Source organism: Anser anser, assembly GCF_964211835.1.
Source record: "Anser anser genome assembly, chromosome: 2".
Classification (NCBI taxonomy): Eukaryota; Metazoa; Chordata; class Aves; order Anseriformes; family Anatidae; genus Anser; species Anser anser.
The window spans coordinates 113092096-113206047 of NC_139721.1; the positions used below are offsets into that span (position 1 = coordinate 113092096).

At 42.2% G+C, this 113952-nt stretch overlaps 5 protein-coding genes across 17 annotated transcripts; all 5 read left to right on the plus strand.

Moving 5' to 3' along the window:
• The first annotated feature begins 3889 nt into the window (after positions 1–3889).
• On the plus strand, positions 3890–21267 carry LOC310895681 (nuclear pore complex protein Nup153-like). 3 transcript variants are annotated; one of them, XM_083827259.1, is made up of 10 exons: positions 3890–4425; positions 6845–7058; positions 9172–9420; positions 10494–10633; positions 10716–10838; positions 13016–13126; positions 13402–13455; positions 15712–15870; positions 17142–17187; positions 18006–21267. In XM_083827259.1, exons 1-10 carry the CDS (start codon positions 4201–4203, stop codon positions 18140–18142), a joined length of 1458 nt encoding a protein of 485 aa, XP_083683385.1. In that variant the 5' UTR covers positions 3890–4200; the 3' UTR covers positions 18143–21267. The 3 variants fall into 3 exon arrangements, with proteins under 3 accessions (XP_083683385.1, XP_083683386.1, XP_083683387.1); XM_083827260.1 differs by having other exon boundaries at positions 3891–4425; positions 6848–7058; XM_083827261.1 differs by lacking the exon at positions 10716–10838 and having other exon boundaries at positions 3891–4425.
• A 2110-nt stretch (positions 21268–23377) lies between these two features.
• LOC310895682 (nuclear pore complex protein Nup153-like) lies at positions 23378–37939 on the plus strand. Of its 2 annotated transcripts, none has more exons than XM_083827262.1 (10): positions 23378–23922; positions 26386–26599; positions 28713–28961; positions 30035–30174; positions 30257–30379; positions 32557–32667; positions 32943–32996; positions 35252–35410; positions 36682–36727; positions 37546–37939. In XM_083827262.1, the coding sequence occupies exons 1-10, from the start codon at positions 23698–23700 to the stop codon at positions 37680–37682; spliced, it is 1458 nt and encodes a 485-aa protein (XP_083683388.1). In that variant the 5' UTR covers positions 23378–23697; the 3' UTR covers positions 37683–37939. The 2 variants fall into 2 exon arrangements, with proteins under 2 accessions (XP_083683388.1, XP_083683389.1); XM_083827263.1 differs by having other exon boundaries at positions 23379–23922; positions 26389–26599.
• Positions 37940–42949: 5010 nt separating this feature from the next.
• Positions 42950–65254, plus strand: LOC310895671 (nuclear pore complex protein Nup153-like). The gene is made up of 16 exons (XM_083827224.1): positions 42950–43483; positions 45889–46102; positions 48230–48478; positions 49682–49821; positions 49904–50029; positions 52219–52329; positions 52467–52505; positions 52606–52659; positions 54939–55097; positions 56201–56253; positions 58934–59060; positions 60686–61159; positions 62401–62493; positions 62732–62819; positions 63161–63282; positions 64821–65254. The coding sequence occupies exons 1-16, from the start codon at positions 43259–43261 to the stop codon at positions 65250–65252; spliced, it is 2706 nt and encodes a 901-aa protein (XP_083683350.1). The 5' UTR covers positions 42950–43258; the 3' UTR covers positions 65253–65254.
• Positions 65255–66716: 1462 nt separating this feature from the next.
• On the plus strand, positions 66717–74629 carry LOC310895686 (tRNA selenocysteine 1-associated protein 1-like). 2 transcript variants are annotated; one of them, XM_083827276.1, is made up of 5 exons: positions 66717–67031; positions 67546–67699; positions 71745–71940; positions 72467–72512; positions 73329–74629. In XM_083827276.1, exons 1-5 carry the CDS (start codon positions 66809–66811, stop codon positions 73463–73465), a joined length of 756 nt encoding a protein of 251 aa, XP_083683402.1. In that variant the 5' UTR covers positions 66717–66808; the 3' UTR covers positions 73466–74629. The 2 variants fall into 2 exon arrangements, with proteins under 2 accessions (XP_083683402.1, XP_083683403.1); XM_083827277.1 differs by lacking the exons at positions 66717–67031; positions 67546–67699 and adding an exon at positions 69040–69559.
• A 4072-nt stretch (positions 74630–78701) lies between these two features.
• LOC310895672 (nuclear pore complex protein Nup153-like) lies at positions 78702–107489 on the plus strand. 9 transcript variants are annotated; one of them, XM_083827226.1, is made up of 17 exons: positions 79028–79267; positions 81642–81855; positions 83973–84221; positions 85291–85430; positions 85513–85635; positions 87817–87927; positions 88204–88257; positions 90515–90673; positions 91784–91836; positions 94546–94672; positions 96298–96771; positions 98022–98114; positions 98350–98440; positions 98782–98904; positions 100443–101828; positions 102458–102652; positions 107365–107489. In XM_083827226.1, the coding sequence occupies exons 1-15, from the start codon at positions 79043–79045 to the stop codon at positions 100871–100873; spliced, it is 2667 nt and encodes an 888-aa protein (XP_083683352.1). In that variant the 5' UTR covers positions 79028–79042; the 3' UTR covers positions 100874–101828; positions 102458–102652; positions 107365–107489. The 9 variants fall into 9 exon arrangements, with proteins under 9 accessions (XP_083683358.1, XP_083683359.1, XP_083683352.1 ...); XM_083827229.1 differs by having other exon boundaries at positions 98353–98440; positions 100443–101849; XM_083827228.1 differs by having other exon boundaries at positions 81645–81855; positions 100443–101849.
• Positions 107490–113952: the final 6463 nt, after the last annotated feature.

Genomic DNA, 113952 nt, shown 5'->3' on the forward strand with positions numbered 1-113952 from the left:
GCATGCTGTTCTTAAATGTAATGCAAATCCTCTTTTGTGACTCCTCAGTACTTCCAGGTTACTTGTAGCTGATCACCAGCAACTGCTTCTGTTAGCTATTAGCTGTTGGGTTTTTGCTAGGAATACTTTCAGTCCTGAATTGAAATGATGACATCCTGAAACAGAAGAGGCTCTTGGAGTATTGTAGGAAGCACATTCTTCCTGGTTCTAGTGCAGGTGTACACGTAGGAGGGGACAGAAGGCAAAGAACCTCACATAGGTGGAGGGGGTGAGGTGGCATCACAGTTAGAGCTGTTGCAGTTAACTCTTCCCAAAGCATGAAAGCAACGTGGCTGGGAACAGGGATTTGTTGGGTTGCTTCTTTGTGTGAGCCAGGGAGTCTTTTGAGGGGCAGATTAATAAGAATATGACACAAGGTAGAGGTGGAATAGATGAAGCAAAGAATCTGGGTGGGAAAAGGGTTGCTTGTACGTGTCTATGGAATTGTTTCAGGGGACTGAGCTGGGGCAAATTCAAGATAATAGATGCAGCCTCCTTGAATTTGGATGGCAGTGCTGAAGCTTCAAAACCTTACAAGGTTTGATGCCACTTCAATTGTAGTGCATAGCTGTGGTACTTGAGCTCAGAAGCGCAAACTGCACAGGATTTTTTTATCTATTTTCTTCAACGTGAGCAGCAAAACATCTTCCAGGAATGTGCCTGGGTGCTACGCTGCTTTGACACGGCTTGCTTTGCATCACCAAACACAGTAGTTAGGTTGCATCGAGTACTTTGTGGAAACATTCATTGTGTTGTCACCCAGAAATGGGATGCTACAGATATGTGTTGGCCCGGCAGTATCAGTGCTGTTTTTTGGCCTTTGAGAGGTTGGTCCATAACAGGTGACCTGTGTAATGAGGGGCCCACATAGATTGGTGACTTCATTAAGTCTGATACTGTGGTGGTGTGTGACCCAAGGCCCTGAACGTCAGAAAATCAGGCTGTGGCCACCTATTTTATGCAGACTTTGCCTATTAACAAGGTCTCTACACTGTACGTTAGAGACGTGCGCCTCCTTTTCTGGACTAGATAGCGAAAATACCAGTTTTATAGTTCAGTGAATGAGATTGGTTGGGCTGTTTGTTCTCCAGAGCTGAAAAATGTTGGGAGTGTATTCTCTTGGAGTCCACAGAAATGAAAATGATGAGAGGAAGAGAACGTTGGTTGCAGCCCGCGTGCTGCTGTTATAAAGTAGTTCTCTGATGTCTTTTTCCCTCTGCTGAGACTTATCAGCCTATCGTCCTTTCCTGTTAGGAGCGCATACCTGGCTTGGGATGGTGTGCGCAGTGCAGATTCTTTACCGTAAGAGCGCAGTGAATGCCAGACTTCTTCCTGTACTTTCGTGTTAACCATGAGTCACAAATTCAGGAAGCAGTGATTGCATCGGAACTGCTAGAATGCTTTGCGGAGTCTTTTTACTGGGTAAACTTCACAGCTGCAGTTACAACTTCCAGCCTGTGTTAGCTGAACACATCGTACTGGTGCCCGCCATCAGTTTGACAAAGATGGGATTGCAGTAGGATCTTGCTTTCTTCCTTCTTTTTAATTAAACAAGTCTTTGAAGCAACTTTTCCAACACCGCCATACTTCACTTCTTCCAGTTATTTTCTGTTTTACTTAGCTGAAATGTTTTTTTTTCTTCCAAGCTTGAGGAAGTTTTCTACAAGAATGTCCCGTAATGATTTCATAAACTCTTTTCGTTGTACCTAGCTGCAATAGAGAGTGCTTTTATTCAAAAACCTGCTGGTTTTTTTTTCAAGAAGTAGTGGGGTTTTTCCTATCTCTTCACTGATGGGAAAGGCTGTAGGACAGTAGCTTGAGGGGCTACTAATGCTGTCATCAGTGAGCCGGGAAAAGGCAGGAGTCCGAAACGGGTAAAAAGTACTTAAAAGGATACCAAAAGAGTAAACGGTACTTAAGCCGTGGATGTTTCTTTTTGCAGGGATGCTCTGGACCAACCGCTTCTTTCTAGCGCTACCTCAAAGTAACTTGCAGATAGAACTCACAGGGAAGGTTGATCAAATGGTGATGATCGCTGTCATTCTGCTGGACACGCAGATACTTGCCTTTCGTTTTGGCTCATTTTTAATACCAATTAACTTCAGTGCCTCGCGTTAATAGACACCGTTTGACTGCATCGGCAAATGTTTCTGAGTCGTGAGTGTCATTAAAGGCCTGTCACCCTATGGAAATCCTTCTAAATAAGAAAAATGGCATTCAAATAAATAAATAAAGCAGCGTTTGAACTTATGAGCAAACCTAGCGTAGCTGCCTTTGACGCTGATCTGGAGGAGAAAAATCACGTTATCACACTACTATGGTTGCCTTAATAGGTTTGGTGTACGTGAGGGAGGGAAGCATTATGTGATGTTTGCCTAGCTATTACATGGCCAATGCAGGAGGGGTTTTAGTCAGTTCCCTGAGCACGGATTGTTGCAGAAGTCGGTGATTTCACTGCCCAATGTCTGTTATTAAGGGCACGATTCACGTCCCGTTATCGTTTTTATTATTTATTTCTGTGTTTATTTTCTGGGGCGGCGATCTGTCACGATGCCCATCGTTCCCCTGCCGTAAGGTAGAATTTAGCGTGACGACCGCTTCCCGGACCAACGGGGCCACGAATCCGGCCTAAAACTCTGCTTGTGCGTTGGTTGTCGGCGTGGGGGCTGTTGGTTGTCGGTGCGGGGGTATCGGTTGTCGGTGCGGGGGTATCGGTTGTCGGTGCGGGGCTTTTCTGACGAGCACTGTGGGCTCGGGGCGCCGTCCCACGCCCGGCGCGGTGCTGCGGCACACCGGCGGTCGGCGCCACGGCGCGGGGAGGCTCTGGAGGTGACTCCTAGCCCCGTGCTTACGGTGGCCGGGCCGGGGTTCATTATGGCGGCCGGGTCCTGAGGGCGGGAGCGGGAGGGCGGCGGGACCGGGACGGGACCGGGGCGGGGCGAGGAACGGGAGCGGCAGCGGGAGGGGGGGGCGCGCGTTCCCGTGAGGGGAGGGGGCGCGCGAGGGAGGGAGGGGGAGGGTGTGAGAAACACTCCGTAGCCAAGAACTTGGGCTCAGGCGAGGAGCTCAGCGAAGCAGGAATTTATTCGCGATCGCAGTGGCGGGCGTCCCGTCCGTGCGAGGACTACCGCACACCAAATTTCCCTGGTGTATTGCCAAGCACTTCCCCGTGCAAGGGCTTACCATACACCGCATTTCCCGAGACTCTTCCTTTCTCTCCCTCATCTCACGCTTCGTCCGTCTCCGGCCGCGCCCCTCGCGGAGCTGCGGAACCGCGGATCAGGACTCCACACTCGCTCCGTACAAAAGTACGTCTCAGTCACACGGCACACAGAGTCTCACCCGACCCCCAAGGCAATACTTCCTATTTCTTACCTTGGTCTGTGCACAGAGTTACCGGATCGATTCTCAAACCCGGAGTGCCTGCCTTCTTCCCTTCCCCACTCCTTCACGGATCCTGCCTCTTTCATCAGTCTCGGGCCCTCTGTCAGCTCTCCGCAGAACCGCCGCCGTCGATGCACAGGACCGCTGAAATCAGCGGGGCATGCCTTCCTGCTGCTGCGGCGGTGGGGCTCCCCAGTAGGCGACTGGCTCCCGGACGAGCCCCAAATTGTGAGAAACACTCCGTAGCCAAGAACTTGGGCTCAGGCGAGGAGCTCAGCGAAGCAGGAATTTATTCGCGATCGCAGTGGCGGGCGTCCCACGAGCAGGAGCGCCCCTGCTGGTTCCAAAACCCAGTTTATATACTTTTTGATGACGGGACCCTCCCCTGTTTCCCCACTGAGGGGGCGATCCAGGCTCACAATCTGTCTGATGCTTCCCAGACAATGCATGGCCTTCAGTTGCCGGCCTGTTAAATTTCAAATTTGACTTTTTTACTGGTTGAAGCGGTGATGTTTCTTCACTTACCTGACTTGACTCAACACCGTGATTTTCCCCGAATTGTTCTACGGAGTCTGGTTGTCTGCGTTTTACAAGGTCGCCTGCTAAGCGTTCTTATCGCTGCAAGCACACCTCAATACCCCATTCCTTACCTTTAAACAACGTAACTCTGCAAAAACAACATTTTTATTCCCACGAGGGGCAGGGCAGGCCCCGCGGCGCGTGGCGGCGGGGGGCGGGGGGGCCCCGTGACGGCACCGAACGCGGGGGGGGGGCGGTATGGCCTCGGGCGGCGCGACCGGTAGCGGCGCGACCGGCAGCGGCATGGCCGGCGGTGGCAGGGCCGGTGGCGGCGGGGCGCCGGGCGGCAGCCCAGGAGCCCGATCAGGAGGAGGAGGAGCAGGAGGAGGAGGAGGAGGAGGAGGAGGAGCGGCCGGCGGCAAGGTGAAGAGGCGGCGCCACCGTTTGGGCGCCGCGAAGCCCCCCTGTGCCAGGAGCAAGCGGGTGAGGAGCGGCCCCCCCACAGCGGGCCCTTCCCCCTCAGCCCACCAGTTACCCCCTTACTTACCCCCTTACCTTACCCGCCCCTTTATCCCCTTAGTTACCCCCTACCCACCTCCTTACCCCCTTAGTTACCCCCTCGACCGCTTAGTTACCCCCTTAGTTACCCCCTCAACCGTTTAGTTACCCCCTTAGTTACCCCCTCAGCCCCTTACTAACCCCCTCAGTTATCCCCTCAGCCCCTTACCCCTCTACCCAGCCCATTACCCCCCTCCTCCCCCTCCCCTTCACCCCCAGCCCGCTGCCCTTAGGACCCCCAGTGCCACCCCCAGGGCTTTCCCCGCTCCCTGCACCCCTCCTCAGCCCATCATCAATTCTCTGAACGTTACCTGCCAGGCTTTGCTTCTCGTTTGTGCTGTAGGGTACAGCAGGTTGATGGTGAAAGCGGTCCGTCAATTCGGGCTGTGAAAATCCCCGTGCTGGAGGGGGGACGCGCCGAGATCCCTCCCAGCAGCTCTTTGCTAAGAAATGTCAGGACGCCCAGAGAGATGCTCTGGAGATGCCCTCTGCACATGTTTGTTCAGCCAAAACCTCTCCGCTATTAAATGAGCAACGTAGCTGAGGGGATTGATTATCATATGCAAAACCAAGGGAGCGCTACGCATGGATAGCTGCTCAATTAGGTTTTTATCACTTGCAGAAATGCCAAGTCCCTTATACCATATATTGACAATCAATCTTGTCCATCTAAAGCTGGCCTGGAAGGGCAATGCAAACATTCCCCACGCTTACAGAGCAACCGTTGAAACCTCTGGCTTGAACAGTGCATTAATGTTGAAAGTGCCATAGCTTGCGTGTGCCGACACCGTGTAGCTAACTGATAAACCTTACACGTGGATTAAAAATAATCAGTGGAGATGGTTTTCTAACTTTTCCATTGTCTGTTATCTCTGCGTGTTTTCCAGTAGGTTTATTTAAAGAGTGTGCCAGAGCAAACACGTGCGTGGGGATATCTGGGGGATTCTGCACAGAGAATGGCTGCTGCACATCCAGCGCAGATCAAATTAACAGTAACTTATCGGGGAAGAATTTTAATGATTTGATAAATAGACAAACTGATAGATGTTACATGTGTGCATTTATTATAGCAGTTAGCTTTGTAACCAGACGAATCGTGCAAATGTTCATAACGTAAAAGGACGAGCTTTGAGCAGATAGCTTGCTTAGAGCATTTGTCAATTAATTCCAGTTTATTTTCAATATCATGTCCACTCTGCAGAAGGTTCTGTGGCTTAATGTTAATTGTCTCTCAGTGATGCAGTTGGGGAGGCACGAAAGCGACCGATGCGATTTTGTGAGGTTATACCTCTGGTTCTGATCCCTACCCCGCTGTTTTTCTCATCCTTCCCCCTACAACTTTAGTCGATAAGTCGATTCTTAGAAATACTTAAATAGATGTGTTTTGTGTGCTTGTGATCATAATTACAGCCCACCAAACCCTCTGTCTCTTACCATTAAGCTCTGAAGGTGCCTGGGCACTGTCGACAGTATAGTTAGCAGCTTCAAAGTTCCTGGGAACTAGTCCTGGATCTAATTTACTTTTTTTTTTTCCCCCTGCCTGCAGGAGGGATGATTAGCAGGATGCCTAGCTCATGATTGTCAGCTTTCTGGATATTAATTTTTATTATTAATTTTTATTATTAATTATATTCATTTATATTAATGTATCTTTTATTTAACCGTAGTTCCTGGGGCTTTCGTTCAGGTGGGAATTCTCCGATCGTACCCGATGTATGCCGCAGAGTCAGTCTTCTACAAAATACAGCAACAGCTTTAGAAGGCTCTTGCAAGAGGAGGTGCTGGTGCTATAGCTATAGCTGTGTTTCTTCCAGGACATCTTCTGGGTTAGCCTGACTGTTGAGAGCAGAACTGTTTTTTGTGCGTATAGTCACTGCAATTCAGCATTACTAAAATTGAAAATATTTAGGTTCACTGATTTTAATGGGTAGTATGGTCCTGACTGTCGCAGTAGATAATTGCTGAACTTCTGGTTTAGTTGGTTTTCACGTGAGGGTGCGAAGAGTCCTGGAACAAGTCTGTAGGTCAGGAGCTGTTCAGGCGTAGAGTTTCCTGATAGCCTTGCAGATTGACGACCTGCTGGTGAATTTTGGCAGAGGTTTCAAAACTTTGAACCTTGCCAAGGTCACTTGGAAGTGCAGAAAGTGATAGGTAGTTGTAAATCAATCTTAGGTGAATTTTAGGTTTACCAGAAGTGTAGCGATCCTATGCCAGGGATCAACCTCGTTGTCGTCTTCTGAATATTTGCTGTATAATATCTGTCTTCAAGGTCCGTGGAAGGTGGTATCCCAGCATATGCTGTTGACTGTGTTTCTGTAATTAAACAACTGTTTTTTCTTTCAAGCAGGGAATAATTAGCAGAATGACAGAAACGGTGAAAAATATTGTACCGGCGTGGCTGCAGAAGTATTTCAATAAGCGTGAGGAGGAGTGTGTAGACAGAAATGAATCTGCAAACCAGGAGGAGACTCCGGTAAACTATCACCACGATTATGCAGATGAAGATACCATAATCGATGAGAGATTCACGCCTGAGCCAGCAAGAATTAGTAGACGAGGTATGTGAAAAATCATTTGGAATTCTGGCCATCTGTATTTATTCACAGATTTCTAGTTTTGAATCTGAATTTCAAAAGGAAATTGGAATGAGGGTTTTGACAGAATGAAAAACAAACAAAAAAGTCAAAACAACTGTTTGTGAAACCGTCTTAGCTTTAAACTGTATACACAGTTACGAAGCATACATCTTATGCTCTTGGAAGGCATCAGTTAACTTTAGGTACTCTATTAGCCAGGTGCTAAATGCTGAAAATAAGTCATTTGCAAGTGTGCTGGGTTGCATTTTCCATCTTTTAAAAGATATGGAATGAAAATCTGTCTAATTGCCTAAGGCAATTAAAAAAATTAATTTGTTTTGCAGTCTTCGAAACAAAAGACTAGATGCTAGAATGGCAGAGGAAAATTCCGTCTCGTGTCCCGACTTTGTTTGTTTTGTTTTGTTTTGTTTTGGGCTTTGATCAATTTAGTAAAGTTCCTTGTTAACTTGATGGTGAACTGGGGAACTTGTGCACGGATGTGGTTTATGAGATTATTATCCTTAAAATATTCAATAACTTTAAGGTCTACGCGGGGGGAGGGGGTGTCTTTGAGAAGGTATTTGGACCGTTGGCAACGAGGTTTGCAACTCCTTTACCTCATGAAAGATTAATTTGTCTTATATCCAGTGCCTCTCACTGTTCCTGTAGTCCTGTTGTATAAATTTGCATCTATTCTTATTTGAGTTTCTCTTAAATTAGCTGTTTTGGGGAAGTCAGCTTTAAATAAGTAAAGAAGTTTTGTCTGAGCGTGCGTAGGTAACCATAGATAATGTGGAAAGTCAGTTGCTTCTGTTGTTGGCAGAATCAAAAAATAAGGAGGAAATATCTTTGCCTCCAATCTCATCTAATTGTGAACAAGGAGATTGATGGCTTTGTGTGTAGCTGTAGCTTGGGAATGAGTTTGGAGAAAAGAATAGAGAAGGTCTTCATGACTGAGGAACACATGTTGGCTTTCCTATGTAACTGCGTGAAAGGAGCTTTCAGTAAGAACAGCTGCACTGCAAGCTTGCTAACTCCAGGAGCTCAGGAGCAGGCGGACACCCTCGAACCTTATGCAGCTTATGTTGCTGTCCGTGGGTGTTACTTACTATGCTTAAGAATAAGATTTTTTTTTTTAATTATTACTGCATTTTGAAACCAATGTGTCTCTTCATTTCTGAGGTATCATTGTGCTGGAGCCTATATTGGGTGGCCTTCCGCCTCAATAACTTTCTGTATCTCAAACGGTGCTGTCCTAAAAATCTGCTCATGGTTTGGAGAGCTAATTAGTGGTACTGCAGTGGTTATGAAGATTGAAGTAACTAGTTTAAGCTTCAGTTCAAGTATCAAGAGGATAGTGGCTCAAAGTCATTTGAATTGCCCAGATTCCTGGGAGAGACAGTAGGCTTTCATCAGGCAAAATACCCATGCATAGTTCCATTCATTTAGCAAGATAGACTTCAAGGCCACCTATTCCAGGCCACTGGCATTGTTTGCAGACCCTTTGCTTCAAGAGGGAAAAATGCTCATCTGGTTACTTGGGTCAACATCCTTGTCCCTTGGGTCAAAATCCCAATAGTTAATGGGTAGGAGATGATGTTTTGCCTCTAACGTGAGCTGATATGGAAGAACTTGGGAAAAAAGTACTGCAAACGTTCATTTTCATGTTGTGTATTCAGATTAATATAACCTTTGTTCCAATATTATGGAAGCTGCAGTGTTATCTGTAACTTACCGTGTAATCTCAAATTTTGTAAAGCTTATTGCAAGCTGTACATGGGAGAAGGAGTATATATGTTTGATTTAGTGAACGGCCAAGTCAGCGTTAGAGCATTTGAGCACGGGGTCAGAATGTGGTGTTGTAAAACCTCATAGTTAACTACTTCTGGATGCAACATTAATACTGTGTATCGCAAGCAGTGTTGTTGTTGTAGCCAGACAGATGCAACCGTATCTGGGTGAGGAAGAAGTTAAATTTGGCTTCTCTCTTTTTGCGCTTAGAACTTGGCAATAGCATGGCTGTCGATAGGAAACAGGTTTTGGCTTCTGTGAGCTTGTCTATAGCAAAGCTAATTATCTCCCTGTTCTTGTCTAGAACCATCCACAAGTAGATCAGCACTGAACTTCCCAGTTGCGTTAACAAGGCCCTCTCTTCGTTTGAGCCACCTGAATTATACCATGCTGGATTCTCCTGTCCCACCTTGTCAGCCCTCGACATCTTCTATATTTGGCATTGGCAGTCCTAGGCTGTCCTTCATAAAAGAAATAGAAGATTCTACCTCTGAAAAAGACGATGATAACATCTCAACAACCAGTGATTCCTCCTCTAGAGCATCTGCTGAAGGTGATTTTTGTGTTCTCTGTTTAATTGACTTTTTTTTTAATGTGAAGTACCTTGCGTTCTTTAATATTCCACATCACCTTAGTAAATAAAATAGGTGAATGTCAACTTTGGATGCGAGAATTAAATTGAATTTTTAGTGTTTTAGAAGTATATAATCCTATCACCTTTTTAATAGAAGCGTGCTTTGGAATACGTTTATGATACCCTGATGTTAGAAAGAGTCAGTGCTGAAATATACACATTCAGCTAGGTTATATGTAAATTTTGAACTGGGACGGTAGGAAATCAGGCTGACTTGCCGTAGCTTGACAACTAGGCTGATTGTCTAGAAGGAAGAGTGACTCAGACCTTTCTTGGTAGAAGGCTTCAGCTGTCAATACTTTCATGTCTTTTGCCAAATTCATTGAGGAAAGCACACCATTTTAAAATAAAAAATAAGCATCGTGTCGATGTAGGTTGGTACCTAGGTCTTCTCGCTGAAAGGGCGAACAGCAGGTTTGCAGCTTTTTCTAGTCCCCCATAGAGACAGGGACTGACGTGTGCTCAGCAGGTTTTCCAGAGAACTTTTGTACAGCTGAGAGTAGAGTTGCTGGGCTTTAGCAATATAACCTGAGTGCACTAGAACTTTCTGGTGTGTCTTCGTAAAACATACATGGGCAGAAGATCGTTAACTCTTAGAGCAGCCTTTGGGGAATCTTCCAGGTTTAAAACCTGTGCGATTATGATCTGTGCTGGCCTCCAGCCTTCTACCAACATAGAAAAAAACTTTGTTTGTACAAATGCACTGATGTTTATGCGGTCCTCTTTTATCTTAGCATGAAGGAAAAAAAATCTGCATTGGAAGCACAATATTAACTTGGTAAGATTGCTGAAAACTACTTGCAGCTCTGTGAACAGTTTTCAAGTTTGTAGGTGATACTTGGTTTTCAGTCTGTACGTGAAGTTGATCTATTTAAAGAAGCTGAAGTCATGCTTATTTTTCTGTATTGAAGAACTTGAATTAGTGTGATCTTTATTGTTAAAGTTCTGTACGTACGAGAGGCATTTACATCTAGCATACGTCATTTTGGCAGATGTTGCAGTTTTAAAAAATACTTCATCGTCACTGCTCTGGCCCACAGAAGCTGAAAGAACTCATTCCCTCTCGCAGCATTCTGCAGCTAGCTCTAAGAAACCTGCATTCAGTTTATCTGCTTTTGGAGGACTGTGTCCTGTAAGTACTGCACAGTATTTCTTTTAATCAGTTTGAATGTGTACCTGTTTTTCTATCCACTTATCGTACTGTGTTTCCGTAGGCATGTGGAAGCATGTCTGTTTTTAAGGAAAAGCAGCTTGGGTTTTCTCCATTTTACCCCGGAAAGACGGCCTATGGTGGTGCAGCTGCAAGATCTAGGCAGCCAAAGACGGAACCTTATCGGGTATGAGAAAAGTAGTGTAGTGGGAAATAGTGATGGAAATAAAAAAAGCAGCACTGCCAAAGGAGCTTTGAGCAGGGAGCTGAATATGTGGTAACAGTTGCTCTTCTGCCCTCTTGGTCTACACAAATAGACGAGATTGATTTCTGTTTAAATTCTTTTATAACAGTTTTTACCACAGGTAATACTTGTCAGAAAGAACAAGAATGACAGTTTGGGCAAGTTGTTGGTAGTTGGGGTTTCCTCTATTGTTAGGTCTTTCAAAAAATTCCATTTAAGTGCCATTGTCTGCCTCTGACTACATTACGTTAAAATAACATGATGCAAAAAAACCAATGACAGCCTAACTTTGAAAACTTGTGTTTATGGTAGCAAAAGCTACAGTAGTCAAACCTGGCTAATATTTATCTGTGGATCTTCTTTTCCAAGCATGCCTACATTCATGCTATGGATATGTTGTATAAGCCTGCAGTCTTTGAAAATATGTAAAATCAACTTGGCTGATCCTTTGTTCTTCTGGTACACAGAGGCATGCAGGACTAAATGCAGTCTCAAGATAAGCAGTGACATGCTTTCTGTTTTGAAGGATTCATATAGTTCTTGAAGAGAGTTATTTGCCCCCAAGAGTTCTTGGAAATACCAAATAAAAACTGCTGACAACTCTGATTAGCTAGAGCTGAATCGAAACGGAAAGTCAAATCAGGTTTGGTAGGAATGTATTTAAATGAAAGTGACTTTTATCGATAAATCAAAAGGAATTTTAAGAAAATGAAAACGCGGGTTTGCTGGCTCTGTTCTGACAGTCCATTTGTGCAACGGAAAAAGGGCAGTACAAGTACCTCACTTACGGGAAACCTTGAAACCTTGTGGTGCAAAGCTGGGAACCCTCTTTGGTCGGCTATTTTTGTTTTTTACAATATTACTGCATTATGGTAAAAAGAGGAACCAAAATACTAGGCTTTTAAAGGAGAGAGTAGCTTGCTTCTTGCTGCTTGCTGTGAATGACAGCAAGGTACTAGAGAGTCCAGCGAAGGGCCACCAAGATGATCAAGAGACTGGGAGCACCTCTCCTCTGAGGAGAGGCAGGGACTGCTGGGCCCGTTTAGCATGGAGGAGAGGAGGTTCAGGGGGGATCTTATTGGTGTAAAAAAATACCTGAATGGATGGTGCAAAGAGCATAGAGAGCCATTGTGTTTTCAGCAGTGCCCAGTGCCAGGTCAAGAGGCAACAGGCACAAACTGAAACGTGAGGCTCTGAGCATCAGGAAACGCTTTTGCACTGTGCGGGTGATGGAGCCCTGGCACGGGTTGCCCGGAGAGGCTGTGGAGTCTCCCTCTTTGGAGGTCTTCAAGAGCTGACTTGACATGGTCCTGGGCAACCTGCTCGGGGTGGCCCTGCTTGAGCGGGGGGGTAGACCAGGCGATCTCTAGAGGTCACTTCCAACCTTAACCATTCTGTGGTTCTGTGAGTCTCACTTGTGTTTTTACATGCTGCGTGGTCTGCTTCCTGTCTTCACATCGTGTGATAAGCACAGTGTGGTTATATGAGGGATTTAACCTGGGAAGAAAAAAAGTCACACCAAAGGAAGTTTTTGACTGATATTTGAAGTTGGGTGGTGCAAATACACAGTTTACTTTTTCAGTGTAATGTTTAGATCTGTTACAGTTTAAATCAGATCTTTATCTTTTAAGACAAAGATTTGCAGCCAACTTTAATCTTGGGGGAAGGGAGGAAGCAAGAGAGAAGTAAAACTAGTTCCTGGTTATGATTGTATACACCGATTTTGAGATGGTACACTTAGACCATCGTGAAACTCTGAGGTCTGTGTTGTTACTGAAAATGCTTTCTGTACCACCACAAGCCTTTTCTTGAGTTCTGTTTCCCTGATTACTGCTTCGGAGGCCTTAGCAGTCCTAGCATCATCCGTCTTGACCTTTTACAAGTACGGAGTTCTTTTACTGCTCGTGCAACAAGCACGTGCAAGATGCACTGAGGCCCAAGGTAAACTTCATTAAACTCCGAATGTATTCTCTTCTTTATGGCTTGAACTCCCAGTGACTGCATTTTTCTCTGTCATCGGAATATATTGATTGTATCATCAGTGTAGCCTTGGGACATAAAATACATGCCTCCTTAGCTGAGAATTGACCATTGTAACACTTAAAATGCTAATTTTTCAGGCACAAAAGAGAGCGAAAGCTAGACAAGAAACTGTGCGGCCCCGCGCTACCTTAAGTACCGCTGCACGGTGCATCTTGGAGGCAGTGGAGAAGCTGTCAAGCCCTTTGTTGGTAAATAGCACTTCTTTTAATCTGTTTTTGCTTCATGTGTTTATAAAACTTAGTAAATGTGCCATCAAAGGATAAAGATAAAACTATTCTTCCTTACGTTGTGGCCGGTTTAATTTATTGTGCTATTTTTTCAACAGGATGCTAAAAGAATGGCATCTCTTTTGCCGCTGTGTTGTATAAGTTGACCATGAACCCCCACATTTTTGTTGCAGGGAACCCTCTGTCTCAGGAAAAAAAATTGCCCTCTAATATTTATGCTTTGTTTTTTCCCTTAGCCTCCGGACATAGATAAACCGGATATTACTGACTTCCAGTCCAAACGAAGAAAGGTAAGAACCAATAATGTCTTAAGCTGAGGTAGATAACTTTTTCAATGCTTTATCACTATTAGAAAAATTTTCTCAAACCTCAGTGACAACATAGACATCAAATCAAGTTAATATTGGCATGTATCCACAGTAGATGATGGGCTGTGAAGATTACTCAGGTTAAGAATTATGTTATCTTTGTAAGTTGAGAGCAACAACTCTAGAACACACCAAGTGGTTTTATCTTGTCCCCCAACTTGGGGTGAAGCTGCATATTAAAATTCCTGTTGAGGAAAGTTTTCTCTTGAAGAAATGATCACAAATAGAAAAATACTGATTGAGTGGTCATATAGACTTTGTACAGACTTCCGTGTTCATTCGGGCACAGAAAACTAGTTTTTGTGCTTTTTATCACCATTCAAAGTAAAGACGAGGAAAATCGTTAATTTCCGACGCTATAAATCTTACGCTCCTAAATTCCTATTTGGAGGTAGCACAGAACTGGTGATAATGCTGTGGTAAAGCATGACTTCCTTTCATTTTGTTTAAAAAATGAAAACTAGTCATCTTTTTTTGATGACTTTAGTTAGGGGTATCCTTGGGCTTATTAAATTGCAAAGCCCTTAAATGACCACTTGAAGATCAGGTGACTGAAGGAAATAACAAGATGTGCAAACTTTTCATCTTCTGTTCTAATGAGAAAAGGGACAGTGTCTCAAGAAGTTTCTGTGCTAATTCCTTGATTGGATGGATGTATAATTAAGTTTACAATCACTTCAGAGTTTACAAACATCTCAGATTTCCTGGACCATCTTTTCACCATCTGCCAAATTACAAGGGCATGGAGAAGTGAAGTATATCATAAATATTATCCAAATAACTAAAACCAAATCTGGTGTGAATTCTCAGTTATATTATAGCAATACACCTGTGATAAGGCATTAAGAAAGATCTGCCAGATTTGCAACAGAGAGCCTGAAATTGTCAGCCACTAAATGAATGTTGCACGCAGCTGTCAGTGGGTGAAAGGAGATAGATTGTCTATTCATAATACTAGAATTCATAATAGTGGCGGGAGAAGGGTAGCCCGGAATGAGAAGCAATTATTTGCTGAGGAGATGATCGTGTGTTTTCTCGCTAAAGTGAACATGCGGTTGACGGAACACTTGTGCACTCAGGCTAAACTTCTGCAGTGGGTAGCAGTGATGTGGTATTTTTCTTATTTCAAGGAACTGTACCAGGCAGAATAGCTCTTGGTGTATTGAATGCCTAGTTAGGGGGATTTAATATTTTTCTTTTTTACCTTTAAAACCAGCAATGAACCATCGTTCACTCGAAGTAGATTTGTGAACTTACATAAAACATGTTTTATTCAAGGTTTCAAACTGAATGTAGTATTTTTTAGAAAGATGTATTTTTATATACTTTAGAGAGAGTGTGAATTCTATTACTAAGAGTTGGGAGATACTGTGAAATTAAAGCTGCAGCGTAAACCATTTCCTGTTGGTATTGATTTGAACAATAGCATGCTTCCTAAGACTGTATTTTCTGATCCTTAAGACCGCAGGCGGAGCCATCGGTAAATCTTGTAGCCTTTAGGGTTTTTTTTCTGTCTGACAGTTCAGTTAAGTCAGTTTTGCAGAACACGCAGTGGTCTGTGTTAAAAATTAATTCTGGTCTGTGAAAATGCTTTGAAAAGAGAAGTCAACCCACTACTTGAAGTGCATCTAATGCACATGTAAAGCATTGGATCATATTTTAATGAATGAGATTATTGGAAGATTGACAAGTTGTTTTTTTTTTTGAATGTGTTCTATTGTTTGTGTAACTTTGAAGGGGGAAAATGTAGGGGATGTGAAGCCCGGAAGCCTGTATAATTAGTTGCTTAACACTTCGAATGTTAAATTAATGAATTAAGCTACTGAAAAAAAAAAATCACAGTGTGGGCAGAGGAAAAGATAGGAGCATATTCTAGGAACATGGGTTATTTTAATTATGGTAGCGTGAATTATTTTGTCTATGAAGCTAACTGCCAAATTTTGAAATGGAATTCAGTCAGACTTTGGCTACTTATATATAGCTTTATGGATTTCGTTACTGTTTTCTGGTGATTTCCCTCTACAAGTTGAACGGTTTTTAGAATTTTCAAATTGTATTCACTGAGTGCCAAGACCGATGGGGGGAGGTTTATAGTTCTGTAATTTGTTTTCATCAATAAATATTGGAATTAATTTGGGTGGACGTAAGGATAAATTGATTGCTGTTTCCCTTTCAAAGCTGGAATCCCAGAATGCATTCGAGCCTCCATCTGTCAAGAGACTTGTGACACCAACGGTAAACCATCAACCGATGCGTTATACGCGGTATTCTGAACCATCACCGACTTCAACTACTCAGTCCAGCAAAATTTGCCAGAGAGTAGACACAAAGTACCAAGTGAGTACATTTTTGAGTCCTTATGTGCCTGTTTTTTTTTTTTTTTCCAGTCTTGGAATGTTTCTCAAACCAATTGTTATCCTATCTTTGCAAAAAGTACTGATAGTATGTTTGAGGCGAGCTTTAAGGCAGTGAAAACCATTGTGAAATAGATTGAGCTTTTATGGATTTAATTCTGTTTTTGGAACACTCAGTGTCTTGTGGTTGTTTTCACGATGTCATGATGTGCTATTGAGTCATCCTGTTCTCAGTGAAAGAATATTAAAAGACAGAAATGTTTTCCTTCTATATTCTCATGTACACAAAGGTGTCACTGATGAAACATGCTCGTGTTCTGTGTAAACTATTCCAGGTGAGCTATGTGCTCCAAGTGAGAGTTCTGACAATGTGCTGAGTTATCGTTTTTGATTGCTTTGGAGTAGATGGAGTCTGATAAATTTTCCATAAAATTAAATGGGCATCTCTTTCTGCGAAAACATCTGTGTTTCCAGTATCGGTCTGAGTGTACAAATGACCACGTGTTAAGTGTATGGGCTTTTTAGGCTGGAAATCAAAGTGGACAGTAATACTGGTTGCTTATTGCTTTTAACTCTTTCAATCTCTGTATTGTTTAGCCAGCACAATCTCCATTTGGTAAAGTTCTAAAATGAATGTAGCAGCAACTGCTTAGTTTTTTGGGGGGGTAGAGTTTTTTCGGTTTTTTTTGCTTGTTTGTTGATAAATGATAGAAAACAGAAAAGTATGTCCCTTTTACGGGGTTGGTAAACACAAGTTTTGATGAAAACTCTCCCCCCCACACGCACAATTTTTGTCATTTTGTTTAAATTACTTTCTTTGTTAGAGGATTTGACAAATTTGATTTAGTGTTCTATCAGTTTGTCCTCAATGCTGAGTGAAGCAGTGATGCTTACTTAGTAAATCCATAGAATTAGTGATTTATACACCATTACTTGTTCACGCATACCAAAGAATGGTTTTGACAGCATAATTGCGTACGCTTCTTCTGTTCCTGTTCTTCTGATTTGCTTTGCTTAAAGCAAATTAAACAGTTGTTGTAAGTGGTCTTATCGTGGTCAATGTATTAGTTGTGACCTCCGGAGGTCCCTTCCAACCTGTACTGTAATATTGGCTTTCTTCTAAAAATAAGTAGATAAAATGCCATCTATCCTTGTAGTTGTAGGAAGAAGGAATGGATTGAGACTGCAGCACTTTGAATCTGTGATGCTTTCTGAAATGAGTTATGATTAAACTTAGCCTTTTCTGTCTTTCAGGAATCTTCAGTTATGACTGCAATCGGTGATGACCTAATTACTGACGGTAATAAGGGTTCTATCATTGTCACTTGAGTTTAGCCATACTTGTGCCTTTTAACAATACAAGCCAACCTCTACTGGATGAAGAACATCTTGAAAATTCAGCTGAGGTCAAACCTCTGTGGGGCTGATCTGCAATCAGTTGGGGTTTTAAAGCTGATACAGCATACACTGACCGCATCAAGTAAAACGGGACACTGTCAATGCTTCGCAGCAGGTTTCTTGTACTTGTGCCTTCATTCCCATTTGAAAATGGTCTAATACAGAATTTTGTTCTTTGTATTGATTCCGCTAAACAGATTTTATATTAGAAACTCAGTAATATGCAAAAGCTTTGTTCTCCACCCTGAGGTAAAAGCTTATGTTGCAGATTCCAAAAGGAGGATTCAGCTTGCACTTACAAATACGGTACAAAACATATTTGTGTCCTGGAAGGTTTGCAAAATTCCTCACGTGGAGGCATTTTGTGTTAGTGTTTAGAAACTATCCTATGTAACGTGTATTGCCGTAGAAGTGAATTAAGTGACTCTTGGGAAGGTTTCATGGCTGGTTATCCTTAAACGTTATCTTTACTATCTTAAACATTGTCTTTGTTATTATCTTGAAAGACAATTCTAGTCCCAGCCTTCTAATATACAAATTCCCAAAAGTTGGAGTTGTGAGGCTCAAAATTTTAGAGGACTAAATACCTCACTAAAATTAGTAGATCTAATAGCTTATTACACTTAGCTTAAAATACATTTTATTAGCCATTTCACGTGAAGTTTTTTTGTGCGCATGCCTCAGATTTGATACTTGGACTTACCAGGCTTTTATTTTCAGATCCACAGCTCTACTTGGATGTTGATGAAATGAACAGACAATTCACGGAGACGAGCGAAGAACTCTGCGATTCACTCATGAATTGTCACTGGCAACCTCTGGATACGGTCACTTCTGAAATCCCCTCTGCTATTTAAGTGTCTTCTAGAGCATGACCGTTAGGACCAAAGTGCTAAAACTACATTTCTTCTACATTATTCTAGCTCATAAGTTTTAAAGCACAATGATAGGTTGGGGTTTTTTTGCTATGCTTTTGACAGTTTCTGTAATCTTTTTGTTCATCACTCTCTTCTTGGAGCATCATGAAGTCATGTAAATATTCGAGAAATGTAAAGAGGTAAATGGGGTCTAAAGATAGACTTGCCTGTGTAAATAAAAAATTTGTTTCTGCAAACCTGCCAGCAAGGGATTTTACTTGTACCTGTGTGCAGCACGTTCTCTTCCGGCTTATGGAATTTAACAAGGTAGTAAGGGTATTTCATCTGTCTTTATTTTTATATGGGCATTAGGACACAAGCAGAATCTAGCTTTCCCTTGTTTTCCTGGTTCCTTAGGTAAGCGACAAGCCAAGCCTTTCATGTGCTTGCTTAGACTGGAAGTATGTATGGGAGACACTCACAGGCCTTGCTATGGAAACACCTGTGCCCACTTTTTCCTGCAGGCTGCTGGCTCTAACTGTACTACTGATATATGCTAGGTCAGCTAAAATTGGCTTATAAATAGGGTATGTTAAGCATATGGAAGTGTAGACTTCAACTGCCATAGCTACACACATCCCATGGAACGAGGATGATGTCTGCTGGCACTCTCTGCATCAGCATTCAGTTTTCTCTTGCCCTTCTTACTGTTAGACTTCTCAGCTGACGCTTTACAGCGAAGAAATTGCTACAACATAATCCGTGTTCTTAAACCTAAAAAAAAAAATCTTGGAGAAAACAACTTGCTGGTTTTCCCTCCTTGCTGGCAAGGAGAAAAATAGTCCACCAGGAACAACAAAAAAATCCTAGTAACAGCTCCTTAAGTTATACCCTCTGCTACCCTCTCTAATTGCTCTGGTCTTCCTTCATTCGTGGTAATGAAGTTTTTAAAGCTTTGGTAGAAGGACGACAGTACTCAAGTCAAAGGAGATGAGAGCAATGAGGAAAGCTTTGCTTTAAGCTAGAGCAGTCTTGCGAGTTGCTGCCTTTATGCTGTTCTTATCTTGAAGGGTACAGAGTCTTTTCCAGTCATAGGGACTCCATAACCCTATGAGTATGGAGAAATAGTTGCTAATTAACAGTGTATATAATAAGTAAGTGAGGCTGGAAACAAAAGAATATTCCTCCAAGAAAAAAAAGGAAGCAGAAATTACTGTACTTAATAGCTGGGGAAGCTGTTAAAGCTAGTTGACACAGTTCTGGTACTGCCCTGTGTGTTTTGGGGGCAACATAAACCATGATTGCTGTGATGGCAGGTAAGAATCCAATTCTTTTTTATGGCTTAGTGTAGTCAGTGAAAGCAGTGGTCCTAAGCTGCATGCTGTTCTTAAATGTAATGCAAATCCTCTTTTGTGACTCCTCAGTACTTCCAGGTTACTTGTAGCTGATCACCAGCAACTGCTTCTGTTAGCTATTAGCTGTTGGGTTTTTGCTAGGAATACTTTCAGTCCTGAATTGAAATGATGACATCCTGAAACAGAAGAGGCTCTTGGAGTATTGTAGGAAGCACATTCTTCCTGGTTCTAGTGCAGGTGTACACGTAGGAGGGGACAGAAGGCAAAGAACCTCACATAGGTGGAGGGGGTGAGGTGGCATCACAGTTAGAGCTGTTGCAGTTAACTCTTCCCAAAGCATGAAAGCAACGTGGCTGGGAACAGGGATTTGTTGGGTTGCTTCTTTGTGTGAGCCAGGGAGTCTTTTGAGGGGCAGATTAATAAGAATATGACACAAGGTAGAGGTGGAATAGATGAAGCAAAGAATCTGGGTGGGAAAAGGGTTGCTTGTACGTGTCTATGGAATTGTTTCAGGGGACTGAGCTGGGGCAAATTCAAGATAATAGATGCAGCCTCCTTGAATTTGGATGGCAGTGCTGAAGCTTCAAAACCTTACAAGGTTTGATGCCACTTCAATTGTAGTGCATAGCTGTGGTACTTGAGCTCAGAAGCGCAAACTGCACAGGATTTTTTTATCTATTTTCTTCAACGTGAGCAGCAAAACATCTTCCAGGAATGTGCCTGGGTGCTACGCTGCTTTGACACGGCTTGCTTTGCATCACCAAACACAGTAGTTAGGTTGCATCGAGTACTTTGTGGAAACATTCATTGTGTTGTCACCCAGAAATGGGATGCTACAGATATGTGTTGGCCCGGCAGTATCAGTGCTGTTTTTTGGCCTTTGAGAGGTTGGTCCATAACAGGTGACCTGTGTAATGAGGGGCCCACATAGATTGGTGACTTCATTAAGTCTGATACTGTGGTGGTGTGTGACCCAAGGCCCTGAACGTCAGAAAATCAGGCTGTGGCCACCTATTTTATGCAGACTTTGCCTATTAACAAGGTCTCTACACTGTACGTTAGAGACGTGCGCCTCCTTTTCTGGACTAGATAGCGAAAATACCAGTTTTATAGTTCAGTGAATGAGATTGGTTGGGCTGTTTGTTCTCCAGAGCTGAAAAATGTTGGGAGTGTATTCTCTTGGAGTCCACAGAAATGAAAATGATGAGAGGAAGAGAACGTTGGTTGCAGCCCGCGTGCTGCTGTTATAAAGTAGTTCTCTGATGTCTTTTTCCCTCTGCTGAGACTTATCAGCCTATCGTCCTTTCCTGTTAGGAGCGCATACCTGGCTTGGGATGGTGTGCGCAGTGCAGATTCTTTACCGTAAGAGCGCAGTGAATGCCAGACTTCTTCCTGTACTTTCGTGTTAACCATGAGTCACAAATTCAGGAAGCAGTGATTGCATCGGAACTGCTAGAATGCTTTGCGGAGTCTTTTTACTGGGTAAACTTCACAGCTGCAGTTACAACTTCCAGCCTGTGTTAGCTGAACACATCGTACTGGTGCCCGCCATCAGTTTGACAAAGATGGGATTGCAGTAGGATCTTGCTTTCTTCCTTCTTTTTAATTAAACAAGTCTTTGAAGCAACTTTTCCAACACCGCCATACTTCACTTCTTCCAGTTATTTTCTGTTTTACTTAGCTGAAATGTTTTTTTTTCTTCCAAGCTTGAGGAAGTTTTCTACAAGAATGTCCCGTAATGATTTCATAAACTCTTTTCGTTGTACCTAGCTGCAATAGAGAGTGCTTTTATTCAAAAACCTGCTGGTTTTTTTTTCAAGAAGTAGTGGGGTTTTTCCTATCTCTTCACTGATGGGAAAGGCTGTAGGACAGTAGCTTGAGGGGCTACTAATGCTGTCATCAGTGAGCCGGGAAAAGGCAGGAGTCCGAAACGGGTAAAAAGTACTTAAAAGGATACCAAAAGAGTAAACGGTACTTAAGCCGTGGACGTTTCTTTTTGCAGGGATGCTCTGGACCAACCGCTTCTTTCTAGCGCTACCTCAAAGTAACTTGCAGATAGAACTCACAGGGAAGGTTGATCAAATGGTGATGATCGCTGTCATTCTGCTGGACACGCAGATACTTGCCTTTCGTTTTGGCTCATTTTTAATACCAATTAACTTCAGTGCCTCGCGTTAATAGACACCGTTTGACTGCATCGGCAAATGTTTCTGAGTCGTGAGTGTCATTAAAGGCCTGTCACCCTATGGAAATCCTTCTAAATAAGAAAAATGGCATTCAAATAAATAAATAAAGCAGCGCTTGAACTTATGAGCAAACCTAGCGTAGCTGCCTTTGACGCTGATCTGGAGGAGAAAAATCACGTTATCACACTACTATGGTTGCCTTAATAGGTTTGGTGTACGTGAGGGAGGGAAGCATTATGTGATGTTTGCCTAGCTATTACATGGCCAATGCAGGAGGGGTTTTAGTCAGTTCCCTGAGCACGGATTGTTGCAGAAGTCGGTGATTTCACTGCCCAATGTCTGTTATTAAGGGCACGATTCACGTCCCGTTATCGTTTTTATTATTTATTTCTGTGTTTATTTTCTGGGGCGGTGATCTGTCACGATGCCCATCGTTCCCCTGCCGTAAGGTAGAATTTAGCGTGACGACCGCTTCCCGGACCAACGGGGCCACGAATCCGGCCTAAAACACCGCTTGTGCGTTGGTTGTCGGCGTGGGGGCTGTTGGTTGTCGGTGCGGGGGTATCGGTTGTCGGTGCGGGGCTTTTCTGACGAGCACTGTGGGCTCGGGGCGCCGTCCCACGCCCGGCGCGGTGCTGCGGCACACCGGCGGTCGGCGCCACGGCGCGGGGAGGCTCTGGAGGTGACTCCTAGCCCCGTGCTTACGGTGGCCGGGCCGGGGTTCATTATGGCGGCCGGGTCCTGAGGGCGGGAGCGGGAGGGCGGCGGGACCGGGACGGGACCGGGGCGGGGCGAGGAACGGGAGCGGCAGCGGGAGGGGGGGGCGCGCGTTCCCGTGAGGGGAGGGGGCGCGCGAGGGAGGGAGGGGGAGGGTGTGAGAAACACTCCGTAGCCAAGAACTTGGGCTCAGGCGAGGAGCTCAGCGAAGCAGGAATTTATTCGCGATCGCAGTGGCGGGCGTCCCGTCCGTGCGAGGACTACCGCACACCAAATTTCCCTGGTGTATTGCCAAGCACTTCCCCGTGCAAGGGCTTACCATACACCGCATTTCCCGAGACTCTTCCTTTCTCTCCCTCATCTCACGCTTCGTCCGTCTCCGGCCGCGCCCCTCGCGGAGCTGCGGAACCGCGGATCAGGACTCCACACTCGCTCCGTACAAAAGTACGTCTCAATCACACGGCACACAGAGTCTCACCCGACCCCCAAGGCAATACTTCCTATTTCTTACCTTGGTCTGTGCACAGAGTTACCGGATCGATTCTCAAACCCGGAGTGCCTGCCTTCTTCCCTTCCCCACTCCTTCACGGATCCTGCCTCTTTCATCAGTCTCGGGCCCTCTGTCAGCTCTCCGCAGAACCGCCGCCGTCGATGCACAGGACCGCTGAAATCAGCGGGGCATGCCTTCCTGCTGCTGCGGCGGTGGGGCTCCCCAGTAGGCGACTGGCTCCCGGACGAGCCCCAAATTGTGAGAAACACTCCGTAGCCAAGAACTTGGGCTCAGGCGAGGAGCTCAGCGAAGCAGGAATTTATTCGCGATCGCAGTGGCGGGCGTCCCACGAGCAGGAGCGCCCCTGCTGGTTCCAAAACCCAGTTTATATACTTTTTGATGACGGGACCCTCCCCTGTTTCCCCACTGAGGGGGCGATCCAGGCTCACAATCTGTCTGATGCTTCCCAGACAATGCATGGCCTTCAGTTGCCGGCCTGTTAAATTTCAAATTTGACTTTTTTACTGGTTGAAGCGGTGATGTTTCTTCACTTACCTGACTTGACTCAACACCGTGATTTTCCCCGAATTGTTCTACGGAGTCTGGTTGTCTGCGTTTTACAAGGTCGCCTGCTAAGCGTTCTTATCGCTGCAAGCACACCTCAATACCCCATTCCTTACCTTTAAACAACGTAACTCTGCAAAAACAACATTTTTATTCCCACGAGGGGCAGGGCAGGCCCCGCGGCGCGTGGCGGCGGGGGGCGGGGGGGCCCCGTGACGGCACCGAACGCGGGGGGGGGGCGGTATGGCCTCGGGCGGCGCGACCGGTAGCGGCGCGACCGGCAGCGGCATGGCCGGCGGTGGCAGGGCCGGTGGCGGCGGGGCGCCGGGCGGCAGCCCAGGAGCCCGATCAGGAGGAGGAGGAGCAGGAGGAGGAGGAGGAGGAGGAGGAGGAGCGGCCGGCGGCAAGGTGAAGAGGCGGCGCCACCGTTTGGGCGCCGCGAAGCCCCCCTGTGCCAGGAGCAAGCGGGTGAGGAGCGGCCCCCCCACAGCGGGCCCTTCCCCCTTAGCCCACCAGTTACCCCCTTACTTACCCCCTTACCTTACCCGCCCCTTTATCCCCTTAGTTACCCCCTACCCACCTCCTTACCCCCTTAGTTACCCTCTCGACCGCTTAGTTACCCCCTTAGTTACCCCCTCAACGGCTTAGTTACCCCCTTAGTTACCCCCTCAACCGTTTAGTTACCCCCTTAGTTACCCCCTCAGCCCCTTACTAACCCCCTCAGTTATCCCCTCAGCCCCTTACTTACCCCCTTACCCCTCTACCCAGCCCATTACCCCCCTCCTCCCCCTCCCCTTCACCCCCAGCCCGCTGCCCTCAGGACCCCCAGTGCCACCCCCAGGGCTTTCCCCGCTCCCTGCACCCCTCCTCAGCCCATCATCAATTCTCTGAACGTTACCTGCCAGGCTTTGCTTCTCGTTTGTGCTGTAGGGTACAGCAGGTTGATGGTGAAAGCGGTCCGTCAATTCGGGCTGTGAAAATCCCCGTGCTGGAGGGGGGACGCGCCGAGATCCCTCCCAGCAGCTCTTTGCTAAGAAATGTCAGGACGCCCAGAGAGATGCTCTGGAGATGCCCTCTGCACACGTTTGTTCAGCCAAAACCTCTCCGCTATTAAATGAGCAACGTAGCTGAGGGGATTGATTATCATATGCAAAACCAAGGGAGCGCTACGCATGGATAGCTGCTCAATTAGGTTTTTATCACTTGCAGAAATGCCAAGTCCCTTATACCATATATTGACAATCAATCTTGTCCATCTAAAGCTGGCCTGGAAGGGCAATGCAAACATTCCCCACGCTTACAGAGCAACCGTTGAAACCTCTGGCTTGAACAGTGCATTAATGTTGAAAGTGCCATAGCTTGCGTGTGCCGACACTGTGTAGCTAACTGATAAACCTTACACGTGGATTAAAAATAATCAGTGGAGATGGTTTTCTAGCTTTTCCATTGTCTGTTATCTCTGCGTGTTTTCCAGTAGGTTTATTTAAAGAGTGTGCCAGAGCAAACACGTGCGTGGGGATATCTGGGGGATTCTGCACAGAGAATGGCTGCTGCACATCCAGCGCAGATCAAATTAACAGTAACTTATCGGGGAAGAATTTTAATGATTTGATAAATAGACAAACTGATAGATGTTACATGTGTGCATTTATTATAGCAGTTAGCTTTGTAACCAGACGAATCGTGCAAATGTTCATAACGTAAAAGGACGAGCTTTGAGCAGATAGCTTGCTTAGAGCATTTGTCAATTAATTTCAGTTTATTTTCAATATCATGTCCACTCTGCAGAAGGTTCTGTGGCTTAATGTTAATTGTCTCTCAGTGATGCAGTTGGGGAGGCACGAAAGCGACCGATGCGATTTTGTGAGGTTATACCTCTGGTTCTGATCCCTACCCCGCTGTTTTTCTCATCCTTCCCCCTACAACTTTAGTCGATAAGTCGATTCTTAGAAATACTTAAATAGATGTGTTTTGTGTGCTTGTGATCATAATTACAGCCCACCAAACCCTCTGTCTCTTACCATTAAGCTCTGAAGGTGCCTGGGCACTGTCAACAGTATAGTTAGCAGCTTCAAAGTTCCTGGGAACTAGTCCTGGATCTAATTTACTTTTTTTTTTTCCCCCTGCCTGCAGGAGGGATGATTAGCAGGATGCCTAGCTCATGATTGTCAGCTTTCTGGATATTAATTTTTATTATTAATTTTTATTATTAATTATATTCATTTATATTAATGTATCTTTTATTTAACCGTAGTTCCTGGGGCTTTCGTTCAGGTGGGAATTCTCCGATCGTACCCGATGTATGCCGCAGAGTCAGTCTTCTACAAAATACAGCAACAGCTTTAGAAGGCTCTTGCAAGAGGAGGTGCTGGTGCTATAGCTATAGCTGTGTTTCTTCCAGGACATCTTCTGGGTTAGCCTGACTGTTGAGAGCAGAACTGTTTTTTGTGCGTATAGTCACTGCAATTCAGCATTACTAAAATTGAAAATATTTAGGTTCACTGATTTTAATGGGTAGTATGGTCCTGACTGTCGCAGTAGATAATTGCTGAACTTCTGGTTTAGTTGGTTTTCACGTGAGGGTGCGAAGAGTCCTGGAACAAGTCTGTAGGTCAGGAGCTGTTCAGGCGTAGAGTTTCCTGATAGCCTTGCAGATTGACGACCTGCTGGTGAATTTTGGCAGAGGTTTCAAAACTTTGAACCTTGCCAAGGTCACTTGGAAGTGCAGAAAGTGATAGGTAGTTGTAAATCAATCTTAGGTGAATTTTAGGTTTACCAGAAGTGTAGCGATCCTATGCCAGGGATCAACCTCGTTGTCGTCTTCTGAATATTTGCTGTATAATATCTGTCTTCAAGGTCCGTGGAAGGTGGTATCCCAGCATATGCTGTTGACTGTGTTTCTGTAATTAAACAACTGTTTTTTCTTTCAAGCAGGGAATAATTAGCAGAATGACAGAAACGGTGAAAAATATTGTACCGGCGTGGCTGCAGAAGTATTTCAATAAGCGTGAGGAGGAGTGTGTAGACAGAAATGAATCTGCAAACCAGGAGGAGACTCCGGTAAACTATCACCACGATTATGCAGATGAAGATACCATAATCGATGAGAGATTCACGCCTGAGCCAGCAAGAATTAGTAGACGAGGTATGTGAAAAATCATTTGGAATTCTGGCCATCTGTATTTATTCACAGATTTCTAGTTTTGAATCTGAATTTCAAAAGGAAATTGGAATGAGGGTTTTGACAGAATGAAAAACAAACAAAAAAGTCAAAACAACTGTTTGTGAAACCGTCTTAGCTTTAAACTGTATACACAGTTACGAAGCATACATCTTATGCTCTTGGAAGGCATCAGTTAACTTTAGGTACTCTATTAGCCAGGTGCTAAATGCTGAAAATAAGTCATTTGCAAGTGTGCTGGGTTGCATTTTCCATCTTTTAAAAGATATGGAATGAAAATCTGTCTAATTGCCTAAGGCAATTAAAAAAATTAATTTGTTTTGCAGTCTTCGAAACAAAATACTAGATGCTAGAATGGCAGAGGAAAATTCCGTCTCGTGTCCCGACTTTGTTTGTTTTGTTTTGTTTTGTTTTGGGCTTTGATCAATTTAGTAAAGTTCCTTGTTAACTTGATGGTGAACTGGGGAACTTGTGCACGGATGTGGTTTATGAGATTATTATCCTTAAAATATTCAATAACTTTAAGGTCTACGCGGGGGGAGGGGGTGTCTTTGAGAAGGTATTTGGACCGTTGGCAACGAGGTTTGCAACTCCTTTACCTCATGAAAGATTAATTTGTCTTATATCCAGTGCCTCTCACTGTTCCTGTAGTCCTGTTGTGTAAATTTGCATCTATTCTTATTTGAGTTTCTCTTAAATTAGCTGTTTTGGGGAAGTCAGCTTTAAATAAGTAAAGAAGTTTTGTCTGAGCGTGCGTAGGTAACCATAGATAATGTGGAAAGTCAGTTGCTTCTGTTGTTGGCAGAATCAAAAAATAAGGAGGAAATATCTTTGCCTCCAATCTCATCTAATTGTGAACAAGGAGATTGATGGCTTTGTGTGTAGCTGTAGCTTGGGAATGAGTTTGGAGAAAAGAACAGAGAAGGTCTTCATGACTGAGGAACACATGTTGGCTTTCCTATGTAACTGCGTGAAAGGAGCTTTCAGTAAGAACAGCTGCACTGCAAGCTTGCTAACTCCAGGAGCTCAGGAGCAGGCGGACACCCTCGAACCTTATGCAGCTTATGTTGCTGTCCGTGGGTGTTACTTACTATGCTTAAGAATAAGATATTTTTTTTTAATTATTACTACATTTTGAAACCAATGTGTCTCTTCATTTCTGAGGTATCATTGTGCTGGAGCCTATATTGGGTGGCCTTCCGCCTCAATAACTTTCTGTATCTCAAACGGTGCTGTCCTAAAAATCTGCTCATGGTTTGGAGAGCTAATTAGTGGTACTGCAGTGGTTATGAAGATTGAAGTAACTAGTTTAAGCTTCAGTTCAAGTATCAAGAGGATAGTGGCTCAAAGTCATTTGAATTGCCCAGATTCCTGGGAGAGACAGTAGGCTTTCATCAGGCAAAATACCCATGCATAGTTCCATTCATTTAGCAAGATAGACTTCAAGGCCACCTATTCCAGGCCACTGGCATTGTTTGCAGACCCTTTGCTTCAAGAGGGAAAAATGCTCATCTGGTTACTTGGGTCAACATCCTTGTCCCTTGGGTCAAAATCCCAATAGTTAATGGGTAGGAGATGATGTTTTGCCTCTAACGTGAGCTGATATGGAAGAACTTGGGAAAAAAGTACTGCAAACGTTCATTTTCATGTTGTGTATTCAGATTAATATAACCTTTGTTCCAATATTATGGAAGCTGCAGTGTTATCTGTAACTTACCGTGTAATCTCAAATTTTGTAAAGCTTATTGCAAGCTGTACATGGGAGAAGGAGTATATATGTTTGATTTAGTGAACGGCCAAGTCAGCGTTAGAGCATTTGAGCACGGGGTCAGAATGTGGTGTTGTAAAACCTCATAGTTAACTACTTCTGGATGCAACATTAATACTGTGTATCGCAAGCAGTGTTGTTGTTGTAGCCAGACAGATGCAACCGTATCTGGGTGAGGAAGAAGTTAAATTTGGCTTCTCTCTTTTTGCGCTTAGAACTTGGCAATAGCATGGCTGTCGATAGGAAACAGGTTTTGGCTTCTGTGAGCTTGTCTATAGCAAAGCTAATTATCTCCCTGTTCTTGTCTAGAACCATCCACAAGTAGATCAGCACTGAACTTCCCAGTTGCGTTAACAAGGCCCTCTCTTCGTTTGAGCCACCTGAATTATACCATGCTGGATTCTCCTGTCCCACCTTGTCAGCCCTCGACATCTTCTATATTTGGCATTGGCAGTCCTAGGCTCTCCTTCATAAAAGAAATAGAAGATTCTACCTCTGAAAAAGACGATGATAACATCTCAACAACCAGTGATTCCTCCTCTAGAGCATCTGCTGAAGGTGATTTTTGTGTTCTCTGTTTAATTGACTTTTTTTTTAATGTGAAGTACCTTGCGTTCTTTAATATTCCACATCACCTTAGTAAATAAAATAGGTGAATGTCAACTTTGGATGCGAGAATTAAATTGAATTTTTAGTGTTTTAGAAGTATATAATCCTATCACCTTTTTAATAGAAGCGTGCTTTGGAATACGTTTATGATACCCTGATGTTAGAAAGAGTCAGTGCTGAAATATACACATTCAGCTAGGTTATATGTAAATTTTGAACTGGGACGGTAGGAAATCAGGCTGACTTGCCGTAGCTTGACAACTAGGCTGATTGTCTAGAAGGAAGAGTGACTCAGACCTTTCTTGGTAGAAGGCTTCAGCTGTCAATACTTTCATGTCTTTTGCCAAATTCATTGAGGAAAGCACACCATTTTAAAATAAAAAATAAGCATCGTGTCGATGTAGGTTGGTACCTAGGTCTTCTCGCTGAAAGGGCGAACAGCAGGTTTGCAGCTTTTTCTAGTCCCCCATAGAGACAGGGACTGACGTGTGCTCAGCAGGTTTTCCAGAGAAATTTTGTACAGCTGAGAGTAGAGTTGCTGGGCTTTAGCAATATAACCTGAGTGCACTAGAACTTTCTGGTGTGTCTTCGTAAAACATACATGGGCAGAAGATCGTTAACTCTTAGAGCAGCCTTTGGGGAATCTTCCAGGTTTAAAACCTGTGCGATTATGATCTGTGCTGGCCTCCAGCCTTCTACCAACATAGAAAAAAACTTTGTTTGTACAAATGCACTGATGTTTATGCGGTCCTCTTTTATCTTAGCATGAAGGAAAAAAAATCTGCATTGGAAGCACAATATTAACTTGGTAAGATTGCTGAAAACTACTTGCAGCTCTGTGAACAGTTTTCAAGTTTGTAGGTGATACTTGGTTTTCAGTCTGTACGTGAAGTTGATCTATTTAAAGAAGCTGAAGTCATGCTTATTTTTCTGTATTGAAGAACTTGAATTAGTGTGATCTTTATTGTTAAAGTTCTGTACGTACGAGAGGCATTTACATCTAGCATACGTCATTTTGGCAGATGTTGCAGTTTTAAAAAATACTTCATCGTCACTGCTCTGGCCCACAGAAGCTGAAAGAACTCATTCCCTCTCGCAGCATTCTGCAGCTAGCTCTAAGAAACCTGCATTCAGTTTATCTGCTTTTGGAGGACTGTGTCCTGTAAGTACTGCACAGTATTTCTTTTAATCAGTTTGAATGTGTACCTGTTTTTCTATCCACTTATCGTACTGTGTTTCCGTAGGCATGTGGAAGCATGTCTGTTTTTAAGGAAAAGCAGCTTGGGTTTTCTCCATTTTACCCCGGAAAGACGGCCTATGGTGGTGCAGCTGCAAGATCTAGGCAGCCAAAGACGGAACCTTATCGGGTATGAGAAAAGTAGTGTAGTGGGAAATAGTGATGGAAATAAAAAAAGCAGCACTGCCAAAGGAGCTTTGAGCAGGGAGCTGAATATGTGGTAACAGTTGCTCTTCTGCCCTCTTGGTCTACACAAATAGACGAGATTGATTTCTGTTTAAATTCTTTTATAACAGTTTTTACCACAGGTAATACTTGTCAGAAAGAACAAGAATGACAGTTTGGGCAAGTTGTTGGTAGTTGGGGTTTCCTCTATTGTTAGGTCTTTCAAAAAATTCCATTTAAGTGCCATTGTCTGCCTCTGACTACATTACGTTAAAATAACATGATGCAAAAAAACCAATGACAGCCTAACTTTGAAAACTTGTGTTTATGGTAGCAAAAGCTACAGTAGTCAAACCTGGCTAATATTTATCTGTGGATCTTCTTTTCCAAGCATGCCTACATTCATGCTATGGATATGTTGTATAAGCCTGCAGTCTTTGAAAATATGTAAAATCAACTTGGCTGATCCTTTGTTCTTCTGGTACACAGAGGCATGCAGGACTAAATGCAGTCTCAAGATAAGCAGTGACATGCTTTCTGTTTTGAAGGATTCATATAGTTCTTGAAGAGAGTTATTTGCCCCCAAGAGTTCTTGGAAATACCAAATAAAAACTGCTGACAACTCTGATTAGCTAGAGCTGAATCGAAACGGAAAGTCAAATCAGGTTTGGTAGGAATGTATTTAAATGAAAGTGACTTTTATCGATAAATCAAAAGGAATTTTAAGAAAATGAAAACGCGGGTTTGCTGGCTCTGTTCTGACAGTCCATTTGTGCAACGGAAAAAGGGCAGTACAAGTACCTCACTTACGGGAAACCTTGAAACCTTGTGGTGCAAAGCTGGGAACCCTCTTTGGTCGGCTATTTTTGTTTTTTACAATATTACTGCATTATGGTAAAAAGAGGAACCAAAATACTAGGCTTTTAAAGGAGAGAGTAGCTTGCTTCTTGCTGCTTGCTGTGAATGACAGCAAGGTACTAGAGAGTCCAGCGAAGGGCCACCAAGATGATCAAGAGACTGGGAGCACCTCTCCTCTGAGGAGAGGCAGGGACTGCTGGGCCCGTTTAGCATGGAGGAGAGGAGGTTCAGGGGGGATCTTATTGGTGTAAAAAAATACCTGAATGGATGGTGCAAAGAGCATAGAGAGCCATTGTGTTTTCAGCAGTGCCCAGTGCCAGGTCAAGAGGCAACAGGCACAAACTGAAACGTGAGGCTCTGAGCATCAGGAAACGCTTTTGCACTGTGCGGGTGATGGAGCCCTGGCACGGGTTGCCCGGAGAGGCTGTGGAGTCTCCCTCTTTGGAGGTCTTCAAGAGCTGACTTGACATGGTCCTGGGCAACCTGCTCGGGGTGGCCCTGCTTGAGCGGGGGGGTAGACCAGGCGATCTCTAGAGGTCACTTCCAACCTTAACCATTCTGTGGTTCTGTGAGTCTCACTTGTGTTTTTACATGCTGCGTGGTCTGCTTCCTGTCTTCACATCGTGTGATAAGCACAGTGTGGTTATATGAGGGATTTAACCTGGGAAGAAAAAAAGTCACACCAAAGGAAGTTTTTGACTGATATTTGAAGTTGGGTGGTGCAAATACACAGTTTACTTTTTCAGTGTAATGTTTAGATCTGTTACAGTTTAAATCAGATCTTTATCTTTTAAGACAAAGATTTGCAGCCAACTTTAATCTTGGGGGAAGGGAGGAAGCAAGAGAGAAGTAAAACTAGTTCCTGGTTATGATTGTATACACCGATTTTGAGATGGTACACTTAGACCATCGTGAAACTCTGAGGTCTGTGTTGTTACTGAAAATGCTTTCTGTACCACCACAAGCCTTTTCTTGAGTTCTGTTTCCCTGATTACTGCTTCGGAGGCCTTAGCAGTCCTAGCATCATCCGTCTTGACCTTTTACAAGTACGGAGTTCTTTTACTGCTCGTGCAACAAGCACGTGCAAGATGCACTGAGGCCCAAGGTAAACTTCATTAAACTCCGAATGTATTCTCTTCTTTATGGCTTGAACTCCCAGTGACTGCATTTTTCTCTGTCATCGGAATATATTGATTGTATCATCAGTGTAGCCTTGGGACATAAAATACATGCCTCCTTAGCTGAGAATTGACCATTGTAACACTTAAAATGCTAATTTTTCAGGCACAAAAGAGAGCGAAAGCTAGACAAGAAACTGTGCGGCCCCGCGCTACCTTAAGTACCGCTGCACGGTGCATCTTGGAGGCAGTGGAGAAGCTGTCGAGCCCTTTGTTGGTAAATAGCACTTCTTTTAATCTGTTTTTGCTTCATGTGTTTATAAAACTTAGTAAATGTGCCATCAAAGGATAAAGATAAAACTATTCTTCCTTACGTTGTGGCCGGTTTAATTTATTGTGCTATTTTTTCAACAGGATGCTAAAAGAATGGCATCTCTTTTGCCGCTGTGTTGTATAAGTTGACCATGAACCCCCACATTTTTGTTGCAGGGAACCCTCTGTCTCAGGAAAAAAAATTGCCCTCTAATATTTATGCTTTGTTTTTTCCCTTAGCCTCCGGACATAGATAAACCGGATATTACTGACTTCCAGTCCAAACGAAGAAAGGTAAGAACCAATAATGTCTTAAGCTGAGGTAGATAACTTTTTCAATGCTTTATCACTATTAGAAAAATTTTCTCAAACCTCAGTGACAACATAGACATCAAATCAAGTTAATATTGGCATGTATCCACAGTAGATGATGGGCTGTGAAGATTACTCAGGTTAAGAATTATGTTATCTTTGTAAGTTGAGAGCAACAACTCTAGAACACACCAAGTGGTTTTATCTTGTCCCCCAACTTGGGGTGAAGCTGCATATTAAAATTCCTGTTGAGGAAAGTTTTCTCTTGAAGAAATGATCACAAATAGAAAAATGGTGATTGAGTGGTCATATAGACTTTGTACAGACTTCCGTGTTCATTCGGGCACAGAAAACTAGTTTTTGTGCTTTTTATCACCATTCAAAGTAAAGACGAGGAAAATCGTTAATTTCCGACGCTATAAATCTTACGCTCCTAAATTCCTATTTGGAGGTAGCACAGAACTGGTGATAATGCTGTGGTAAAGCATGACTTCCTTTCATTTTGTTTAAAAAATGAAAACTAGTCATCTTTTTTTGATGACTTTAGTTAGGGGTATCCTTGGGCTTATTAAATTGCAAAGCCCTTAAATGACCACTTGAAGATCAGGTGACTGAAGGAAATAACAAGATGTGCAAACTTTTCATCTTCTGTTCTAATGAGAAAAGGGACAGTGTCTCAAGAAGTTTCTGTGCTAATTCCTTGATTGGATGGATGTATAATTAAGTTTACAATCACTTCAGAGTTTACAAACATCTCAGATTTCCTGGACCATCTTTTCACCATCTGCCAAATTACAAGGGCATGGAGAAGTGAAGTATATCATAAATATTATCCAAATAACTAAAACCAAATCTGGTGTGAATTCTCAGTTATATTATAGCAATACACCTGTGATAAGGCATTAAGAAAGATCTGCCAGATTTGCAACAGAGAGCCTGAAATTGTCAGCCACTAAATGAATGTTGCACGCAGCTGTCAGTGGGTGAAAGGAGATAGATTGTCTATTCATAATACTAGAATTCATAATAGTGGCAGGAGAAGGGTAGCCCGGGATGAGAAGCAATTATTTGCTGAGGAGATGATCGTGTGTTTTCTCGCTAAAGTGAACATGCGGTTGACGGAACACTTGTGCACTCAGGCTAAACTTCTGCAGTGGGTAGCAGTGATGTGGTATTTTTCTTATTTCAAGGAACTGTACCAGGCAGAATAGCTCTTGGTGTATTGAATGCCTAACTGGGGGAATTAATATTTTTCTTTTTTACCTTTAAAACCAGCAATGAACCATCGTTCACTCGAAGTAGATTTGTGAACTTACATAAAACATGTTTTATTCAAGGTTTCAAACTGAATGTAGTATTTTTTAGAAAGATGTATTTTTATATACTTTAGAGAGAGTGTGAATTCTATTACTAAGAGTTGGGAGATACTGTGAAATTAAAGCTGCAGCGTAAACGATTTCCTGTTGGTATTGATTTGAACAATAGCATGCTTCCTAAGACTGTATTTTCTGATCCTTAAGACCGCAGGCGGAGCCATCGGTAAATCTTGTAGCCTTTAGGGTTTTTTTTCTGTCTGACAGTTCAGTTAAGTCAGTTTTGCAGAACACGCAGTGGTCTGTGTTAAAAATTAATTCTGGTCTGTGAAAATGCTTTGAAAAGAGAAGTCAACCCACTACTTGAAGTGCATCTAATGCACATGTAAAGCATTGGATCATATTTTAATGAATGAGATTATTGTAAGATTGACAAGTTGTTTTTTTTTTTGAATGTGTTCTATTGTTTGTGTAACTTTGAAGGGGGAAAATGTAGGGGATGTGAAGCCCGGAAGCCTGTATAATTAGTTGCTTAACACTTCGAATGTTAAATTAATGAATTAAGCTACTGAAAAAAAAAAATCACAGTGTGGGCAGAGGAAAAGATAGGAGCATATTCTAGGAACATGGGTTATTTTAATTATGGTAGCGTGAATTATTTTGTCTATGAAGCTAACTGCCAAATTTTGAAATGGAATTCAGTCAGACTTTGGCTACTTATATATAGCTTTATGGATTTCGTTACTGTTTTCTGGTGATTTCCCTCTACAAGTTGAACGGTTTTTAGAATTTTCAAATTGTATTCACTGAGTGCCAAGACCGATGGGGGGAGGTTTATAGTTCTGTAATTTGTTTTCATCAATAAATATTGGAATTAATTTGGGTGGACGTAAGGATAAATTGATTGCTGTTTCCCTTTCAAAGCTGGAATCCCAGAATGCATTCGAGCCTCCATCTGTCAAGAGACTTGTGACACCAACGGTAAACCATCAACCGATGCGTTATACGCGGTATTCTGAACCATCACCGACTTCAACTACTCAGTCCAGCAAAATTTGCCAGAGAGTAGACACAAAGTACCAAGTGAGTACATTTTTGAGTCCTTATGTGCCTGTTTTTTTTTTTTTTTCCAGTCTTGGAATGTTTCTCAAACCAATTGTTATCCTATCTTTGCAAAAAGTACTGATAGTATGTTTGAGGCGAGCTTTAAGGCAGTGAAAACCATTGTGAAATAGATTGAGCTTTTATGGATTTAATTCTGTTTTTGGAACACTCAGTGTCTTGTGGTTGTTTTCACGATGTCATGATGTGCTATTGAGTCATCCTGTTCTCAGTGAAAGAATATTAAAAGACAGAAATGTTTTCCTTCTATATTCTCATGTACACAAAGGTGTCACTGATGAAACATGCTCGTGTTCTGTGTAAACTATTCCAGGTGAGCTATGTGCTCCAAGTGAGAGTTCTGACAATGTGCTGAGTTATCGTTTTTGATTGCTTTGGAGTAGATGGAGTCTGATAAATTTTCCATAAAATTAAATGGGCATCTCTTTCTGCGAAAACATCTGTGTTTCCAGTATCGGTCTGAGTGTACAAATGACCACGTGTTAAGTGTATGGGCTTTTTAGGCTGGAAATCAAAGTGGACAGTAATACTGGTTGCTTATTGCTTTTAACTCTTTCAATCTCTGTATTGTTTAGCCAGCACAATCTCCATTTGGTAAAGTTCTAAAATGAATGTAGCAGCAACTGCTTAGTTTTTTGGGGGGGTAGAGTTTTTTCGGTTTTTTTTGCTTGTTTGTTGATAAATGATAGAAAACAGAAAAGTATGTCCCTTTTACGGGGTTGGTAAACACAAGTTTTGATGAAAACTCTCCCCCCCACACGCACAATTTTTGTCATTTTGTTTAAATTACTTTCTTTGTTAGAGGATTTGACAAATTTGATTTAGTGTTCTATCAGTTTGTCCTCAATGCTGAGTGAAGCAGTGATGCTTACTTAGTAAATCCATAGAATTAGTGATTTATACACCATTACTTGTTCACGCATACCAAAGAATGGTTTTGACAGCATAATTGCGTACGCTTCTTCTGTTCCTGTTCTTCTGATTTGCTTTGCTTAAAGCAAATTAAACAGTTGTTGTAAGTGGTCTTATCGTGGTCAATGTATTAGTTGTGACCTCCGGAGGTCCCTTCCAACCTGTACTGTAATATTGGCTTTCTTCTAAAAATAAGTAGATAAAATGCCATCTATCCTTGTAGTTGTAGGAAGAAGGAATGGATTGAGACTGCAGCACTTTGAATCTGTGATGCTTTCTGAAATGAGTTATGATTAAACTTAGCCTTTTCTGTCTTTCAGGAATCTTCAGTTATGACTGCAATCGGTGATGACCTAATTACTGACGGTAATAAGGGTTCTATCATTGTCACTTGAGTTTAGCCATCCTTGTGCCTTTTAACAATACAAGCCAACCTCTACTGGATGAAGAACATCTTGAAAATTCAGCTGAGGTCAAACCTCTGTGGGGCTGATCTGCAATCAGTTGGGGTTTTAAAGCTGATACAGCATACACTGACCGCATCAAGTAAAACGGGACACTGTCAATGCTTCGCAGCAGGTTTCTTGTACTTGTGCCTTCATTCCCATTTGAAAATGGTCTAATACAGAATTTTGTTCTTTGTATTGATTCCGCTAAACAGATTTTATATTAGAAACTCAGTAATATGCAAAAGCTTTGTTCTCCACCCTGAGGTAAAAGCTTATGTTGCAGATTCCAAAAGGAGGATTCAGCTTGCACTTACAAATACGGTACAAAACATATTTGTGTCCTGGAAGGTTTGCAAAATTCCTCACGTGGAGGCATTTTGTGTTAGTGTTTAGAAACTATCCTATGTAACGTGTATTGCCGTAGAAGTGAATTAAGTGATTCTTGGGAAGGTTTCATGGCTGGTTATCCTTAAACGTTATCTTTACTATCTTAAACATTGTCTTTGTTATTATCTTGAAAGACAATTCTAGTCCCAGCCTTCTAATATACAAATTCCCAAAAGTTGGAGTTGTGAGGCTCAAAATTTTAGAGGACTAAATACCTCACTAAAATTAGTAGATCTAATAGCTTATTACACTTAGCTTAAAATACATTTTATTAGCCATTTCACGTGAAGTTTTTTTGTGCGCATGCCTCAGATTTGATACTTGGACTTACCAGGCTTTTATTTTCAGATCCACAGCTCTACTTGGATGTTGATGAAATGAACAGACAATTCACGGAGACGAGCGAAGAACTCTGCGATTCACTCATGAATTGTCACTGGCAACCTCTGGATACGGTCACTTCTGAAATCCCCTCTGCTATTTAAGTGTCTTCTAGAGCATGACCGTTAGGACCAAAGTGCTAAAACTACATTTCTTCTACATTATTCTAGCTCATAAGTTTTAAAGCACAATGATAGGTTGGGGTTTTTTTGCTATGCTTTTGACAGTTTCTGTAATCTTTTTGTTCATCACTCTCTTCTTGGAGCATCATGAAGTCATGTAAATATTCGAGAAATGTAAAGAGGTAAATGGGGTCTAAAGATAGACTTGCCTGTGTAAATAAAAAATTTGTTTCTGCAAACCTGCCAGCAAGGGATTTTACTTGTACCTGTGTGCAGCACGTTCTCTTCCGGCTTATGGAATTTAACAAGGTAGTAAGGGTATTTCATCTGTCTTTATTTTTATATGGGCATTAGGACACAAGCAGAATCTAGCTTTCCCTTGTTTTCCTGGTTCCTTAGGTAAGCGACAAGCCAAGCCTTTCATGTGCTTGCTTAGACTGGAAGTATGTATGGGAGACACTCACAGGCCTTGCTATGGAAACACCTGTGCCCACTTTTTCCTGCAGGCTGCTGGCTCTAACTGTACTACTGATATATGCTAGGTCAGCTAAAATTGGCTTATAAATAGGGTATGTTAAGCATATGGAAGTGTAGACTTCAACTGCCATAGCTACACACATCCCATGGAACGAGGATGATGTCTGCTGGCACTCTCTGCATCAGCATTCAGTTTTCTCTTGCCCTTCTTACTGTTAGACTTCTCAGCTGACGCTTTACAGCGAAGAAATTGCTACAACATAATCCGTGTTCTTAAACCTAAAAAAAAAAATCTTGGAGAAAACAACTTGCTGGTTTTCCCTCCTTGCTGGCAAGGAGAAAAATAGTCCACCAGGAACAACAAAAAAATCCTAGTAACAGCTCCTTAAGTTATACCCTCTGCTACCCTCTCTAATTGCTCTGGTCTTCCTTCATTCGTGGTAATGAAGTTTTTAAAGCTTTGGTAGAAGGACGACAGTACTCAAGTCAAAGGAGATGAGAGCAATGAGGAAAGCTTTGCTTTAAGCTAGAGCAGTCTTGCGAGTTGCTGCCTTTATGCTGTTCTTATCTTGAAGGGTACAGAGTCTTTTCCAGTCATAGGGACTCCATAACCCTATGAGTATGGAGAAATAGTTGCTAATTAACAGTGTATATAATAAGTAAGTGAGGCTGGAAACAAAAGAATATTCCTCCAAGAAAAAAAAGGAAGCAGAAATTACTGTACTTAATAGCTGGGGAAGCTGTTAAAGCTAGTTGACACAGTTCTGGTACTGCCCTGTGTGTTTTGGGGGCAACATAAACCATGATTGCTGTGATGGCAGGTAAGAATCCAATTCTTTTTTATGGCTTAGTGTAGTCAGTGAAAGCAGTGGTCCTAAGCTGCATGCTGTTCTTAAATGTAATGCAAATCCTCTTTTGTGACTCCTCAGTACTTCCAGGTTACTTGTAGCTGATCACCAGCAACTGCTTCTGTTAGCTATTAGCTGTTGGGTTTTTGCTAGGAATACTTTCAGTCCTGAATTGAAATGATGACATCCTGAAACAGAAGAGGCTCTTGGAGTATTGTAGGAAGCACATTCTTCCTGGTTCTAGTGCAGGTGTACACGTAGGAGGGGACAGAAGGCAAAGAACCTCACATAGGTGGAGGGGGTGAGGTGGCATCACAGTTAGAGCTGTTGCAGTTAACTCTTCCCAAAGCATGAAAGCAACGTGGCTGGGAACAGGGATTTGTTGGGTTGCTTCTTTGTGTGAGCCAGGGAGTCTTTTGAGGGGCAGATTAATAAGAATATGACACAAGGTAGAGGTGGAATAGATGAAGCAAAGAATCTGGGTGGGAAAAGGGTTGCTTGTACGTGTCTATGGAATTGTTTCAGGGGACTGAGCTGGGGCAAATTCAAGATAATAGATGCAGCCTCCTTGAATTTGGATGGCAGTGCTGAAGCTTCAAAACCTTACAAGGTTTGATGCCACTTCAATTGTAGTGCATAGCTGTGGTACTTGAGCTCAGAAGCGCAAACTGCACAGGATTTTTTTATCTATTTTCTTCAACGTGAGCAGCAAAACATCTTCCAGGAATGTGCCTGGGTGCTACGCTGCTTTGACACGGCTTGCTTTGCATCACCAAACACAGTAGTTAGGTTGCATCGAGTACTTTGTGGAAACATTCATTGTGTTGTCACCCAGAAATGGGATGCTACAGATATGTGTTGGCCCGGCAGTATCAGTGCTGTTTTTTGGCCTTTGAGAGGTTGGTCCATAACAGGTGACCTGTGTAATGAGGGGCCCACATAGATTGGTGACTTCATTAAGTCTGATACTGTGGTGGTGTGTGACCCAAGGCCCTGAACGTCAGAAAATCAGGCTGTGGCCACCTATTTTATGCAGACTTTGCCTATTAACAAGGTCTCTACACTGTACGTTAGAGACGTGCGCCTCCTTTTCTGGACTAGATAGCGAAAATACCAGTTTTATAGTTCAGTGAATGAGATTGGTTGGGCTGTTTGTTCTCCAGAGCTGAAAAATGTTGGGAGTGTATTCTCTTGGAGTCCACAGAAATGAAAATGATGAGAGGAAGAGAACGTTGGTTGCAGCCCGCGTGCTGCTGTTATAAAGTAGTTCTCTGATGTCTTTTTCCCTCTGCTGAGACTTATCAGCCTATCGTCCTTTCCTGTTAGGAGCGCATACCTGGCTTGGGATGGTGTGCGCAGTGCAGATTCTTTACCGTAAGAGCGCAGTGAATGCCAGACTTCTTCCTGTACTTTCGTGTTAACCATGAGTCACAAATTCAGGAAGCAGTGATTGCATCGGAACTGCTAGAATGCTTTGCGGAGTCTTTTTACTGGGTAAACTTCACAGCTGCAGTTACAACTTCCAGCCTGTGTTAGCTGAACACATCGTACTGGTGCCCGCCATCAGTTTGACAAAGATGGGATTGCAGTAGGATCTTGCTTTCTTCCTTCTTTTTAATTAAACAAGTCTTTGAAGCAACTTTTCCAACACCGCCATACTTCACTTCTTCCAGTTATTTTCTGTTTTACTTAGCTGAAATGTTTTTTTTTCTTCCAAGCTTGAGGAAGTTTTCTACAAGAATGTCCCGTAATGATTTCATAAACTCTTTTCGTTGTACCTAGCTGCAATAGAGAGTGCTTTTATTCAAAAACCTGCTGGTTTTTTTTTCAAGAAGTAGTGGGGTTTTTCCTATCTCTTCACTGATGGGAAAGGCTGTAGGACAGTAGCTTGAGGGGCTACTAATGCTGTCATCAGTGAGCCGGGAAAAGGCAGGAGTCCGAAACGGGTAAAAAGTACTTAAAAGGATACCAAAAGAGTAAACGGTACTTAAGCCGTGGACGTTTCTTTTTGCAGGGATGCTCTGGACCAACCGCTTCTTTCTAGCGCTACCTCAAAGTAACTTGCAGATAGAACTCACAGGGAAGGTTGATCAAATGGTGATGATCGCTGTCATTCTGCTGGACACGCAGATACTTGCCTTTCGTTTTGGCTCATTTTTAATACCAATTAACTTCAGTGCCTCGCGTTAATAGACACCGTTTGACTGCATCGGCAAATGTTTCTGAGTCGTGAGTGTCATTAAAGGCCTGTCACCCTACGGAAATCCTTCTAAATAGGAAAAATGGCATTCAAATAAATAAATAAAGCAGCGTTTGAACTTATGAGCAAACCTAGCGTAGCTGCCTTTGACGCTGATCTGGAGGAGAAAAATCACGTTATCACACTACTATGGTTGCCTTAATAGCTTTGGTGTACGTGAGGGAGGGAAGCATTATGTGATGTTTGCCTAGCTATTACATGGCCAATGCAGGAGGGGTTTTAGTCAGTTCCCTGAGCACGGATTGTTGCAGAAGTCGGTGATTTCACTGCCCAATGTCTGTTATTAAGGGCACGATTCACGTCCCGTTATCGTTTTTATTATTTATTTCTGTGTTTATTTTCTGGGGCGGCGATCTGTCACGATGCCCATCGTTCCCCTGCCGTAAGGTAGAATTTAGCGTGACGACCGCTTCCCGGACCAACGGGGCCACGAATCCGGCCTAAAACACCGCTTGTGCGTTGGTTGTCGGCGTGAGGGCTGTTGGTTGTCGGTGCGGGGGTATCGGTTGTCGGTGCGGGGGTATCGGTTGTCGGTGCGGGGCTTTTCTGACGAGCACTGTGGGCTCGGGGCGCCGTCCCACGCCCGGCGCGGTGCTGCGGCACACCGGCGGTCGGCGCCACGGCGCGGGGAGGCTCTGGAGGTGACTCCTAGCCCCGTGCTTACGGTGGCCGGGCCGGGGTTCATTATGGCGGCCGGGTCCTGAGGGCGGGAGCGGGAGGGCGGCGGGACCGGGACGGGACCGGGGCGGGGCGAGGAACGGGAGCGGCAGCGGGAGGGGGGGGCGCGCGTTCCCGTGAGGGGAGGGGGCGCGCGAGGGAGGGAGGGGGAGGGTGTGAGAAACACTCCGTAGCCAAGAACTTGGGCTCAGGCGAGGAGCTCAGCGAAGCAGGAATTTATTCGCGATCGCAGTGGCGGGCGTCCCGTCCGTGCGAGGACTACCGCACACCAAATTTCCCTGGTGTATTGCCAAGCACTTCCCCGTGCAAGGGCTTACCATACACCGCATTTCCCGAGACTCTTCCTTTCTCTCCCTCATCTCACGCTTCGTCCGTCTCCGGCCGCGCCCCTCGCGGAGCTGCGGAACCGCGGATCAGGACTCCACACTCGCTCCGTACAAAAGTACGTCTCAATCACACGGCACACAGAGTCTCACCCGACCCCCAAGGCAATACTTCCTATTTCTTACCTTGGTCTGTGCACAGAGTTACCGGATCGATTCTCAAACCCGGAGTGCCTGCCTTCTTCCCTTCCCCACTCCTTCACGGATCCTGCCTCTTTCATCAGTCTCGGGCCCTCTGTCAGCTCTCCGCAGAACCGCCGCCGTCGATGCACAGGACCGCTGAAATCAGCGGGGCATGCCTTCCTGCTGCTGCGGCGGTGGGGCTCCCCAGTAGGCGACTGGCTCCCGGACGAGCCCCAAATTGTGAGAAACACTCCGTAGCCAAGAACTTGGGCTCAGGCGAGGAGCTCAGCGAAGCAGGAATTTATTCGCGATCGCAGTGGCGGGCGTCCCACGAGCAGGAGCGCCCCTGCTGGTTCCAAAACCCAGTTTATATACTTTTTGATGACGGGACCCTCCCCTGTTTCCCCACTCAGGGGGCGATCCAGGCTCACAATCTGTCTGATGCTTCCCAGACAATGCATGGCCTTCAGTTGCCGGCCTGTTAAATTTCAAATTTGACTTTTTTACTGGTTGAAGCGGTGATGTTTCTTCACTTACCTGACTTGACTCAACACCGTGATTTTCCCCGAATTGTTCTACGGAGTCTGGTTGTCTGCGTTTTACAAGGTCGCCTGCTAAGCGTTCTTATCGCTGCAAGCACACCTCAATACCCCATTCCTTACCTTTAAACAACGTAACTCTGCAAAAACAACATTTTTATTCCCACGAGGGGCAGGGCAGGCCCCGCGGCGCGTGGCGGCGGGGGGCGGGGGGGCCCCGTGACGGCACCGAACGCGGGGGGGGGGCGGTATGGCCTCGGGCGGCGCGACCGGTAGCGGCGCGACCGGCAGCGGCATGGCCGGCGGTGGCAGGGCCGGTGGCGGCGGGGCGCCGGGCGGCAGCCCAGGAGCCCGATCAGGAGGAGGAGGAGCAGGAGGAGGAGGAGGAGGAGGAGGAGGAGCGGCCGGCGGCAAGGTGAAGAGGCGGCGCCACCGTTTGGGCGCCGCGAAGCCCCCCTGTGCCAGGAGCAAGCGGGTGAGGAGCGGCCCCCCCACAGCGGGCCCTTCCCCCTCAGCCCACCAGTTACCCCCTTACTTACCCCCTTACCTTACCCGCCCCTTTATCCCCTTAGTTACCCCCTACCCACCTCCTTACCCCCTTAGTTACCCTCTCGACCGTTTAGTTACCCCCTTAGTTACCCCCTCAGCCCCTTACTAACCCCCTCAGTTATCCCCTCAGCCCCTTACTTACCCCCTTACCCCTCTACCCAGCCCATTACCCCCCTCCTCCCCCTCCCCTTCACCCCCAGCCCGCTGCCCTCAGGACCCCCAGTGCCACCCCCAGGGCTTTCCCCGCTCCCTGCACCCCTCCTCAGCCCATCATCAATTCTCTGAACGTTACCTGCCAGGCTTTGCTTCTCGTTTGTGCTGTAGGGTACAGCAGGTTGATGGTGAAAGCGGTCCGTCAATTCGGGCTGTGAAAATCCCCGTGCTGGAGGGGGGACGCGCCGAGATCCCTCCCAGCAGCTCTTTGCTAAGAAATGTCAGGACGCCCAGAGAGATGCTTTGGAGATGCCCTCTGCACACGTTTGTTCAGCCAAAACCTCTCCGCTATTAAATGAGCAACGTAGCTGAGGGGATTGATTATCATATGCAAAACCAAGGGAGCGCTACGCATGGATAGCTGCTCAATTAGGTTTTTATCACTTGCAGAAATGCCAAGTCCCTTATACCATATATTGACAATCAATCTTGTCCATCTAAAGCTGGCCTGGAAGGGCAATGCAAACATTCCCCACGCTTACAGAGCAACCGTTGAAACCTCTGGCTTGAACAGTGCATTAATGTTGAAAGTGCCATAGCTTGCGTGTGCCGACACCGTGTAGCTAACTGATAAACCTTACACGTGGATTAAAAATAATCAGTGGAGATGGTTTTCTAACTTTTCCATTGTCTGTTATCTCTGCGTGTTTTCCAGTAGGTTTATTTAAAGAGAGTGCCAGAGCAAACACGTGCGTGGGGATATCTGGGGGATTCTGCACAGAGAATGGCTGCTGCACATCCAGCGCAGATCAAATTAACAGTAACTTATCGGGGAAGAATTTTAATGATTTGATAAATAGACAAACTGATCGGTGTTACATGTGTGCATTTATTATAGCAGTTAGCTTTGTAACCAGACGAATCGTGCAAATGTTCATAACGTAAAAGGACGAGCTTTGAGCAGATAGCTTGCTTAGAGCATTTGTCAATTAATTCCAGTTTATTTTCAATATCATGTCCACTCTGCAGAAGGTTCTGTGGCTTAATGTTAATTGTCTCTCAGTGATGCAGTTGGGGAGGCACGAAAGCGACCGATGCGATTTTGTGAGGTTATACCTCTGGTTCTGATCCCTACCCCGCTGTTTTTCTCATCCTTCCCCCTACAACTTTAGTCGATAAGTCGATTCTTAGAAATACTTAAATAGATGTGTTTTGTGTGCTTGTGATCATAATTACAGCCCACCAAACCCTCTGTCTCTTACCATTAAGCTCTGAAGGTGCCTGGGCACTGTCGACAGTATAGTTAGCAGCTTCAAAGTTCCTGGGAACTAGTCCTGGATCTAATTTACTTTTTTTTTTTCCCCCTACCTGCAGGAGGGATGATTAGCAGGATGCCTAGCTCATGATTGTCAGCTTTCTGGATATTAATTTTTATTATTAATTTTTATTATTAATTATATTCATTTATATTAATTTATCTTTTATTTAACCGTAGTTCCTGGGGATTTCGGCCAGGTGGGAATTCTCCGATCGTACCCGATGTATGCCGCAGAGTCAGTCTCCTACAAAATACAGCAACAGCTTTAGAAGGCTCTTGCAAGAGGAGGTGCTGGTGCTATAGCTATAGCTGTGTTTCTTCCAGGACATCTTCTGGGTTAGCCTGACTGTTGAGAGCAGAACTGTTTTTTGTGCGTATAGTCACTGCAATTCAGCATTACTAAAATTGAAAATATTTAGATTCACTGATTTTAATGGGTAGTATGGTCCTGACTGTCGCAGTAGATAGTTGCTGAACTTCTGGTTTAGTTGGTTTTCACGTGAGGGTGCGAAGAGGAAGAGTCCTGGAACAAGTCTGTAGGTCAGGAGCTGTTCAGGCGTAGAGTTTCCTGATAGCCTTGCAGATTGACGACCTGCTGGTGAATTTTGGCAGAGGTTTCAAAACTTTGAACCTTGCCAAGGTCACTTGGAAGTGCAGAAAGTGATAGGTAGTTGTAAATCAATCTTAGGTGAATTTTAGGTTTACCAGAAGTGTAGCGATCCTATGCCAGGGATCAACCTCGTCGTCGTCTTCTGAATATTTGCTGTATAATATCTGTCTTCAAGGTCCGTGGAAGGTGGTATCCCAGCATATGCTGTTGACTGTGTTTCTGTAATTAAACAACTGTTTTTTCTTTCAAGCAGGGAATAATTAGCAGAATGACAGAAACTGTGAGAAATATTGTACCGGCCTGGCTGCAGAAGTATTTCAATAAGCGTGAGGAGGAGTGTGTAGACAGAAATGAATCTGCAAACCAGGAGGAGACTCCGGTAAACTATCACCACGATTATGCAGATGAAGATACCATAATCGATGAGAGATTCACGCATGAACCAGCAAGAATAAGTAGACAAGGTATGTGAAAAATCATTTGGAATTCTGGCCATCTGTATTTATTCACAGATTTCTAGTTTTGAATCTGAATTTCAAAAGGAAATTGGAATGAGGGTTTTGACAGAATGAAAAAAAAACAAACAAAAAAGTCAAAACAACTGTTTGTGAAACCGTCTTAGCTTTAAACTGTATACACAGTTACGAAGCATACATCTTATGCTCTTGGAAGGCATCAGTTAACTTTAGGTACTCTATTAGCCAGGTGCTAAATGCTGAAAATAAGTCATTTGCAAGTGTGCTGGGTTGCATTTTCCATCTTTTAAAAGATATGGAATGAAAATCTGTCTAATTGCCTAAGGCAATTAAAAAAATTAATTTGTTTTGCAGTCTTCGAAACAAAAGACTAGATGCTAGAATGGCAGAGGAAAATTCCGTCTCGTGTCCCGACTTTGTTTGTTTTGTTTTGTTTTTTTTTGTTTTGGGCTTTGATCAATTTAGTAAAGTTCCTTGTTAACTTGATGGTGAACTGGGGAACTTGTGCACGGACGTGGTTTATGAGATTATTATCCTTAAAATATTCAATAACTTTAAGGTCTACGCGGGGGGAAGGGGGCGTCTTTGAAAAGGTATTTGGACCGTTGGCAACGAGGTTTGCAACTCCTTTACCTCATGAAAGATTAATTTGTCTTATATCCAGTGCCTCTCACTGTTCCTGTAGTCCTGTTGTATAAATTTGCATCTATTCTTATTTGAGTTTCTCTTAAATTAGCTGTTTTGGGGAAGTCAGCTTTTAATAAGTGAAGAAGTTTTGTCTGAGCGTGCGTAGGTAACCATAGATAATGTGGAAAGTCAGTTGCTTCTGTTGTTGGCAGAGTCAAAAAACAATGAGGAAATATCTTTGCCTCTAATCTCATCTAATTGTAAACAAGGAGATTGATGGCTTTCTGTGTAGCTGTAGCTTGGGAATGAGTTTGGAGAAAAGAACAGAGAAGGTCTTCCTGACTGAGGAACACATGTTGGCTTTCCTATGTAACTGCGTGAAAGGAGCTTTCAGTAAGAACAGCTGCACTGCAAGCTTGCTGACTCCAGGAGATCAGGAGCAGGTGGACACCCTGGAACCTTTTGCAGCTTATGTTGCTGTCCGTGGGTGTTACTTACTATGCTTAAGAATAAGATATTTTTTTTTTAATTATTACTACATTTTGAAACCAATGTGTTTCTTCAGTTCTGAGGTATCAGTGTGCTGGAGCCTATATTGGGTGGCCTTCCGCCTCAATAACTTTCTGTATCTCAAACGGTGCTGTCCTAAAAATCTGCTCATGGTTTGGAGAGCTAATTAGTGGTACTGCAGTGGTTATGAAGATTGAACTAACTAGTTTAAGCTTCAGTTCAAGTATCAAGAGGATAGTGGCTCAAAGTCATTTGAATTGCCCAGATTCCTGGGAGAGACAGTAGGCTTTCATCAGGCAAAATACCCATGCATAGTTCCATTCATTTAGCAAGATAGACTTCAAGGCCACCTATTCCAGGCCACTGGCATTGTTTGCAGACCCTTTGCTTCAAGAGGGAAAAATGCTCATCTGGTTACTTGGGTCAACATCCTTGTCCCTTGGGTCAAAATCCCAATAGTTAATGGGTAGGAGATGATGTTTTGCCTCTAACGTGAGCAGATATGGAAGAACTTGGGAAAAAAGTACTGCAAACGTTCATTTTCATGTTGTGTATTCAGATTAATATAACCTTTGTTCCAATATTATGGAAGCTGCAGTGTTATCTGTAATTTACCGTGTAATCTCAAATTTTGTAAAGCTTATTGCAAGCTGTACATGGGAGAAGGAGTATATATGTTTGATTTAGTGAACGGCCAAGTCAGCGTTAGAGCATTTGAGCACGGGGTCAGAATGTGGTGTTGTAAAACCTCATAGTTAACTACTTCTGGATGCAACATTAATACTGTGTATCGCAAGCAGTGTTGTTGTTGTAGCCAGACAGTTAGATGCAACCCTATCTGGGTGAGGAAGAAGTTAAATTTGGCTTCTCTCTTTTTGCCTTAGAACTTGGCAATAGCATGGCTGTCGATAGGAAACAGGTTTTGGCTTCTGTGAGCTTGTCTATAGCAAAGCTAATTATCTCCCTGTTCTTGTCTAGAACCATCCACAAGTAGATCAGCACTGAACTTTCCAGTTGTGTTAACAAGGCCCTCTCTTCATCGGAGCCATCTGAATTACACCGTGCTGGATTCTCCTGTCCCACCTTGTCAGCCCTCAACATCTTCTATATTTGGCATTGGCAGTCCTAGGCTGTCCTTCATAAAAGAAATAGAAGATTCTACCTCTCAACAAGACGATGATAACATCCCAACAACCAGTGATTCCTCCTCTAGAGCATCTGCTGAAGGTGATTTTTGTGTTCTCTGTTTAATTGACTTTTTTTTTAATGTGAAGTACCTTGCGTTCTTTAATATTCCACATCACCTTAGTAAATAAAATAGGTGAATGTCAACTTTGGATGCGAGAATTAAATTGAATTTTTAGTGTTTTAGAAGTATATAATCCTATCACCTTTTTAATAGAAGCGTGCTTTGGAATACGTTTATGATACCCTGATGTTAGAAAGAGTCAGTGCTGAAATATACACATTCAGCTAGGTTATATGTAAATTTTGAACTGGGACGGTAGGAAATCAGGCTGACTTGCCGTAGCTTGACAACTAGGCTGATTGTCTAGAAGGAAGAGTGACTCAGAATATCTAACAGACAGCTGGTTAAATGTGAATAAGTGCAGGTGACAAATAGGAACACGAGATGTTTTCCTGTGTTTCAGCAAGAGAAGATAAAGAAACTACTCTGACATAAGCTATAGGCTGTTTTTTGACCTTTCTTGGTAGAAGGCTTCAGCTGTCAATACTTTCATGTCTTTTGCCAAATTCATTGAGGAAAGCACACCATTTTAAAATAAAAAATAAGCATCGTGTCGATGTAGGTTGGTACCTAGGTCTTCTCGCTGAAAGGGCGAACAGCAGGTTTGCAGCTTTTTCTAGTCCCCCATATAGACAGGGACTGACGTGTGCTCAGCAGGTTTTCCAGAGATCTTTTGTACAGCTGAGAGTAGAGTTGCTGGGCTTTAGCAATATAACCTGAGTGCACTAGAACTTTCTGGTGTGTCTTCGTAAAACATACATGGGCAGAAGATCGTTAACTCTTAGAGCAGCCTTTGGGGAATCTTCCAGGTTTAAAACCTGTGCGATTATGATCTGTGCTGGCCTCCAGCCTTTTACCAACACAGAAAAAAGCTTTGTCCGTACAAATGCACTGATGTTTATGCGGTCCTCTTTTATCTTAGCCTGAAGGAAACAAAAATCTGCATTGGAAGCACAGTATTAACTTGGTAAGTTTGCTGAAAACTACTTGCAGCTCTGTGAACAGTTTTCAAGTTTGTAGGTGATACTTGGTTTTCAGTCTGTACGTGAAGTTGATCTATTTAAAGAAGCTGAAGTCATGCTTATTTTTCTGTATTGAAGAACTTGAATTAGTGTGATCTTTATTGTTAAAGTTCTGTACGTACGAGAGGCATTTACATCTAGCATACGTCATTTTGGCAGATGTTGCAGTTTTAAAAAATACTTCATCGTCACTGCTCTGGCCCACAGAAGCTGAAAGAACTCATTCCCTCTCGCAGCATTCTGCAGCTAGCTCTAAGAAACCTGCATTCAGTTTATTTGTTTTTGGAGGACTGTGTCCTGTAAGTACTGCACAGTATTTCTTTTAATCAGTTTGAATGTGTACCTGTTTTTCTATCCACTTTTCATACTGTGTTTCCGTAGGTACGTGGAAGCACGTCTGCTTTTAAGCAAAACCAGCTTGGGTTTTCTCCATTTTACCCCGGAAAGACGGCCTATGCCGGTGGTGCAGCTGTAAGATCAAGGCAGCCAAAGACGGAACCTTATCAGGTATGAGAAAAGTAGTGTAGTGGGAAATAGTGATGGAAATAAAAAAAGCAGCACTGCCAAAGGAGCTTGGAGCAGGGAGCTGAATATGTGGTAACAGTTGCTCTTCTGCCCTCTTGGTCTACAAAAATAGACGTCTGAGATTGATTTCTGTTTAAATTCTTTTATAACAGTTTTTACCACAGGTAATACTTGTCAGAAAGAACAAGAATGGCAGTTTGGGCTAGTTGTTGGTAGTTGGGGTTTCCTCTGTTGTTAGGTCTTTCAAAAAATTCCATTTAAGTGCCATTGTCTGCCTCTGACTACATTACGTTAAAATAACTTGATGCAAAAAAACCAATGACAGCCTAACTTTGAAAACTTGTGTTTATGGTAGCAAAAGCTACAGTAGTCAAACCCGGCTAATATTTATCTGTGGATCTTCTTTTCCAAGCATGCCTACATTCATGCTATGGATATGTTGTATAAACCTGCAGTCTTTGAAAATATCTAAAATCAACTTTGCTGATCCTTTGTTCTTCTGGTACACAGAGGCATGCAGGACTAAATGCAGTCTCAAGATAAGCAGTAACATGCTTTCTGTTTTGAACGATTCATATAGTTCTTGAAGAGAGTTATTTGCCCCCAAGAGTTCTTGGAAATAGCAAATAAAAAGTGCTGACAACTCTGATTAGCTAGAGTTGAATCGAAAAGGAAAGTCAAATCAGGTTTGGTAGGAATGTATTTAAATGAAAGTGACTTTTATCGATAAATCAAAAGGAATTTTAAGAAAATGAAAACGCGGGTTTGCTGGCTCTGTTCTGACAGTCCATTTCTGCAACGGAAAAAGGGCAGTACAAGTACCTCACTTACGGGAAACCTTGAAACCTTGTGGTGCAAAGCTGGGAACCCTCTTTGGTCGGCTATTTTTGTTTTTTACAATATTACTGCATTATGGTAAAAAGAGGAACCAAAATACTAGGCTTTTAAAGGAGAGAGTAGCTTGCAAGCTTCTTGCTGCTTGCTGTGAATGACAGCAAGGTACTAGAGAGTCCAGCGAAGGGCCACCAAGATGATCAAGGGACTGGGAGCACCTCTCCTCTGAGGAGAGGCAGGGACTGCTGGGCCCGTTTAGCATGGAGGAGAGGAGGTTCAGGGGGGATCTTATTGGTGTATATAAATACCTGAATGGATGGTGCAAAGAGCATAGAGAGCCATTGTGTTTTCAGCGGTGCCCAGTGCCAGGTCAAGAGGCAACAGGCACAAACTGAAACGTGAGGCTCTGTCTGAGCATCAGGAAATGCTTTTGCACTGTGCGGGTGATGGAGCCCTGGCACGGGTTGCCCGGAGAGGCTGTGGAGTCTCCCTCTTTGGAGGTCTTCAAGAGCTGACTTGACATGGTCCTGGGCAACCTGCTCGGGGTGGCCCTGCTTGAGCGGGGGGGTAGACCAGGCGATCTCTAGAGGTCACTTCCAACCTTAGCCATTCTGTGGTTCTGTGAGTCTCACTTGTGTTTTTACATGCTGCGTGGCCTGCTTCCTGTCTTCACATCGTGTGATAAGCACAGGGTGGTTATATGAGGGGTTTAACCTGGGAAGGAAAAAAGTCACACCAAAGGAAGTTTTTGACTGATATTTGAAGTTGGGTGGTGCAAATACACAGTTTACTTTTTCAGTGTAATGTTTAGATCTGTTACAGTTTAAATCAGATCTTTATCTTTTAAGACAAAGATTTGCAGCCAACTTTAATCTTGGGGGAAGGGAGGAAGCAAGAGAGAAGTAAAACTAGTTCCTGGTTATGATTGTATACACCGATTTTGAGATGGTACACTTAGACCATCGTGAAACTCTGAGGTCTGTGTTGTTACTGAAAATGCTTTCTGTACCACCACAAGCCTTTTCTTGAGTTCTGTTTCCCTGATTACTGCTTCGGAGGCCTTAGCAGTCCTAGCATCATCCGTCTTGACCTTTTACAAGTACGGAGTTCTTTTATTGCTCGTGCAACAAGCACGTGCAAGATGCACTGAGGCCCAAGGTAAACTTCATTAAACTCCGAATGTATTCTCTTCTTTATGGCTTGAACTCCCAGTGATTGCATGTTTCTCTGTCATCAGAATATATTGATTGTATCATCAGTGTAGCCTTGGGACATAAAATACATGCCTCCTTAGCTGAGAATTGACCATTGTAACACTTAAAACGCTAATTTTTCAGGCACAAAAGAGAGCGAAAGCTAGACAAGAAACTGTGCGGTCCCACGCTACCTTGAGTACCTCAGCATGGTGCATCTTGGAGGCAGTGGAGAAGCTGTCAACCGCTTTGTTGGTAAATAGCACTTCTTTTAATCTGTTTTTGCTTCATGTGTTTATAAAACTTAGTAAATGTGCCATCAAAGGATAAAGATAAAACTATTCTTCCTTACGTTGTGGCCGGTTTAATTTATTGCGCTATTTTTTCAACAGGATGCTAAAAGAATGACATCTCTTTTGCCGCTGTGTTGTGTAAGTTGACCATGAACCCCTACATTTTTGTTGCAGGGAACCCTCTCTCTCAGGAGAAAAAAATTGCCCTCTAATATTTATGCTTTGTTTTTTCCCTCAGCCTCCGGACATAGATAAACCGGATATTACTGACTTCCAGTCCAAACGAAGAAAGGTAAGAACCAATAATGTCTTAAGCTGAGGTAGATAACTTTTTCAATGCTTTATCACTATTAGAAAAATTTTCTCAAACCTCAGTGACAACATAGACATCAAATCAAGTTAATATTGGCATGTATCCACAGTAGATGATGGGCTGTGAAGATTACTCAGGTTAAGAATTATGTTATCTTTGTAAGTTGAGAGCAACAACTCTAGAACACACCAAGTTGTTTTATCTTGTCCCCCAACTTGGGGTGAAGCTGCATATTAAAATTCCTGTTGAGGAAAGTTTTCTCTTGAAGAAATGATCACAAATAGAAAAATACTGATTGAGTGGTCATATAGACTTTGTACAGACTTCCGTGTTCATTCGGGCACAGAAAACTAATTTTTCTGCTTTTTATCACCATTCAAAGTAAAGAGGAGGAAAATTGTTAATTTCCAACGCTATAAATCTTACGCTCCTAAATTCCTATTTGGAGGTAGCACAGAACTGGTGATAATGCTGTGGTAAAGCATGATTTCCTTTCATTTTGTTTAAAAAACGAAAACTAGTCATCTTTTTTTGATGACTTTAGCTGGGGTATCCTTGGGCTTATTAAATTGCAAAACCCTTAAATGACCACTTGAGGATCAGGTGACTGAAGGAAATAACAAGATGTGCAAACTTTTCATCTTCTGTTCTAATGAGCAAAGGGACAGTGTCTCAAGAAGTTTCTGTGCTAATTCCTTGATTGGATGGATGTATAATTAAGTTTACAATCACTTCAGAGTTTACAAACATCTCAGATTTCCTGGACCATCTTTTCACCATCTGCCAAATTACAAGGGCATGGAGAAGTGAAGTATATCATAAATATTATCCAAATAACTAAAACCAAATCTGGTGTGAATTCTCAGTTATATTATAGCAATACACCTGTGATAAGGCATTAAGAAAGATCTGCCAGATTTGCAACAGAGAGCCTGAAATTGTCAGCCACTAAATGAATGTTGCACGCAGCTGTCAGTGGGTGAAAGGAGATAGATTGTCTATTCATAATATTAGAATTCATAATGGTGGCGGGAGAAGGGTAGCCCGTGATGAGAAGCAATTATTTGCTGAGGCAATTATTTGCTGAGAAGCAATTATTTGCTTGCGTGTTTTCCTGCTAAAGTGAACATGCGGTTGACGGAACACTTGTGCACTCAGGCTAAACTTCTGCAGTGGGTAGCAGTGATGTGGTATTTTTCTTATTTCAAGGAACTGTACCAGGCAGAATAGCTCTTGGTGTATTAAATGCCTAACTGGGGGAATTAATATTTTTCTTTTTTACCTTTAAAACCAGCAATGAACCGTCGTTCACTCGAAGTAGATTTGTGAACTTACATAAAACATGTCTTATTCAAGGTTTCAAACTGAATGTAATATTTTTTAGAAAGACGCATTTTTATATACTTTAGAGATAGTGTGAATCCTATTACTAAGAGCTGGGAGATACTGTGAAATTAAAGCTGCAGCGTAAACAAAAATTTCCTGTTGGTATTGATTTGAACAATAGCATGCTTCCTAAGACTGTATTTTCTGATCCTTAAGACCGCAGGCGGAGCCATCGGTAAATCTTGTAGCCTTTAGGCTTTGTTTTCTGTCTGACAGTTCAGTTAAGTCAGTTTTGCAGAACACGCAGTGGTCTGTGTTAAAAATTAACTCTGGTCTGTGAAAATGCTTTGAAAAGGGAAGTCAAACCCGCTACTTGAAGTGCATCTAATGCACATGTAAAGCATTGGATCATATTTTAATGAATGAGATTATTGTAAGACTGACAAGTTGTTTTTTTTTTGAGTGTGTTCTATTATTTGTGTAACTTTGAAGGGGGAAAATGTAGGGAATGTGAAGCCCAGAAGCCTGTATAATTAGTTGCTTAACACTTCGAATGTTAAATTAATGAATTAAGCTACTAAAAAAAAAAATCACAGTGTGGGCAGAGGAAAAGATAGGAGCATATTCTAGGAACATGGGTTATTTTAATTATGGTAGCGTGAATTATTTTGTCTATGAAGCTAACTGCCAAATTTTGAAATGGAATTCAGTCAGACTTTGGCTACTTATATATAGCTTTATGGATTTCGTTACTGTTTTCTGGTGATTTCCCTCTACAAGTTGAACGGTCTTTAGAATTTTCAAATTGCGTTCTCTGAGTGCCAAGACCGATGGGGTGAGGTTTATAGTTCTGTAATTTGTTTTCATCAATAAATATTGGAATTAATTTGGGTGGACGTAAGGATAAATTGATTGCTGTTTCCCTTTCAAAGCTGGAATCCCAGAATGCATTCCAGCCTCCACCTGTTAAGAGACTTGTGACACCAACGGTAAACCGTCAACCGATGCGTTATACGCGGTATTCTGAACCATCACCGACTTCAACTACTCAGTCCAGCAAAATTTGCCAGAGAGTAGACACAAAGTTCCAAGTGAGTACATTTTTGAGTCCTTATGTGCCTGTTTTTTTTTTCCAGTCTTGGAATGTTTCTCAAACCAATTGTTATCCTATCTTTGCAAAAAGTACTGATAGTATGTTTGAGGCGAGCTTTAAGGCAGTGGGAACCATTGTGAAATAGATTGAGCTTTTATGGATTTAATTCTGTTTTTGGAACACTCAGTGTCTTGTGGTTGTTTTCACGATGTCATGATGTGCTATTGAGTCATCCTGTTCTCAGTGAAAGAATATTAAAAGACAGAAATGTTTTCCTTTTATATTCTCATGTACACAAAGCTGTCACTGATGAAACATGCTCGTGTTCTGTGTAAACTATTCCAGGTGAGCTATGTGCTCCAAGTGAGAGTTCTGACAATGTGCTGAGTTATCGGTTTTGATTGCTTTGGAGTAGATGGAGTCTGATAAATTTTCCATAAAATTAAATGGGCATCTCTTTCTGCGAAAACATCTGTGTTTCCAGTATCGGTCTGAGTGTACAAATGACCACGTGTTAAGTGTAAGGGCTTATTAGGCTGGAAATCAAAGAGGACAGTAATACTGGTTGCTTATTGCTTTTAACTCTTTTAATCTCTGTATTGTTTAGCCAGCACAATCTCCATTTGGTAAAGTTCTAAAATGAATGTAGCAGCAACTGCTTAGTTTTTAGTGGGGTAGAGGTTTTTTTCTTTTTCGTTTGTTGATAAATGATAGACAACAGAAAAGTATGTCCCTTTTATGGGGCTGGTAAACACAAGTTTTGATGAAAACTCTCCCCCCCACACACACAATTTTTGTCATTTTGTTTAAAATAATTACTTTCTTTGTTAGAAGATTTGACAAATTTGATTTAGTGTTCTATCAGTTTGTCCTCAATGCTGAGTGAAGCAGTGATGCTTACTTTAGCCCCAAAATTTAACTGAACTGTACCCACAATGCTGAATTAGGGAACAACGTTAAGTAGGTGAGGTGTATTCAGTGCTATAAAATTAAAAATAAATAAATAAAATAAAAAACACAAAAAACCACATGAAGTGGTTGTTGGTACTTTGTGTATTCTGTACATATTCAGCTAACTCTTGAACTAAACTTAACTTGCAGGGGATGAGAGAGAAGACTTTGCCTGCAGAACAGCGAGCAGAACCATCTGAAAGGTATGACATCTATTAATTTAAAACTTACTTGAAGGAAGAAAGAAATCTCCTTTTTCAGTACGGTCTGCACCTGAAAGGTGGTGACAGTTCTCAGTAAAAGGAATGGGAAATCCAATGAAAATTTTGTATTTTGAGGCAGCTGCAAAGTCTGGATTGTGTTTGAAGATCAATATAACTTTGAGAAAATTGTTGTTTTTATGAAAGGAAGGAAGATGAGCAAGAATAAAACTACTGATACACCACTTTTTATCCCAAGTTTATCTTCTGAGTAGGATACGAAGATGGGAAACGAGGCACGTTATAATGCTGTATCCACAGAAAGGATCTTTGCTATTGGAGGCCTTATTTTTTCCTTCTACAGGAAATATGGTTCATTTTGTAGTTTAACTAAATCTGTAGCGTTACAAATTTTGCTTTGACAGATATTTCATGGTTTATAACTCAGTTTACTTATAACAAAATAATTTGTCCCTCCTAATGTTCCCTAGGGGAAAAGCTATTAGTTTTAGCTATTTAATTGCTTGCAGTTTGAAAGCTCTGTCCTAATGGGATGATTCTTTCTGAAGTATTCTTTAGAAGGTGAAGTAGGGGAAGTGAGTTACGGTTCAGGAGGATGTTTATTGATGTGTTTTTTTCTTTATTTTTTAAGCAAAAACATGGAGGAAGATTTATGATTTATTATTCTTTTTTTTAATACTCCTTTCATGATGAAGTTAATTGTCTGCTTTGAGTTCACATGAAGACCATGTGTTCTTTAGAATCATTTGAGGCCAAATGCTAACTCATCTCTAAAATAAAAAAAATCCAGCAGAATTAATTGAATTTCTTCTTGAGGAGACTGCTTTGTGTTACACTGCTTTCTTGGTTTAGGTCAAATGAGTTATCCTCCAGATAATATTGATGGCTTTTCCTTCTGGGCAAATGGTGTTTTGGGTAATAATGCTTGAGTTAAGAGACTTTGCACTCGGTTTTTAGGGGGTTGCTCTTTTCAAAGAACAGTAGCAGGGAATTTTGTTGACTCTATGCTCATCTGCCAAGCAATTCTTAGGTGACCATGGGCATTCTTTGGCTTGCAGAAAGAACTCAACACTTTGTTTTGGCATCTAAAAGTTGGACTTCACAACAACCACCTTTTTAGGGGTGGAAGCGACTGGCTTTAAGGTTCTGGTACAGGTGCAATCAGGTGCTGGGCTGTAATTATGTTTTTTTCAAACTGTTCTAAATTGTCTTTGTTAGAACTCCTTTCTACTTCTCCATTTAGGAAGGAGATACAGAAAACTCATACTGCTTTTGGTTTCGTTCACAAAGTTTATTGCAGTGCCCTACCTTTTGTTTGTAGAGTAGGTAGTGGTGGTAGTGTTTTTTGTGATGCTGGTCTCTGTTGGGTGCCATGTTCTGGAGCAGGAGCACCACACTGATCTGCTGGCAAGAGTCCCTTTGGACAGTTGAGTTGGAATACTCAGTAAATCTCTGGCCCACCAATGCTATATATCTATGTGTGTATGTGTATATATATATTTTATATCCTGAGTCCAATTGCAGATTAGACTTGCTTGAAGGCTGACAACTGTCTTTGCCCCCTTGAAGCTCACAGGTGTTAACAGAAAGAGAAATATGGGCTGTTACGGGCAAGCGATAGTTGTCTGAATGAAGATCTATTTTGATGTAAGACTTTTTTCAGAATTCTAATGGATTGACAGTTCGGATTAGAGAAAAGTCTGAGCATATGCCTTAGGGATCTGTCTTCCTCTATGCAGTTACAGTGCTAAGCAGGCTGTTGTCAAGTATTTGACAAGTTTAGACCAGTTCTCCTCCTCAGTATTGTGGGAGTTTGACCTGGTGTCTTCCAGTGCGATCTAACGCACTTTTGTACTGACTGACTGATTGGCTGCAAGATAAGCTTTGATGTCACAGTTTTTCCAGGCATACTTCATTTTCTTGCCATAGTACTTTTGTTAGAGTTATTCCCTATTCCACTTCTGGTTTGGGTTATTTTTTCCCCATTTGCTCTTGGATTAGGATATCTTTCTGGTTTTGAGCTAGGCTTTTTTAAGTACCAGAAAAATGCTTTTGTATGCCTTACAAAAGGGATCTGTATACATGTCTGAAAAGACTTCTGGAATGTTGGCATACCCAAACACCTCTGCTGTTCCTGCTGATGGCCACATGAAAGCCAGAGCTGCTTCTGAAGCTTAGGCCATATTACCTTGCCACACAAGTCTAAGGCGTCTCTATTCTATCAGAGCTGTTGGCAGTGTTTCCCATGTGTATGTGTGCATATGTGCACTCTTTCTGTATTTTTGTGAGCTGTTCTTTTATATCCCTGCAAAAGATACATGTGCATCGCAGAATCAGAGAACCGGTCCTATTTAAAGGAAGCACTGGAAAATAACAATCTAAATCAGCTCTTCTATTTCAGGTCTTCTGGCTTAGTCATTGTTCCCATGTGAACGGTGCACTTATGTATGTCCTTTTCATTGCTGCTGTTAATAAAGTTTTTCCTATTTAGAACATCAAGTATTTACCAGCGTTTAGCAACTTGTGAGACAGCTTTAGTTTTTTTCTGATCAGCAGGTTTCAATTCTAGGACTAATAACAGCTCTAATATCTTGAAAAAACAATTTGGCTGGTAATTTTTTTTTCTCTTGTTTCCCCCAACTTCTGTACTGTCGTGTGCTAGCAATGTGACCAGCTACAAATTCAGTACTGCTGCGTCCAATGGTCTGTCTTCAGGAGTGAGTAGCGGAGGCGGCAAAATGAGAAGGGAAAGAGGAATACACTATTTATCAAGAGCTGTACAAGAACAGGTAAGTGACTCTTAAATTAATTGCTGTCACTGAGCTTACTGAAGTAACTAGCTAAGTGTGTCAGTTTTATTGCATCATAGTAAATTATAACAATACCGCTTTATTTTTGCATTGTTTTTGTTTTCTTGTGGGTTTCAGAGCAGGCTCCAATTGATTTCCTGTGTTTGAATACCTGAACTTTGCTTATATAATTGTGAAACTTTTAATTCTGTTACCTTGGAGATTCTTCAAACTATAACATTTCTCGTTAGCAATTGAATGAATGAGTCCTAAGAAGAGAAGTAATGTTTTGGTGAAGGTTTGTATAGTTTTTCTACAGGAATGATACTTGAAACGAGTGCCAAGTATAAAAAGAAAAAAAAAGCTTAATTTTTGGTTTCATATTTAAGTCATACAGAAAGATACAGGCCAAGAGTGTGAAAAAGAGTAGTAGAAGAGAGCATTCTCCATGTCTGCTAACGATGACTCAGTTTTTCATACTCACCAAACTCATTGTGAGAGAGTTTTTTTCTCATTTTAATAGGAAAAATCTATTCCATAAAACTATGACCATGAATATTCAGATTATTTTTTCTTTTATTGGATGTTATATAAGCTGCCTGTAAGTTAATTTCAGTATTTACGTTAACATTAAGTATTTAATTAATATTAAGTTAATATTAAGTATTTAAGTTAATTTAAGTTTCAAATCATTAAATGGGACTTCCGGATGATGCAATATAAAGAAATCGTAAACACTGTTGTATATTCCTATAACACAAATAAAATAATGGTCCAAATATCAAAAGTTCCATAAACTTTTCAAATCAAAACTGTGAAACAGATGTAAGCTACAGGATGCACTGAATATCAGTAGCACCAACTTACATCCCTGCCTAGTCATTTCTAAGTAGATCATGATAGTACTGTACAAATTTTGGTCAGATTTTCTATGCCATTTAAAACATAACTCATCCAATCTTAGTAATCGAATAAAGTAAGTGGCAGGGATGAAAATTGAAGTTGTTAAGAGGCTGTTTTCTGATTTTTATATTTGCATCCTGATACATGGTATAGACTGTATTTACCAGAACACAATCTTCAGTGCTGCTAGTCTGACTTTCTTTGGTGCTTTTTGTGTTTAGTTTGGTTGTTGAACCTACCTGCTTCTTTAAACATTACCTTTTTCCACGTTCACTGCTGTAGTGACTTTAGAAACTTTGGCAGCTATCCTGCCTAATTTTGCAAGAGGAACACTTTCTCACTTGTCTTGAGAGTGTACTCTTAATTGAAGCCATGCGAGGGTAGTTAGAAAGGATGATGCTTCTCCAGAGCTTTGATGACTAAAGTATAGAAAAGAAAGAAAAAAAATGTGATCTGTGCCTCTCTGTTCTGCACAGGTTTTGAGTTAACTTTCAGTGTTCTTGCTGTACAGTTGTTGAATAGAGTATAATGTGGAAGCAGGCCTGCCATAAATTAAAATGACGTGGTAGACAGAGGTGGGGAGATCGGGATTTCTTCTGGAAACTTGCTTTCTCTTAATTTGTATGGATTTTTGTTCTATTTAATTTTGTTAATAAATTGGGTGCGATGGGGTGAGAAAGTAGTATGTCTTGTATAAGAAAAATTAAAATTTGCAACTTTAGGAAGTGGAGGAACCAGTGCTACCGAAAATACCCCTACCCATCAGTGCTGCATCGCTGCCTCAGTTCAATTCTAGTTTCGTTGGTAGTAGCGCTGTCTCAGCATCACCGAGCGCTGTTTCAACAGCAGCAATGAGCACGGCAACTCCAGCAGCTGCGACGGGCATGGCAAATCCATCAGAGGTGGAGGGCATGACAGATCCATCAGAGGTGGAGGGCATGACAGATCCATCGGAGGTGGAGGACTTGACAGATCTATCAGAGGAGGAGGTGGAGGACATGATATATACAACGGCGACGTCGGGCATAACGTGTTCAACAGTGCCCTCAGGCTTGACATATCCAATAATGGCGGCGGGCATGCCATATCTGCTGATGACAAAGGACATATCAAGGTCAACAGCGGCAACGACAAGCGTGGCAAATTCAACGGAGGCGGCAGGCATGGCAGATGCAGCAGCGACGGCGGCGGGCAAGGTAAATCTTTATGCTATAAATAATGTTTACAATGAGTATACTGCTTTATTGCGAGTTGACTTTTTCTGTGGTGCTCATGAAACTAACAAATATTAGTTTCTACGCAGCTGAATGAATTGGGGTTGTATGCCAGTTTGGGGAAAAAGGCATAAATGTTTTGATTCTGCTTCTCTCAGTCTTAGAGCCTGCCAACTCCCATTTAACGTGATTGTATAACTGCTTCAAATGATGTGGAAGTCTGGGGGGGAAGGGGGATGTGGACTTTATGCCAAGTTATTTATAGTAGTTTTGGCAGGGGTAGAGTTAATTTTCTTCGTAGTAGATGATGCTATGTTGCAGTTTTGTGAGCAAAACAGTGTTGGTAAGGCACTGGTGTTTTAGCTGTTGCTGAGCAGTGCTTACACAGTGACAAGTCCTTTTCTGTTTCTCACGCTGCCCTGCCAGCGAGGAGGTCGGGGATGCACAAGAGGCTGGGAGGGCACTCAGCCAGGACAGCGGAGCCCAGAGGACCGAAGGGATATTCCACACCATTTAGCATCGTGCTCAGCAATAAATGCTGGGGGAAAGAAGGGGAAGGAGTGGGGAGTATGTACAGGGTTATGGCATTTGTCTTTCCAGGTAGCCATTACATGCGATGAGTCATTAATGCTACCTCAAATTTAACAACTTTACTTCTTTACTTCCAGTTCTTTTCCCTGTTCCACTTGGAGGGAGTGAGCGAGTGGCTGTGTGGTGCTTAGTTGCCTGCAATGGTTAAACCACAACTTTATTTAAGTTATTAACTTAGAGGTAACGTGGTCATATAAGCCTCACATAGAATGAGCCTAGGGTGCAATAATTGGCATATTATTGCAATAAAATAAACATTAATCTGTTCCAGAGTACTTGAAATATTTTTTGTACGGTTTGAAGTAGACAGCTGCTTTAACATGTTGAGGTGTTTGCTGAAGTTCTTGGAGTATCATTGGGCTGAGTTTGCCGTTCTTCAGCTTCCTGGCTTGCTTCTCCGTGCATTTAGACCTAAGTAGCATCTCCAGCTTTTCCTCTCAGTTTCTGGAATTTGGTTTTGAAGATATTGTCCTATACCCACTTGGAAACTTCCCTGTGTTTTATTATTACTTTTATCTGCAAAATAACTCAAACATCAGGTTTTTCGACGTCACTGCGGGACTTCTGTTGGGTAGTGAATTCAGGTAGTTGTTGCTCTTAAATATAAACCTTTAATTCTTTTGAAAATACAGATACAACCAACAAGTACTGTTAGCAGTCCTGAGTTCGCGTTTTCATCTCCAGTTGTGAAATCTACTGAGGCAGAAGTGCTACCTACGTCTTCTGTAAGTAAAATAATAAAGGAGCTTAACTTTTTTTCTTAGGCATTTAGTAGGCTGTTGCAGAACACTAAAGCAGAATCTGCCTTGATGGAGAAAAGTATGTAGGCTTCTGGCTTATAATTTGTCATTCAGCATGCGTGCTACAAATGTGAAGAGCAGCTTTCAGATTTGGTTTTGTGTGTGCATTCGATTGAAGTTCCTGTGGCTTGAGAATCTGAAAAACCTCTCTTGTTCATAGCAGATTGGGTTTACATTTAGTGTTCCCGTTGTAAAATCGGCAGAAATTTCTGGACCCAGTGGTACTCCAGTGACGCCCTTTCTTACCCTAGGTAACTGAAACTTTAGCACTTCAGATCTGAAGTGCTGATTTTCCTTTTTTTCTTTATTAAATCTTCAATCTGTCCTGTCTGCGCATGCTAGCAATTCCAGGCAGTGTTGGACTTCTGCAGTATTTTTCCAGTGACAGATCTGCTTTTATAATTTTTGTTTTGTTTTGTTGCTTTTTGTTTTGCTTGTAATCATAAAGCATTGCAAAGTAAGTAGAATTTGTGAAGATTCTTATGTGAGAAGCATGAAAGCTGGAAATTCTTGTTTCTAACAAAAGGGAGTATAATCTGCTCTAATTAGGTCACATTGTGAAAGCTGTTTTTGTTTTCTTTTGTTTCAAAAGACACCACCACCTCAACCAACATCAACACACAGAAAGAGGAGGTCAAAGATTTTGCTGGTGGTCCCTTCACCACTGCCCATGTCTTAAAGGAAGGAAGCGTCTTAGACGTTCTAAAAAATCCTGGAGAGATAATGAACTCCTTTTAAAAAGATGCTGCAAAAAATACGCTAGCATTTTTTATTAAAAAAAAAAACAACACAGGACTTATGGTTAATAGAGTATCTGCTATAAATATGAATGTAGGAGAGCATTACATTAAGCGCTGCGTTTGTTAGGGTGCATCTGCCCCCTTCTATTCTAAGTGGTGTTTGTTGCTGGAAGTAAAACTGCAAGATGAAAAGCAGATGGGTTGCATCTCCTTTATGTGTTAGGATGTACTTGTAAATGAGGTACTAAGAGAATTAGCCAGATAATCGGTGTTTCATTTTAAGTAAATACAATTTGTGGAATTGAAAAGGAAATGTTTGTAAAACTCAACACTCCTGTCCCACCTTCAGCCCAGGTGAAGAAAGAACAGGAAAGAGCTTCAGTTCCAAATACATGGCGAAAGCTGCGAATCTTTGGGCCTTAGCTTACAATGGCTCCTGTGGATTAAAATTTAAACTGCAAACAGAAGTGGAGTGTTTTACGTTAAAAACCCTTTTCTGAATTTTGTTTTTAAGCAATTGCAATTGTTTTCAACAGTTTCATAAAGTGTGTCTGTGGAAAAGATATCTTTTAAGAAAAAGGGCTTTATTGAATTTGATCTTTTCCCAAAAGTCTTCTTCTAACTTACATACTTGTTAAGAAGGCAGCACATTTCTCTACTGGAAAGAGCTAAGTGAGAGAAAATACATTGTGCATTTTATTTAAGGGAAGACCTCTGAGTGAAGTGACATTCACTTTCTTTATCGGTTTAAAAGAAGCAGAATCTAAACCCACATTGTTCAAAGACTTCAGTTTTGACTAAAAAAAACCCAACAAACAAACCACAAAACAACTATGTTCAAGGTAGATTTACAAGCAACTTGAGCTGCTGTTTAAGATGCATTTCCTTTAGTCTTTCTGTATTAGTAGCTTGTCTTTTCTGTTAAAATTGCCACCTTTTAAATAAGGAGTTGTCCTGTGTCCGATGCATTTTGAAAAAGATTATAGAAAATTAGACAGTTGTTCAATTGTCTTGAGTTTTTATTATTTAATTAATATTCAGCATCTGTGGGAAAATACCGTATGGATTGCTGCTCCGAGGACAAACTTCTGTACAGTTACTGGAGTAGATCTGAGTCATCTGCTACGGAAGGAGGAGCTTTAGAAATTTGATTCGATTGGGCATCGCGTCTTAATCAAATTGTATTATTTCCATTCCACGTTGGACTGTCAGATTTCAGTCAGCTACTGTCTGTTTGTACTTGTATCGACCAGTGAAAATGTTGATTTAAAGCTTCCTTGGAAACAAAGAGTTAAATGAAGCTTTAACGAAATGTTCTGTTGTGACCCAGTGCAGCAGATGAAATTTCATCCGTTTCGATAAGATTTCTGGGGACTTCCTGTTGCGCTCGGTCTGAATGTCTAGTTGTAACCATTGGCACCTGAGTTGAAATTTTTGCCCTCTAGTAAAGTCACTTAGTTACACGTAGTGAGGTGCTGCGCTAACAGGAAGACTTTTTTTTCTTGCTTCCTAGACTTTGGATTGTTGAAAACACGCTCTTCTACGTCTGCACAACCTACGACAAGCACAGTGGTTTATACTAGGCCTGCAATAACAACTTTTTCTGCAGGTAAAGAGACTTCTAAACAAGCATCGTACTGGCAATCTGATACATGTGACCCTTTTCTGCAAAACAAAGACATAAAGGACAAATGTGTAACTTGTCAAGCTACTAAAGCCTCAACAGTTGAGAGTATGAAACAGACAGTAAGTTCAAGTCAATGCGACACCTCAAAGCCAGCAGCGCCCCCAGCAGGGATGCTGGGCTTTGGAGACAAATTCAAAACAGTACCTGGAACGTGGGATTGTGATACATGTCTTGTCCAAAACAAACCGGAAGCTACAAAATGTATAGCATGTGAGACACCAAAACCTGGAACGGGAGTAATGCCTGCTCTGACATGACCAGTGGTCACAGACAGCTCGGTGACAGTGACATCCTCCTCGAGCAGCACTGACACAACAGCCACTCTGGGCTTTGGAGACAACTTTAAGAAGGCGAAAGGCTCTTGGGACTGTGGAATATGCCTTGTACCAAATAAGACGGAAGATAACAAATGTGTAGCCTGTCAGTCTGAGAAACCAGGTATGGTCCTTTTTTTCCTGTTGTTTCCATCCTAGCCTCTGTGGATCTTGTACAGAATAAAAGTACGTTGCATATATGGAATATTTTAAGCAACACGATTCCCAGGTACGGTTGATGGGTTAGCGGCTGTCTGCAGGATTGGTTTACAGGCACTTCAGAGGTCTCAGCCCAGGTTCCAGCCTGTCGCATAAATTGAACTGATTGTGAAATGTATTAGTACGGAGCTGGATCAATGCAGATACCCCCGGCTTTGCAGCTGGTGAGGGAAGATGGCTGAAGTGGGTGACTTAATTTAAAAACAACATAGTGATTTTTCACTGGCGAAAATGAGAACTCCATAGAAAGAGTTAAAAATGACTGCGTTTTTCTCTTTCAAAAAATAAGTAAAAAAAATTACAGAATGTGGCCAAAATGCCTCTACTCACCGTTTGTATGTAATTGAGGGGAGATGTGAAGCCAGATTTCAAGACAGTGTAGTCTTAACTAGTCTTAAGCTAAAGCAGAGAGATGCCTATGAAGGTCAGTGGTAGGCTTCAAGAAAGCGAGTGACCCGCTGGGTAACTTCTTCAGGGCAGTACTGGGTTGTTTCCCATTGTGTGTGACCGTAATTGATTTTGAGCGTGGTTGTATTGTTTTTAAAATACGATTCTAATTTTAACTTTGACTCTAAATGTCATTTAACATGCCATTACATCGAAAAACACCTGTGCAAATATATCGTGGAAGAAACAAATTAAGATGGACTAGACCGGGCTTTTGTAATCATCCTGTGCGGTAAGACTGAAATTTCCTGAGGTAAGATAATGGATTTCAGACAGAGTTGATTCTCTTGGACTTCCAACCTCTGAGCGGTCAGTCGGCATCTTTGTCTGAGGCTCTTGCCATTGCAAGGAGGAATTTTGGAAATGAGGGCTTTACTGTGACCATGGTGCAGTGAATTGCACGGTTACGTTGCACTTGTCAAGAGGAAGAGCGATGCAAGTAATACTAGGATAAAAGTTTTCTGCGTGTGCTGTGGAAGGGAAGAGCCATTCTTGTCTTTCCGGTTTTGAATTTGAAGCGTTATCTTCTGCTTCTCTCTTAAAAGGCACCTTTTTTTTAAAAGGCACCTGTCAGGCCTCTTTATGGAGGTTACACTGTGGTCAACAGCAGCAGAAGCTTGTGTGCTGAACAGAGTTGTGTGTTGTTTGGAAGCTTTGAGTTCCACTCTGGTTTTTTTGTTTGTTTCTTTGTTTCTTTGTGGGTTTTTGGTGGCTTTTATTTTTTTCAGGGGCGGGGGGGGGGGGAGTTGCGGAGTAGTTTTGAACATTTCTGTGGGATGTGACAAATCAAATTTAAAAGTTAATGTTCATTTTATAGTTCATGTTCAAACAGGATGGTTAACTGTCTTGTTTGTCTCACAGAGGGTCCAACACCTGTGACCAGTAGCAGTGCATCTGCATTTTCTGCTCCTTCTGGAGAATTTCTGGATTTAGACAAATTCAAGACGCCCGAAGGAAGCTGGGATTGGGAGACCTGCTTGGTTCAAAACAAAGCAGAGGCCACGAAGTGTGTAGCCTGTGAAAGTGCAAAGCCAAGCACCAAAGCAGAGCTCAAAGGTAATACATCATGATTAAAACGAGGATGCATATTCTGTGATTTATTTTTTGGTTTGCTCTGATTTTTTTTATTTTCTTACCTGTTAAGCACAATTATTTTTTCCTTTGAGGTGTGGCAAAATTATTCGTTTTTCCTGTAGGAATATTGCCTAGATAACATCTGTTTCCACACTTTTCCCCAAGAATAAGTTTATCCTTTTTAGAGAAAAGCTTTCATTAATGACGTGCTTGTTCTTTACATGCCCTACACGTTGTTCATTTGGAGTTCAGACTAAAAACATGATCTTTCAAAGAAGTTCGTATACTTTTTAAAGCCAGGTGGTGGGCAGAAAACACAATTGTGAAAAGTTTTATGTAGAGAGGAAGCATGGGGTTTTCTTGTTTCTTTTACTGTTTGGTGGGTTGTTTTTTAAACAGTTTTGACTGGAAAGATCAGGACTAGAATGTAGTTCAAACCTTCACGTACTGCAGATACACCGTGGGTTACGGACTTGACATTCACTTATTTCTGCAGGTTTTGGTGCTGCGGCTGCGTCCACAAAATGCTGCCTTGCCATCATTTACATTCGGTGTTCACTCAGAGTGTTCAGGTGCAGAGTCTGCAGCTGCCTCACAGTTTATTTTGGGAAGGACAGAAGAGAAGCAGTACTTGCAAACCAGTACTTCAGGTAAACAGTGTATCTTTTGTCTTCACTTGTGCGCTTATGTCCATCAAGTAAGACCTCTGAAACCATACTAGAAAAAATCTGCGGGATTTGATATGTTCATGTACTAGAGCTTTAGAAAAACTTTAATTCCTATATGCAGCATGTCTTCTGTCCTGGTTATTGATACGTACGCAATTAGTAGCAATCCCTTTTTTGATCTCAACACTAGGTTTAGACAAAAAATTGCGACACCTTAAGGAACCTGTCCTGCATCTCATACAAGCACAGAAGTTGTAGTGTCTCAATGCTAGCAGTACAGTTGGTGGTAAAATCTTTAGTAGGGTGAAATAGAGGCCTCACACTTTTCAGAGAAAAAAAGAGATGAGAGAGAGTATCTTACTCCCACGTACTTGCAACTATGCTGCAGAGTGTACTGCTGTTACTCTAGTGCTACAAAGGTCCAAAAATCACTGAACAGTTATTAGCCAGTTTTTTATTCCTTTAATTTGTTGAAAGACTGCAGTAGAGGATTGAAGTTTTTATTGAGGATCACTGTGTGGAAAAATTCTGATTGTTAAATGTCATTTGTATGACTTAAGAACCGCGTTTTGGAGTACAGAATTCAGTATTAATTCCAGAAGGGGTAAGGGGAAGGACATTAGCTAGTAATCCCGAACAAAAGCAGTGTATAGAGCTATACTGATTTTAATCGCAGTATTCTTACAGTTGACCTGTTACTGAACAGATATGTTTTGGGGAGATATGGTGGCCAGGGAGGCGTGTGTGTTTGTGTACTTCCTCTTCTAGTTAAGGTTCTGGGGTTTGGTTTAGTCAGGAAAATTTGATGAGGCACCTTGTGTAAAAGGAAATGTTAACCAGCATTTTTCAACACGGTGTAGTCCCTTAAAAGTGTCATAGATGAAAAGAGGCCATAAACGCTGGGGGAAAAAGTTAGTGGGAAACTGAGAGCAGGATCACATTCAGTAGTGAGAGAGCAGCAGCCTAGGGAAAGCTGATGAATGACCGTAACAGATAGTTCTATTTTAAGTGTAAAACAACACTCAGTACTTTATAATGGTGGTCTTACCAGAGGGTTCTTCTCCATGGCTCCTAAAAGCACGTCTTGAAGGCATTCGAGTGCAGTGAACTTAAGCTGTAAGAGTTGGGCTGGTAAGCTTGGCCTGATTTGAAGCTGTAGGCACGGGGCTATAATTTCTGAACAGGCTACAAAAGAAACTGTACCACTGTGCTTTTCAGTGCTCCGTTTAGCAAAGCCATCAAATTGTTGCAGGCAATTGATGTTGTTCTTCTAAGAGCACCTGAAAGATATTTTTGTTTGAAGAGTTCAGAGGTACCGGTTAATACTGGTTCAGATAATTACAGCCAGCTCTTGGTGTTTGTGACCAATAAAGTTTGTGGCTCCAAAAGGAGTGGGTTAGTGCTAACTGATTAACTGCTGTATATGCAGAAATATGGAATCTGATTACTTACGCAGAGAGCACTTAAAATGTATTGTTTTGCTGGCTCTCAGTGAGTTGCATCTTAATGCTACCAAGGAATAAGCTTTTTGCTTCTGGCCCAAGTTTTTTAATTTGGTGAAAGCCTTTTCTGTGCACGTGCACATGCCAGAGAGGTTGCTTAAGTAATAGAAGCTATAGTAGCTGCTATCTTCTGGTTTTTGTAGAAGACAGAAACTGAATTCATTAGCTTTGTAACTGTTATGCATACTAGAATTGGTTTTCTCCCTTTTGAAAATAGTAGAGGGTATGCCTATGTCAGATTTGGTGAGCAAGGTGATCAGATGAGGGCACTGCAAGACTGCCAGAACGCACCAGGTCTGGGGGGAAAAGGAATCCGGCTGAGCATAGGAATTTCTAAAAGGTAACCAAGGAGTTGTGCATTGATACAGTTATTCTAAATAATCAGATTCTCGTAGCTCTGCCTTTGGAAAGTCTGTGGCCCTTGCTGTAGTGGCTGTACACAGGATGCAGTCTACAAAACCAGAAATGCAGAAGTCCTATGTTTTGACTCCCTGGATTCATCAACCTGCTTCAGGATGGCTGGGGGAATCCAACTGTTAAGTCTAGCCAGACGGCGCAACTTGGGCTTAGCTGCCATTGTAACCAGCCTTGTTTCTCAACAGTAGCAAAGCTGAATGCATTGGTAAATATTTTCAGGTTTGGGCCTGCATAAGGTAGAAGGGACAACAAGTGGTTTTATATGCTAGGGAGTTCTTGTTCTTAGAGCTTTCCCTCTAGTTTGAGAGAAGCACATAACTAGTTTTACAGTGGGTTGACAGGAAAAAAGTGGGGGGAAAAAATGGGAACGCAGGGAGAAAGCCAAAGGCGTTATTACTAGAACAGGTTTAGAATGCTATTCTTTGCTTTTCATGAGCTTAGGGCAATGGGGAGTTTAAAGCTTAGCACTTCCTGAGAGGGTTTCTTACTCTACCGGCTCAGTTCTATCACTTATTTAAGGCAATTCAGGTCTCTGAACGGTTAAAGAACTGATACCAAATTTGATGAACTCTGATCCAGGATACTGACAAAACAGGACTTCATATAAACAATTTCAGTATGTTCATGAGGTTAGCTTGTGTGTTCTGTTAAGTAGTAAAAAATGACACTTCTGTTTCTGTTTACCTAGCATAATTCTGCAAATGTTGCCTCCTTCTGCTTTAGAATGGAAATGCTCTTCTCCAAGAGAGCACTGTCCAAACTTCTTTGCCAAAATTTTTTGACTAAATTAATATTGTTTTATTTTGAAAACAAGAATAAGCCACAAACATGTTTTCTTGCTTCGGCTATCCAGAAGAACGTCAACAGTATTTTCAGATTTTCCTTCCCTACGCAACTGTATGTAGGAAGAGTGCAGTTGGAAGCAGAAGACCTAAGATGATGTATCTTCTGTTTGTTTACTACAGTAACAAGACAATGGATTACCTCTTTATTAGAACTTGTGTAGCTTTGCAGTATTGAAACAAATGTAGGTATTAAAATACACATCAGTAATACGTTTCTGAATGGCTGAGTACCGTGCTCTCTTAGCATTGAAATACCCAGCCATTGGATTAGTTTGTCCCTCATGTTTGCTTAGTTTGGAAGCTATTTCAGAATGCCTTCAGCTTGTATTCTTCCCCAAAAGCATAGAACTCACTTCTCTGCATCCCCAATTCAAGTGAGAGAAACTGGGCACTGCAGACACAGGAGGTCTGCCTGTACAGAATCAGTGAAGACAAGTCTAAACAGCGGATTTTTTTGAATATGCAGCTGGGTTATCTGAATGTTCTTTATGCAGTGTACCTCAGTTTTAGTACAGATAGCACTTGTCTTGGTTCTTGTCATTAGTCTGAAGCTGCCCCTGAGAAAATCTTGAAAGGGAAAGTAGTGAAAGCTAATCAGCTGGCCCTTTCTTCTTAAGAACCAGTGTATTTTGTAATTCTCCCACTAATAATACGGCGTCGTGCTGGAGAATCGCGATTGTGTTGTTAAGCAAGACTGACTTCACCTGAGCGGTATAGTTGGCAGCTGTTGAATGTTTAATGGACTTTAAACAAACAAAAAAAACTGAGCAGGTGGAGGTAGACATGGCAAACTGACAGGCGGTGTCAGATGCTTCTTTGAAATGGATAATCTGACTCCATTCACTTCTTTCTGGAAATAAGATCTAGTAATTAACCAAACAAAAGATAGAAGGGTTAAGACTGCATCTTTAAAGCAGCTGTGCTTGATAAATGTCTCTGGTCTTAAATCAATCTTTAGCAAAGCACAGAGACTTAGCAGCAGCTTGCTTATGCCAACGCTAAAAATACTTGATGTGTACAGGTAACCATGTCAAGGCTCTGGAGTTAATCCATGAGAACAATTCCTTCTGGTATTGGCAAAGGTGAGGATGCTTGCTTCTATAGAAATGAGGTTTTGAGCTGTGACTTAAGCTGTCACTTAGGTGACTGTTTAGGAAAGCTTCCTTTTAAGCTTTGAAGTATGTAAGCTGACAAATTGTTTAAGTTCAGAACTGGGTTTACAGTCTCTTGTTCTCTGACTGTATGCAACTTCTCATGTTTCAGACTGAAAGCAGAATTGCAGCGGTACCAGTCATACAACTATAATGATTATTGCCAAGATTACCAGAACTACTACTCGCAGAGGAGTTACGATGCTTACGCTGACTACAACTACAGCTCCTATGCTCCCTGTGACAGCATGCAAGCTGTTGGAGACTGCTCTTTAGGAGATTCTTTAATGGCTCCAGCTGTTTTTGAGGTAAAGATAGTGCACGCTTGCTATAAAGAAAATATTTCACAGATAGTATGTTGTACAGATTTGTGTGAATCAGCAAAAAGAATCCGAAGTTGAAAACATGCTTTCTACTTAGTGTGAAGTTAAAAGAGCAGATTCCATTCAGAGGTGTTTGTATTTAAGTGCTTAAATAGTAAATCCATAGAATTAGTGATTTATACACCATTATTTGTTCACGCATACCAAAGAATGGTTTTGACAGCATAATTGCGTACGCTTCTTCTGTTCCTGTTCTTCTGATTTGCTTTGCTTAAAGCAAATTAAACAGTTGTTGTAAGTGGTCTTATCGTGGTCAATTTATTAGTTGTGACCTCCGGAGGTCCCTTCCAACCTGTACTGTAATATTGGCTTTCTTCTAAAAATAAGTAGATAAAATGTCATCTATCCTTGTAGTTGTAGGAAGAAGGAATGGATTGAGACTGCAGCACTTTGAATCTGTGATGCTTTCTGAAATGAGTTATGATTAACCTTAGCCTTTTCTGTCTTTCAGGAATCTTCAGTTATGACTGCAACCGGTGATGACCTAATTACTGACGGTAATAAGGGTTCTGTCATTGTCACTTGAGTTTAGCCATACTTGTGCCTTTTAACAATACAAGCCAACCTCTACTGGATGAAGAACATCTTGAAAATTCAGCTGAGGTCAAACCTCTGTGGGGTTGATCTGCAATCAGCTGGGGTTTTAAAGCTGATACAGCATACACTGACCGCATCAAGTAAAACGGGACACTGTCAATGCTTCGCAGCAGGTTTCTTGTACCTGTGCCTTCATTCCCATTTGAAAATGGTCTGACAGAATTTTGTTCTTTGTATTGGTTCCGCTAAACAGATTTTATATTAGAAACTCAGTAATATGCAAAAGCTTTGTTCTCCACCCTGAGGTAAAAGCTTATGTTGCAGATTCCAAAAGGAGGATTCAGCTTGCACTTACAAATACGGTACAAAACATATTTGTGTCCTGGAAGGTTTGCAAAGTTCCTCACGTGGAGGCATTTTGTGTTAGTGTTTAGAAACTATCCTATGTAACGTGTATTGCCGTAGAAGTGAATTAAATGACTCTTGGGAGGGTTTCATGGCTGATTATCCTTAAACGTTATCTTTACTATCTTAAACATTGTCTTTGTCTTTATCTTGAAAGACAGTTCTAGTCCCAGCCTTCTAATATACAAATTCCCAAAAGTTGGAGCTGTGAGGCTCAAAATTTTAGAGGACTAAATACCTCACTAAAATTAGTAGATCTAATAGCTTATTACACTTAGCTTAAAATACATTTTATTAGCCATTTCACGTGAAGTTTTTTTGTGCGCATGCCTCAGATTTGATACTTGGACTTACCAGGCTTTTATTTTCAGATCCACAGCTCTACTTGGATGTTGATGAAATGAACAGACAATTCACGGAGACAAGCGAAGAACTCTACGATTCACTCATGAATTGTCACTGGCAACCTCTGGATACGGTCACTTCTGAAATCCCCTCTGCTATTTAAGTGTCTTCTAGAGCATGACCGTTAGGACCAAAGTGCTAAAACTACATTTCTTCTACATTATTCTAGCTCATAAGTTTTAAAGCACAATGATAGGTTGGGTTTTTTTTGCTATGCTTTTGACAGTTTCTGTAATCTTTTTGTTCATCACTCTCTTCTTGGAGCATCATGAAGTCATGTAAATATTCGAGAAATGTAAAGAGGTAAATGGGGTCTAAAGATAAGACTTGCCTGTGTAAATAAAAAATTTGTTTCTGCAAACCTGCCAGCAAGGGATTTTACTTGTACCTGTGTGCAGCACGTTCTCTTCCGGCTTACGGAATTTAACAAGGTAGTAAGGGTATTTCATCTGTCTTTATTTTTATATGGGCATTAGGACACAAGCAACACCTAGCTTTCCCTTGTTTTCCTGGTTCCTTAGGTAAGCGACAAGCCAAGCCTTTCATGTGCTTGCTTAGACTGGAAGTATGTATGGGAGACACTCACAGGCCTTGCTATGGAAACACCTGTGCCCACTTTTTCCTGCAGGCTGCTGGCTCTAACTGTACTACTGATATATGCTAGGTCAGCTAAAATTGGCTTATAAATAGGGTATGTTAAGCATATGGAAGTGTAGACTTCAACTGCCATAGCTACAAACATCCCGTGGAATGAGGATGATGTCTGCTGGCACTCTCTGCATCAGCATTCAGTTTTCCCTTGCCCTTCTTACTGTTAGACTTCTCAGCTGACGCTTTACAGCGAAGAAATTGCTACAACATAATCCGTGTTCTTAAACCTAAAAAAAAAAAATCTTGGAGAAAACAACTTGCTGGTTTTCCCTCCTTGCTGGCAAGGAGAAAAATAGTCCACCAGGAACAACAAAAAAATCCTAGTAACAGCTCCTTAAGTTATACCCTCTGCTACCCTCTCTGATTGGTCTGGTCTTCCTTCATTCGTGGTAATGAAGTTTTTAAAGCTCTGGTAGAAGGATGACAGTACTCAAGTCAAAGGAGATGAGAGCAATGAGGAAAGCTTTGCTTTAAGCTAGAGCAGTCTTGCGAGTTGCTGCCTTTATGCTGTTCTTATCTTGAAGGGTACAGAGTCTTTTCCAGTCATAGGGACTCCATAACCCTATGAGTATGGAGAAATAGTTGCTAATTAACAGTGTGTATAATAAGTAAGTGAGGCTGGAAACAAAAGAATATTCCTCCAAGAAAAAAAAGGAAGCAGAAATTACTGTACTTAATAGCTGGGGAAGCTGTTAAAGCTAGTTGACACAGTTCTGGTACTGCCCTGTGTGTTTTGGGGGCAACATAAACCATAATTGCTGTGATGGCAGGTAAGAATCCAATTCTTTTTTATGGCTTAGTGTAGTCAGTGAAAGCAGTGGTCCTAAGCTGCATGCTGTTCTTAAATGTAATGCAAATCCTCTTTTGTGACTCCTCAGTACTTCCAGGTTACTTGTAGCTGATCACCAGCAACTGCTTCTGTTAGCTATTAGCTGTTGGGTTTTTGCTAGGAATACTTTCAGTCCTGAATTGAAATGATGACATCCTGAAACAGAAGAGGCTCTTGGAGTATTGTAGGAAGCGCATTCTTCCTGGTTCTAGTGCAGGTGTACACGTAGGAGGGGACAGAAGGCAAAGAACCTCACATAGGTGGAGGGGGTGAGGTGGCATCACAGTTAGAGCTGTCGCAGTTAACTCTTCCCAAAGCATGAAAGCAACGTGGCGGGGAACAGGGATTTGTTGGGTTGCTTCTTTGTGTGAGCCAGGGAGTCTTTTGAGGGGCAGATTAATAAGAATATGACACAAGGTAGAGGTGGAATAGATGAAGCAAAGAATCTGGGTGGGAAAAGGGTTGCTTGTACGTGTCTATGGAATTGTTTCAGGGGACTGAGCTGGGGCAAATTCAAGATAATAGATGCAGCCTCCTTGAATTTGGATGGCAGTGCTGAAGCTTCAAAACCTTACAAGGTTTGATGCCACTTCAATTGTAGTGCATAGCTGTGGTACTTGAGCTCAGAAGCGCAAACTGCACAGGATTTTTTTATCTATTTTCTTCAACGTGAGCAGCAAAACATCTTCCAGGAATGTGCCTGGGTGCTACGCTGCTTTGACACGGCTTGCTTTGCATCACCAAACACAGTAGTTAGGTTGCATCGAGTACTTTGTGGAAACATTCATTGTGTTGTCACCCAGAAATGGGATGCTACAGATATGTGTTGGCCCGGCAGTATCAGTGCTGGTTTTTGGCCTTTGAGAGGTTGGTCCATAACATGTGACCTGTGTAATGAGGGGCCCACATAGATTGGTGACTTCATTAAGTCTGATACTGTGGTGGTGTGTGACCCAAGGCCCTGAACGTCAGAAAATCAGGCTGTGGCCACCTATTTTATGCAGACTTTGCCTATTAACAAGGTCTCTACACTGTACGTTAGAGACGTGCGCCTCCTTTTCCGGACTAGATAGCGAAAATACCAGTTTTGTAGTTCAGTGAATGAGATTGGTTGGGCTGTTTGTTCTCCAGAGCTGAAAAATGTTGGGAGTGTATTCTCTTGGAGTCCACAGAAATGAAAATGATGAGAGGAAGAGAACGTTGGTTGCAGCCCGCGTGCTGCTGTTATAAAGTAGTTCTCTGATGTCTTTTTCCCTCTGCTGAGACTTATCAGCCTATCGTCCTTTCCTGTTAGGAGCGCATACCTGGCGTGGGATGGTGTGCGCAGGGCAGATTCTTTACCGTAAGAGCACAGTGAATGCCAGACTTCTTCCTGTACTGCCGTGTTAACCGTGAGTCACAAATTCAGGAAGCAGTGATTGCATCGGAACTGCTAGAATGCTTTGCGGAGTCTTTTTACTGGGTAAACTTCACAGCTGCAGTTACAACTTCCAGCCTGTGTTAGCTGAACACATCGTACTGGTGCCCGCCATCAGTTTGACAAAGATGGGATTGCAGTAGGGATTTGCTTTCTTCCTTCTTTTTAATTAAACAAGTCTTTGAAGCAACTTTTCCAACACCGCCATACTTCACTTCTTCCAGTTATTTTCTGTTTTACTTAGCTGAAATGTTTTTTTTTCTTCCAAGCTTGAGGAAGTTTTCTACAAGAATGTCCCGTAATGGTTTCATAAACTCTTTTCGTTGTACCTAGCTGCAACAGAGAGTGCTTTTATTCAAAAACCTGCTGGTTTTCTTTTCCAAGAAGTAGTGGGGTTTTTCCTATCTCTTCACTGATGGGAAAGGCTGTAGGACAGTAGCTTGAGGGGCTACTAATGCTGTCATCAGTGAGCCGGGAAAAGGCAGGAGTCCGAAACGGGTAAAAAGTACTTAAAAGGATACCAAAAGAGTAGATGGTACTTAAGCCGTGGATGTTTCTTTTTGCAGGGATGCTCTGGACCAACCGCTTCTTTCTAGCGCTACCTCAAAGTAACTTGCAGATAGAACTCACAGGGAAGGTTGATCAAATGGTGATGATCGCTGTCATTCTGCTGGACACGCAGATACTTGCCTTTCGTTTTGGCTCATTTTTAATACCAATTAACTTCAGTGCCTCGCGTTAATAGACACCGTTTGACTGCATCGGCAAATGTTTCTGAGTCGTGTCATTAAAGGCCTGTCACCCTACGGAAATCCTTCTAAATAAGAAAAATGGCATTTAAATAAATAAATAAAGCAGCGCTTGAACTTATGAGCAAACCTAGCGTAGCTGCCTTTGACGCTGATCTGGAGGAGAAAAATCACGTTATCACACTACTATGGTTGCCTTAATAGCTTTGGTGTACGTGAGGGAGGGAAGCATTATGTGATGTTTGCCTAGCTATTACATGGCCAATGCAGGAGGGGTTTTAGTCAGTTCCCTGAGCACGGATTGTTGCAGAAGTCGGTGATTTCACTGCCCAATGTCTGTTCTTAAGGGCACGATTCACGTCCCGTTATCGTTTTTATTATTTATTTCTGTGTTTATTTTCTGGGGCGGCGATCTGTCACGATGCCCATCGTTCCCCTGCCGTAAGGTAGAATTTAGCGTGACGACCGCTTCCCGGACCAACGGGGCCACGAATCCGGCCTAAAACTCTGCTTGTGCGTTGGTTGTCGGCGTGGGGGCTGTTGGTTGTCGGTGCGGGGGTATCGGTTGTCGGTGCGGGGGTATCGGTTGTCGGTGCGGGGCTTTTCTGACGAGCACTGTGGGCTCGGGGCGCCGTCCCACGCCCGGCGCGGTGCTGCGGCACACCGGCGGTCGGCGCCACGGCGCGGGGAGGCTCTGGAGGTGACTCCTAGCCCCGTGCTTACGGTGGCCGGGCCGGGGTTCATTATGGCGGCCGGGTCCTGAGGGCGGGAGCGGGAGGGCGGCGGGACCGGGACGGGACCGGGGCGGGGCGAGGAACGGGAGCGGCAGCGGGAGGGGGGGGCGCGCGTTCCCGTGAGGGGAGGGGGCGCGCGAGGGAGGGAGGGGGAGGGTGTGAGAAACACTCCGTAGCCAAGAACTTGGGCTCAGGCGAGGAGCTCAGCGAAGCAGGAATTTATTCGCGATCGCAGTGGCGGGCGTCCCGTCCGTGCGAGGACTACCGCACACCAAATTTCCCTGGTGTATTGCCAAGCACTTCCCCGTGCAAGGGCTTACCATACACCGCATTTCCCGAGACTCTTCCTTTCTCTCCCTCATCTCACGCTTCGTCCGTCTCCGGCCGCGCCCCTCGCGGAGCTGCGGAACCGCGGATCAGGACTCCACACTCGCTCCGTACAAAAGTACGTCTCAATCCCACGGCACACAGAGTCTCACCCGACCCCCAAGGCAATACTTCCTATTTCTTACCTTGGTCTGTGCACAGAGTTACCGGATCGATTCTCAAAGCCGGAGTGCCTGCCTTCTTCCCTTCCCCACTCCTTCACGGATCCTGCCTCTTTCATCAGTCTCGGGCCCTCTGTCAGCTCTCCGCAGAACCGCCGCCGTCGATGCACAGGACCGCTGAAATCAGCGGGGCATGCCTTCCTGCTGCTGCGGCGGTGGGGCTCCCCAGTAGGCGACTGGCTCCCGGACGAGCCCCAAATTGTGAGAAACACTCCGTAGCCAAGAACTTGGGCTCAGGCGAGGAGCTCAGCGAAGCAGGAATTTATTCGCGATCGCAGTGGCGGGCGTCCCACGAGCAGGAGCGCCCCTGCTGGTTCCAAAACCCAGTTTATATACTTTTTGATGACGGGACCCTCCCCTGTTTCCCCACTCGGGGTGATCCAGGCTCACAATCTGTCTGATGCTTCCCAGACAATGCATGGCCTTCCGTTGCCGGCCTGTTAAATTTCGAATTTCTTTTGACTTTTTTACTGGTTGAAGCGGTGATGTTTCTTCACTTACCTGACTTGACTCAACACCGTGATTTTCCCCGAATTGTTCTACGGAGTCTGGTTGTCTGCGTTTTACAAGGTCGCCTGCTAAGCGTTCTTATCGCTGCAAGCACACCTCAATACCCCATTCCTTACCTTTAAACAACGTAACTCTGCAAAAACAACATTTTTATTCCCACGAGGGGCAGGGCAGGCCCCGCGGCGCGTGGCGGCGGGGGGCGGGGGGGCCCCGTGACGGCACCGAACGCGGGGGGGGGCGGTATGGCCTCGGGCGGCGCGACCGGTAGCGGCGCGACCGGCAGCGGCATGGCCGGCGGTGGCAGGGCCGGTGGCGGCGGGGCGCCGGGCGGCAGCCCAGGAGCCCGATCAGGAGGAGGAGGAGCAGGAGGAGGAGGAGGAGGAGGAGGAGGAGCGGCCGGCGGCAAGGTGAAGAGGCGGCGCCACCGTTTGGGCGCCGCGAAGCCCCCCTGTGCCAGGAGCAAGCGGGTGAGGAGCGGCCCCCCCACAGCGGGCCCTTCCCCCTCAGCCCACCAGTTACCCCCTTACTTACCCCCTTACCTTACCCGCCCCTTTATCCCCTTAGTTACCCCCTACCCACCTCCTTACCCCCTTAGTTACCCCCTCGACCGCTTAGTTACCCCCTTAGTTTCCCCCTCAACTGCTTAGTTACCCCCTTAGTTACCCCCTCAGCCGTTTAGTTACCCCCTCAGTTACCCCCTCAGCCCCTTACTTACCCCCTTACCCCTCTACCCAGCCCATTACCCCCCTCCTCCCCCTCCCCTTCACCCCCAGCCCGCTGCCCTCAGGACCCCCAGTGCCACCCCCAGGGCTTTCCCCGCTCCCTGCACCCCTCCTCAGCCCATCATCAATTCTCTGAAAGTTACCTGCCAGGCTTTGCTTCTCGTTTGTGCTGTAGGGTACAGCAGGTTGACGGTGAAAGCGGTCCGTCAATTCGGGGTGTGAAAATCCCCGTGCTGGAGGGGGGACGCGCCGAGATCCCTCCCAGCAGCTCTTTGCTAAGAAATGTCAGGACGCCCAGAGAGATGCTCTGGAGATGCCCTCTGCACATGTTTGTTCAGCCAAAACCTCTCCGCTATTAAATGAGCAACGTAGCTGAGGGGATTGATTATCATATGCAAAACCAAGGGAGCGCTACGCGTGGATAGCTGCTCAATTAGGTTTTTATCACTTGCAGAAATGCCAAGTCCCTTATACCATATATTGACAATCAATCTTGTCCATCTAAAGCTGGCCTGGAAGGGCAATGCAAACATTCCCCACGCTTACAGAGCAACCGTTGAAACCTCTGGCTTGAACAGTGCATTAATGTTGAAAGTGCCATAGCTTGCGTGTGCCGACACTGTGTAGCTAACTGATAAACCTTACACGTGGATTAAAAATAATCAGTGGAGATGGTTTTCTAACTTTTCCATTGTCTGTTATCTCTGCGTGTTTTCCAGTAGGTTTATTTAAAGAGTGTGCCAGAGCAAACACGTGCGTGGGGATATCTGGGAGATTCTGCACAGAGAATGGCTGCTGCACATCCAGCGCAGATCAAATTAACAGTAACTTATCGGGGAAGAATTTTAATGATTGATAAATAGACAAACTGATCGGTGTTACATGTGTGCATTTATTATAGCAGTTAGCTTTGTAACCAGACGAATCGTGCAAATGTTCATAACGTAAAAGGGCGAGCTTTGAGCAGATAGCTTGCTTAGAGCATTTGTCAATTAATTTCAGTTTATTTTCAATATCATGTCCACTCTGCAGAAGGTTCTGTGGCTTAATGTTAATTGTCTCTCAGTGATGCAGTTGGGGAGGCACGAAAGCGACCGATGCGATTTTGTGAGGTTATACCTCTGGTTCTGATCCCTACCCCGCTGTTTTTCTCATCCTTTCGACAACTTTAGTCGATAAGTCGATTCTTAGAAATACTTAAATAGATGTGTTTTGTGTGCTTGTGATCATAATTACAGCCCACCAAACCCTCTGTCTCTTACCATTAAGCTCTGAAGGTGCCTGGGCACTGTAGACAGTATAGTTAGCAGCTTTGAAGTTCCTGGGAACTAGTCCTGGATCTATTTTACTTTTTTTTTCCCCCTACCTGCAGGAGGGATGATTAGCAGGATGCCTAGCTCATGATTGTCAGTTTTCTGGATATTATTTAACCGTAGTTCCTGGGGATTTCGGTCAGGTGGGAATTCTCTGATCGTACCCGATGTATGCTGCAGAGTCAGTCTTCTACAAAATACGGCAACAGCTTTAGAAGGCTCTTGCAAGAGGAGGTGCTGGTGCTATAGCTATAGCTGTGTTTCTTCCAGGACATCTTCTGGGTTAGCCTGACTGTTGAGAGCAGAACTGTTTTTTGTGCGTATAGTCACTGCAATTCAGCATTACTAAAATTGAAAATATTTAGATTCACTGATTTTAATGGGTAGTATGGTCCTGACTGTCGCAGTAGATAGTTGCTGAACTTCTGGTTTAGTTGGTTTTCACGTGAGGGTGCGAAGAGGAAGAGTCCTGGAACAAGTCTGTAGGTCAGGAGCTGTTCAGGCGTAGAGTTTCCTGATAGCCTTGCAGATTGACGACCTGCTGGTGAATTTTGGCAGAGGTTTCAAAACTTTGAACTTTGCCAAGGTCACTTGGAAGTGCAGAAAGTGATAGGTAGTTGTAAATCAATCTTAGGTGAATTTTAGGTTTACCAGAAGTGTAGCGATCCTATGCCAGGGATCAACCTCGTCGTCGTCTTGTGAATATTTGCTGTATAATATCTGTCTTCAAGGTCCGTGGAAGGTGGTATCCCAGCATATGCTGTTGACTGTGTTTCTGTAATTAAACAAGTGTTTTTTCTTTCAAGCAGGGAATAATTAGCAGAATGACAGAAACGGTGAAATATATTGTACCGGCGTGGCTGCAGAAGTATTTCAATAAGCGTGAGGAGGAGTGTGTAGACAGAAATGAATCTGCAAACCAGGAGGAGACTCCGGTAAACTATCACCACGATTATGCAGATGAAGATACCATAATCGATGAGAGATTCACGCATGAACCAGCAAGAATAAGTAGACAAGGTATGTAAAAAATCATTTGGAATTCTGGCCATCTGTATTTATTCACAGATTTCTAGTTTTGAATCTGAATTTCAAAAGGAAATTGGAATGAGGGTTTTGACAGAATGAAAAAAAAACAAACAAAAAAGTCGAAACAACTGTTTGTGAAACCGTCTTAGCTTTAAACTGTATACACAGTTACAAAGCATACATCTTATGCTCTTGGAAGGCATCAGTTAACTTTAGGTACTCTATTAGCCAGGTGCTAAATGCTGAAAATAAGTCATTTGCAAGTGTGCTGGGTTGCATTTTCCATCTTTTAAAAGATATGGAATGAAAATCTGTCTAATTGCCTAAGGCAATTAAAAAAATTAATTTGTTTTGCAGTCTTCGAAACAAAAGACTAGATGCTAGAATGGCAGAGGAAAATTCCGTCTCGTGTCCCGACTTTGTTTGTTTTGTTTTGTTTTGTTTTGTTTTGGGCTTTGATCAATTTAGTAAAGTTCCTTGTTAACTTGATGGTGAACTGGGGAACTTGTGCACGGATGTGGTTTATGAGATTATTATCCTTAAAATATTCAATAACTTTAAGGTCTACGCGGGGGGAGGGGGTGTCTTTGAAAAGGTATTTGACCGTTGGCAACGAGGTTTGCAAGTCCTTTACCTCATGAAAGATTAATTTGTCTTATATCCAGCGCCTCTCACTGTTCCTGTAGTCCTGTTGTATAAATTTGCATCTATTCTTATTTGAGTTTCTCTTAAATTAGCTGTTTTGGGGAAGTCAGCTTTTAATAAGTAAAGAAGTTTTGTCTGAGCGTGCGTAGGTAACCATAGATAATGTGGAAAGTCAGTTGCTTCTGTTGTTGGCAGAATCAAAAAATAAGGAGGAAATATCTTTGCCTCCAATCTCATCTAATTGTAAACAAGGAGATTGATGGCTTTGTGTGTAGCTGTAGCTTGGGAATGAGTTTGGAGAAAAGAATAGAGAAGGTCTTCGTGACTGAGGAACACATGTTGGCTTTCCTATGTAACTGCGTGAAAGGAGCTTTCAGTAAGAACAGCTGCACTGCAAGCTTGCTAACTCCAGGAGATCAGGAGCAGGCGGACACCCTCGAACCTTATGCAGCTTATGTTGCTGTCCGTGGGTGTTACTATGCTTAAGAATAAGATTATTTTTTTTAATTCTTACTACATTTTGAAACCAATGTGTCTCTTCATTTCTGAGGTATCATTGTGCTGGAGCCTATATTGGGTGGCCTTCCGCCTCAATAACTTTCTGTATCTCAAACGGTGCTGTCCTAAAAATCTACTCATGGTTTGGAGAGCTAATTAGTGGTACTGCAGTGGTTATGAAGATTGAACTAACTAGTTTAAGCTTCAGTTCAAGTATCAAGAGGATAGTGGCTCAAAGTCATTTGAATTGCCCAGATTCCTGGGAGAGACAGTAGGCTTTCATCAGGCAAAATACCCATGAATAGTTCCATTCATTTAGCAAGATAGACTTCAAGGCCACCTATTCCAGGCCACTGGCATTGTTTGCAGACCTTTTGCTTCAAGAGGCAAAAATGCTTATCTGGTTACTTGGGTCAACATCCTTGTCCCTTGGGTCAAAATCCCAATAGTTAATGGGTAGATGATGTTTTGCCTCTAACGTGAGCTGATATGGAAGAACTTGGGAAAAAAGTACTGCAAACGTTCATTTTCATGTTGTGTATTCAGATTAATATAACCTTTGTTCCAATATTATGGAAGCTGCAGTGTTATCTGTAACTTACCGTGTAATCTCAAATTTTGTAAAGCTTATTGCAAGCTGTACATGGGAGAAGGAGTATATATGTTTGATTTAGTGAACGGCCAAGTCAGCGTTAGAGCATTTGAGCACGGGGTCAGAATGTGGTGTTGTAAAACCTCATAGTTAACTACTTCTGGATGCAACATTAATACTGTGTATCGCAAGCAGTGTTGTTGTTGTAGCCAGACAGTTAGATGCAACCGTATCTGGGTGAGGAAGAAGTTAAATTTGGCTTCTCTCTTTTTGCCTTAGAACTTGGCAATAGCATGGCTGTCGATAGGAAACAGGTTTTGGCTTCTGTGAGCTTGTTAATAGCAAAGCTAATTATCTCCCTGTTCTTGTCTAGAACCATCCACAAGTAGATCAGCACTGAACTTCCCAGTTGTGTTAACAAGGCCCTCTCTTCGTTTGAGCCATCTGAATTATACCATGCTGGATTCTCCTGTCCCACCTTGTCAGCCCTCGACATCTTCTATATTTGGCATTGGCAGTCCTAGGCTGTCCTTCATAAAAGAAATAGAAGATTCTACCTCTGAAAAAGACGATGATAACATCTCAACAACCAGTGATTCCTCCTCTAGAGCATCTGCTGAAGGTGATTTTTGTGTTCTCTGTTTAATTGACTTTTTTTTTAATGTGAAGTACCTTGCGTTCTTTAATATTCCACATCACCTTAGTAAATAAAATAGGTGAATGTCAACTTTGGATGCGAGAATTAAATTGAATTTTTAGTGTTTTAGAAGTATATAATCCTATCACCTTTTTAATAGAAGCGTGCTTTGGAATACGTTTATGATACCCTGATGTTAGAAAGAGTCGATGCTGAAATATACACATTCAGCTAGGTTATATGTAAATTTTGAAGTGGGACGGTAGGAAATCAGGCTGACTTGCCGTAGCTTGACAACTAGGCTGATTGTCTAGAAGAGTGACTCAGACCTTTCTTGGTAGAAGGCTTCAGCTGTCAATACTTTCATGTCTTTTGCCAAATTCATTGAGCAAAGCACACCATTTTAAAATAAAAAATAAGCATCGTGTCGATGTAGGTTGGTACCTAGGTCTTCTCGCTGAAAGGGCGAACAGCAGGTTTGCAGCTTTTTCTAGTCCCCCATAGAGACAGGGACTGACGTGTGCTCAGCAGGTTTTCCAGAGAACTTTTGTACAGCTGAGAGTAGAGTTGCTGGGCTTTAGCAATATAACCTGAGTGCACTAGAACTTTCTGGTGTGTCTTCGTAAAACATACATGGGCAGAAGATCGTTAACTCTTAGAGCAGCCTTTGGGGAATCTTCCAGGTTTAAAACCTGTGCGATTATGATCTGTGCTGGCCTCCAGCCTTTTACCAACATAGTAAAAAGCTTTGTCTGTACAAATGCACTGATGTTTATGCGGTCCTCTTTTATCTTAGCATGAAGGAAAAAAAATCTGCATTGGAAGCACAGTATTAACTTGGTAAGATTGCTGAAAACTACTTGCAGCTCTGTGAACAGTTTTCAAGTTTGTAGGTGATACTTGGTTTTCAGTCTGTACGTGAAGTTGATCTATTTAAAGAAGCTGAAGTCATGCTTATTTTTCTGTATTGAAGAACTTGAATTAGTGTGATCTTTATTGTTAAAGTTCTGTACGTACTAGAGGCATTTACATCTAGCATACGTCATTTTGGCAGATGTTGCAGTTTTAAAAAATACTTCATCGTCACTGCTCTGGCCCACAGAAGCTGAAAGAACTCATTCCCTCTCGCAGCATTCTGCAGCTAGCTCTAAGAAACCTGCATTCGGTTTATCTGCTTTTGGAGGACTGTGTCCTGTAAGTACTGCACAGTATTTCTTTTAATCAGTTTGAATGTGTACCTGTTTTTCTATCCACTTATCGTACTGTGTTTCCGTAGGCATGTGGAAGCACGTCTGTTTTTAAGGAAAAGCAGCTTGGGTTTTCTCCATTTTACCCCGGAAAGACGGCCTATGGTGGTGCAGCTGCAAGATCTAGGCAGCGAGAGACAGAACCTTATCGGGTATGAGAAAAGTAGTGTAGTGGGAAATAGTGATGGAAATAAAAAAAGCAGCACTGCCAAAGGAGCTTGGAGCAGGGAGCTGAATATGTGGTAACAGTTGCTCTTCTGCCCTCTTGGTCTACAAAAATAGACGAGATTGATTTCTGTTTAAATTCTTTTATAACGGTTTTTACCACAGGTAATACTTGTCAGAAAGAACAAGAATGACAGTTTGGGCTAGTTGTTGGTAGTTGGGGTTTCCTCTGTTGTTAGGTCTTTCAAAAAATTCCATTTAAGTGCCATTGTCTGCCTCTGACTACATTACGTTAAAATAACTTGATGCAAAAAAACCAATGACAGCCTAACTTTGAAAACTTGTGTTTATGGTAGCAAAAGCTACTGTAGTCAAACCTGGCTAATATTTATCTGTGGATCTTCTTTTCCAAGCATGCCTACATTCATGCTATGGATATGTTGTATAAGCCTGCAGTCTTTGAAAATATCTAAAATCAACTTTGCTGATCCTTTGTTCTTCTGGTACACAGAGGCATGCAGGACTAAATGCAGTCTCAAGATAAGCAGTAACATGCTTTCTGTTTTGAACGATTCATATAGTTCTTGAAGAGAGTTATTTGCCCCCAAGAGTTCTTGGAAATAGCAAATAAAAACTGCTGACAACTCTGATTAGCTAGAGCTGAATCGAAACGGAAAATCAAATCAGGTTTGGTAGGAATGTATTTAAATGAAAGTGACTTTTATCAATAAATCAAAAGGAATTTTAAGAAAATGAAAACGCGGGTTTGCTGGCTCTGTTCTGACAGTCGATTTCTGCAACGGAAAAAGGGCAGTACAAGTACCTCACTTACGGGAAACCTTGAAACCTTGTGGTGCAAAGCTGGGAACCCTCTTTGGTCGGCTATTTTTGTTTTTTACAATATTACTGCATTATAGTAAAAAGAGGAACCAAAATACTAGGCTTTTAAAGGAGAGAGTAGCTTGCTTCTTGCTGCTTGCTGTGAATGACAGCAAGGTACTAGAGAGTCCAGCGAAGGGCCACCAAGATGATCAAGGGACTGGGAGCACCTCTCCTCTGAGGAGAGGCAGGGACTGCTGGGCCTGTTTAGCATGGAGGAGAGGAGGTTCAGGGGGGATCTTATTGGTGTATATAAATACCTGAATGGATGGTGCAAAGAGCATAGAGAGCCATTGTGTTTTCAGCGGTGCCCAGTGCCAGGTCAAGAGGCAACAGGCACAAACTGAAACGTGAGGCTCTGTCTGAACATCAGGAAATGCTTTTGCACTGTGCGGGTGATGGAGCCCTGGCACGGGTTGCCCGGAGGGGCTGTGGAGTCTCCCTCTTTGGAGGTCTTCAAGAGCTGACTTGACATGGTCCTGGGCAACCTGCTCGGGGTGGCCCTGCTTGAGCGGGGGGGTAGACCAGGCGATCTGTAGAGGTCACTTCCAACCTTAACCATTCTGTGGTTCTGTGAGTCTCACTTGTGTTTTTACATGCTGCGTGGTCTGCTTCCTGTCTTCACATCGTGTGATAAGCACAGTGTGGTTATATGAGGGGTTTAACCTGGGAAGAAAAAAAGTCACACCAAAGGAAGTTTTTGACTGATATTTGAAGTTGGGTGGTGCAAATACACAGTTTACTTTTTCAGTGTAATGTTTAGATCTGTTACAGTTTAAATCAGATCTTTATCTTTTAAGACAAAGATTTGCAGCCAACTTTAATCTTGGGGGAAGGGAGGAAGCAAGAGAGAAGTAAAACTAGTTCCTGGTTATGATTGTATACACTGATTTTAAGATGGTACAGCTAGACCATCGTGAAACTCTGAGGTCTGTGTTGTTACTGAAAATGCTTTCTGTACCACCACAAGCCTTTTCTTGAGTTCTGTTTCCCTGATTACTGCTTCGGAGGCCTTAGCAGTCCTAGCATCATCCGTCTTGACCTTTTACAAGTACGGAGTTCTTTTATTGCTCGTGCAACAAGCACATGCAAGATGCACTGAGGCCCAAGGTAAACTTCATTAAACTCCGAATGTATTCTCTTCTTTATGGCTTGAACTCCCAGTGACTGCATTTTTCTCTGTCATCGGAATATATTGATTGTATCATCAGTGTAGCCTTGGGACATAAAATACATGCCTCCTTAGCTGAGAATTGACCATTGTAACACTTAAAATGCTAATTTTTCAGGCACAAAAGAGAGCGAAAGCTAGACAAGAAACTGTGCGGCCCCGCGCTACCTTAAGTACCGCTGCACGGTGCATCTTGGAGGCAGTGGAGAAGCTGTCAAGCTCTTTGTTGGTAAATAGCACATCTTTTAATCTGTTTTTGCTTCATGTGTTTATAAAACTTAGTAAATGTGCCATCAAAGGATAAAGATAAAACTATTCTTCCTTACGTTGTGGCCGGTTTAATTTAGTGCGCTATTTTTTCAACAGGATGCTAAAAGAATGGCATCTCTTTTGCCGCTGTGTTGTATAAGTTGACCATGAACCCCCACATTTTTGTTGCAGGGAACCCTCTGTCTCAGGAAAAAAAAATTGCCCTCTAATATTTATGCTTTGTTTTTTCCCTTAGCCTCCGGACATAGATAAACCGGATATTACTGACTTCCAGTCCAAACGAAGAAAGGTAAGAACCAATAATGTCTTAAGCTGAGGTAGATAACTTTTTCAATGCTTTATCACTATTAGAAAAATTTTCTCAAACCTTAGTGACAACATAGACATCAAATCAAGTTAATATTGGCATGTATCCACAATAGATGATGGGCTGTGAAGATTACTCAGGTTAAGAATTATGTTATCTTTGTAAGTTGAGAGCAGCAACTCTAGAACACACCAAGTCGTTTTATCTTGTCCCCCAACTTGGGGTGAAGCTGCATATTAAAATTCCTGTTGAGGCAAGTTTTCTCTTGAAGAAATGATCACAAATAGAAAAATGGTGATTGAGTGGTCATATAGACTTTGTACAGACTTCCGTGTTCATTCGGGCACAGAAAACTAGTTTTTCTACTTTTTATCACCATTCAAAGTAAAGACGAGGAAAACCGTTAATTTCCGACGCTATAAATCTTACGCTCCTAAATTCCTATTTGGAGGTAGCACAGAACTGGTGATAATACTGTGGTAAAGCATGACTTCCTTTCATTTTGTTTAAAAAATGAAAACTAGTCATCTTTTTTTGATGACTTTAGTTAGGGGTATCCTTGGGCTTATTAAATTGCAAAACCCTTAAATGACCACTTGAAGATCAGGTGACTGAAGGAAATAACAAGATGTGCAAACTTTTCATCTTCTGTTCTAATGAGCAAAGGGACAGTGTCTCAAGAAGTTTCTGTGCTAATTCCTTGATTGGATGGATGTATAATTAAGTTTACAATCACTTCAGAGTTTACAAACATCTCAGATTTCCTGGACCATCTTTTCACCATCTGCCAAATTACAAGGGCATGGAGAAGTGAAGTATATCATAAATATTATCCAAATAACTAAAACCAAATCTGGTGTGAATTCTCAGTTATATTATAGCAATACACCTGTGATAAGGCATTAAGAAAGATCTGCCAGATTTGCAAGAGAGAGCCTGAAATTGTCAGCCACTAAATGAATGTTGCACGCAGCTGTCAGTGGGTGAAAGGAGATAGATTGTCTATTCATAATACTAGAATTCATAATGGTGGCGGGAGAAGGGTAGCCCGTGATGAGAAGCAATTATTTGCTGAGGAGACGATCGTGTGTTTTCCTGCTAAAGTGAACATGCGGTTGACGGAACACTTGTGCACTCGGGCTAAACTTCTGCAGTGGGTAGCAGTGATGTGGTATTTTTCTTATTTCAAGGAACTGTACCAGGCAGAATAGCTCTTGGTGTATTGAATGCCTAACTGGGGGAATTAATATTTTTCTTTTTTACCTTTAAAACCAGCAATGAACCATCGTTCACTCAAAGTAGATTTGTGAACTTACATAAAACATGTCTTGTTCAAGGTTTCAAACTGAATGTAATATTTTTTAGAAAGATGCATTTTTGTATACTTTAGAGAGAGTGTGAATCCTATTACTAAGAGCTGGGAGATACTGTGAAATTAAAGCTGCAGCGTAAACAAAAATTTCCTGTTGGTATTGATTTGAACAATAGCATGCTTCCTAAGACTGTATTTTCTGATCCTTAAGACCGCAGGCGGAGCCATCGGTAAATCTTGTAGCCTTTAGGCTTTGTTTTCTGTCTGACAGTTCAGTTAAGTCAGTTTTGCAGAACACGCAGTGGTCTGTGTTAAAAATTAACTCTGGTCTGTGAAAATGCTTTGAAAAGGGAAGTCAAACCCACTACTTGAAGTGCATCTAATGCACATGTAAAGCATTGGATCATATTTTAATGAATGAGATTATTGTAAGATTGACAAGGTGTTTTTTTTTGAGTGTGTTCTATTGTTTGTGTAACTTTGAAGGGGGAAAATGTAGGGAATGTGAAGCCCAGAAGCCTGTATAATTAGTTGCTTAACACTTCGAATGTTAAATTAATGAATTAAGCTACTAAAAAAAAAAATCACAGTGTGGGCAGAGGAAAAGATAGGAGCATATTCTAGGAACATGGGTTATTTTAATTATGGTAGCATGAATTATTTTGTCTATGAAGCTAACTGCCAAATTTTGAAATGGAATTCAGTCAGACTTTGGCTACTTATATATAGCTTTATGGATTTCGTTACTGGTTTTCTGGTGATTTCCCTCTACAAGTTGAACGGTCTTCAGAATTTTCAAATTGTATTCACTGAGTGCCAAGACCGATGGGGGGAGGTTTATAGTTCTGTAATTTGTTTTCATCAATAAATATTGGAATTAATTTGGGTGGACGTAAGGATAAATTGATTGCTGTTTCCCTTTCAAAGCTGGAATCCCAGAATGCATTCCAGCCTCCACCTGTTAAGAGACTTGTGACACCAACGGTAAACCGTCAACCGATGCGTTATACGCGGTATTCTGAACCATCACCGACTTCAACTACTCAGTCCAGCAAAATTTGCCAGAGAGTAGACACAAAGTTCCAAGTGAGTACATTTTTGAGTCCTTATGTGCCTGGTTTTTTTTTCCAGTCTTGGAATGTTTCTCAAACCAATTGTTATCCTATCTTTGCAAAAAGTACTGATAGTATGTTTGAGGCGAGCTTTAAGGCAGTGGGAACCATTGTGAAATAGATTGAGCTTTTATGGATTTAATTCTGTTTTTGGAACACTCAGTGTCTTGTGGTTGTTTTCACGATGTCATGATGTGCTATTGAGTCATCCTGTTCTCAGTGAAAGAATATTAAAAGACAGAAATGTTTTCCTTCTATATTCTCATGTACACAAAGGTATCACTGATGAAACATGCTCGTGTTCTGTGTAAACTATTCCAGGTGAGCTATGTGCTCCAAGTGAGAGTTCTGACAATGTGCTGAGTTATCGGTTTTGATTGCTTTGGAGTAGATGGAGTCTGATAAATTTTCCATAAAATTAAATGGTCATCTCTTTCTGCGAAAACATCTGTGTTTCCAGTATCGGTCTGAGTGTACAAATGACCACGTGTTAAGTGTAAGGGCTTATTAGGCTGGAAATCAAAGTGGACAGTAATACTGGTTGCTTATTGCTTTTAACTCTTTCAATCTCTGTATTGTTTAGCCAGCACAATCTCCATTTGGTAAAGTTCTAAAATGAATGTAGCAGCAACTGCTTAGTTTTTTGGGGGGGTAGAGTTTTTTCGGTTTTTTTTGCTTGTTTGTTGATAAATGATAGAAAACAGAAAAGTATGTCCCTTTTACGGGGTTGGTAAACACAAGTTTTGATGAAAACTCTCCCCCCCACACGCACAATTTTTGTTATTTTGTTTAAATTAATTACTTTCTTTGTTAGAGGATTTGACAAATTTGATTTAGTGTTCTATCAGTTTGTCCTCAATGCTGAGTGAAGCAGTGATGCTTACTTTAGCCCCAAAATTTAACTGAACTGTACCCACAATGCTGAATTAGGGAACAACGTTAAGTAGGTGAGGTGTATTCAGTGCTATAAAATTAAAAATAAATAAATAAAATAAAAACCAGAAAAAAACACATTAAGTGGTTGTTGGTACTTTGTGTATTCTGTACATAGTCAGCTAACTCTTGAACTAAACTTAACTTGCAGGGGATGAGAGAGAAGACTTTGCCTGCAGAACAGCGAGCAGAACCATCTGAAAGGTATGACATCTATTAATTTAAAACTTACTTGAAGGAAGAAAGAAATCTCCTTTTTCAGTACGGTCTGCATGCCTGTCTTTTTGGAAAGGTGGTGACAGTTCTCAGTAAAAGGAATGGGAAATCCAATGAAAATTTTGTATTTTGAGGGAGCTGCAAAGTCTGGATTGTGTTTGAAGATCAATAGAACTTTGAGAAAATTGTTGTTTTTATGAAAGGAAGGAAGATGAGCAAGAATAAAACTACTGATACACCACTTTTTATCCCGAGTTTATCTTCTGAGTAGGATACGAAGATGGGAAACAAGGCACGTTATAATGCTGTATCCACAGAAAGGATCTTTGCTATTGGAGGCCTAATTTTTTCCTTCTATAGGAAATATGGCTCATTTTGTAGTTTAACTAAATCTGTAGCGTTACAAATTTTGCTTTGACAGATATTTCATGGTTTATAACTCAGTTTACTTATAACAAAATAATTTGTCCCTCCTAATGTTCCCTAGGGGAAAAGCTATTAGTTTTAGCTATTTAATTGCTTGCAGTTTGAAAGCTCTGTCCTAATGGGATGATTCTTTCTGAAGTATTCTTTAGAAGGTGAAGTAGGGGAAGTGAGTTACGGTTCAGGAGGATGTTTACTGATGTGTTTTTTTCTTTATTTTTTAAGCAAAAACATGGAGGAAGATTTATGATTTATTATTCTTTTTTTAATACTCCTTTCATGATGAAGTTAATTGTCTGCTTTGAGTTCACATGAAGACCATGTGTTCTTTAGAATCATTTGAGGCCAAATGCTAACTCATCTCTAAAATAAAAAAAAATCCAGAAGAATTAATTGAATTTCTTCTTGAGGAGACTGCTTTGTGTTATACTGCTTTCTTGGTTTAGGTCAAATGAGTTATCCTCCAGATAATATTGATGGCTTTTCCTTCTGGGCAAATGGTGTTTTGGGTAATAATGCTTGAGTTAAGAGACTTTGCACTGGGTTTTTAGGGGGTTGCTCTTTTCAAAGAACAGTGGCAGGGAATTTTGTTGACTCTATGCTCATCTGCCAAGCAATTCTTGTGTGACCATGGGCATTCTTTGGCTTGCAGAAAGAACTCAACACTTTGTTTTGGCATCTAAAAGTTGGACTTCACAACAACCACCTTTTTAGGGGTGGAAGCGACTGGCTTTAAGGTTCTGGTACAGGTGCAATCAGGTGCTGGGTTTTAATTATGCTTTTTTCAAACTGTTCTAAATTGTCTCTGTTAGAACTCCTTTCTACTTCTCCATTTAGGAAGGAGATACAGAAAACTCATACTGCTTTTGATTTCGTTCACAAAGTTTATTGCAATACCCTGCCTTTTGTTTGTAGAGTAGGTAGTGGGGGTAGTGTTTTTTGTGACGCTGGTCTCTGTTGGGTGCCATGTTCTGGAGCAGGAGCACCACACTGATCTGCTGGCAAGAGTCCCTTTGGACAGTTGAGTTGGAATACTCAGTAAATCTCTGGCCCACCAATGCTATATATCTATGTGTGTGTGTGTGTGTGTGTGTGTGTGTATATATATATATTTTATATCCTGAGTCCAATTGCAGATTAGACTTGCTTGAAGGCTGACAACTGTCTTTGCCCCCTTGAAGCTCACAGGTGTTAACAGAAAGAGGAATATGGGCTATTACGGGCAAGCGATAGTTGTCTGAATGAAGATCTATTTTGATGTAAGACTTTTTTCAGAATTCTAATGGATTGACAGTTTGGATTAGAGAAAAGTCTGAGCATATGCCTTAGGGATCTGTCTTCCTCTATGCAGTTACAGTGCTAAGCAGGCTGTTGTCAAGTATTTGACAAGTTTAGACCAGTTCTCCTCCTCAGTATTGTGGGAGTTTGACCTGGTGTCTTCCAGTGCGATCTAATGCACTTTTGTACTGACTGACTGATTGGCTGCAAGATAAGCTTTGATGTCACAGTTTTTCCAGGCATACTTCATTTTCTTGCCATAGTACTTTTGTTAGAGTTATTCCCTATTCCACTTCTGGTTTGGGTTATTTTTTCCCCATTTGCTCTTGGATTAGGATATCTTTCTGGTTTTGAGCTAGGCTTTTTTAAGTACCAGAAAAATGCCTTTGTATGCCTTACAAAAGGGATCTGTATTCATGTCTGAAAAGACATCTGGAATGTTGGCATACCCAAACACCTCTGCTGTTCCTGCTGATGGCCACATGAAAGCCAGAGCTGCTTCTGAAGCTTAGGCCATATTACCTTGCCACACAAGTCTAAGGCGTCCCTATTCTATCAGAGCTGTTGGCAGTGTTTCCCATGTGTATGTGTGCATATGTGCACTCTTTCTGTATTTTTGTGAGCTGTTCTTTTATATCCCTGCAAAAGATACACGTGCATCGCAGAATCAGAGAACCAGTCCTATTTAAAGGAAGCACTGGAAAATAACAATCTAAATCAGCTCTTCTATTTCAGGTCTTCTGGCTTAGTCATTGTTCCCATGTGAACGGTGCACTTATGTATGTCCTTTTCATTGCTGCTGTTAATAAAGTTTTTCCTATTTAGAACATCAAGTATTTACCAGCGTTTAGCAACTTGTGAGACAGCTTTAGTTTTTTTCTGATCAGCAGGTTTCAATTCTAGGACTAATAACAGCTCTAATATCTTGAAAAAACAATTTGGCTGGTGATTTTTTTTTCTCTTGTTTCCCCCAACTTCTGTACTGTCGTGTGCTAGCAATGTGACCAGCTACAAATTCAGTACTGCTGCGTCCAATGGTCTGTCTTCAGGAGTGAGTAGCGGAGGCGGCAAAATGAGAAGGGAAAGAGGAATACACTATTTATCAAGAGCTGTACAAGAACAGGTAAGTGACTCTTAAATTAATTGCTGTCACTGAGCTTACTGAAGGAACTAGCTAAGTGTGTCAGTTTTATTGCATCATAGTAAATTATAACAATACCGCTTTATTTTTGCATTGTTTTTGTTTTCTTGTGGGTTTCAGAGCAGGCTCCAATTGATTTCCTGTGTTTGAATACCTGAACTTTGCTTATGTAATTTTGAAATTTTTAATTCTCTTACCTTGGAGATTCTTCAAACTATAACATTTCTCGTTAGCAATTGAATGAATGAGTCCTAAGAAGAGAAGTAATGTTTTGGTGAAGGTTTGTATAGTTTTTCTACAGGAATGATACTTGAAACGAGTGCCAAGTATAAAAAGAAAAAAAAAGCTTAATTTTTGGTTTCATATTTAAGTCATACAGAAAGATACAGGCCAAGAGTGTGAAAAAGAGTAGTAGAAGACAGCATTCTGCATGTCTGCTAACGATGACTCAGTTTTTGATACTCACCAAACTCATTGTGAGAGAGTTTTTTTCTCATTTTAATAGGAAAAATCTATTCCATAAAACTATGACCATGAATATTCAGATTATTTTTTCTTTTATTGGATGTTATATAAGCTGCCTGTAAGTTAATTTAAGTATTTACGTTAACATTAAGTATTTAATTAATATTAAGTTAATATTAAGTATTTAAGTTAATTTAAGTTTCAAACCATTAAATGGGACTTCCGGATGATGCAATATAAAGAAATCATAAACACTGTTGTTTATTCCTGTAACACAAATAAAATAATGGTCCAAATATCAAAAGTTCCATAAACTTTTCAAATCAAAACTGTGAAACAGATGTAAGCTACAGGATGCACTGAATATCAGTAGTACCAACTTACATCCCTGCCTAGTCATTTCTAAGTAGATCATGATAGTACTGTACAAATTTTGGTCAGATTTTCTATGCCATTTAAAACATAACTCATCCAATCTTAGTAATCAAATAAAGTAAGTGGCAGGGATGAAAACTGAAGTTGTTAGGAGGCTGTTTTCTGATTTTTATATTTGCATCCTGATACATGGTATAGACTGTATTTACCAGAACACAATCTTCAGGGCTGCTAGTCTGACTTTCTTTGGTGCTTTTTGTGTTTAGTTTGGTTGTTGAACCTACCTGCTTCTTTAAACATTACCTTTTTCCACATTCCCTGCTGTAGTGACTTTAGAAACTTTGGCAGCTATCCTGCCTAATTTTGCAAGAGGAACACTTTCTCACTTGTCTTGAGAGTGTACTCTTAATTGAAGCCATGCGAGGGTAGTTAGAAAGGATGATGCTTCTCCAGAGCTTTGATGACTAAAGTATAGAAAAGAAAGAAAAAAAATGTGATCTGTGCGTCTCTGTTCTGCACAGGTTTTGAGTTAACTTTCAGTGTTCTTGCTGTACAGTTGTTGAATAGAGTATAATGTGGAAGCAGGCCTGCCATAAATTAAAATGACGTGGTAGACAGAGGTGGGGAGATCGGGATTTCTTCTGGAAACTTGCTTTCTCTTAATTTGTATGGATTTTTGTTCTATTTAATTTTGTTAATAAATTGGGTGCGATGGGGTGAGAAAGTAGTATGTCTTGTATAAGAAAAATTAAAATTTGCAACTTTAGGAAGTGGAGGAACCAGTGCTACCGAAAATACCCCTACCCATCAGTGCTGCATCGCTGCCTCAGTTCAATTCTAGTTTCGTTGGTAGTAGCGCTGTCTCAGCGTCACCGAGCGCTGTTTCAACAGCAGCAATGAGCACGGCAACTCCAGCAGCTGCGACGGGCATGGCAAATCCATCAGAGGTGGAGGGCATGACAGATCCATCAGAGGTGGAGGGCATGACAGATCCATCGGAGGTGGAGGACTTGACAGATCTATCAGAGGAGGAGGTGGAGGACATGATATATACAACGGCGACGTCAGGCATAACATGTTCAACAGTGCCCTCAGGCTTGACATATCCAATAATGGCGGCGGGCATGCCATATCTACTGAAGACAAAGGACAAGGCAAAGTCAACAGTGGCAACGACAAGCGTGGCAAATTCAACGGAGGCGGCAGGCATGGCAGATGCAGCAGCGACGGCGGCGGGCAAGGTAAATCTTTATGCTATAAATAATGTTTACAATGAGTATACTGCTTTATTGCGAGTTGACTTTTTCTGTGGTGCTCATGAAACTAACAAATATTAGTTTCTACGCAGCTGAATGAATTGGGGTTGTATGCCAGTTTGGGGAAAAGGCATAAATGTTTTGATTCTGCTTCTCTCAGTCTTAGAGCCTGCCAACTCCCATTTAACGTGATTGTATAACTGCTTCAAATGCTGTGGAAGTCTGCGGGGGAAGAGGGGTGTGGACTTTATGCCAAGTTATTTATAGTGGTTTTGGCAGGGGTAGAGTTAATTTTCTTCGTAGTAGATGATGCTAGATGATGCTGTGTTGCAGATTTGTGAGCAAAACAGTGTTGGTAAGGCACTGGTGTTTTAGCTGTTGCTGAGCAGTGCTTACACAGTGACAAGTCCTTTTCTGTGTCTCACGCTGCCCTGCCAGCGAGGAGGTCGGGGATGCACAAGAGGCTGGGAGGGCACTCAGCCAGGACAGCGGAGCCCAGAGGACCGAAGGGATATTCCACACCATTTAGCATCGTGCTCAGCAATAAATGCTGGGGGAAAGAAGGGGAAGGAGTAGGGAGTATGTACAGGGTTATGGCATTTGTCTTTCCAGGTAGCCATTACATGCGATGAGTCATTAATGCTACCTCAAATTTAACAACTTTACTTCTTTACTTCCAGTTCTTTTCCCTGTTCCATTTGGAGGGAGTGAGCGAGTGGCTGTGTGGTGCTTAGTTGCCTGCAATGGTTAAACCACAACTTTATTTAAGTTATTAAATTAGAGGTAACGTGGTCATATAAGCCTCACATAGAATGAGCCTAGGGTGCAATAATTGGCATATTATTGCAATAAAATAAACATTAATCTGTTCCAGAGTACTTGAAATATTTTTTGTACGGTTTGAAGTAGACAGCTGCTTTAACATGCTGAGGTGTTTGCTGAAGTTCTTGGAGTATCATTGGGCTGAGTTTGCCGTTCTTCAGCTTCCTGGCTTGCTTTTCCGTGCATTTAGACCTAAGTAGCATCTCCAGCTTTTCCTCTCAGTTTCTGGAATTTGGTTTTGAAGATATTGTCCTATACCCACTTGGAAACTTCCCTGTGTTTTATTATTACTTTTATCTGCAAAATAACTCAAACATCAGGTTTTTCGACGTCACTGCGGGACTTCTGTTGGGTAGTGAATTCAGGTAGTTGTTGCTCTTAAATATAAACCTTTAATTCTTTTGAAAATACAGATACAACCAACAAGTACTGTTAGCAGTCCTGAGCTCGCGTTTTCATCTCCAGTTGTGAAATCTACTGAGGCAGAAGTGCTACCTACGTCTTCTGTAAGTAAAATAATAAAGGAGCTTGACTTTTTTTCTTAGGCATTTAGTAGGCTGTTGCAGAACACTAAAGCAGAATCTGCCTTGATGGAGAAAAGTATGTAGGCTTCTGGCTTATAATTTGTCATTCAGCATGCGTGCTACAAATGTGAAGAGCAGCTTTCAGATTTGGTTTTGTGTGTGCATTCGATTGAAGTTCCTGTGGCTTGAGAATCTGAAAAACCTCTCTTGTTCATAGCAGATTGGGTTTACATTTAGTGTTCCCGTTGTAAAATCGGCAGAACTTTCTGGACCCAGTGGTACTCCAGTGACGCCCTTTCTTACCCTAGGTAACTGAAACTTTAGCACTTCAGATCTGAAGTGCTGATTTTCCTTTTTTTCTTTATTAAATCTTCAATCTGTCCTGTCTGCGCATGCTAGCAATTCCAGGCAGTGTTGGACTTCTGCAGTATTTTTCCAGTGACAGATCTGCTTTTATAATTTTTGTTTTGTTTTGTTGCTTTTTGTTTTGCTCGTAATCATAAAGCATTGCAAAGTAAGTAGAATTTGTGAAGATTCTTATGTGAGAAGCATGAAAGCTGGAAATTCTTGTTTCTAACAAAAGTGAGTATAATCTGCTCTAACTAGGTCACATTGTGAAAGCTGTTTTTGTTTTCTTTTGTTTCAAAAGACACCACCACCTCAACCAACATCAACACACAGAAAGAGGAGGTCAAAGATTTTGCTGGTGGTCCCTTCACCACTGCCCATGTCTTAAAGGAAGGAAGCGTCTTAGACGTTCTAAAAAATCCTGGTGAGATAATGAACTCCTTTTAAAAAGATGCTGCAAAAAATACGCTAGCATTTTTTATTAAAAAAAAACCAACACACGACTTATGGTTAATAGAGTATCTGCTATAAATACGAATGTAGGAGAGCATTACATTAAGCGCTGCGTTTGTTAGGGTGCATCTGCCCCCTTCTATTCTAAGTGGTGTTTGTTGCTGGAAGTAAAACTGCAAGATGAAAAGCAGATGGGTTGCATCTCCTTTACGTGTTAGGATGTAATTGTAAATGAGGTACTAAGAGAATTAGCCAGATAATCGGTGTTTCATTTTAAGTAAATACAATTTATGGAATTGAAAAGGAAATGTTTGTAAAACTCAACACTCCTGTCCCACCTCCAGCCCAGGTGAAGAAAGAATAGGAAAGAGCTTCAGTTCCAAATTCATGGCGAAAGCTGCGAATCTTTGGGCCTTAGCTTACAATGGCTCCTGTGGATTAAAATTTAAACTGCAAACAGCAGTGGAGTGTTTTACGTTAAAAACCCTTTTCTGAATTTTGTTTTTAAGCAATTGCAATTGTTTTCAACAGTTTCATAAAGTGTGTCTGTGGAAAAGATATCTTTTAAGAAAAAGGGCTTTATTGAATTTGATCTTTTCCCAAAAGTCTTCTTCTAACTTACATACTTGTTAAGAAGGCAGCACATTTCTCTACTGGAAAGAGCTAAGTGAGAGAAAATACATTGTGCATTTTGTTTAAGGAAAGACCTCTGAGTGAAGTGACATTCACTTTCTTTATCGGTTTAAAAGAAGCAGAATCTAAATCCACATTGTTCAAAGACTTCATTTTTGACTAAAAAAAAACCAACAAACAAACCACAAAACAACTATGTTCAAGGTAGATTTACAAGCAACTTGAGCTGCTGTTTAAGATGCATTTCCTTTAGTCTTTCTGTATTAGTAGCTTGTCTTTTCTGTTAAAATTGCCACCTTTTAAATAAGGAGTTGTCCTGTGTCCGATGCATTTTGAACAAAGATTATAGAAAATTAGACAGTTGTTCAATTGTCTTGAGTTTTTATTATTTAATTAATATTCAGCATCTGTGGGAAAATACCGTATGGATTGCTGCTCCGAGGACAAACTTCTGTACAGTTACTGGAGTAGATTTGAGTCATCTGCTACGGAAGGAGGAGCTTTAGAAATCTGATTCGATTGGGCATCGCGTCTTAATCAAATTGTATTATTTCCATTCCACGTTGGACTGTCAGATTTCAGTCAGCTACTGTCTGTTTGTACTTGTATCGACCAGTGAAAATGTTGATTTAAAGCTTGCTTGGAAACAAAGAGTTAAATGAAGCTTTAACGAAATGTTCTGTTGTGACCCAGTGCAGCAGATGAAATTTCATCCGTTTCGATAAGATTTCTGGGGACTTCCTGTTGCGCTCGGTCTGAATGTCTAGTTGTAACCATTGGCACCTGAGTTGAAATTTTTGCCCTCTAGTAAAGTCACTTAGTTACATGTAGTGAGGTGCTGCGCTAACAGGAAGACTTTTTTTTCTTGCTTCCTAGACTTTGGATTGTTGAAAACACGCTCTTCTACGTCTGCACAACCTACGACAAGCACAGTGGTTTATACTAGGCCTGCAATAACAACTTTTTCTGCAGGTAAAGAGACTTCTAAACAAGCATCGTACTGGCAATCTGATACATGTGACCCTTTTCTGCAAAACAAAGACATAAAGGACAAATGTGTAACTTGTCAAGCTACTAAAGCCTCAACAGTTGAGAGTATGAAACAGACAGTAAGTTCAAGTCAATGCGACACCTCAAAGCCAGCAGCGCCCCCAGCAGGGATGCTGGGCTTTGGAGACAAATTCAAAACAGTACCTGGAACGTGGGATTGTGATACATGTCTTGTCCAAAACAAACCGGAAGCTACAAAATGTATAGCATGTGAGACACCAAAACCTGGAACGGGATTAATGCCTGCTCTGACATGACCAGTGGTCACAGACAGCTCGGTGACAGTGACATCCTCCTCGAGCAGCACTGACACAACAGCCACTCTGGGCTTTGGAGACAAATTTAAGAAGGCGAAAGGCTCTTGGGACTGTGGAATATGCCTTGTACCAAATAAGACGGAAGATAACAAATGTGTAGCCTGTCAGTCTGAGAAACCAGGTATGGTCCTTTTTTTCCTGTTGTTTCCATCCTAGCCTCTGTGGATCTTGTACAGAATAAAAGTACGTTGCATATATGGAATATTTTAAGCAACACGATTCCCAGGTACGGTTGATGGGTTAGCGGCTGTCTGCAGGATTGGTTTACAGGCACTTCAGAGGTCTCAGCCCAGGTTCCAGCCTGTCGCATAAATTGAACTGATTGTGAAATGTATTAGTACGGAGCTGGATCAATGCAGATACCCCCGGCTTTGCAGCTGGTGAGGGAAGATGGCTGAAGTGGGTGACTTAATTTAAAAACAACATAGTGATTTTTCACTGGCGAAAATGAGAACTCCATAGAAAGAGTTAAAAATGACTGCGTTTTTCTCTTTCAAAAAATAAGTAAAAAAAATTACAGAATGTGGCCAAAATGCCTCTACTCACCGTTTGTATGTAATTGAGGGGAGATGTGAAGCCAGATTTCAAGACAGTGTAGTCTTAACTAGTCTTAAGCTAAAGCAGAGAGATGCCTATGAAGGTCAGTGGTAGGCTTCAAGAAAGCGAGTGACCCGCTGGGTAACTTCTTCAGGGCAGTACTGGGTTGTTTCCCATTGTGTGTGACCGTAATTGATTTTGAGCGTGGTTGTATTGTTTTTAAAATACGATTCTAATTCTAACTTTGACTCTAAATGTCATTTAACATGCCATTACATCGAAAAACACCTGTGCAAATATATCGTGGAAGAAACAAATTAAGATGGACTAGACCGGGCTTTTGTAATCATCCTGTGCGGTAAGACTGAAATTTCCTGAGGTAAGATAATGGATTTCAGACAGAGTTGATTCTCTTGGACTTCCAACCTCTGAGCGGTCAGTCGGCATCTTTGTCTGAGGCTCTTGCCATTGCAAGGAGGAATTTTGGAAATGAGGGCTTTACTGTGACCATGGTGCAGTGAATTGCACGGTTACGTTGCACTTGTCAAGAGGAAGAGCGATGCAAGTAATACTAGGATAAAAGTTTTCTGCGTGTGCTGTGGAAGGGAAGAGCCATTCTTGTCTTTCCGGTTTTGAATTTGAAGCGTTATCTTCTGCTTCTCTCTTAAAAGGCACCTTTTTTTTAAAAGGCACCTGTCAGGCCTCTTTATGGAGGTTACACTGTGGTCAACAGCAGCAGAAGCTTGTGTGCTGAACAGAGTTGTGTGTTGTTTGGAAGCTTTGAGTTCCACTCTGGTTTTTTTGTTTGTTTCTTTGTTTCTTTGTGGGTTTTTGGTGGCTTTTATTTTTTTCAGGGGCGGGGGGGGGGGGAGTTGCGGAGTAGTTTTGAACATTTCTGTGGGATGTGACAAATCAAATTTAAATGTTAATGTTCATTTTATAGTTCATGTTCAAACAGGATGGTTAACTGTCTTGTTTGTCTCACAGAGGGTCCAACACCTGTGACCAGTAGCAGTGCATCTGCATTTTCTGCTCCTTCTGGAGAATTTCTGGATTTAGACAAATTCAAGACGCCCGAAGGAAGCTGGGATTGGGAGACCTGCTTGGTTCAAAACAAAGCAGAGGCCACGAAGTGTGTAGCCTGTGAAAGTGCAAAGCCAAGCACCAAAGCAGAGCTCAAAGGTAATACTTCATGATTAAAACGAGGATGCATATTCTGTGATTTATTTTTTGGTTTGCTCTGAGTTTTTTTATTTTCTTACCTGTTAAGCACAATTATTTTTTCCTTTGAGGTGTGGCAAAATTATTCGTTTTTCCTGTAGGAATATTGCCTAGATAACATCTGTTTCCACACTTTTCCCCAAGAATAAGTTTATCCTTTTTAGAGAAAAGCTTTCATTAATGACGTGCTTGTTCTTTACATGCCCTACACGTTGTTCATTTGGAGTTCAGACTAAAAACATGATCTTTCAAAGAAGTTCGTATACTTTTTAAAGCCAGGTGGTGGGCAGAAAACACAATTGTGAAAAGTTTTATGTAGAGAGGAAGCATGGGGTTTTCTTGTTTGTTTTACTGTTTGGTGGGTTGTTTTTTAAACAGTTTTGACTGGAAAGATCAGGACTAGAATGTAGTTCAAACCTTCACGTACTGCAGATACACCGTGGGTTACGGACTTGACATTCACTTATTTCTGCAGGTTTTGGTGCTGCGGCTGCGTCCACAAAATGCTGCCTTGCCATCATTTACATTCGGTGTTCACTCAGAGTGTTCAGGTGCAGAGTCTGCAGCTGCCTCACAGTTTATTTTGGGAAGGACAGAAGAGAAGCAGTACTTGCAAACCAGTACTTCAGGTAAACAGTGTATCTTTTGTCTTCACTTGTGCGCTTATGTCCATCAAGTAAGACCTCTGAAACCATACTAGAAAAAATCTGCGGGATTTGATATGTTCATGTACTAGAGCTTTAGAAAAAGTTTAATTCCTATATGCAGCATGTCTTCTGTCCTGGTTATTGATACGTACGCAATTAGTAGCAATCCCTTTTTTGATCTCAACACTAGGTTTAGACAAAAAATTGCGACACCTTAAGGAACCTGTCCTGCATCTCATACAAGCACAGAAGTTGCAGTGTCTCAATGCTAGCAGTACAGTTGGTGGTAAAATCTTTAGTAGGGTGAAATAGAGGCCTCACACTTTTCAGAGAAAAAAAGAGATGAGAGAGAGTATCTTATTCCCACGTACTTGCAACTATGCTGCAGAGTGTACTGCTGTTACTCTAGTGCTACAAAGGTCCAAAAATCACTGAACAGTTATTAGCCAGTTTTGTATTCCTTTAATTTGTTGAAAGACTGCAGTAGAGGATTGAAGTTTTTATTGAGGATCACTGTGTGGAAAAATTCTGATTGTTAAATGTCATTTGTATGACTTAAGAACCGCGTTTTGGAGTACAGAATTCAGTATTAATTCCAGAAGGGGTAAGGGGAAGGACATTAGCTAGTAATCCCGAACAAAAGCAGTGTATAGAGCTATACTGATTTTAATCGCAGTATTCTTACAGTTGACCTGTTACTGAACAGATATGTTTTGGGGAGATATGGTGGCCAGGGAGGCGTGTGTGTTTGTGTGCTTCCTCTTCTAGTTAAGGTTCTGGGGTTTGGTTTAGTCAGGAAAATTTGATGAGGCACCTTGTGTAAAAGGAAATGTTAACCAGCATTTTTCAACACGGTGTAGTCCCTTAAAAGTGTCATAGATGAAAAGAGGCCATAAACGCTGGGGGAAAAAGTTAGTGGGAAACTGAGAGCAGGATCACATTCAGTAGTGAGAGAGCAGCAGCCTAGGGAAAGCCGATGAATGACCGTAACAGATAGTTCTATTTTAAGTGTAAAACAACACTCAGTACTTTATAATGGTGGTCTTACCAGAGGGTTCTTCTCCATGGCTCCTAAAAGCACGTCTTGAAGGCATTCGAGTGCAGTGAACTTAAGCTGTAAGAGTTGGGCTGGTAAGCTTGGCCTGATTTGAAGCTGTAGGCACGGGGCTATAATTTCTGAACAGGCTACAAAAGAAACTGTACCACTGTGCTTTTCAGTGCTCCGTTTAGCAAAGCCATCAAATTGTTGCAGGCAATTGATGTTGTTCTTCTAAGAGCACCTGAAAGATATTTTTGTTTGAAGAGTTCAGAGGTACCGGTTAATACTGGTTCAGATAATTACAGCCAGCTCTTGGTGTTTGTGACCAATAAAGTTTGTGGCTCCAAAAGGAGTGGGTTAGTGCTAACTGATTAACTGCTGTATATGCAGAAATATGGAATCTGATTACTTACGCAGAGAGCACTTAAAATGTATTGTTTTGCTGGCTCTCAGTGAGTTGCATCTTAATGCTACCAAGGAATAAGCTTTTTGCTTCTGGCCCAAGTGTTTTAATTTGGTGAAAGCCTTTTCTGTGCACGTGCACATGCCAGAGAGGTTGCTTAAGTAATAGAAGCTATAGTAGCTGCTATCTTCTGGTTTTTGTAGAAGACAGAAATTGAATTCGTTAGCTTTGTAACTGTTATGCATACCAGAATTGGTTTTCTCCCTTTTGAAAATAGTAGAGGGTATGCCTATGTCAGATTTGGTGAGCAAGGTGATCAGATGAGGGCACTGCAAGACTGCCAGAACGCACCAGGTCTGGGGGGAAAAGGAATCCGGCTGAGCATAGGAATTTCTAAAAGGTAACCAAGGAGTTGTGCATTGATACAGTTATTCTAAATAATCAGATTCTCGTAGCTCTGCCTTTGGAAAGTCTGTGGCCCTTGCTGTAGTGGCTGTACACAGGATGCAGTCTACAAAACCAGAAATGCAGAAGTCCTATGTTTTGACTCCCTGGATTCATCAACCTGCTTCAGGACGGCTGGGGGAATCCAACTGTTAAGTCTAGCCAGACGGCGCAACTTGGGCTTAGCTGCCATTGTAACCAGCCTTGTTTCTCAACAGTAGCAAAGCTGAATGCATTGGTAAATATTTTCAGGTTTGGGCCTGCATAAGGTAGAAGGGACAACAAGTGGTTTTATATGCTAGGGAGTTCTTGTTCTTAGAGCTTTCCCTCTAGTTTGAGAGAAGCACATAACTAGTTTTACAGTGGGTTGACAGGAAAGAAGTGGGGGGAAAAAATGGGAACGCAGGGAGAAAGCCAAAGGCGTTATTACTAGAACAGGTTTAGAATGCTATTCTTTGCTTTTCATGAGCTTAGGGCAATGGGGAGTTTAAAGCTTAGCACTTCCTGAGAGGGTTTCTTACTCTACCGGCTCAGTTCTATCACTTATTTAAGGCAATTCAGGTCTCTGAACGGTTAAAGAACTGATACCAAATTTGATGAACTTTGATCCAGGATACTGACAAAACAGGACTTCATATAAACAATTTCAGTATGTTCATGAGGTTAGCTTGTGTGTTCTGTTAAATAGTAAAAAATGACACTTCTGTTTCTGTTTACCTAGCATAATTCTGCAAATGTTGCCTCCTTCTGCTTTAGAATGGAAATGCTCTTCTCCAAGAGAGCACTGTCCAAACTTCTTTGCCAAAATTTTTTGATTAAATTAATATTGTTTTATTTTGAAAACAAGAATAAGCCACAAACATGTTTTCTTGCTTCGGCTATCCAGAAGAACGTCAACAGTATTTTCAGATTTTCCTTCCCTACGCAACTGTATGTAGGAAGAGTGCAGTTGGAAGCAGAAGACCTAAGATGATGTATCTTCTGTTTGTTTACTACAGTAACAAGACAATGGATTACCTCTTTATTAGAACTTGTGTAGCTTTGCAGTATTGAAACAAATGTAGGTATTAAAATACACATCAGTAATACGTTTCTGAATGGCTGAGTACCGTGCTCTCTTAGCATTGAACTACCCAGCCATTGGATTAGTTTGTCCCTCATGTTTGCTTAGTTTGGAAGCTATTTCAGAATGCCTTCAGCTTGTATTCTTCCCCAAAAGCATAGAACTCACTTCTCTGCATCCCCAATTCAAGTCAGAGAAACTGGGCACTGCAAATACAGGAGGTCTGCCTGTACAGAATCAGTGAAGACAAGTCTAAACAGCGGATTTTTTTGAATATGCAGCTGGGTTATCTGAATGTTCTTTATGCAGTGTACGTCAGTTTTAGTACAGATAGCACTTGTCTTGGTTCTTGTCATTAGTCTGAAGCTGCCCCTGAGAAAATCTTGAAAGGGAAAGTAGTGAAAGCTAATCAGCTGGCCCTTTCTTCTTAAGAACCAGTGTATTTTGTAATTCTCCCACTAATAATAAGGCGTCATGCTGGAGAATCGCGATTGTGTTGTTAAGCAAGACTGACTTCACCTGAGCGGTATAGTTGGCAGCTGTTGAATGTTTAATGGACTTTAAACAAACAAAAAAACTGAGCAGGTGGAGGTAGACATGGCAAACTGACAGGCGGTGTCAGATGCTTCTTTGAAATGGATAATCTGACTCCATTCACTTCTTTCTGGAAATAAGATCTAGTAATTAACCAAACAAAAGATAGAAGGGTTAAGACTGCATCTTTAAAGCAGCTGTGCTTGATAAATGTCTCTGGTCTTAAATCAATCTTTAGCAAAGCACAGAGACTTAGCAGCAGCTTGCTTATGCCAACGCTAAAAATACTTGATGTGTACAGGTAACCATGTCAAGGCTCTGGAGTTAATCCATGAGAACAATTCCTTCTGGTATTGGCAAAGGTGAGGATGCTTGCTTCTATAGAAATGAGGTTTTGAGCTGTGACTTAAGCTGTCACTTAGGTGACTGTTTAGGAAAGCTTCCTTTTAAGCTTTGAAGTATGTAAGCTGACAAATTGTTTAAGTTCAGAACTGGGTTTACAGTCTCTTGTTCTCTGACTGTATGCAACTTCTCATGTTTCAGACTGAAAGCAGAATTGCAGCGGTACCAGTCATACAACTATAATGATTATTGCCAAGATTACCAGAACTACCACTTGCAGAGGAGTTACGATGCTTACGCTGACTACAACTACAGCTCCTATGCTCCCTGTGACAGCATGCAAGCTGTTGGAGACTGCTCTTTAGGAGATTCTTTAATGGCTCCAGCTGTTTTTGAGGTAAAGATAGTGCACGCTTGCTATAAAGAAAATATTTCACAGATAGTATGTTGTACAGATTTGTGTGAATCAGCAAAAAGAATCCGAAGTTGAAAACATGCTTTCTGCTTAGTGTGAAGTTAAAAGAGCAGATTCCATTCAGAGGTGTTTGTATTTAAGTGCTTAAATAGTAAATCCATAGAATTAGTGATTTATACACCATTATTTGTTCACGCATACCAAAGAATGGTTTTGACAGCATAATTGCGTACGCTTCTTCTGTTCCTGTTCTTCTGATTTGCTTTGCTTAAAGCAAATTAAACAGTTGTTGTAAGTGGTCTTATCGTGGTCAATGTATTAGTTGTGACCTCCGGAGGTCCCTTCCAACCTGTACTGTAATATTGGCTTTCTTCTAAAAATAAGTAGATAAAATGCCATCTATCCTTGTAGTTGTAGGAAGAAGGAATGGGTTGAGACTGCAGCACTTTGAATCTGTGATGCTTTCTGAAATGAGTTATGATTAAACTTAGCCTTTTCTGTCTTTCAGGAATCTTCAGTTATGACTGCAATCGGTGATGACCTAATTACTGACGGTAATAAGGGTTCTATCATTGTCACTTGAGTTTAGCCATACTTGTGCCTTTTAACAATACAAGCCAACCTCTACTGGATGAAGAACATCTTGAAAATTCAGCTGAGGTCAAACCTCTGTGGGGTTGATCTGCAATCAGCTGGGGTTTTAAAGCTGATACAGCATACACTGACTGCATCAAGTAAAACGGGACACTGTCAATGCTTCGCAGCAGGTTTCTTGTACCTGTGCCTTCATTCCCATTTGAAAATGGTCTAAGACAGAATTTTGTTCTTTGTATTGGTTCCGCTAAACAGATTTTATATTAGAAACTCAGTAATATGCAAAAGCTTTGTTCTCCACCCTGAGGTAAAAGCTTATGTTGCAGATTCCAAAAGGAGGATTCAGCTTGCACTTACAAATACGGTACAAAACATATTTGTGTCCTGGAAGGTTTGCAAAGTTCCTCACGTGGAGGCATTTTGTGTTAGTGTTTAGAAACTATCCTATGTAACGTGTATTGCCGTAGAAGTGAATTAAATGACTCTTGGGAGGGTTTCATGGCTGATTATCCTTAAACGTTATCTTTACTATCTTAAACATTGTCTTTGTCTTTATCTTGAAAGACGGTTCTAGTCCCAGCCTTCTAATATACAAATTCCCAAAAGCTGGAGCTGTGAGGCTCAAAATTTTAGAGGACTAAATACCTCACTAAAATTAGTAGATCTAATAGCTTATTACACTTAGCTTAAAATACATTTTATTAGCCATTTCACGTGAAGTTTTTTTGTGCGCATGCCTCAGATTTGATACTTGGACTTACCAGGCTTTTATTTTCAGATCCACAGCTCTACTTGGATGTTGATGAAATGAACAGACAATTCACGGAGACAAGCGAAGAACTCTACGATTCACTCATGAATTGTCACTGGCAACCTCTGGATACGGTCACTTCTGAAATCCCCTCTGCTATTTAAGTGTCTTCTAGAGCATGACCGTTAGGACCAAAGTGCTAAAACTACATTTCTTCTACATTATTCTAGCTCATAAGTTTTAAAGCACAATGATAGGTTGGGTTTTTTTTGCTATGCTTTTGACAGTTTCTGTAATCTTTTTGTTCATCACTCTCTTCTTGGAGCATCATGAAGTCATGTAAATATTCGAGAAATGTAAAGAGGTAAATGGGGTCTAAAGATAAGACTTGCCTGTGTAAATAAAAAATTTGTTTCTGCAAACCTGCCAGCAAGGGATTTTACTTGTACCTGTGTGCAGCACGTTCTCTTCCGGCTTACGGAATTTAACAAGGTAGTAAGGGTATTTCATCTGTCTTTATTTTTATATGGGCATTAGGACACAAGCAACACCTAGCTTTCCCTTGTTTTCCTGGTTCCTTAGGTAAGCGACAAGCCAAGCCTTTCATGTGCTTGCTTAGACTGGAAGTATGTATGGGAGACACTCACAGGCCTTGCTATGGAAACACCTGTGCCCACTTTTTCCTGCAGGCTGCTGGCTCTAACTGTACTACTGATATATGCTAGGTCAGCTAAAATTGGCTTATAAATAGGGTATGTTAAGCATATGGAAGTGTAGACTTCAACTGCCATAGCTACAAACATCCCGTGGAATGAGGATGATGTCTGCTGGCACTCTCTGCATCAGCATTCAGTTTTCCCTTGCCCTTCTTACTGTTAGACTTCTCAGCTGACGCTTTACAGCGAAGAAATTGCTACAACATAATCCGTGTTCTTAAACCTAAAAAAAAAAAATCTTGGAGAAAACAACTTGCTGGTTTTCCCTCCTTGCTGGCAAGGAGAAAAATAGTCCACCAGGAACAACAAAAAAATCCTAGTAACAGCTCCTTAAGTTATACCCTCTGCCACCCTCTCTGATTGCTATGGTCTTCCTTCATTCGTGGTAATGAAGTTTTTAAAGCTCTGGTAGAAGGATGACAGTACTCAAGTCAAAGGAGATGAGAGCAATGAGGAAAGCTTTGCTTTAAGCTAGAGCAGTCTTGCGAGTTGCTGCCTTTATGCTGTTCTTATCTTGAAGGGTACAGAGTCTTTTGAGTCTTTTCCAGTCATAGGGACTCCATAACCCTATGAGTATGGAGAAATAGTTGCTAATTAACAGTGTGTATAATAAGTAAGTGAGGCTGGAAACAAAAGAATATTCCTCCAAGAAAAAAAAGGAAGCAGAAATTACTGTACTTAATAGCTGGGGAAGCTGTTAAAGCTAGTTGACACAGTTCTGGTACTGCCGTGTGTGTTTTGGGGGCAACATAAACCATAATTGCTGTGATGGCAGGTAAGAATCCAATTCTTTTTTATGGCTTAGTGTAGTCAGTGAAAGCAGTGGTCCTAAGCTGCATGCTGTTCTTAAATGTAATGCAAATTCTCTTTTGTGACTCCTCAGTACTTCCAGGTTACTTGTAGCTGATCACCAGCAACTGCTTCTGTTAGCTATTAGCTGTTGGGTTTTTGCTAGGAATACTTTCAGTCCTGAATTGAAATGATGACATCCTGAAACAGAAGAGGCTCTTGGAGTATTGTAGGAAGCACATTCTTCCTGGTTCTAGTGCAGGTGTACACGTAGGAGGAGACAGAAGGCAAAGAACCTCACATAGGTGGAGGGGGTGAGGTGGCATCACAGTTAGAGCTGTTGCAGTTAACTCTTCCCAAAGCATGAAAGCAACGTGGCGGGGAACAGGGATTTGTTGGGTTGCTTCTTTGTGTGAGCCAGGGAGTCTTTTGAGGGGCAGATTAATAAGAATATGACACAAGGTAGAGGTGGAATAGATGAAGCAAAGAATCTGGGTGGGAAAAGGGTTGCTTGTACGTGTCTATGGAATTGTTTCAGGGGACTGAGCTGGGGCAAATTCAAGATAATAGATGCAGCCTCCTTGAATTTGGATGGCAGTGCTGAAGCTTCAAAACCTTACAAGGTTTGATGCCACTTCAATTGTAGTGCATAGCTGTGGTACTTGAGCTCAGAAGCGCAAACTGCACAGGATTTTTTTATCTATTTTCTTCAACGTGAGCAGCAAAACATCTTCCAGGAATGTGCCTGGGTGCTACGCTGCTTTGACACGGCTTGCTTTGCATCACCAAACACAGTAGTTAGGTTGCATCGAGTACTTTGTGGAAACATTCATTGTGTTGTCACCCAGAAATGGGATGCTACAGATATGTGTTGGCCCGGCAGTATCAGTGCTGGTTTTTGGCCTTTGAGAGGTTGGTCCATAACAGGTGACCTGTGTAATGAGGGGCCCACATAGATTGGTGACTTCATTAAGTCTGATACTGTGGTGGTGTGTGACCCAAGGCCCTGAACGTCAGAAAATCAGGCTGTGGCCACCTATTTTATGCAGACTTTGCCTATTAACAAGGTCTCTACACTGTACGTTAGAGACGTGCGCCTCCTTTTCCGGACTAGATAGCGAAAATACCAGTTTTGTAGTTCAGTGAATGAGATTGGTTGGGCTGTTTGTTCTCCAGAGCTGAAAAATGTTGGGAGTGTATTCTCTTGGAGTCCACAGAAATGAAAATGATGAGAGGAAGAGAACGTTGGTTGCAGCCCGCGTGCTGCTGTTATAAAGTAGTTCTCTGATGTCTTTTTCCCTCTGCTGAGACTTATCAGCCTATCGTCCTTTCCTGTTAGGAGCGCATACCTGGCGTGGGATGGTGTGCGCAGGGCAGATTCTTTACCGTAAGAGCACAGTGAATGCCAGACTTCTTCCTGTACTGCCGTGTTAACCGTGAGTCACAAATTCAGGAAGCAGTGATTGCATCGGAACTGCTAGAATGCTTTGCGGAGTCTTTTTACTGGGTAAACTTCACAGCTGCAGTTACAACTTCCAGCCTGTGTTAGCTGAACACATCGTACTGGTGCCCGCCATCAGTTTGACAAAGATGGGATTGCAGTAGGGACTTGCTTTCTTCCTTCTTTTTAATTAAACAAGTCTTTGAAGCAACTTTTCCAACACCGCCATACTTCACTTCTTCCAGTTATTTTCTGTTTTACTTAGCTGAAATGTTTTTTTTTCTTCCAAGCTTGAGGAAGTTTTCTACAAGAATGTCCCGTAATGATTTCATAAACTCTTTTCGTTGTACCTAGCTGCAACAGAGAGTGCTTTTATTCAAAAACCTGCTGGTTTTCTTTTCCAAGAAGTAGTGGGGTTTTTCCTATCTCTTCACTGATGGGAAAGGCTGTAGGACAGTAGCTTGAGGGGCTACTAATGCTGTCATCAGTGAGCCGGGAAAAGGCAGGAGTCCGAAACGGGTAAAAAGTACTTAAAAGGATACCAAAAGAGTAGATGGTACTTAAGCCGTGGATGTTTCTTTTTGCAGGGATGCTCTGGACCAACCGCTTCTTTCTAGCGCTACCTCAAAGTAACTTGCAGATAGAACTCACAGGGAAGGTTGATCAAATGGTGATGATCGCTGTCATTCTGCTGGACACGCAGATACTTGCCTTTCGTTTTGGCTCATTTTTAATACCAATTAACTTCAGTGCCTCGCGTTAATAGACACCGTTTGACTGCATCGGCAAATGTTTCTGAGTCGTGTCATTAAAGGCCTGTCACCCTACGGAAATCCTTCTAAATAAGAAAAATGGCATTTAAATAAATAAATAAAGCAGCGCTTGAACTTATGAGCAAACCTAGCGTAGCTGCCTTTGACGCTGATCTGGAGGAGAAAAATCACGTTATCACACTACTATGGTTGCCTTAATAGCTTTGGTGTACGTGAGGGAGGGAAGCATTTTGTGATGTTTGCCTAGCTATTACATGGCCAATGCAGGAGGGGTTTTAGTCAGTTCCCTGAGCACGGATTGTTGCAGAAGTCGGTGATTTCACTGCCCAATGTCTGTTCTTAAGGGCACGATTCACGTCCCGTTATCGTTTTTATTATTTATTTCTGTGTTTATTTTCTGGGGCGGCGATCTGTCACGATGCCCATCGTTCCCCTGCCGTAAGGTAGAATTTAGCGTGACGACCGCTTCCCGGACCAACGGGGCCACGAATCCGGCCTAAAACTCTGCTTGTGCGTTGGTTGTCGGCGTGGGGGCTGTTGGTTGTCGGTGCGGGGGTATCGGTTGTCGGTGCGGGGCTTTTCTGACGAGCACTGTGGGCTCGGGGCGCCGTCCCACGCCCGGCGCGGTGCTGCGGCACACCGGCGGTCGGCGCCACGGCGCGGGGAGGCTCTGGAGGTGACTCCTAGCCCCGTGCTTACGGTGGCCGGGCCGGGGTTCATTATGGCGGCCGGGTCCTGAGGGCGGGAGCGGGAGGGCGGCGGGACCGGGACGGGACCGGGGCGGGGCGAGGAACGGGAGCGGCAGCGGGAGGGGGGGGCGCGCGTTCCCGTGAGGGGAGGGGGCGCGCGAGGGAGGGAGGGGGAGGGTGTGAGAAACACTCCGTAGCCAAGAACTTGGGCTCAGGCGAGGAGCTCAGCGAAGCAGGAATTTATTCGCGATCGCAGTGGCGGGCGTCCCGTCCGTGCGAGGACTACCGCACACCAAATTTCCCTGGTGTATTGCCAAGCACTTCCCCGTGCAAGGGCTTACCATACACCGCATTTCCCGAGACTCTTCCTTTCTCTCCCTCATCTCACGCTTCGTCCGTCTCCGGCCGCGCCCCTCGCGGAGCTGCGGAACCGCGGATCAGGACTCCACACTCGCTCCGTACAAAAGTACGTCTCAATCACACGGCACACAGAGTCTCACCCGACCCCCAAGGCAATACTTCCTATTTCTTACCTTGGTCTGTGCACAGAGTTACCGGATCGATTCTCAAACCCGGAGTGCCTGCCTTCTTCCCTTCCCCACTCCTTCACGGATCCTGCCT

Coding starts and splice junctions, on each gene's coding strand:
- LOC310895686 (XM_083827276.1), top strand. CDS start 66,809: ATGGTTAACTGTCTTGTTTGTCTCACAGAGGGTCCAACACCTGTGACC. Junction 67,032..67,545: donor CACCAAAGCAGAGCTCAAAG/GTAATACATCAT, acceptor TTATTTCTGCAG/GTTTTGGTGCTGCGGCTGCG. Junction 72,513..73,328: donor TGATGACCTAATTACTGACG/GTAATAAGGGTT, acceptor TTTTATTTTCAG/ATCCACAGCTCTACTTGGAT.
- LOC310895672 (XM_083827226.1), top strand. CDS start 79,043: ATGGCCTCGGGCGGCGCGACCGGTAGCGGCGCGACCGGCAGCGGCATG. Junction 81,856..83,972: donor AGCAAGAATAAGTAGACAAG/GTATGTAAAAAA, acceptor GTTCTTGTCTAG/AACCATCCACAAGTAGATCA. Junction 98,905..100,442: donor AGACGTTCTAAAAAATCCTG/GTGAGATAATGA, acceptor CTTGCTTCCTAG/ACTTTGGATTGTTGAAAACA.
- LOC310895671 (XM_083827224.1), top strand. CDS start 43,259: ATGGCCTCGGGCGGCGCGACCGGTAGCGGCGCGACCGGCAGCGGCATG. Junction 46,103..48,229: donor AGCAAGAATAAGTAGACAAG/GTATGTGAAAAA, acceptor GTTCTTGTCTAG/AACCATCCACAAGTAGATCA. Junction 59,061..60,685: donor CAAGAGCTGTACAAGAACAG/GTAAGTGACTCT, acceptor TTGCAACTTTAG/GAAGTGGAGGAACCAGTGCT.
- LOC310895681 (XM_083827259.1), top strand. CDS start 4,201: ATGGCCTCGGGCGGCGCGACCGGTAGCGGCGCGACCGGCAGCGGCATG. Junction 4,426..6,844: donor CCTGTGCCAGGAGCAAGCGG/GTGAGGAGCGGC, acceptor TTTTCTTTCAAG/CAGGGAATAATTAGCAGAAT. Junction 17,188..18,005: donor TGATGACCTAATTACTGACG/GTAATAAGGGTT, acceptor TTTTATTTTCAG/ATCCACAGCTCTACTTGGAT.
- LOC310895682 (XM_083827262.1), top strand. CDS start 23,698: ATGGCCTCGGGCGGCGCGACCGGTAGCGGCGCGACCGGCAGCGGCATG. Junction 28,962..30,034: donor CTCTAGAGCATCTGCTGAAG/GTGATTTTTGTG, acceptor TCATTTTGGCAG/ATGTTGCAGTTTTAAAAAAT. Junction 32,997..35,251: donor TCCAGTCCAAACGAAGAAAG/GTAAGAACCAAT, acceptor TCCCTTTCAAAG/CTGGAATCCCAGAATGCATT.